The following is a 144,179-nucleotide window of genomic DNA, read 5'->3' as shown; positions in this document are numbered from 1 at the left end:
ATTTTGTTCAAAGGTATTCAGTTGTGTATTCCTAGAAGTCCTATGAGGTTGAATTTGATTAAGGAAAAGCATAGTGGTGGATTAGCTGGACATTTTGGAATTGATAAGACATTGAGTTTGTTGAAAGAGAAATATTATTGGCCACAAATTTATAAGGATGTTCAAAAATTTGTAAAGAGTTGTGGATATTGTCAAGTTGCAAAGGAAGTGAGTCAAAATACTGGTTTGTATACACCTATTACTGTTCTTGAGAAACCTTGGACTGACATTAGTATGGATTTGTTCTTGGATTGCCTAAAATAGTGAAGGGGTATGATTATATATTTGTTATAGTGGACAATTTTTTTAAGATGGCTCATTTTATACCATGTAAGAAGACATCAGACATTGAGCATGTTGATGAACTTTTCTTTAAAGAGATTGTGAGATTGCATGGATTACCAAGAAGTATTATTTCATATAGAGACAGTAAGTTTTTTGGTTATTTTTGGAAGACTTTGTGGAAGAAGATGGGTACTAAATTGAAGTTTAGTTCTACATTCCATCCACAAACAAATGGACAGACAGAGGTTGTGAATAGAAGCTTGGGTAATTTACTGAGATGTTTAGTTGGGAATAAGCCAAGTAATTGGGAGATGGTATTGGTACAAGCTGAATTTGCATTTAATAATTCTATGAATAGGAGTATAGGGAAGACACCTTTTGAGATTGTTACTAGAATGCATCATAGAGGTATATTAGATTTGAGAGATGTTGCTGGTGAAGAAAATAAAAGCGTTGCAGCAGAAGAATTTGCTGATTTTATGGAGTCCTTGCATAAGGAAGTGAAGTTAAGGTTGGAGCAAAGCAATCAGAAGTATAAGGAGAATGTCGATCAGTCTAGAAGACACCATGATTTTCAAGTTGGAGATGAGGTGATGGTTCATCTGAAGAAAGGAAGATTCCCAATTGGAACATATAGCAAGCTAAAGATGAAGAAATTGGACCTTGTAAGATCTTGAAGAAGTTTGACAGTGGTAATGCTTATGAAGTTGAGTTACTTGATGACATGGATATATCTCCTATATTTAATATTGCTGATTTGTATAAGTATCATGAGTCAGAGGATGAAGTTGTTATACCAGATGATTATCCTAAAAAATAGATTGAGGAAGTTGAACAGATATTGGATCAAAGAGTTGGCAAGAGTACAAGAGGAAAAGATTACTATGAATATTTGGTGAAGTGGAAGAACAGACCTATTGAAGATTCTTCATGGATTTCTCAATTTCAGTTGGATTCAGCTTAGGTTGAGACATCTCAATGATTAAGGAGAATCATTTTTTTCAACCCCGGTTGTCTGATGCAGGAGCATCCTGGGTTGCCTTGTTATCCTACTCATTTTGTTCACCTAGCAATTCCTTCATGTGCCTAGCAATTCTTCATGTGCCTAGAAATTCCTTCATGTGCCTAGCAGTTCTTCATGTGCCTAGCAATTCCTTCATGTGCCTAGCAGTCCTTCATGTGCCTAGTAATTTCTTCATGTGCCTAGTAACCTAGTTTTCTTCATGTGCCAAGTTACTGTAGCAATTCCTTCATGTGCCAAGTTATTGTAGCATTCCTTCATGTGCTGAGTTACCCAATGGTTGCCAAGTGATTCTTCATGTACCAAGTTACCTAGTGGATGCCAAGTGATTCTTCATGTGCTGAGTTACCCAGTGGATGTCGAGTGATTCTTCATGTGCCAAGTTACCCAGTGGATGTCAAGTGATTCTTCATGTGGTGAGTTACCCAGTGTATGTCGAGTGTTAGTATTTGGACATGATTTTGTGAGCCGACTTGCAGGATTTATTTCATTCGCAACATTTATGTTAAGATCTTTTCTTGAGATGAGTCCAGACCGTTGTTGGGTTGGCCTTCTTCTTATGTAATGTTCTAGAATGTTCTATAAGCCATTTTGGAAAGTATAAATAGAGAGTTTAGGCTTAGAGTTAAGTAAGTTTTAGAAGGGAAGAAGTTTTGGAGAATAGAGAGTAGAACTGAAAGTGCGAATTTGCAGTTGGATCTTTAAATGTGAATGTATTTGTAATTGGTTGTAACCCAGAAGGCCTTACAGCTGGGCATGTATGAAGATATTTTGATGAATCAATAAAAGTATTTTCCTCTTCTCCTCCTTTGGTTGTTGTCCACTTATGTTTGCTTCCATTGTGTTAACTCTTGCAGGGTGGTTCGGATAGCTAGGTGAGCCTTTGGCCCTAGTTATTCATCCTCTTGCCTGAGTCAAAGAAAAGGAAGTTGCTAAGAAGATAGCAAAATTACAGAACAAGGCAAACAAAAAGGGCATCAAAGACTTAGTGATTTGAGCAACAAATACACATCCAGTTGATCAAAACAAAACAAGGGTTATGAACAGATATCAAATCAAGCAAGAGTCACATCAGAATGAGCAGATCAAGTGTCTAAAATCAGCAATTGAGGATTGTAAGCAATCAGGTCAAAGACTTCTAATACTCTTTAGCAATTGTATTAGATAGTGAAAATCCTATGATGATAGGTTAGCTTAATAGCTATTTTGTAGATCCTTTGAAGAGTGATCAAATCCTTTAACAGGGTGACACTTCATGTAAAGTGTTTTTAAATAATTTAACCAGGTCACTATTGACATAGTGTAAAGAATTTAATAGGGCAAGCCTTTCACAGGGCAGACCATCAGAAGTGGTCAAACAATTATTGTTGCAGTGATTTTGTCAGTATCATCCCCACCCCAGTTTTACCTTCTTATTCCTAGAGGGTTTCTGGGTTACCAAAATTCATGTGTCATGTGTTTACTTTATGTTTATTTGATATGTTTGCATGCATGCAATTTACTTTCAATTATTTACTTTAAAGGATTTGAAAAGATTAAAGTGTGGTACTTTTGATTCATCCCCACTCTCAAAAGTACTCTTCCCATTTGAATATTTTAACAATTGGTATCAGAGCACAATTCTCACAAGGAGAAACCTAACAGCTTAGAGAAAAAAATTGAAAATGGAAGTCTTCAAACTTGGAAAGATTATAGACAATTAGATGATTGATGTGCATCTCACTCTACACAAATTGGAGGAAGCCAGAGAAGAATTGAGAAAATCCTTGAAAAGAAGGAAGGATATAGCCATAGCTGAAAATGGCATACACTACAAGGAGATTGATACCACACAAGTGTTTGCTAGTGGAGATTCCAAGGAATTTGATGCAACAATATTAAAATTGATGGAGAAGAGTAGAGCTCAAGCAAAAGAAATTAGAATACTCAAGCTTGAACAAGAATCACAAGCCATAATGCTTTGTGAAGTGACTGAACAAAAGAAGAGAGTTATTGAATACAAGGCCATGATAGAAGATGACAAGAGAAATCTTGTCAATAGACTGGAGGAGAAGACAATTGAGTTTGAAAGAATCTCAAACATGCAACTTGACACCTTAAGCCAAATGATGAATGCACATCATGAGCTGAATATGAAAGATATTGAGATCTCTACACTAAAGATACAGAATGAACAACTACAAAATGACCTAAAAAGAGAGAAGGAGATAGCAGAAAGCTTCAACAAACCCAATGAAGCTATTAAGTACTTTGAGCAGCTACTAAAATCACCAAGGGCTAGTAATGATACTTCGGGACTTGGTTACACTAGCACTGAACAAGGAGAATCATCCAAGACTATAGAAGAAAGGAGTAACAAAGGTAAGAACACTAAACCTACTTGTCATTTCTATGGTAAAAAGGGACATACCTCTAATGTATGCAGGAGAAAGGATGGCCATCAACATGATAAGCTTAAGAATGCAAGCTACTGTCATAAGTACAAGAAGCAAGGACATCAAGCACATGAATGCAGGACTAGAACTATCAAAACACCAAGATTTGAGGGCCACAATTGCAAGAAGTATGGACATAGAGCATTTGAATGCGGATCAAATCCTATGTGGACACCTAATCAGCCTACAAGGAGAAACAACCATGCACACCACTACAATTGGGATTAAAATACTAGGTATAGTTGTCACTACTATTAGGAATATGGACACATTCTTGAAAAAATTCTTAAGGACACATTTTAGAGGGAACTAAAGCAGGTGGTTAAGCCAAACCACATGTTTTAGTTTCTTGAAGACTAGTCATATCAGCAGGAATTTCCTAACAAAGTCAAAGGCACCCAAGTTATAAGTCAACAAAGGAAAAAAAAAATAGATGTTGAATAAATCAGAAGGCAAATGAACAAGACTTGGAAGAAGAAAGATGAGTGCAGCACATCAAATGGAGGGATTACTTCACCCAAAAGGTCAAGTGATCACACCTCATCCAACTAAGCATGAATAGGTATATGGGATTGATATATATAGTTATATCATACATCACTCCCAAGACAAAGAGGTACTACAAAGAAGAAATCAGCATGAGCAAAGATGCCAAGTCAAATTTTGAATTACTACTAAATTATCCTTAGATGTCAAGTTAAGCTCCAGTGCATGCTGAGTTGCTAATAGCAATCGAGTTGATGGTTGATGCCAAGTTGAGAAATGTCAATAGAAGCTAAGTGAAGTGGAAATCTAGTGGAAGCTGAGTGAATGAAAATTCAATGGAAGCCGAGTCATGTTGAAACCTTCAAGTGTCGAGTTCACAGCTATATGTACTAAACATTTAATGCTAGGTTTTGAAAGGTATAAGGCCAAATTTTGATCATTTTTACACCATTTGAACACAAAAAAAAGATGAGAAGAGTGCAGAAGCAATCAAAGAGCAACATTGAAGCCATTTGCATTGATTTCAACAGCAATTCAACATAAGTTTCGTCGATCTAAGGTATTTATCAAGTGCCAAGCTACGCAGTGTTGAAGTTTCTTTATATTGAAACCCTAGTTCGGGATAATAACTTCTAGTTCTAAGAACCCCAAGGGAAAGGAATTTCATGAGTTCTAGCTAGTTAGTAATGAGGTAAAATAACCCAAGTTTAGACCAATCCCTAAAGTTGCCTATAAAAATGATCCTATAGGCGCATTGTCCATAATTCCACCCAAAGTTGTCATGGTGCAAGATGTAAGGAAGTGCTACAACTACAAAATTGGAGTAGTAGGAAACCTTGAAATTTTTCAAGCCTATGACAAGTTGTGTGATAAAAAAATTCTGAAGGATGAGTTTTAGATAGCTGAGAAGAAGGGTTTGACCCATGCCCTAGTTTACCCTACAGGTTTTAAAATAGAATGGATATGAATTGTCTTAAGAAAGATTCACAATGGATGTTTATGGTTGGAAATAGGACCAGTTAAGATTACCAAGAGGATAGTACATAGGGTTATGAGTTTCCCAACCCTAGATTGGCCTAAGACCCTGTGCAGTGATTCTTTAGAAGTTATTGAAAGGAATACAGGGGCTAAATGGAATAAAATGGGTATGACAATTGATACTGTAATAGATCCCTTCTAGATTTTGTAGTGAGAGTGATTTCTCACAAATTCTATCAATCCAATAGATTGAACAGTGTACCATGTATAGTCATTGATGTAGCTTACAAGCTTGTGAAAAAAGATCATACATATGATCTACCAGAACTAATGCTTCAACAGATAAATGAGAACCTAGGAGCAATAAGAAGACCAAAAGGTACTCAATGCAAGTTTGGTCTAGTTCTTGTCTTCATATTTTTCTATGTTATGGAAGAGTTTCCTTCTATTAGAAAGGTAAACTAGAATCCAAACAAATCTTCAATCACATAAATCAATGAGTAAGTTGATTAGATGGGTGACAACTTTGAAGCCCAAATGACAAGTTATTTTGAGGATTTTAAGAATCCATGAAGCAAAAGGTTAGAATACCAGTTTCCCTAGTGGAAAAATGTATCAATGACATATGATTTTTGGTTGACATTGACTATACCTATATCTAGGTAGCAATTCCAAGGGTGAGATGGCTAAGGCCATTAGGTTATGAACTTGATGTGGATGAAGCCTCAGCAGCAATCACAGCATTGCTTGCAGAAGAGATTGATAAGGAGGCTCCTCATTTTGGAACATATGATGTTGTGTGTTCCAAGGTTGATATGGAACTTAAAACAACCTCCACCCTGAAGAAGAAAGATAAACTAGTGAAGAAGATAAAGAAGAAATTCGGTGCAAATATTGAAGGGGAAGCAAGTGTTGAAGAGGAAGAAGAAGAAGAAGTGAGAGTAAAGAAGAAGAATAAGGGCAAGGCCTAATGGAATTGACCCAAGGCTTAGGAGAAGACAAGGAGGAAAGTGTTGAGGGAGAAGAAGCCAAGGAAGCACTTACACAAGCTGAGTCTAAGAAGAAAAAGGCTAAAATTCAGCCTCCAACCCAGCTTAAAGCAAAGAAGGCTACAAGAATGACACAAGCTAAACCATAGGCACCAATAACAAGGGCTACCACTAGGGCATCTTCACAAAAGGCCAAGGAGGAAAAAAAATAGAAGAAGGCCACTAAACAAATTAGTGAAGTGTAGAAGAAAAGAAGAAAATATCTTGCACCACTAGATTCTGATGAGGAGAGAACATAATTGGAAGATATCAGCCAATTCAGAGTGGTAAGTCATCCTTCCAAATTTGCTATAAATAAAATTTGTGAAAATATTAAGAATGTAAATTTGACTGATTTAAAAAGCCTTGATTTCAATAAGCTAAGTAGAGAAGAGAAAAATAAAATAGAGGAATCAGTATATGCCATGATGGCTAAATTTAAGAATACACTTGTAGAGCTAGACAATACCATGCCTAGGGAATTATAAGAGATAATTGAAAATAAATGGCGTTATTGTCTGAAAATGGAAAAGGAGATCAGAGAATCTACCTTAGCACAAGTGATGCCTAACCTAACAAGAGGTCAAATTAATAAGTCTACTAAGAAACATGGTGGAAAATTTGCACCAAAATATAGAGCCTTCAACATTCTACAAAATAAGATTGAGGATGTATTGAATAAGTCCACACAATTATGGAAGACAACCTACAAGATAACTGATGACAAGGATGAAGAAGCAAATAAGGTAGAGGCCAGTCCCAAGGAGAAGATAGAGGAAAAGAAAGTGGAAGAGAAGCAAGAAGAAGAGAAGGAGGAAGAGAAAGGAGAAGAAGAAAAGGAAAATGAGGAGGATAAAGAAAAAGGAGAGGAGGAAACACAAAAGGGAGAAGACATGGCAACAGCTGAGCAGTAGCAGCAAGAGGAATAGAGTGTGCAAGACACACAAATGCCACCTCCTAGCCCTCCTCATATAACCATCACACCTGCAGACACGATAACTATCAAGGATGTTCCTGACACTTTTTTTTAGAACATCAATCCCCTAACTACAAAGGATCTCTCCAAGATCCTTCACCAATAAACTTTGCAAGCATAGTTTTACACAAATCTAGTATTGGTGAGTGTAGATGAGCTACAGAAGGTAGTAGCAGAACCAAAAAGAGAAAAGGTGAAACCACAAGAACCACCTTTCATCTATATAGCTACTAACACTCAAATTTTCATGCTTCCACCACCATCTCCAACAATTGCAATAGTAGCAAGTGACACCATTCAGAAGTCAAGTACAGAAGAAGGGAAGTCTAATGAGAAGGAGGATACATCAAAAGAAGAGGAGTAGGCTGCTATTCAGACATTGGTAGAGCTACAAAAACTAGGCACTCCTACAAAAACCCTTCAAAAGTCAAGCATTGAAGCCATACCTTTACAAATAGCCACACCAAGCTCGAGCTCAACCAAGGTGTCCAGGGTACTTCACTATGGAGATCTTGAGCTAGATGAAGAGATAGTAATCCCTTCTTATGACTCAAAGACTAGCACCATGGAGTAGATCATAGAAATGCAAGATGCATTAATAGAAGGAGAAGACAAGAAATACTCAAAAAAGAGTATAAACATAAGAAAACACTGCATGAGATTAAGGACATCTTTATGTATGCCTTTAGCTTGCATTCACTAGATGAGTCAAAGCCTATAATGGAACAATTATCAGACATTATTGACCAGGTGACAAGTGAAGACCAAGATACAAATGTCAAACTTATGGAATGGTCTGAAAGGAAGTTTCAAGGGAAGGTGAATGAGAAAATATCCAGTGGTAGAGCACTTGCACAAGTTGAATTGGCCAGGCAGATTGAAAAGGTCAAAACTATACTTGAGAACATTTTCTCATTGTACAAAAAGTTGTGTGATTTTTCCAACTTCACAAAAGAGACAGGCAAGAGGATAATGAGCTTGGAGAGAAATCTTAATATTTCTAGCATTCAATTACCAAGAGATCTAGCTCAAAGTGAGAACCATTCTACCCAATCACTTCACACTCAAAGAGAGTTAGTTGCACTTATAAGTGAAGAGGCCAATATAAATTCCAAATTGATGTAGATATAGTCCTCCATTACCCCACATTTTGAGGTCCTCCACAAAGAACAAGTCTATGCTGAAAATGTTCTAAAGAAAGATCCTAATCTTTCTACACTTGATGGGCTTGTACATCTTGCTGCAGAGATTGCCATCCAACATAATTCACTTGAAATTGCCTAGGAGAATTAGGATGCGGCTCTTAAAATGATAATGGAAGTAAACAGTACATTTTTGGATAAATATGGTATTACTCCTTAGAACCCTCTAACATAAGTGTCAAAAAGGGGGAGAAATAACATTAAGGGAGATAGATATAATGTTTAGGGGGAGAAATAATAAGATATAACTAAGGGGGAGAATACTAAGCATTTTGATTACATTCTTTCATTCATTCTTTTGAAGAATAAATGGGAAAAGATTATAGATAGCCAAAAGACAAAACAGCTCAGCACATAGATACAGATTACAGAAATAGGGCAAAAGGCAAAAGAGTATCAAGTACATTCAGCATAGAATTGTGGTTACAAGAATAGACAAGCCACAATCAGTTCAAGGGGAGTTATAAGGTATTTTGAACAAATTTTGAAATTTTGTACATATGCAAAGCAGATTGGATAGGGTACTCATAAGGTTAGATCAATAATGTCTAATTAAGTGTTTTTGGCACTCATGTCAAAGGGGGAGATTGTTGGTCTTAGTTTGGTTTTGACATTTGAGTGTCAACACACTTAACCACTTTCTACATTGAAGCCAATTACACTATGTATGTTGAGCTACAGTATGTGCTGAGCCAGAATTCTAACATGTGTCGAGTGAATTCAGGTGCCAAGCATTATACAGGTGTTGAGTCAAAGTTGATGCCAAGCAAGTCAGAATGCAACATGTGTCGAGTGAGCCAAAACTATGCATGTTCTGAGCAAGACATAATGTAATAGGTGTCGAGCATACTAGGATCAAACATGTGTTGAGCATTAGTAGTCCAGTATGTGCCGAGTAACACAGACTCAACATATAAGTTTGTGCCTTCACAAACTCAGATGTAAACCATTTTTTTGAGCTAACATAGAAGGGTTTCAAAGGATAATAAGGATAAGAATGAATCTTTTATATTTCCTATGCAATTAGCATGCAGCCAATCAGAAAAATGCAAAAGGCATGCAACCAATGAGAAAAGTGCAAGAAATGAGCGAGAATTCAAGATTCAATATGGATCATAGATCCATACCTAACCCTAAGTCTATGAAGTATTTATAAGAAAGCTTAGACCCCATGATTTTATGTAGCTAAATAGAAGAAAAGGAAGTTGCCAAGTAGATAGCAAAATTGCAGAATAGGGCAAACAACAGAGGCATCAAAGACTTAGTGAATTAAGCAGCAAATACACATCCATTTGATCAAAACAAAACAAGGGTTATGAATAGATATTAGATCAAGCAAGGGTCACATCAAAATGAGCAAATCAAGTGCCTAAAATTAGCAATTGAGGGTTGTAAGCAATCAGATCAAAGATTTCTAATACTCTTTAGCAGTTGTATTGGATAGTGAAAATCCTATGATGATAGGTTAGCTTAACAACTATTTTGTAGATCCTTTGAAGAGGTGATTAAATCCTTTAACAGGGTGACACTTCATGTAAAGTGTTTGTAAATCCTTTAACCAGGTCACTTTTGACATAGTGTTTATAAACCCTCTAACAAGGCAGGCCTTTCACAGGGAAGACCATCAGAATTGGTCGAACAATTATTGTTGCAGTGATTTTGTGGGTATCATCTCCACCCCAATTTTACCTTCTTATTCCTAGAGGGTTTCTGGGTTACCAAAATTCATGTGTCATGTGTTTACTTGCATGTGTTTACTTTATGTTTATTTGATATGTTTGCATGCATGCAGTTTACTTTCAATTATTTAATTTAAAGGATTTGAAAAGATTAAAGTGTGGTACTTTTGATTCATCCTCACTCTCAGAAGTACTCTTCCCATTTGAATATTCCAACAGACCTATCATGAATGTTTGGATTAACAAAGAAGAAAACTCAGAGATCAATCATAGGCTAGGCATTTCATCAAATTAAAAAAGGATTGGATCAAAAGGCCTTTCAAGTTGGATCCAATTCCTCAAGTAGTAGTCTTCCACACTCAAACTCGCCTAGCTAGAGGTCGAGGAGCTAAGCTCACAGTACCTACTTTTATAACTTAGTCCCTAGTGAGGCTAGAAATAGTGCACCAACTTGATAGAGAAGTTGGATATTATAGGGCTCACAAGGGTAAATGCAAGAGGAAGAGGAATTCTACTCAATGAGCCAAGCTAGAAGAGGAAGCAACTCAAGTACCTCCACAACTAGGGGCAAAAAATGTATAAGGGTTGGTGAATGATGAAGCTATATAGACCTAGGAAAACCCTAAACAAGGGCAAGGAGGAGTTCAAATAGAAGTAACAGAGGTGTCTCCACCTCAACAAGAGGTACAAATCTCCCCATCTACTATTAAAAGATGAAAGATTAAGACTCCATTCAAGAGGAGACAAAAGGTGATTAGGAGAGTGATTGCCTTCGATCAATATTGGAAGATATTGTGGAGGGAGAAGAAAAAGAGGATCGTGAGGATGAAGATGATAACCTTCCTTTGAACTAGAGGACTTTTCTTGCAAAATCCATAGAGTTGGAATGGAGAAGAAGCTCCACAGTTACACTACCATCTATTCGTAAGAAGCCTATTTAGTGTACTACATGAGAAGATAAGCTACAACAATGGATCGATGAGCAGGAGGGTGAAGGTACTGATGTCTTTTAGATGTCATATTTTGATTTTATGCCAATCGATACTGAGTTGGTGGGAGCCAAAATAAGGTACACTCCAACTAATCAACCTTAATAGGAGGATTAGATTCAGTTGCCACCTAAGACACAAGGACTTAAAGCAGCTCCACCATCACCCATTCATGTTACATTTTGTGTAGATAAAGGATCGGCTACCTCTCTTTCTCCAAACACTAAAGAAGAAAAAGTTCAAGAAGAACAAGAGGAAGAGCCACAACAAGTATATGTTGATGAAGTATTAGAGGAAGGGAAAATAAGTGAGCAACCTCAAAAAACTTTCCAAGATGAAGAGATGAGAATAGTGGATTCCACGGATAAAAAAATTCTTAGTGTGGATCCTTCAAAAAAGGAGAAGAATCCAAAGAGGAGGGATAAGGGGAAGAGCATAGTAGAGAAAACTCCTTCATCTTCAAAAGGAAAATCTCCAATGGAGCATATCCCAAGATGGATAAGGAAAGAGGTGATTAGAAACAAGAGGCAATAATTCAGTACTAAGGAAGAGGATAGGATAGAATTGATTAAACTTCTCAAGAAACCTGGGTCACGACCAAAGTGTGCACAGGCATTAGCCTTTATCATGAGTGATTAGAACCAGGATTTTTTTTCACATGTTTCCATCCCTCCTCTACATGCATATGTTGAGGAATTAACTCCAAGAAATTATTAGGCGAGGGAGGTTATGCTTGGGAAACCCACGTTGGACACTGCTAAATTGATGGTGACAACTAAAATTAAAGAAGTGTTTAGGAACTTAGAACAGGATGAGGTGGAATTGATAACACTTTGAAAATAGAATGAGATCCTAAAAGGATATCTAAGAAAAGTGGTTGGTCTTTTAGATCCTATAAATCCTGAGTAGACCTTGAATGTGACATTGGAGAAAAGGGATAAGGATACATTACAACTTGATCGATTTTTGAGAGCTTGTTAGCAGTGGCAAGAATGTTTTGAAGAAAAGGGTGTATAGATTATACAAGACAATCTCAAGCTACTACACCATATGTAGGATAATGCAAATAAGTTAGTAGCCATTTTGAAATAGGATTTTAGTTTGATGGGAAAAATACAAGCCTAGGGTAAGGACTTGATAGCACTATAGGCAATCAAAGGCCAAAGGTATCAGATGTTAATGGAGGCGTATATAGAGAGGAAGAGTTAGAGAGAATTTATTATTGGATATAGAATATTGCAGATGGAAATAAAGTAATGGAAATACTACACACAAAGATTCTCAAGCTCAAGGATCAAACCCAAGAGCAAATTTTGGAAGCAAAGAAACATTATAGTGATGTGTTTTTAGACATTTTTGAAGATGATTCAAGGGACAAATTGATAGTTGTAGAGGTAGTAGTTGAGAAATTTTAGAAGACTTTTGAAGAAGCTCCTAATTATGATGACATCAAACAAGCATTTAAAATGAAAGAAGCATTGTTAGATTCAGATGTAAAACTCAGAGATTTTGCAGAGACTCGCATCAAGGTAGGAAACTATAGGTAGAAACTAAAGGACAAGTATGGAGCCTTATATTTTCCAGATGTAGCTCAAGTCACTATGATTATTGAGAAATTCAAGGGAAAATACCCAAATATAGCTCTAGTATAAAGGGGAACAAAAACTAGAAGCCAAAATTTTAGTTTTGACACTTAGTGAAATTTTGCATTTTTTGAACCTACTTCTGAGGTGCGTAGGTGCGCTAGGTGCCATGCTTCCAAGCTATGCTTTTTTATAGTTGTGTTGAATTTTTTTGAAGTAGTTAGAGGTGCACCAATCATTAACTACCAGTTCTAAATTTAGAGCTTTCCATGCATCGAAAATATATTCTAACAACAATTTAACTCCTATGGACACCTAGTAAACATGAAGCTTCTATTTTTGGCACTTCTAGACACTCCTATATCATCTAAAGGCTTTCTTCTTATTATTTTTTCTTGCTTTCTTTTTTTTAATACATGTAAAGGCTCATGCATCCATTTAATGATATAAATATGGATGGAGTCCTCCTTAGCACCAGTTAGATAGTTAGTTTGTACATAAATAGATTTTTTTTATTAGTTTAGAAGCATATGTTTTTATAAAGATATCTCTCACTCTCAACACGAATTGAGGAGAAGATTACTTATAAATTGAGGAATGTAATATGTGTTAGAGTAATTATTTGTTTGCACTTATTAATTAAATCTCATTGATTTAATTAATTAAGTTGTCTATTACTCTAGTTTGCTTAAGCTATCTTGTAGGTGAATATAATTAATATTTTATTAATTATTATGCAACCTAGCTTTTTAAGGCTTTAGGTTACCCTTTTCGGCTTTCGATCTCCTTTATAAGGATTGATCTCTTTGTATTTTTCAATTATGAAGATCCGTTGAATAATAGTTTCTTCGTCTGAGTTTTTCAGATCAAACCCTTGCCTCTTCTTTTTTTTTTTCTTCTTCGTGACAAGTTTTCTGCATGCAGGTTTTCTTGGGCTTCATGGATTTGTTGTGTGCTTTTACTCAAATCCTACATGGTATCAGAGCTAGATCTACTATAGCTTGTTTGGTGTTTCAATAAAAAGGGAGAACAAGGGTTTGGCGGATCAGATCTGGTGTTTTTTCGAGCTTTTCCTAAGAAAATAGGGGGGTCACTAATTTTCAGAGCAATTTGAGGCCAAACAGACCTCATGGATGGATTCAAAAGGTGTCAAAACCCTCGTTTTGATATAAAAAATTTCTGATTTGGATAATGTTGATCTAGAAGGCAAACATTTTTTGCCCAGCAGGGCCGTACGGCCTCTGCACGCACTCTAAGGCAAAATTTTACAAAAAAAATTGCAAAAAAAATTATTATTATACGCAATTTTTACCGCGGTGGTTAGTAACCCGCAAACGAGCTGCGAGAGGTCGCCGTTGATTGCCACCGCTAGCAGTTACCGCTGGTAGTCCACCAACGGCCCGCAGCGGCTCTATTGGCGGCGTCCACTGTGACCCTGCCGTGCTCTGCCCTCCCTCCGCCCGATCACCACCCAACCGCCGCCTCGCCAGCGGTGTGAGGGTGGTGTGAGTTTTTTTTTTTTTTAATTATTTTTTTATTTAAAAATAATAATTTTTTCATGCATTTTCAGAGGCCTTGTTGGTTTTTCTTTTGTAACTTGAGCATACGGGCATATTTTTTTGATCCAAAAAATGCGTCAAAAAGATGGTTCTGAGACAGAGATGATGGTATAGGTTTTTTTGGGTTTTGATGTAGTTTGGTTGCCTATTTTGACAGTTAAAGCTAGATGTTCTATTTTGCACTCCAGGAGGCATATCTTAAGCATCTGATCTCCATTTTTGGACTTCTTTATATCGCTGGAAAGCTCTTTCTGTGCTCTTTCTAGTGATGCTAGTTGTTGTTCTAGATTCTATTCCAGACACATCTTATTCAGTCTTTTTCATTTTAGCATTTTGGTGGATATCCTATTTGTTTTAGGTCCGGAGATTGATTTTGTTGCTTCAGTTACTTCATTTTGGGCTCTACCTTCTGTTGTTTCAGCCTTATGTTTTTTTTTATCATTTTTGATATTAATTGTAAGCATCTTTATGCAATGCACTGAGATAAAGTGCCACTCTTGCATTTCGAGATCCTTTTCATCATTGTGATTCATTGTACTCGCACTATTTTATAAAGTGCCATGGGGGGGATAGTTGTTTGCCGCTTATAGGCCCTCTTTCTCTTTTGCCTCATGCAGTGTCAATGACACGTGCCTTTATTGGTGTCTTTACCTCACTCTCGATGTGTCTGGTTCCTATGTTGTAAGAGATTTTTTGGCCCACCTTTTCAGCTGCCTGTCACCTCACCTGCATTAAGGGGGGGTTATATTGTTGTTCTATGCTTCTTTGGTTGATGGTTTGTTGGTGTGAGCTATGTATTTAGTACCTGATCATATATACTAGGCAATTGCAGTGGCTGGCTACCTATGCATTTTGGTGAGATGGATCATCTACCATATAGACACGCTCGGTTCGTGCCTTCTATTTCCATGGAGGTTCTACATATTAGCATTTTGACAGAGTTTTGCGATTCTTCATGCTTCAGTGATTCTCTTCTGATCTCTCTTTGTTCCTTCTTCTGGAACATTCTTTGCTATCTCTTTTTGGAGTAGGGTTTTTCCCATGTGGTTTTCTCTATTTCTCCTCTTTATAGAGATTTTGTTGTGATTGGGTACTTGATCAGGCCTTCTTGTCGGGACCCAATTTTTCTGCTTTCATAGGTGTGCTAGGTTAGCTTACCTCCTGAGCTTCGCTTAAGGGGGGGTGTTAGAGTAATTATTTGTTTGCACTTATTAATTAAATCTCTTTGATTTAATTAATTAAGTTGCCTATTACTCTATTTTTCTTAAGCTATCTTGTAGGTGCATATAATTAATATTTTATTAATTATTGTGCAACCTAGTTTTTTTAGGCTTTAGGTTACCCTTTTCGAATTTTGATCTCCTTTATAAGGATTGATCTCTTTGTATTTTTCAATTATGAAGATCCGTTGAATAATATTTTCTTCGTCTGAGTTTTTTAGATCAAACCCTTGCCTCTTATTTTTTTTCTTCTCCGTGATAGATTTTCTACATGCAAGTTTTCTTGGGCTTCGTGGATTTGTTGTGCGCTTTTTCTCAAATCCTACAATATGTATTCCAAGCCACCATTATTTTGATGCAATAATATATGCTATTGGTGGTCACATTTGGAGTGTAGTCATTCTTGCCTAAGTGTGTTATATTTTGTGCATTTATGTTCATGAAGTGTAATTGAGCCAATAGGTTTATTGCATTGTTTTGGTTGTGCAATCTTCTAATTTTGGTGTTTGCTACAGGTCTACAAATTCCACTGATGTACTTAGTTTGAGAAGAGATTATCATATTATTCCTACGTAGCTTTTTGTCTCACATGAGTGCACTTTCCATGGCCTTTTGATTTGATGAAAAGTGAAATATCTTATGGTTACTAAATTCCCATTGACAAATACATCAATGGAATGAAGGAAGCATTGCTCCTATTTTCATTGGCTACCCACCAATATTTTCAAAGGCTTAACTTGCAGATGCATTGTTTCCATGGTTTATATCTGTTAGGATTTTACTTTCATGTTATTTGCTTAAACTTCTTGTTACCCTACCTTCATTATTTTCTTTTACAAACATTTGTTTAATTTATGAACTCATATAGTTGCATTGTTATATTGCATTATTAAAAAAATACAAAAATACAAAAATATATATATTTTTTTTGTGTTTTATTCTTTTGAAATAGCAAGCAAATTCTACATCTTATCTGAATTTTTTGAACTAGCAAAGGCCTCCCTATGAATAAATACATTTATCTTCAACTGAGCAAATTCCAGTAGGTCACAAGATCACCAAAAACCTTAGAGTTGATCTTAGATTACCTTTTCAAGAGAGGAGTTTCAAAGGATTCCTACCATTAAGCATTGTGCAAAATGACAACTCAATAAAAGTGGTGCTAGATGGAGGGCCCCTTATTATTCAAAATACAAGAAAACAACTTACAATTTCAAATTTCTACAATTTTTTTACAAGTTTAGAAAATTTTATGAGCTTCTAAGCTTTCAAGGTGCACGAGGTGTGCCAAGTGCAATATCTTCCAAGGTGCACCATATTTTTTGAGAAAGTGTACTTCTACAGAGGTGAGCTTTTCCCAAAATTAATTTGAACTGGAGGATCCTGAGCTATCATCCCCATTTCAGTGAGCTTTAAGATGTTCACCTAGTGCACGCGAGTTCCTCAAACTTAGCCATTTTCACAAGCCCCACAGTGAGAAAGGAATACCTTAGATTCTACCACTTCCATTTGACATTTCATCATCTTCTTCAATTCCACCTCTGCAACAACCACTCATTATTCCACCAAATCCTCCGATAGCATTTTTTGCAAATGTTGTAGACTCACCAATCAACTTGATAGGTGTACTCAATGATCTTCCTAAGAATCCTAAGAAGTTTTTCACAAGTTTCATCTATAGAGAGACATGAACTACTAAAAATCACATCAAGGTATTCAAGGAAATTTGCAACCAAAAATAGATTACTAACAAAAATGTGGTTCTTTTCTTATTCCCCTATTATTTGGGGGAAGTTTTATTTAATTGGTATGTTAATTTTCCACTTGGATGTATTGGAGACTGGGATACTTTCAAAAAATTGATCTTGGAACAATTTAAAACCTTCATCAACCCAGTTGTGATACATCAACAGTGCATATCAATCAAAAGGGACCCAGTTGAGACAGTTTTGTGCTTTAACCATTGCTTTCATATGGCATATCGCAAGTTGGAAATGTCATACTCTATACCAGTTGAAGCTTCTATTTTGATTTATTTGAATGCTATGGACCACCTTACTACTATTTCTCTAAGAAGACGTCCTAAAACAAATATTAACAGATTGGATAAGGTCTTCGGAGAAGTAATCAAGCCAATCCTAATGGAGGAGGATTGATGCTTCCAGCTCAAGCTATTACAAAAATGCCAACATATCATGTTGGAGCACCTATGATGCCTAGCCAATTCATACATATGAACCCAGTTCCATTATAGTAAGCACCTACTTTACTAAACCTCTCTTTAACATATCCAGGGTATGAACCTTCAAAAGCTACTTTCTTTGAACAAAAGGTAGTAGTTTTCGTTGATGCAGACAATAGTTTTGCCTCCAAGTTTGGTCAAATGAAGAAGACCATGTCACAAATGAACAATGAGATGACTTTCTTAAGGTTGCCACAAGGATAGAATAATAACTTCCAAAGAAATAATGTTGGTCCTTATAGCAACAACTATGGTCAGAACTACAATAAGAATCTCATTGGAAACAACAATGCAAGAAACAATAATGGAGGAAACAATTTCAATCCTCCTAATCATAACAATGTCTTCCAAAGGAAAATTTGACAATGGAACACTCGTCCCACCAATGGAAGCATTCCTATAGATACTAATAACAATAACATTTAGTATGTGGACATCAATCAGTATGACGATAGTCAAAATGCACCCAACAATAATGGTTCATATTACAATGAAAATCAAGAGATGAATTAGAATTCACAAGTGAATGACAATGTCCCTCTAGTACAATTCAATGCTATGCTACTATAATCTTATGATTCTGCATAGAACACACGGGTGGAAAAACTAGCTAATGAAGAATTCTCTTTTCTAGTCAAAACCAGACATTCATCCTAAAGAAATGTTTTCCTTTCATAATGACAATTGAAATACTTACAATATGTGAAGTAGAAAATAACCCATGACATATTGGATTCCTCTTGCATTACAACCAACTCCTCCAGATCTGAGAGTGAGTAACAATTTGGTGCCAATCAGGCCCCTGTATGAAGGAAAACAAAACCAAAATTCATGAAATGTGCCAACAATCTTGAAAAATTCCACCTAGTCTATTGAAAAGTATAGTGTGGTGGAAGATTTAAAATGAAAAATGGCTAATACATCCATGTTTGACATGCTACAAAATTGTTCCCATCAACTAGAGGCACTAATGAAAAATCTTGATCATACAAAGGCACCCCATAATATGAATACAATTCCTCAAAAGACAGTATCTCAAAAAATCAATGCTTCAAAGGAAATGCCAACAATGTTTAAAGACAAAGTTGAGGTGCCCCCATTTCTTCTTAGCATCAGGATATATGAGAAGAATCTTCATAATTGCCTAATTGATTCAAGAGCCTCTTGTAATGTTATGCCACTATGGATAGCACAAAGGTTGGGAGTCACTCCTCAACCCTCTAATCAGATAGTGATACAGTTGGATAAAATAGAGGTGAAAGTCATTGGGGTGTTGAAAGATGTTTGGATGGTTTTCTATAGATTTTACTAAGTAGAGAATGGACTAAATGTCTAAGAGGGTGGTTTTCTATAGATTTTACTCAGTTATGGTTACAATGGAAAGGATTGAATAATCAAATCAAGCTAGATGCAGAGACAAAGTTTAAAACAATGATTATAGAATATAATGCACCTAATGAAGTTGCATATCTACAATCAGATTTGGGCTCTTACAAAGTAATGACGTTTGATAAAACTTCAACTAAAATATCAGATGATCAAAATGAACAATCCAAGATTTCAATCCCAAAGAAAGAGATCATGACACAATTCATAGATAACATGGTGGCTAGTTTACAATGTTTAGGAGAAGAAGTCAACCCTAGTATCCTCCTTCTCTCAAGATTTTTCTTATTGCATAAAGTTATTCATTCAAAGCTTGAATGTTCATTGTACCAAGAAGATGTTGCTAAGGTGTTAACATAGATGGTGGGACTAAAGAGCAATAACATTCTGAAAGATGAACCCATAGAAAATCAAAGTCCTATAAACATATCTAAATCTATAAAAAGGTTTGAAGAGGATATTGAGGATCTAAATGTATCATATAGTGATACCTATTCAGATGGTGGAGGTTTGTCTTCTCTTCCACCGGGAATGATCAAAGTTCAAAGAAGGAGATGCTATGTGAAAGGTCAAGGATGGACTTTAGTAGTCATCCATCGTAAACCCAAAGTGAAGGAAATTATAGAATTGATAGGAGAGATTCAGGACAAACAAGAAAAATGTACAACTCTGGTGTCAAGGACTAACAATGGAAAATCATCAAGTCCACCCCTAAAAGACTACAATGGATTCCCAAGAAACAATAGTTTCAGGTCCAAGTGAAAGAAAAGTTAAGAAAAAATAAGCATAAGGTTAGAAAGCCCAAAGAAGATCCAATCTAGACACTTCACTCCAAAAGTTCTAAATGCAAACTAGGAGCTCGCACAAATATTGAGTTGATCAACGCAAAAGGTAAGTCTTTCTACGCAACATATCAATTACAATTTAGATGTACAAATAATGTTACAGAGTATGAAGCATTGATCGGAGGACTTCTTTTCACACTAGAGAAAGGAATCACAACTCTCATAGTCAAGGGAGATTCTCAATTGGTTATGTGACAACTGAAATCACTATAATCTTGCAATGATAAGAGGTTGCTTGCTTACAGGAAAAGAGTATGGGATTTAATGGATGATTTTGAAGCTTTGAATATAAATTCAATTCTAAGGACAAAAAATATTGTAGTAGATGATCTCGTTATTTTAGCTAGTGCATTACAAACAGTTGAAAGAACAAAACTAAAAAGATTTTTGGTTGAATTGATTGTTGCTCCATCTATCTCGGATAACATTACAAACTTCCAAGTCTTTCAAGATGATCAACACATGCTCAAATTTATCATGTGCAATGGCCACTTTAAAGGGCAAGAGATTCATGACACTCTGGATGAAAAACCTAAGGAAAATGAACTTGAAGATGAAGATGGGATCCTAAGTTCAAAAACCAACACTATTCCCAAGGGAATGGTTCAATTAGAATGTATTTCTAATCATGATGAATCAATAATTAATAGAAGAATGGTCCAAGAAAAGGGAATCGAAGAATGTGATTCGTACAATTTGGGTACTAATGAAGATCCTAGAATGGTAAGGATCGAAAAGGCGTGCAATGCACATGAAAGGGAAGACATGCTCAAATTACTTACAGAGTATAAGGATGTTATTGCTTGGAGCTACAAAGAGATAAAAATATATGATCATGAGATTATTACACATGACATTCCATTGAAACTAGATGCCAAACTTTTCTGCCAAAGGCAAAGACCTATTAATCCTATTATTTAACCACTAATAATGAAAGAATTTAAGAAGTTTCTCGATGCCAAGATCATCTTCCCATTCACCATTCTATGTGGGTGGCTAATTTGGTTCATGTGCAAAAAAATACTGGAGAGATTCGTCTTTGCATGGATTTTCATAACTTGAACCTCGCATCTCAAAAGACAACTACCCTTTGCCTTCACTAGATGAGGTTGTAAAAATTGTAAATGGTTCAAAGATTATGTCTTTCTTGGATGAGTACTCGTGATATAATCAAGTAATGGTTGATGAAGAGGATAGGTTAAAGATGACCTTCACAACTAAATGGGGAACTTTTGCTTACAAAAGAATGCCTTTTGGGTTGTTAATGTAGGGGCTACACTTCAATGAGCCATGGATGAAGCTTTTAAAGTATTAATAAGCAAGTGTATAGTCATCTACATGGATTACTTAACTATCTTTTCAAAGGATTGAAGCACTCATATTGCTGACTTAAGATAGGCATTCAATGGATGTCATAAATATGGCATATCACTCAATCCTAAGAAATGTTTGTTTGGGGTTACAAAAGGAAAGGTCCTAGGTCATATCATCTCTGAAGCTAGAATCTCCATTTATCCTAATAGAATTGAAGATATTCTAAATTTATTGCCTCTTTATAGTCAAAAATAACTTAAGTCTTTCTCCAGAAAGATAAATTTTGTGCAAAAATTCATAAGCAGATTTCCAGAGATTGTTCGTCCCCTTAATCATTTACTCAAAAGGGAGAAAAAATAGAGTGGGTTCTAGAGATAAAGAAAACATTTGAGGATATCAAAATGGCCATCCCCATGACCCCAATGCTAGTGAGACCAGATTATGGATTACTTTTCAAAATATACTCTTTTGCTTTAAAACACTCATGTGCTAGGATTCTAACACAGAAGAAGGAAAAGGAAGAGAAATGTTCATTTCCTTTATGAGTTTCATTTTAAATATTCCAAGTTAAATTATTCCAACCTCAATAAATAGTATTTTTCCTTAATCAAATCAGTAAAGAAATTTTACCATTATATACTAAGGAGTAAGATATATGAGATTGTGCTTGATCTGACAGTTAAGACATTGTTGATGAAAATGAACTTGGTGAAAGACAAGGAAAATGGATGGCAATCCTTCAAGAATTTGATTTAGAAATTCAACCCATGAAGTTAGTAAGAGGACAAGGATTATCAAAAATGATAGTAGATGACTAGATCGAGGATGAAAAGAAATTCAAATTTGATGCTGAAAATGCTATCAAAGATGATGCAGTGCTAATCTGGGTGTACCCCAAAATGAGGTAATCCAAAAACCAACAAAAAAATACATAGTGGAAAATGAATAAGAGGAATGAGATTCATATCCAAAGAGACAATATTTCATATATTCAAATCAAGAAGTTTACATCCAAAATGCCTAGCTATACGGCCTTCCAGGTTATGGCCATTACAGAAAAGAAAACATAATTCAAAGAAGGACAAATCTTCAAACTCAAATGCAGACTTGTATCTTCAAGCTACTCCATGGTAAGATCCCTTACCTAAAATGACTTCTTCAAGCTTTTCTACATCTTCATGCTTGAACAATAATCCAACATTGAAGCATAATGCCTAAGACTCTACCCAAGGCCCCTTTTAATACTTGTACAACCACAAGTCAGCCTATTTCAACCTACCAAATAAAAACCCCTTACATTAAATGCATAACCAAGCCACAAGTTAGCTCTCAACAAATATTAAATACCCATCACAAAATTAAATATGCCCGAGATCAGCTTAAATTGGGAACAGACACAGAAAACTAATATTGGCACTCGACACATACAGGGAAGCTCAGTACCAATAGGAACACTTGGCATATGAAGGAACACTAGGCACACATTGCAACTCAGCAACACTACAACTCGATAAACACTACAATAGACCAACTTGGCACTTGAAGGATCACTTGGTTGAAGCTAGCAGAATAAATGGGATAACACGCTAACCAACATGTTAATAGGATGTGGGATAGCTTCAAATCAGCAATGACTAAAAATTTACTAACACTTGGTAATTGTTATAACTCGACAGAAACCAAAAGAATTAGCAAGATAACATGATGGCCAGGATGCCCCTACATCAAACTACTAAGGTAATTAGAAAAGACTTCAGATGCTCCTGCATCAGACTCCCTAGGTAAATAGAAAATGTGTCCCACATTTTGCTTCTGAAAGAAAATTTTGTACTTAGATTCATCTTTACAAGAGGTTTCCATTCCATCAAAGAAAAGAGATCAAATCTCAAAATCAACCATCTATGCTTCATCCATTCAAAAATCAAAATCTCATCCAACCAATCAACATACGAACTCAACTGAAAATCACAATGCTCCATCTACAACTTATCATCAACATCATCTATAACTTCATCCTCATACATGAAAACCATATCAATAACAATATCCAAATCACAAACCCTATCAATGACAACATATGAACTCAGAACCATAATAGCAGCAACATGCAAGTCCATAATAGAAACAACATGTATATTCATTCCTCTAGCAACATATAGATCAGCAACATCATGAAAATCCACATTTTTAACAACATTTGTATCCTTCAGAATCTCAGTAGCAACATATGAGTTAAGATCCATATCAACAACAACAACATCATGTAAATCCATGTCAATAACACCTCTAAAACCCTCAACCACATTACCAGCAAGTAAATCCAACTTCTTGTCCCAAGCAACATCCAAATCAACTACAACTAAAACTACAACCACAACCTGGCAAGTCAGATGATTTCTCTCCTAAGTTCGATGAATGACAACATCCAATCCCTAGCTAGTAAACTTAAGGACATGGGCTTCCTGGTGGAGGAGGGAGGATAGAACAGGGAGAAGGCCAGGCTGGATGATGACAAGGCCACAATTAGTATGTTCACCAATATGGACCAAGGCATGGAGAAGGTCTAGGATCAAATGGAAAAGGAGCAACAAAAGATAGTCAAGGCAGCTCAGACTATGCAGGAAATGGAGAAGATTACTAAAGACTAGTTTTCTTGTCTTTTGTATTTTCGTCTTTCTAGCTTTTGGCTTTTGGACAGGCTTTCTGTAGTCTGTTTTAGTTTGTTTGTTTTCTTTCCTTTTTGTGGGCCTTTTTTTTGGGTTGGGCCTTCGGGATTTTTTCAGCTATTGGACCTCTATTTTGGCTGGGCTTCTTTTGCTTATTATTAGCCTTGTTTTTTGTAAAACTTATGGGTTTTAGGATCCCTTAAAACCTGTTTATCTTATCAAAAACATCCAAATCAACATCATTCATAATAGAATGAACATATAACTCCAGAACAATAATGGCAGTAACAGATAAGTCCTTAATCACATCGATTCCAACATTAACATCATTCTATATAAGAACATCCAATTCCTTACCAACATAAGTGAAACTCTCCTATTCAGAAATCTCATTGTGCACAATAAGATACTCTGCAATTTCCATGTCAGATCTATCCATCTGCTCATGAAAACCAAAAGATACTTTCTCCATTTCACCAAAATTATCATGTACTTCCATGATTTATCTTCTTCTCTTTATAATCTTTGTAACTGGCCAACAAGCCTTCTTTATAATCCGCAGATGCCAACTCAACCCATGGCTCCCAAGAATCACCTAAATGCAAAGACCTATCACAGAAAGAGAAGCAAAATAGTATGGAGGCTGAAATTTCCAGATACATAGATGAGACATTCTTGATGAGAAAAAAATAAATTGCTATTATCAAAAGTGAATTAATAAAATACAAATAGATCAATCCTTATAAAAGGAGATCAAAATCTAAAAAGGTAACCTAAAAAGTTACAAAGGGTAACCTAAAAGGAAAAAGCCATTTAATAATTACTAATTGATTATTAAATACAAAATGTAAAAAGTGCATAAAGTGAAATCTTAAGAAGGGACAAAAGGGTATTTAATTAATGAAATTAAATTAACCTTTTTCTCTAACACCACCCTTAAGATGAGCAACAATATAGTTATAAACAACTGAACTCAAAAATGCATATGGCATAAAACACCAAAGCTTAAAGAGATGATCAATCAAACCAAGGAAGCATGAGAAACAATAGAAGAACCCCCTAATGCAGACAAGGGTGAGGTGATAGGCAGCTGATAAAGTGGGCCAATATCTCCTGCAAAATAGAAAGAACTAAGAACATCGAGAGTGAAGAAGAGGTACAGACACCTATAAAGGTACGTGTCATTGACACATCATTGGGCTAATGTCATGGAAGGGACACTCACTTGACAAAGGAAGAGGGCACTAAAAGGAAAACAACTATCCCCCCATGGCACTTTATAATGTATTGTGAGTACAACAAAACAAAAAGATGTGCAAGATCCTAAAATGCAATAGAGTGGCACTTTATCTTAGTGTGTTTGCAAAAATACTACAAAAGGATGTCAACAAAGAGCAAAAGAGACATAAGGTTGATACAACAAGTAATACAACCCATGACGAAACATCTGAAGCAATGAAATCAGATCCTTGGACCTAAAACAACTCAGATATATACCAAAATGCAAAAATGAAAAAGATTGAATAGAATGTACCTGGAGAAGAATTTGAAAAAATAACCAACATCATTGGAAAAATCTTAGAAAGATCTTTCCAACGATATAAAGAATTTCTAAATTAGAGATCGGATGCTCAAGATATGTCTCTGGAGTATAAAATATAACATTTTTCTTTGACTACATAAACAAGAAACTAAATAGCATCAAAATTCCAAATAACCTACACTATCATGATGGGGTTAGAAATATCTTTTTGACGATATAAGATTCATCAAAAAATACCTTCGTATGACAAGATACAGCCAAAAAACTATAGACAACTTTTTAGGACAAAACAAATCAAAGCAGAGACAGCTTGAAGGCTATCAAATTTTGGCTCCAAGATTGATGACATCACACCTGTGGCTGTCAAACCCATTGTGTCATTACTTGGAATGACATGTGTCAGTACCTTGCTGACGTAAGCATCACATGATTTTTTTTTAAAAACAGAAAGCATGAAAGTGCTTTTTGAAACTTTTTTTTTTAATTTTTTGGCCAAAAACGTGCATTCTTTTTTTTTTAAAGTGTTTTCTTCCTCTCTTTTTTTAATAAAAAATAAATCATGGCCTTGTGAAGTGTGCCCAAATTTGGGAGCAATTTTTTGCCTCAAATTTTAACTGTGTCCAAATTGGATGAATTTTATATGGAAATAGGGGTTTTTGGGAGCTACAAATCCAACGGTGACATCTGTCTAGGCTCAAAATGCACCAAAAAAATGACCCCACAAATCTAATACAAAATAACTCTGAAAACTAAAACCCTTTGGAATAAAAAAAGCATAGATCTAAGAGCCAAGAAAAATCTCTCATAAACTGAACAGGGGCATGAAGATTTGGAGCTCTGATACTATGTTGAAGTTGATGAAAGCTCAACCCCACAACTCACAAGAATCACTTGCATGCAAACACCTATCACAAAAAGAGAAGTAGAAAACTATGGAGGCTAAAATTTCCATATCTATAGATGAGACATTCTTAATGAGCAAAGAAGAAACTGCTATTATCAAAAGTGAATTAATAAAATATCGAGAGATCAATCCTTATAAAAGGAGATTGAAACCTGAAAGGGTAACCTAAAAGGTAAAAACTATTTAATAATTACTAATTAATTATTAAATAGAGAATACATAAAGCACATAAAGAAAAATCTTATGAAGGGAAGAAAGGTAATTTAATTAATGAAATAAAATTAACCTTTTTCTCTAACAAAATCATCATGTACTTCCATGATCTATCTTCTTCTCTTTATAATCTCTTTAACCGGCCAACAAATCTTCTTTCTAATCCTTAGATGCCAACTCAAATCATACTCTTCTAGATCATCAATCCTTTCATGTAAATCATCCCAAAAAGAATCATACTCATTGCTCTCAACATCATCAAGATGTCTTCCACAATCTTGCACTAACTTAATAGCTTCTACTCCAACTCCAAGTTTCCTCAACATGTCAAATAATTATGGATCTGCATCTCTCCTTCCACAAACCATCTTTACACATATAAACAATAATTGAATGGCGAGTCCTCTGAAAGTGTAGGCCAAATTTGCAGATCTACAACCCTACACAAAATTTCCAACTAGCTAAAACTTCCAAAATTGAAACCCTTCTCTGATAAAATTTGCCCAACCAAGGTCCTAGTACAAACTCCCTCACACTTCGGCTATGTACCTGCACACTCAGGAACAACTAAACTCTGATACCACCTTATGCAGTACTAATCTAGGTGTACCCCAAAATGAGGTAATCCAAAAACCAAAAAAAAAATACATAGTGGAAAATAAACAAAAGGAATGAGATTCAGATCTAGCAAGAGAATACTTCATATATTAGAATCAAGAAGTTTACATCCAACATGCTCGACTGTATGACCTTTCATGTTATGACCATTACAAAGAAGAAAACATAATTCAAAGAAGGATAGATCTTCAAACTCAAATGCAGACTTCTATCTTCAAGCTACTCCGTGGTAAGATCCCTTAACTAAAATGACTTCTTTAGGCTTCTATGCATCTCTATGCTTGAAGAATAATCCAACATTGAATCATAATGCCTAAGGCTCTACCCAAGACCCCTTTAAATACTTGAATGACCACAAGTTGGCCTATCACAAATTACCAAATAAATAAACACTTACATTAAATGCATAACCAAGCCACAAGTTAGCTCTCAACAAATATTAAATACCCATCATGAAATTAAATACACGCCAGGTCAGCTTAAACTAGAAACAAACACAGAAAACTAATACTAGCGCTCAGTACATACAGGACAACCTGGTACCAATAGATACACTCAGAACATGAAGGAACACTCAGCACACATTGCAACTCGACAAACATTGTAACTCAACAAACACTGCAACTGACCAACTCGACACTTGAAGGATCACTCAGTTGAAATTGGCAGAATAAATGGGATAACACGCTAACTAGTATGTTAATAAGACATAGGATAACTTCAACTCAACAATGATTAAAAATTTACTGGCACTTAGTAATTATTGTAACTCAGTAGAAACCAACAAAATCAATGGGATAATGTGACGGCCAGGACTCCCTTGCATCATAAGATCATAAGAAGATTATGGTATCTCAAGTTCATATTGACCAGGGTATAATAATAGATGTCTGGTACCAAGATATTTTTTATTATCTTTTGCAAAATTAGAACCCTTGTTGGATGAATAATTCACAACGTCGGCGACTCAAAATGAAGTGTGAGTCCTACATGTTGCATGATAGAAAATTATACAAAAAGAACTGTAGACACCTAAAATTGTCCAAAAACCCATTTCCTGACCAATTAAATAAATATTTATTATTTATTTAATTCCCCTGCCTTAATTAAATAAATTTTACATTTATTTAATTATGTTTGCCTTTCCTTGATTTAAATAAACTAAGGTTTATTTAAATCCTAGCCTTCCCACTTGCATCCTAACCCATTCACTTTAATTAAGTACTTCATTTACTTAATTAATCCTTTGCTAAACCCACTTCAAATTAAATATTACATTTAATCCTATTTGAGCACATGGCTCCTACCTTTAACCCTCACCTAACCTCACTACTCCTAACCCAACCCATCATGCTAAACCTACCCACTTCCTAATCTCGCTTACCTTTTCCAAATCATCTTGCTAATTCCCTTTTAATCCTAAGTGTGTGTTCACACGTGTGAGGAATCCTCACACATGTGTGAGGGATGTTCACACTTTCCTACATCCCTCGTGTCTTCTATACCTCTTGCACACTTGTCCTCTTGCATGAGAATCAAGGTGTCCCACATGTGTGAGAAGCCATGCTTCTCACACCTCTTGATCATGTCACCATCAAAGGTTTCTCACACATGTGTGAACATATTTCCCCCTTTGAATGGTCAAAACCCTAATCCACATAGAGCCTACTTGGCCTCCACCTCATTGACACCTCATCAATCCTGAGAGATCCTAGCCCTTCATCTTGTCTTTAATCTTAGCCGTCCATTGCATCCATTTTCGTATAAAAGGAGAGCTCTCTCCTCATTTCCACATCTACCATCTACCTATTGTTATGCTGCAAGAATAGTGAGCAACCACATCCCATAATGTGAAATCATCTCCACTTGGTGATTTCATGAGGTTTGCATTAGTAGATTATGCTCTTTTTATTTATGTCATTCTTAGTTACATGTTTTCTTGCATATTTTGAGGTTTGCATAATTATGTAGGAATATGCATTAGTTGCTTAGTGTTTATTCCTCTTATTACATTTTTATGCAACACAAGAACTATGAAGGGATTTACCTAAAATGCTTGGGACATGAGGAAGTAAAAGAAGTTTTGGAACAGTTTCATGATAAGTATAGTATAGGGCATGGTTCGGCAGAAGCAACTGATCATATGATCTTAAGATAAAGTTATTTCTTGCCAATGATATTGAAAGATACTTTTGAACATGTGCATACTTGCCATATTTTTCAAACTAGTGCTAATAGAGAAAGACATCCTACAATGCTATTACAAACAGTGTTTGAGATATGCCCCTTCGTAAAGTGAGGGCTAGATTTTATTGGTCCAATCAATCCACCATCATCAATAGGACTTGCTTTTATTCTCATAGCTACTGATTATTGCATGAATTGGATAGAAGCAAAGATATTCAAGAATTATATAGCTAAGGTGGTTATGGATTTCTTGGAAGAACACATTGTTACTAGATTTGGGATGTCATTTTCCTTAGTAAGTGATAATGGATCAGCTTTTGCATCGATATTTCTTACCTAGTGGGCCTTGGAAAATTAGGCTATTATCAAGTTCTCTTCAAATTATTATGCACAAGTAAATGGCATAGCCGAGTCTACTAATAAGAACTTGATCATGGCTATAAGACATTTGTTAAAGGAGAATCCCAGGGATTGGCATACACAACACAAATATGTACTATGGATAGACCTAGTCAGGGTCAAGAGTGCTTTGCGGGCATCTCCATATCTGCTTGTCTATGGACAAGAGCTAGTATTCCCACTTAACTTTAGATTCATGTTTTGAAATTCATGAGTGGGTATGCCAAAGATGCTAATAGAGTACAAATAAAAATGATGAATCTTTTAGAGATGGATGAGAAGTGGGCAACTGCTTTGGAGCATAAGGTGAAACATCAAGCTATCTTCAAGAGGTGGTTCAACAAGAGGGCCAAAATAAAGTCTTTCAAAATATCTGACCTTATTCTACTCTGGGACAAGGAAAAAGAAAATCTAGGAAACTAGACTAAGTTTCAATCCTTGTGGATTGGTCCTTATCAGATCACAGAAATTCTGGGAGAAAACACTTTTAGGCTGAGTTCCTTACAAAGGGAATTGGTTTTGTTGCTAGTCAATGACAATTTTTGAAGCATTACTTTGAAGCCTAACAGTGTGTTTCTTTTTGGTTACGTGTTTGCTTTCAGTTGTGTGTTTGTTTTCAAAGTTGTGTTAGTCCAGGGGGTAAGTGCATGCAAGATTTTATCTTGACATATCTTACTAACCACTCTTTTCATTCCTACTTTTGGGAAGAGGTATTGCTTTGTCAAAATATTTTTATGATTTTTTTTCTTATAACAACTGAGGAATGGGTGTTACTTGCAGTAATATAGGACTTTCAGCCTTGGATTCAAAATTACAGATCAACAAGTTCTCAACACTTTGAAAATTTAAAGATCGATTATCTTAGATGTTTTTGAACCAAGGTTGAAGGCAACAAGGGATAGTCCAAACCCCACTAGTTCAAATAGAAGGTTCTTCTTGAAGGAATAGCTAAGATTGTTGTTTGGTGTGAGATTTTATAAAAGGTTCTCAAAAGAGGAACTCAAGGGATGTTCACAAAAGATCAAATCTAAAAAATGAAACAAATGTCTTGTCCACACAGTCTAAGCATGGTCAAGGTACAGAAAGAAAATAAAAAGGGAAAAATATGTTAAGAATGAAGGATTCTAGAAAGTTTGAGAAAGGTAATCTGACTATAGGAATGTGTACTCTAAATAAGCTATCCAGTATCAAAATAATTGCTTCTTCAAAGAATCAAAATGGAGACATTATGAGCTTTGGAAAGCTAGTATTCAACAGGTTACCTAGGACTTCAAATGAAAAAATGATAACCTACCAAGAACCGTCAGAATTGATTCTCTCATCTGGTCAAACAAAGGATTGATAAACAACTTTCATGAAGATCCCTAAAGAATGGATCAGAAAGGGGTAGAAGATTGTTTCCAAGTTGTTGAAGATATTGGATAGATTGCATTCTGAGATATCGAAGGAAATGGATACACTGAACACACACTAAACATGGAGATTCAAGATTCTAAGGTTTTTACTATAAGGTGACTTAAAATATGCTTGGAGTATTCAAGATCTAGCTGGTGTTTGACACATATTAGAGAGATGTTTGATGATGAAGAAATTCCTTTGTCATTTATTCCTTTTTTCAATGCTATTTGTTGTGGTTTCACAATGCACACCCCATTTTTCCTAGAAATGGGGACACCCTACTTTATTTTCTAGCTTTTTGGATCCCTAGTCTAGGGTCTAGGTCTTTTCTAGAGTTTTTTCTTGATGTCTTTGTTCAAATCCAGGTCCTGGCCTGAAAACCCAAATTTTGAAAGTTTGAATTCTGAGAGGATAAGTCATTTTGCAAAGAAAAATGGTGCACTAGTGCACCAAAAGTTCAAGGCAAGCATCTCCTTGGTCGTGCACAACAGCACAGTTGTGCATCACTAAGGGGTGCACTGACACTTGGGTCTATCAGACCCAGGGGCCCCCTTTCCTCCCCACTTCATTTTTTATCCTCCATCTCTCGATGCCACATCACCGCACCTATTGAGGTAAGCATCACCACTTCCCCCCTCCTAACTGCACATACTAACAACAATCAATGTTAAACACCTAAAAGGTGTGCAGTTGTGCACATTTTTTGTTTCTTAAAAACCTAAAGACTTCAGAAATATTATAAAAAAACTTTAAAAAGCTAAACTAAAGCCTAATGAAGGTGCACAAGTGTGCACCTTTATGCCTATAAGTTTCCCTTGGAAAGAAAAAGGGTGCACTTTTAGTGCACCCCGTGAGGTGCACTAAATACACACCCTTTTTGCACCAAAGTAATATAAAGGTGTATACCAAGTGCAACCCTTGAGCTGCATTAGTATGCACTCACATGTCTAGAGGCTTAACATGTGATTAGGAGAACCTAGCGCACCTCAGAGGTGCGCCAAGTGCACCCTTTTTTATGTTTTTTAGCAAATAGGGTTTTTTTGGGTTTTCTACATCATTACTAGGGTTTGATTTAATTGATTTTTCTTCAACTCTGGACTAAAATATTTTTCTTTTGTGTAGATTTAATGGCCTCTTCATCATCCTCCCTTGCTACAAAGATGGGTCCCAAACTCGTGGTATTCAAGTTTTAGGGTGTTCTAGCAAAGTCACATTTCCAAGATGATTATTCAGAGATCTGAGACACTGAGCTTGGTCATATAGACTTATGCACATTCCTAGCACTGTGCAACAAACCCACTAAATGATCCTCAATGATATTTTCTCTTATTCAATAAGGACTTGTTAATGTAGCACCACATCTAGTATCAGTGCAATCTTTAGAATTGATCATGGTACAAGTAGAAAACTATGTTTCTGAAGAAAGGGTCGTGAAGAGTATAATTGGAGAGATCATCATAGATCTCCAATTTAAGAACATAGAGAAGGTGTTCCATCTTCCAAAAGAAAATCATTTCATCAAATTGACCTATCCCAATGTAGAAAGATGGTACAAGGAACATGTAGAGGAAGCTTCTAAAATCATCCAATCCTCGTACCTCATTAAGAAGACTCCTTTAGGCCATAAAGCAGGAAAAGTCAACATGACAAGAGGATACATGAAGGAAGATATTGGATATTATATCATACTCTTGAGTAGATTCATGGGTTTGCCAGTGTCGAGACACTTGAATATATGGATGGTGCATTTTATTGAGACTATCAAGATGACAAAGATGCCAATTGATTGGTCTTTTATTCTTAGTGATAAATTGGATGAACAACTGGTGATGGTTAAGAATAATTAAAATTTTTACATGACATCATATTTGGTATACTTTTTAGCTACAAGGGCGTCCGATTATCCAAGACTCTACAAAAAGGGTAGCATGCAAAATGGAAATGCATGACCCTATATAGTATATCCTCAGTTGGTGAAAAAGAAGCTTCCAGAGAACAACAAGGAATATAGAATAGTGAATGATGCATTTATATTTGTAATACTCCAGTTCAATGAAGGGGATTATGCGAAGAGAATGTCAGAGGAGGCAGCAGCTAAGATTTTAGAAGTTGGAGCCTACTACATTCAGTATCAAATATTCACCTATTTGAGGGTAGCAGGTACTGCTATCAACCACAAGAAGCTCCCTAGGTATCCTAGTGACAGATTTATTCTACTGGAGGTCACTTGACAACTCTTGTCTACATACGATAGAGTAAGGAAATAACATAAAATAACATGGGTGTGGCCTATTACAATAGGACCATTTAGTATGGTCTGGAGACAAGATATTCCATCTTTCAAGCCTGAATGGGATCAATATTCCTTGGAGGATTATAAATCTCATTGCCCTTATTTTGATAACATTGGAAGGGTACAATATTTGGTTGGCAAGACATTTCAACATAAAGATGCAATTGACGATCACTAGATGAACGCAGTAGATTACTATGATATCCATATAAGGGATTATTGTAGGATGACTCTCTATCTAGAAAGAAATGCCTTGAAACTAAAGATCCCTTTGAAGGTTATACAATAGGATACGGAGGATGTTCTTGATCCATTGTTCAATAAGGACAAGATTAGTGATCGACCTATCATTAATGCAAAGATTGACAAAGAATTTAGACATCAATAATATGGCTAGGCATGTGATAAAATTGACAAAAGATTGGATCAAAAGACCTTTCAAGTTGGATCCAATTCCTTAAGTGGTATACTTCCATGCTCAAGCCCGCCCAGCTAGAGGTTGAGGAACTAAGGTCATAGTACCTACTTTTACATCTCAGTCCCTAGTGCAGCCATAAATAGTGCACCAACTTGATAGAGAAGTTAGATATTATAGGGCTCAAAAGGGTAAAGGCAAGAGGAAGAGGACTTCTCCTCAACAAGTTGAGCCAGAAGAGGAAGCAACTCAAGCACCTCCATAGGTAGGGGCAGAAAATGTACAAGGGTCAGAGATTGTTGAAGCTATACAGACCCAGGATAACCCTCAAGTACCACCAACTAAACAAGGGAAAGGAGGAGCTAAAATGAAAGTACAAGAGGTACAATCCTCCCCATCTTCTATTAAAAGATGAAATATTAAGAGTTTGGTCAAGAGAAGACAAAAGGTGATACCTTGTTTAAATAAACACTTCATGAGAAATACCTTGTTTGAAGTGGACAGCTTTTCATACAATGTCGCTATGGTTTTCATCAACTCTTCTATTGTCTTCTCTTTTGTAATATTAAATGCCACCGATGGTACCAAGCAGAATCAAATGCTTCCAAGTGCCTTTCTGTCTAAAAGATCCCATTCATCATTCAACATAGATCCCTCATTCTTGGCTTTGCCTTCCAAAAGCTTCCATAAATCCTTCTGATAAAGATAGTCTTCCATTTGCATCTTCCATAACTGGATTTTTTTCCCATTAAACCTGTCAACCCTCAGCTTACCCTCATCTACCATTGCTCCCACTCAACCATGAGACTCCCACTCAACCGTGAGACTTTCCTGCAGAGGATAACTGAAAAAACAACCTCGCTCTAATACCACTTGTTAGGATTAAACAATGGATAGAAATATCAATTACATGCAAATATAACCAATAACATAAAATAATAGATCACACAAAAAAAGAACACAAGACACCAAGATTTAATGCGGTTCACCCAATCCCTGGGCTACGTCCACCAAACAGAAAGTTCGATATTATTACGATCCAGTGATTATAACCTAATTACAATATGTAATCCCTTACAGCTCAATACTGCCGCAAGAACCAATTTCCCATCACAACTATAAAACAATCCCTAACCCTAAGCTCTTTTATACAAGTATTTTTACCACTTTAGGGTTATAATTAATAATTTATGAAATGTGTATAGTACTTTCCTGATTAGCCACCACAATCTAACAGTCCATAGGTGTTTGAAATCCAAGAAAGCCCCCCCTTTCATTAATTCCTCCAAAAGCCTCTTACACTCTTACACACTTTTCCCCTTTCCTTTCTCCAAGGTTGCTCACACGTGTGAGCACACCTTGAGCCATTTCAATCACCAAAAAGGCTTATGTTGACCTTTGCATGGCTTGTTCCCTTAGCCCATGTGTCTCTCTTGTGGCACCTATGTGGATGCCACATAGATGCCACCTCCCCAAGGCCTCTCTCAAGCCTATAAATAGAGCCCTTGTCTCAAGCGTTCTTCATCTCCTTCATTTGCATTGTTATCATGCTAGTATAGTTCTAGAGCTCTTAGTGATTTCATGCATTATTGTTAACTCTTTGGTAGTTGTTAGATTTCATTTCTTGCATTGATAACTTAGTTTGTTTTCTTGCATTTATATTCACCATCTTTGAATGCTTTTGAGCATGGTTGTATCCATAATCACTATTTAAAGCATTCTCTTCACATCTAGTTAATTTTATACATCTTGCATTTCATTTCAAATCATCATGGGATTCATTCAATAGTTGTACTTGGGAGAGCCTATCCACATATCTCACTATTGAGCACCCCAACATGGCATCTTGTGGGCGCCCTTGTTAAGCTGCTCTAAGGTTGCATGAGGACTCTTTCTTTTCGGTTGTATTAAGTTGTAAAACTTAAGTATAGGATTAGTTGTATTTGGATTTACTTTTAGTCTTTGATGTAAATGTACAAATAACTTTTCTTATTTACGCATGCTCCCAACAAGTTAGGTTTTCTTGTATACATTCTCTTCTTCTCTTTTCTTCCTATCTTCTACCCTCGTTTTATTTTTTGTTTGTTTCTTCTTCTTTTCTTCTTCTCTCTTCCTTTTTTCTTCTTCTTTATCTTTAGAGTTTGCATAATTCATCAAATTGTTAACAATGGAAGGGTCAAAATCCTTATGAGGATTTTCTACAATATCCAAAGTGATGCTTGTGCTATCAATTTGCATAGTATCAATGTCAATTGTTACCTGTGGCATCTCTGATGATTTTGTTGCCTCTTTCATTTCTAAATCTTCTACTGGTACTTCCTCTTCATCCTTTACCTCTGCTTATGTTTCAGTTGTAGGGATTGCTCCCCCTATCACATTTCTTTCCTTTTCTTGTATAGGTGTATTTGTTGTAGATTTTTATAGGCTAGATATATTAAGTTTTGTCATCATCTTTATTATTGTTTCCTCTATCTCCTTGTTAACTTCTTCTTAGTTTCCTCCCATGATTAATATAGGTTGTGTCTTGTTCCTAAGGTAAGGTCTAAGACTACTCAATAAAATTTGCAAGTTCTCTTCACTAATAACTTGGTTTTCTCTTATTTTATGATCCTCTTTTTCTACTCTCTTATTTTTATTAATAATTCTTTCATACAATCCTTTGGGGATAATACTTTGTATGTCTTCAAATTTCTTTCTATTCAATATTAAGTGCCTTATCACTGCATTTTCTAGCTCTCAAAATTGTTGTATGAACCATATAACTTGTTCAATTGCACAAAGTTTCCTTCATTTATGATTGTGTTATTCAATGTATTTATCTTTGGTTTCCATGGTTTTCTTCCTCCAATGGGAATTTTTGATTCTACCTTTTTGTTTTCTCTTACCTTCTCTATTTATTTTGCTTCTATATATTCTTTTTCAGATTCTTGTGATTCTGATTCAACAAATTGTGTTATTCTTCTTTGTGTACCCTTATATGTAAAAAGTATTTTCCTCTTATTCTCTGGTCCACTAGCCATCTCTTTGACTCTTTTGTGTTTAAGAGGTTCAATTCGCTCTTGTTTGACTTCAATTAATCTCACAAGCCTTTTGGTGTTGGGAGAGGTGGTTGACTAGACTTTGATGATATTGACATCTTCTTCTTCTTTTCTCTAAATAGGTGTGATGAACTGGGGTTGTACCAGTGATACTATTGCATAGGGTGCACTAGGTATCTATGCATATGTTCCTACTATTGTCACTCCTTCTTCTGCACTCCCAATAGCTAAAGGCTTAGCAATGAGTATTCCTGATTTCCCACTAGCCTTTATGTCTGTTGATATTCCCACATCTTCTTTAAATTTTTCTCTGCTCATTTCTAATTCCTTCAGTTTACCATCTATCTTTTTGTCAACTTTCTTCTTCATTTCTTTGCTATGTAATTGAATATCTATTTCTTTGACTTTTTCTTCATAAGTTCCCCATCTAGGAAAGTCCTTGTCTCTTTCTAATTCAAGAATAATCTTTTCATATCATTCTATTAACTCTTTTTATCATCTCATGCCTTATAGGTTCAATGAATTTCACCCCTGTTTCAACTGCTTCCATGTAAGTCAAATCAATTTCAACCATAAAAAATATGTCGTCTTTCTACTTCTTAACTAATGATGGAGGGATCTTATATCTTTGTTTCATTTCTACTTGAAAGATTTTCATCATTCTTGTTATGTCTTCTCTCATTCTGCCCTTTGAGTGTTTTCTAGAGTAATGAGTAATCAGGTTCATTGTGCAAATATTTGTGTTCCATTTATAGTCTGTCATTCTAAGGAATTTCATTATCACTTGAAATAAAAAATGTGTTATGAAATATTCAAATCTAAACATTGCATTCTTTGTCTTCTTAACTCTGTTAATTTTATCAAGTATTTGTTGCTTCAAGATCTCGCACATGTTCATTTTTTCTTTCTTAAATTTCATTAGGTAGTATGCATGGATAAATCTAGCAAGTATAGAGTTCAATCTTGAATTGTAGTTCATCTTATACCCAATTACTTTGCTTATGAATCCAACATCAATTTCCTTGATCATGTCCAATTTCATGTTTCTACCATCAAATATTGCCTTCAAGTTTATTTCAACCAACTTCTTAGCATTCTTGACATTAACAAGGTTACTACCCTTAGTGTTCAAACCAATGAGTCTATGAATCATATCATTATCTACCATGATAGGTATATCCGCTACCTAACACATGTCCTCATGTATGCAACTCAAAATTATCCTTATCCACTCTTGATTATCAAACTCCATATAAAACATGTGCCTAGTGATGTTTAGGTCTTTTAGGTGCTCAAACCCTTATTTAAATTATAGTTCATTGTTGCAAACTATGTCAATGTCACCGTGGATGTCATTGCCACCTACACTCAAATTTTCAATGAATATACATGAATGTCTTTCACGTGCAAAACATTGTTGGGTACTTATGAAAATGCTCCTAATGGGTCATCATCTAATAAAATATAGGGGTGTTTCTTGAATTTGTACCTAGTTCTCTCACTAACATCACATACAGTTGGGTTTGCCATTTCTTGCAAATTCAAACTTCAAGTTACAATTGCACAAGAGATAAATACCTCAAATTTATAAAACTAGGGCTTGTTGAATTCACTTCTTAGACAACTTCAATTTTTCCTTTTAATTCTCTCTGTGGACTCCTTCAATTCTTTCATGATCAAATATTACTCAAAAACTTGATTTCGCCCTTTAGATCATATCCAATTTACTTCTGCATTAATTGTGTGAGTACTTGCATTTGAAAAAGTTGTTTTTATTTAACTAATAATTTTGTTTTATTTTGTGCACTCACATATAAACTAAGAATCATATGCAAACTTAACCTTAGCATCCATTCATGTTTCTCTACCTCGTACTAACTTCACAAGTCACAATTCCTATTCTAAAGTTTTCTACATGTTCAGTCAGTCATGTTAATTGATGAGATGATATACTTAATCATATTGTGATTGCTTGGAGACTATAATTAACTTCAATCTATTATCAAATGCTTCACTTGACTAACTTTCCAACACAACATATGAATGTGTTGGTTCCTTAGCTTTGACAAATGATTCATTAAGGTTTCCTACAAAATCTTTCATATTTTCTCTTTGATTGTTACCATTATTCTCATCCCTTCTATTGTTGTTCATATTCCTTCTAAGATTTGAATATCTCATGTTATTCCTCCTGTTGTTTGGCATCATCATATTGTTCATCCTACAATATCTTGGTGTGTGTCCCATGTTGTTACAAATCTGACAAACTATCACATGGTTTCCATATCTAGGTCCTAACTAACCAATTTGTGCTCTGCAATCTCTAGCAATATGTTCAAAGTTGTTGCACTTATAACACATAATTTTATTTCTTATAACATTGGTTCCTTCAATAGGTCTATTTTTTGCAAGTTTAGTACCTCTAAATATTCTACTATTATCATTATTGAATATAGGTTTATTACATTCAATAGCTCTATGACCAAAACCATGACGATTATAACAATAACCAGAAAGGGTTTAAATGACTTACATGTACAGTCCCTTTTCACGTGACCAAATTCATTGCATGCATAACACATACCTTTGAATTCATTCCTCACTTCTTTAGGTCATTCATCTTACCTAGGCTTCTTTGGTACATCTCCAGATTGGTTAGATTCAACCTTGTTCTCTTCTTTGTTTTTAGGCTATTGGATCATAAAATATGGTTATTTACTTTCTTAAAAATTCTTAGATGACTTTTCTCCAAGGTATTCAAGACTCGTCTTAACATAAGAGGGTCTCTATATAAAGATCTATTCATCAAGATTTTCACTGCTAGAATACAACTTTGCTTAGACTGGGTCAATTCTCCTTTCACAATTGTATTATACTTCTCAAGTTCAACATACTTCAACTTTGTAGTCTCAAGCTCATATGTCACTTTTGTAAGGTTAGATCTCAATCTACATTCTTATATTTCAAATATGACTCAAATTTTCTATCATTTTCCTTCAAGCTCAACTTTACATTTGTAATCTTCAGTTAGTACTTTAGGATCTTAGTTTCTTTCTTTGGTCTTCAAACTTCCTCGCTATTCTTGACTTGATCTTTAGGATCTTTCTTGGACTTAAGATAATCTATCTTATCTTTCAACTTTTTAATGTAGTCTTTTACATCTTCATACTTTTCTTTCAGAGTATATCTTTCTTCAGTAAGAATATCAATCTGCTCAAGAGATTCTCCAAGATTATTCTGCAAATGATCCATATCCATAGAGATCTTACTCAAGTTGTTAGGCCTTCTCTGAGTAATTGTACTCTGATAACAATTGTTAAAAATAGAAAATACTATTGGGGGGGTGGGGGGGTGAATCAGTATTTCACAAACTTTAGCCCAATTATGGATATCATTAACAAACTTATAACTTTTATATAAGAGTAAACTGATTATATTGAATAGTAAACACAACCATAATAAAGTAATGCAACATGTAACACCATATTTTGTTAACTAGAGAAACCCTAGCCAAGGGAATACCCCAGTGGGATGGTACCCACAAGATGATCCACTAATTAAAAGTATCTTGTAAAAGATATTGACCTTGTTAGGAGTCTATTACATATGTATAGTGTCTCAGTCCTTGTTAGAGGACTAGGCCTTATTAGAAGCCTCAACCATGTTAATCTTGTAATTACAATTACACAAAGTATGCAAGATGATCCCACTACCCAAACATACAATATACAATAATATTCTTCAATACAAGAGATAAATACAAAAACCTCATTATTATTGTTGATATCTTCAGTATCTAATTTTTCCTTTCACTGTTCTTCACAAAAGCTTGATCAGAAATTCACATTTCTCTGACATTACATCAAAATTCCTATCTCAAACATATAGCATACTTATCACAAAAACCACACTTAAATTCACATTCAAAACTTTTCCTTTATACCTTGTTTCTTTGTCCTATCGGCCTTCATTACTTCACATGCTTGCCAAATTACAAAATCAACTCTTGCTCACTCAGGGTTAATGTCTAGAATGTCATCCCTAATTAGTTAAGTAATTATTTTGATAAAAAAAATAATTCCTTAATACAAAATATTTGATTCCATATTGTTCACCTTATTATATCAAATCAGCATTGTCATTGTAAATCTGACATATCTATGTTTGTACTAACTGTAATGTCTCATGCTTATGCATATGTCATCCTAGCATATTGCACTTTCTCCAAGTAAGTATGCACGTTCTAGAAATGCTTCTGTGAATCGCACTGACCAAAATAGTTCCTATGCTAACAGATAAACTCTGTTAGACAATTTTATAAGTCTTTGTTGCAAAAACTTTATCTCCATGATCTGTTGACTTAATCTTGACTTCATGTTGCCATAAATGACAACATCAAACTAATTAACCTAGCCAAATTGTCAACATGAATATGTATTTTTCTTTGAATTCTAGTGCAAATGAGCCTAGATCTCTAGAAGAGGCATTAGGTATGAATGATGCATAATCCTAGAAGATTGTTATGGATGAAGAACTGGTAGCTTTTAAAAAGAATGATACATGGAATCTAGTACCATTTCTTGAAGGGCATAAACTTGGTGGTTTCAAATGGGTGTCTCTGAGAAAGATGGAAGCATTAACAAGCATAAAGAAATGTTAGCTGTAAAATGACATCCATTGAATATTTGATTTATATTGATGTTGGATATTATTTGGACATTGATAAATGGATGTGAAAACTACTTTAGTAATTTAGAGGAGGATATTTATATTATGTAGCTACAAAACTATATGGTAAAAGGTAAAAGTGATTTGTCTTGCAAATTGAGGAAATATTTTTTTGTGGCCTCAACCAAAGTCTTCAGATGTAGTACTATAAACTTGATACATGTGTATTGAGTTTATTATAAATTTAATGGTGATCATTTCATGTGCATTGTTTTATATGTTGATGACATGTTCATTGGTAAAGGGAAAGTTATGATTGTAGAACTTAAGTGTCATCTTTGTTTATAAATTTGAAATGAAATAGCATGGTGTGGAAAGACATGTTCTTGGGTTTGAAATTACAAGATATAGAGTGAATAGAAATCTAAGGCTAAGCTAGAGTAAGTATGTGAGCCCCTTTCTATAGAGGTTTAGAATGTAGAATTATAGAGCATTATGTGTTCCTTTTAAATTTGGGACAAAGTTATCTATTTAACATTTTTTCTACATTTACATCAAATAAGGAAGACAAGAGAAGAGTACCTTATTAGAGTGCAAATTGAAATTTGATGCATGTCATGGTTTGTTCTAGAATAGACCTTGCCCAAGTAATAATATATTTTTTTAGACATATGTCTACCCCTAGTAAAGTTCATTGGGATGTTATTCTTTACATTATTCAATGGTACAATCAATTGGATGAGTAAGCAAGAGGTTATGGTTTCTTTGTCCAATATTGAAGTTGAGTATATCTTAGCTACTTATGCTAGTAGAGAAGTCGTTTGGATTAAGAGAATGTATCTAGGTATTGGAATAAAACAAGAAGCTATGACAATTTATTGTGGCAGACAAAGTGTGATCTACCAAACTAAGAGCCCAACTTTTCATGCCAGGTCTAAGCGCGTTGATGTTCAACACATTTTTTGTCAAAGATATAATTAAGGATGACAAGGTGAAATTGGTTAAGGTAGAAACTTTGATTAATGTTGCATATTTTTACTAAGGTTGTGAACAAACATATATTCAAATGGCGTTTGGATTCTATTGGCCTCTTGGCCCCTAGTGATTATAAAAGGATGTTAGTACACCTCCCATTGATCTTTGAAAGTGTTCAACAAGTGAGAAAATTTTTTGGGAAAATATTGTCTCAACCTTTTAATAATTAAAATGTATTGTTGATAAAAAAGGGTGCTTTTGATGATACATAAGAGTGTGGGGTTACAAGGGGAAAGGGGGTTAAATTCATGTATAATTTTCATTGTGGATTCAAATTGATTATCATTAGGTTATAGGTCCAATGGTTGATATTTTGGACATATATTATGGATGATTTTAGATCATGATTTTGTAGTAATGTTTAAGAGTTTTATGTATTATATTTTTTATATATTATGCGTATGAGAGGCATTGTAATGTATTATAATAGTTGATGCGATACCAATGGATATTTGTTGGTGATACTCCTATGAGAAGCTTACTTTATAGGCACATTTTAGTATGTTAGTGATTCTTGAATAATATATTGGGTAGTTTAAAAGTGTGGGGTTCTTCTCTTGAAAGGGTGTTCCCCACACAAATCACTTTTAAGGTTGTGTAACTATTACATAAATCTAAGAATTTTCTTACATCACTCTCCCCTTAAAATTAGTGTAGGTTTTTTCTGCTACTTAACTTTATCACAATTGATCATGAAAATATAGGTGTTATTCCTTTCACTCCTCTTTGCCTCTTGTTAATGCATAATAGCAATCTTGATTCTAAATTGGATGATGTTTTGATGTTACTATATGTGAGAAAACTATGTAAAGAAATGAAGGTTTCCTCTATAGGTATTATATGGGAAACAACCTTTTTTCTCTTCAAAAAGAGGGGTAAACACTTTGATATGGAGTTGTGAACTGGTGAGGCCACAAATGGGAGACCTCATCCCCAATGGGATTTGAACCTTGATGATGAGAACAACACAACAACTTGATCATCACAACATGCCACCATTGGCTAGGTGGGAAGCAACCTAGTAGAGATGGATGAGAAAGATTATTATTATGTTTCCTACTTACAATTATTTTGTGTTTACAAATTCTTTATATATTTCTAATTGAAGTCTTCTGTGAAAAAATGCTGAAAAAATATATTTGGTATTTCATATTATATTGCATTACTAATTTGAGTTTCTAGAATCTAGTTTCATTGTTGGTCATTATCAAAGATGAAAGTGAAAGTTCAATATGTGAAAATATATTTTTTTCATTGAAATATTTATTATTTAAAATAAAATGTTAAAAGAGGACTTTTCCTTGGTAATAGCTTTACGACTATTTGATCACCACCTTGTGTTGCACTTAAACCATGACCTATCCATGTAGAATTTACAATCACAAAAATGCTAAACACAAATTATAATATACCCTACCCATTACAAAAGGCTTGATAAAGCATTATCCTTTGCTTACCCTAGACCCTTCACATTTACATAAAAAATGAGATATGTATAATAGTAATACATACCTTAAAACATAACAATTTTACATCAAAAGGATAGTATGACTAATAAAAACTAGGTTTGCCCCTTCCTCGGCTTCCCCATTGATCTAGTTAACCAGTGGTCTTCAAGTCTAAAGATTGCCTTCTTTTCTATCAGTGGTACTACATTCTTTAACTCCATTTTCATCTTCTTTCATTCCATCTCCTTTGTCTGTAAGTGATCTTTTGAAAAACTCCCAACTAATAGTGGTCTCAGTGCACCTGTCCTTCCTATTGGTTAGTTATTTCCCTTCAAACTACGAAAGGTTGAATTAGGGGTTGTTGGTCACCAATCTTCCTCAGTATATGCTAAAACGTAAACTAAAACATAATTTTTACCAAGCGGGACACTTGGAAGTTTGAAAAAAAAAATTTGTCCTCCTTGGTAAGAATTACGTTTTAGTTTACATTTTAGACATTTCCATCTTCCTCTAGCCACCTTGATGTGTTCCAAATTCAACATTGGTTTCACCATGGACAATGATGAAACCAATCCATAACACCACTCTAGGCATACATGTGTTCATGACCCACAAAACCTCCTCCTTTGTGCCAAGTTTGAGTGCCTGCACCAAGAGTGCATACGCAATGTCTACATTGGGTGGAGATTTCATGAACTCATACCATAGAGTTAGGTCAATGATTTTCCATAAACCAGTTTGTGTAGGGTAAAATTAGCTTTCAATATCTTTTTAAAGATCTTCCCCAAAAAAACATTATTGTTGCTTCCCTACAAGAAGGATGAAATTAGACTTCACACTCGCAATCTTCACTCAAACTTCTATGACAACTTCTCACATCAACTACTAGAATGAAATTTAAAATGCAAAAATGCAAATCCAACAATTAATCCACTTCGCATGCCCTCCACATAGCACCCATCTTGTTGATTGCAATCCCAAAAAATTGTGTACAAAGGATTACTACCTCCCTCCAAAGTTTCACTCAAAGAATAGTCAACATCATTTATATGTCTTTGTCATTAACGATACAACGGACATTAAAAAGACATTGCAATTTTTTTGTTGCATTACACATCTTCATGTTTGCATTAAGCGTGGTAGGTATACCAAGTTTCAAATTTAAATTTGAACTAGTGAAACCAAATACCTATTCCAAAAGATTAAGCCCCCTTAAAGTTTTGAGCATCCCTCCTGCCTTCATTTAGAAAGAGTATCAACTATGGGATTTCCTTCTAAAAGTATAGTTGTGAAATTGAATTTCTTGAGTTGGTCTAGCTTTTGCTAAATAATTTTTACTCTCTTCTCAATCTTCTAGGCATGTACATTGCCCTCAACAATGACATTGGCAATCATCTAAAAATCACCTTCCAAATGCAGTCACTGTACCTCAATTTTATGTGCTAGTTCAATTGCCAAAAGAGTCATCTTTGCCTTTGCATCATTCGCGGTCCCATCATCAAACCAACTTGTTGTCAATGCCAAACTATTGAGCATGTTGCGAGTCACACATCCCTCCCTTTTGATGCATCATCAAAATTAATTTTTACACATTCTTTGTCTGATTTCTCCCACTCGACTTCCAAACTTGTGTCATAATGAGGAATAACACACATCCTCCCATAAATGAGTGTAATGTGTGAGAATATCATATAATAGATTATATTAATCAAAGTTATTGAAAAATGATTTTATAAATAATCAATTTCAATATTGTAATCTAACCAATTTTAGTATGCATGTATTTGTGAATGATTTCATTTTTTTTGTTGCATCAAAATGATATTATCTACTAATAACTTAAAATTGAAGAATTTCGCTTCTTCCACGATTAGCATTAAATATAAAAACATGAAAAAAAATCCACATATTAAAAAAATTATTCATAGATTGTAGAGAAAGTTTATTATTAATTTTAAAAGAAACTAAATATGATTATCTTCATCTATAATAATAATAATTCATAGCAATATAATAATAATATAATATTGTAACCTATTATTGTCATTTGTTTTTACTTTTGAAGAGTTTAACAGCAGTCTAATAATAGTGTAATGATTTAATTCTAAAATATTTTTAGTTCATATATATCTTGATAATAGTATAATAGTGTGAATGTAAAATATAATAACAAGAATATATGAAAATATAAGAATAATTCGATTATAAAACAATATAAATATGAATTATGAACAAATATAATATATTCCCACATACTTTTGCCAGTTGATTAAATTAAATATAAAGTGAAAATAATAGAGTTAAATAAATAAGATAATCAATTGTAAAAATATTTAATGAGGTCTTATAAAAAATTAATGTTGCTTATATTTAATGATTGCTTATAAAAAATAAATGTTGCTTAATTTTCTAGATAGTGCAGGCAACTCATCACGGGGAAGATTTTTCGATGTAATCATGGGGAAGATTTATGGATCTGATATGTGAATTTATATGAAGATTTCTGAATTTGTAAGAACTAGACTTTTCTGGATCTGGTACAAAACTTTTAGTGAATCAACAAGAGTTAGATGAAAAAGATTTGCAACAAAATTCATACTCAAACCAAATTTGTGGAGTCCTGTTAGAAACAAATTTAGAATGTTAAAAGTTTTTGGTTTAAGGCCATATTTGCCACATTTGCACCTATTAGACACAAATTAGAAACAAATTTGCAAGAGTCAAGGTTTTTGACTTTAAGGCTTCTTTAGAGATGGCATTGAAAGTAGTATTTTAATTAACTATCGCATGACATCTGCATATTTTTACGCATTCTTGAGAACGGCAACAGACAGCACAAATAAATCAGACCCAGCATTGTTTGTCTTGGGAATTTGATCGGATTTTTTATGGCAGCTAGAGTTTGAACAAGTCTAGGGTATTTTAGCACCCAAATTTGCATTTCTTCTTAATATCAGAACAAGATAAAGAGAAGTCGTAGTAATGCATTAGTTAAAACTCTAGGTTCAAACAAAGCGAATTTTTATATACTCGAATGCTTCTTTTTTAGCACAAACATTAAATTAGCAACCTGATCATTATTATTGAAGAATTTCTTATATGCAGATAAAGTACCAATTTTTTGAGCTCGACTTTTCTCAAATATTTTTATTTTTCCATCATCGTAATTTGGAGATATTAGAGTGATTCTAAAATTGTTTGTTGGTCTAATTTTTAGGCTTGTCTTTTAATATGCATACTTTTACCCAGGCTTGACGCACTTCTGCGGCTTGTGAAGGGTTGTTAACGCAATTTTGCCATTGTAACAGTTATATGGTGTATCGTATCCATGATAATTTGTAATATACATTTATTCACAAGTTACCGTTGTAGTGTAGGCCTTGCCTTAATAACAGTTTTATTTATAAGAAACTGCAGTAATTAATAAATTATTTGTAAAATTAGTAATTAATAGATTATTTGTAAATGTAGATCCAAGAATATTACTCTTTAACTTTATTTTTACATTGGATTTCAATATGCATCGACATTAATCTCAAATGATATCAATTAGCAACTCATGACTGCTAATAATCGTTGCCAAACTGCCAAGACCCGCCACAACTTTTTCTCTGGCACCCCAGAACTCATTTATAATTTCAAGTTATTAATGATTTAAAATTCTACTTCATTAGATAGGAACACCGACGTTTCTTATCTAAAAATTTTTCGCTGTATGCCAGAGATAAACAGAAGATCTGATAGCTCCAAACATTGTGTGTCAATTCAACTAGAAGCTGGCGTCAATTTCCTTGGAGCTATTCTAAAGCTAAATAATTTATGAGATAATGTACGGTGAAATTACTAAGTGCCTACTTTAACAAGTGGCCATAGTTTGAACAGGTAGTAAAACTACAAATGTCAAGCAAGAAAAGTGTCCTTTAGAAAGCGAGAAAGTGCTCTTGAAAATTATTTCACCAGTGTCCTGTATTGGAATAAGTGACGCTTAAAAATGCTGTTAGACAGCAAAAGATCGATAAACAAGCTGGACTGCAAACCCATGCAAACATTATCACAGCACTAGAAATAGAATGCTGCATGTATAAATTGGATACCTGATATCACGAGTCACTGTACGCTGTGAATTGAACAGAGAAACCCAGCTTATAGATTATCTCACTTATTTTAACCCTTCAGGGTATATGATAAAAATTAAACATAAGAGCTAGTGGATGCTTAAACCAAAATGAGAAAAACCAAGGCGTTGTATATGAGTGGTCCCCTGCCTTGAGTAACTCATATCTTTATGTAATTTTTGGACACCATTAAAGTTGGAAGCTTGGAGTTAGAAAAGAAGTGCAATTAAGATGATAGGTCTAACACATACTGCTTAACAGCAATTACAGATTAAATAACCAGCACTTGCCAGTTGCTTTCCCCGATTGAACACCTTGGTTGTATTAGCAAATTGAAAATTGGTACACCCAGCCAAAAATGATACAGGTAAATTGATTTTGTTAAGGCAAAGTAGTCAAGAGCAAATGCGAAATACAACATCAAAATGGAGCTAACAACTTAGTATTATTAAAACCTAGAGGGACCTTGAGGCCCAACAATGAATCAAGTATCATCATCTACAGCTCCAACATAAGTAAGATCTGTTCTTCTTACCCTTACAGCCCCTTTAAGCCAGTTACAAGCTTTCAAATTGACTTGATCTCCACTCACACAACCCCCACTATTACTTCCAGACACTCCTGACCCTGTCCCATCTTCCAGCAATGTCCATGGATCAATTTCTACCTCTGGATCCTGGTACAAAGTGGACTTACATTTTCCAATGGGACTAGCCATTCTAACAGAAGCTTTTTGGGAAGGAACTAGAATGCCAGAGGGAAAACTACTATTGTTTTGAGCACTCGTCTGAAGTACTGGTATAGTTGATGCGGAGAGATGAGGAGGAACAGAACATATTGTAGGACAGTGAAGAGAGGGAAGCAAAGGCATGGCTGCTTGTAGTCGTACACGAACTGCAGAAGACAACTGCATGTGGTCCAACTCAGCCTGACCGCAGAAACAGGCACTTGCATTAACATTATCATTCATATAAACATTGCAAATTAATTCATCGCACCCAAGAAATTTTAAAGAATATATCAATCCAATATAGAAACACAAAAACATCTTTAATATCAACTAGAAATCAAGTCAAGGAGAAAAGTTTTCCAAAATTAGCACATGTTAGCAAAAAACCTGCATGCGTTCTGTGATGTCTGGATCAAACATTAAGACTTCCCGTACAGGTTTTGTATTCCCTTTTGGCCTTAACCAACTTGACCAAGTGCTGCTCAATAATGCATGAAGGATGCTTAGAAATTTGTCAAATAGACTCTCCCCAGAGATACCTGCCGCTGATGCTGCGGCAATCTCAGCAAAGGATTCAAACTCCTTTTTAATGGAAAGGTATTTTTGCATATGAATATTGAAGGGGTCCAAAGCCTCTTGAACAACTCTCGATCCTAGAAGCCGCAACAATACTGGAGCAAGTGCCTGTCTCATGTTGCGCGCCGGTGCATCCCTGTTGATACAAATATGCATTACCATCAATTTACAAGGGTAACAATAAATGAAAGACATGTCAGAACACCAGTCCTTCCTTTAGGCATACATAGACACTGAAGACAATTCCATGCCACCTTTACAGGAATCTTAAATAGTTCCAGTTAGAAATACTTTTTTACATGGCAAATGCTGTAATATTTTTTTAATCATCTTTTAGTACTCATGTTTACTATTTTTAACCTCTCATAAGCTTAAAACCAATTGTAATGATCATTGAAAGTACGCTAAACTGGCACTCACTCAGTACAGATGTGGCTTGCAGATTTCTGAAGTAGACATTAAGATCTTAAGTAGAGGGTTCAACAGTTACTTGGCCATTCTCAAGCTTATTCAAGTTTGATTTCTATTTTTTTGTATCAAATCAGCATTCTGACTCAGATTGTTCTATATAGGTTGAACCAGAATCGAAGTGTAATATTACTCTCCTCTTCCTGACGATGAAGCACATGTGATTCAAAATACTATAAAAAACAGTCAAATCTAGAAGCATTTGGTATTATCAAATTCAAGGATTTCAGAAAACTCATCATCCCTAATATTAATGAAATATTCAGTCAAATTGTGTGCTCTTTTTACTTGATTCAGAAGCACTTGCAGTCCCATCATCCAAACAGTAAAAACTAAAATTAAGACCCACTCTATTTTCAATCGCCAGTTTAAACCTACTGCAGTTCTGGAAGCTCATTTTTTCAATGAATAGCTATATATTGTAAAATACCATTCTGTAACAAAATGTTTTAGAAGCTTGGCATTGCATAAATCCGTAGCATATTGTCAGGAGATGGGCTCAATTGGTGAGCATTTGAGCTTATGAGGCTTACTTGCAGATATGTAATCCCAGGTGGTATAGTAATGTATTAAATTGGGTAAAGCACCAAATCCAAGTTACTGGGTGTGGCACACTACAACATATGAGGCCAGAAAAAAATTTGAATTTGACACAAAAGATACCCCTCAAGCATTAAACCTAAGCCAAAAGTTACCCTGGAAAGATAATTTACTAAGTTTTAATTGACTCGAGTTCAGTCAATTACTAGGCTTGCATGTACTCACACCTGCACGCGGGCAAACTTGATGAATAGTATCATTTAGCTGTGAAACACTCATATTTCTAGGTTCAATTTTTTAAACTGGAATGAAAAATTTGTTGTACATGTTAAACAAAACAAAACAAGAAACTCCTATATGTTCAAACTAAGCCACATAAAAGCACAGAAAAAACAATAAAAATACCTGTCTGCATATATGTGTGGAAGCAGTGGCAAAAGGAACTGTAATCTCAACCACATTGAAACATGCAGTGCTGCAACTGAAGATGGAGAGGTCTCAGTCACTCCTGTCAGTCTTCGTCCCAAGCTAGGGCTGCCACCCCTAAGTCCTTTGCGTGAGCCATGGCTTTTAATTACACTGCTTTCAGCTCCAGATGGTGACTTCCCAACATTTCGAGTAGGCGTGTTTATATGTTGTTCAAGGAGACCCATTTGCTTCACCAAATCTGTAGCGAAGAGATTACAGGTTTCAGTGGAACTCCGTGCTAGGCATGGTAAAACCAAGTCGGCAATCCCTTTCTCTATAGAAAAATATTGGCTCTGGTAAGAATCTAAAGCTTCTTCTGCAACCTCTCCTTCCTCTGGAGATGCTGCCTCCGTCTTCTTTTTGTCTTCAGCAGTTCCTACATAACGCTGTGTCAATGACCACCTGCAGGCATGGACTTGCCTAGTTTTAGTTGAGAAACCACTTCTATTTGCCATGATTTCCAGAAGCTGTTTAAGGGACTTCCGCCCTAAAAGTACATCATTTGCATCCAGAACCCATCTGACATGCAATATTAAGTATTCCTCAAGAGCCTTTCCAAGAAGATGCATAACTTCTGAGTACAATGCAGCAGCATCGGGCCTTACAAGTAATCTAGTAATAACAATTTCTGTAAAAGTCTTTTCAGACTCAGAAAGTGGATTGTTACTAACCCCTGAGGAGAATGCCCGTATTGCTTCTACAGCAGAAATATTCTGGTCCCTGATTTTTTCAATGAGTACTTGTTCATTAAGAAGTAACCGAAGCTCAACCCATTGCCAGTGAAAACTTACTGGCTGCAAGCTATCCAAAACATGCAGAAGTTGATCTACTAATGATGTTTCATCTGCAGCAGGTCCCTTGGGATCTCCATGACCAGAAACCCAGTTGCCCTCATCCTGCAAAAGAACAGATAATGGCATCCGATGATCAAGAAGAGCATGCAAAAATAATCGCCCGCGAAGGGGTGCAAGCATTCTCAGTTTGGAATGCAGATCTAAACCCTGCCTTTCTATTGCAGCTGCTACATCTGAATCACTTGAATCAGATACAAGGTAGTGGTAGAAAGCATGGGTATCTCGCAAGCACACATCCCGAATCGGTTCGTGCCTGATTGCTTCGTCCACAGCTGTTGTCAATGACAATTGAAGTTGACTGTCTTCACGACTGATTGCATTCATGTATGATAGATGAGGCCTCCAAACAATCATGCCAAATAATGAATAGATGGGGGGAAGAACACTGCTAAGAGGCATCATATGCTGCATTCGAGCAAGAGCCAAGACATTTGGCTCACCAAGGAGTTCTGCAACTAGACCATCAGAAACCACCTTGCAGTTGCTAATAAGAACTCTAAACCAATACAAATATACTTCAGTTGAATAATAATCAACCTTGGATGAACTACCTGGTCCAGTTGCACGAGAAATACCATTAGAACTGGACCGACCATTCCTTAACAACTGTGGAACCTCCAGGCCTTCTTTTATCCTCAAAACTGCTACCATTCTTTCTAGATTTGTAATGCCATGAACAATAGAACCTGCAACTAATGCAGCTACGGCTGCTGCAGCTCTTGTGGCCCTTCCCAAAAGACCTTTAGTAGAGTTGCTCAACATCTCATTTGTCACAGTGGAACTAGTATCTGGAGTTTCTGGAGAAAGCTGAAATTGACTACGAGGTGCCTTCCCAGGTGCAAAAGCTATAGCTATTGAACACAAAGCTTCTGTTGCAAGTGTCAATTCAAAGAACCGGTTTTGATGTTCACCAACAGCCTCTTTCAACAATCTAAGGCAATGTATATGAATTTGTATAGCTCGACGAGCACATTTCATCGAAAATGAATGCAGAATAGAAGATGAACCTGAATATGCACTACTTGCAGCAGAATCAAGCATGTTTACAGTGGCTTGACCTACATTACTAACAACTGCTGCAACAACAGCAACCACTACAGATGCATCACCTTGTGGACTACCACCTCCAGTTTGCCGAAAGTATTCAACCAGACCAACCAGATTTTGTAGGGCCACCTGATATCCATCATCTCGTTTTTCGGTCAGAGAATTCTTTGTAGTAGCTAAAAGTTCCCTTTCTTTAATAAAAACATGCTGTATTGCATCATTGATGCGTCTTTGTACCATCTCTTTCACACTTGGACTTATTCTAGATATCCTTCCACTCAGCTTTTGCCGCAGGTGATCATCACAGTCTTCACTGTTAGCTCCACTTGAGGCCCCTACCCATCCAAAAGCTGATTCATTTTCACTTGCTCTCAGCGCCGCTTCCAATTCTGCAACTTGTCTCTGATCAGCTGATGCCTTGAATTTCTTCTCCCAGGCCATCACAGTCGGAAGTCCACCATATTTTTTTAATAAAGTCCGAACATAAACCAGACTTGGGCAGGCAAACCTTCCACCTTGTATAGCAGTCATAACAAGTGCAGCCCGACGCATACCAACATTGATTGCTTCTGGAAGTAGATCTGCAGCTGCAAGAACATTTTCATACCTGAAGCCAGAACATTAGGGATTTGGATAATGAAATATAATTTAGATACTGAATCTAAAACATCCTTGGAAAAAGTGCATATGATATATAAGAACATTAAATCTTAAGTCAAGAAATTGAGAATAAAAGCATAATATGAAGAAACAAATACTTGCAGGTACAAGCTCTGACAGTACAAGAAAGCAGTCACGTTTCCTCAGATAAAGTTGCATATGTAACATGATATTAATTTAGAATGGAAGGTCTGCTGTTGTGATTGCTCAATCAAACAAGGGAATATATCAATTTTGGAAATGTAGATGGAAATGGCTCCTTCCATAGTCCACAATATCAGGAAATCTGTTTTTGGGTATACAAATGGCTTACAGGATATAGTAGACCTAACTGTGCTACAAATGAGGTGTACATAACTTACTGCAAAATTTGAGCTTGTTACCACTCTTTCAAGAGTACATGATCTCCATAATTAGGCCAACTCGAGTGTACTAAAGTCACCCCCAACTCAAGGACATTGCTCTAACTTACAAGGATAACTGAAGTAGAGAGGAAAGCTGCTTTTCTCTAATTAATTTATTAAACCACCAATGGTAGCACATCTACTAGTTTCAAACCACTTTCAAATAAAAGTTAAATTGTTTCTATGTTTCTATCTAATATCTATTGTTTGCACGTCCATAAGGTGTGAACAATCAAATAACATAGAATATAACATGTCAATTTTTAAAAAATTAAATTAATATATCATATTTCATCAATTTAATAGAAAATGCCCTTTTTAGGGTACATCATCAATAAATATTCATTTCTGCATAAACACACACAAATCATTCCATTGTGCTATTATACATACTAAAATTGTAAAATGTAAATCAGACATCTTATAAACCACTACGCAATGCATATTAATTTTATTTTAGGAAAATTTTAAAAACATCCAAGTTCACAAGAGTTGGTACAGGTACGGTACCATAGAGAGACCCAACCACATTAGTTCCCAACTTACAAATTGGCAAGACAAAGTTAAAATGGAGGGCATTCATTATGATCATTTAAAACAGGGTAATGCATACCTTTATCTTTACAGACATTTCCAGCCACGAGATTGCTTTGCTATGATTAAGGCATTTATTGACCACTGACCTCTGTGTGTTGTATATACAAGCCAAAGTCAGAGAGATACTACAAAGGAGTGCTTAACATTCCACCAATTGAGGTGAGTATGTGTCAGACACCTGTTCGGTGAAAGAGGAGCAATTTACATGGAAAAAAAGAGAATCACAGGTCTATACAGTTTGCAATGATCTCATGCACATAGAGGCATGCACACTTCAAAATAAATGCGTAGTTTTGGCAAGCAAATAGGATTTAAAAAACAATGTTAAGCTGGTGTATTCATATTGCCTTGTCACATAACGAAACTGCATAGAATCTCTATAAGAAATCCATCGAACAATAAAAGCGAAAACATTCTTAATATGTATGAAAAAAGAGAAAGCTACGCAATTAAGAGAGAATTCCTAGATTGCATGATTTTGTTAAGTTAATATCCCCCTTTACACCATCACCACCAAAAGTTTGTTCTTTTTATCAGGCTATTTAAAGGTCCTAAAACAGATCTAATTTTATAAGATGTATGATATAATTTATGAACTCTATTTTCTTTAAGTTTTCAAAATTGGAGATACAAGTGCTTTCACAGCTATGTAAGTGTATACACCATATTCAAAGTAAAACCTAAGAACACAACTGTATAATACAAAAAAAAATATCTAAAACTTCATACCTTTGAAGACATGACAAGACAAAACTCTCTCCCGCATCACATGCGTCCCCTTCTCTGCTCCCAGTACTCACAGGTATGTTCCTTCCACCGTGAGCAGAAACATTCGTAACAGAAATTGGAATTTTTGGTAGAACCCATAGTAAAAATTTCACTACAGTTCGCAAATCCATTGAGATGTCTAGTATGTATAAAATTACAGCTATATCATCTTCAGTTAGTTGCCACCGTACAGCAGATCGCTCATCAGATGGAGTAGATGCACTGCCAGAGGGTCGGAGCTGACCAGAAGACTGACTAGTCTTAATAGGAACTTTCTCTCTTCCTTCAACAAGTTGCTTCACAACAGAATTCAACCAGCCTGCCACTGACCACTTTTCAGTGGTTCGTAATCTTTTCATCGCTCTGCCTATTGCCTTGAGATCACCTACATGATGCAATTTGTTACCATCTTTAATTCGTGAAGAAATTTCCCGTTCTAGACTTGGTTTATGATGTGGACAATTTACTTTACTATCACATACATGACTGGAGGAGGCACCTTGGCTACCCTCAATTCTAGCAGAAGCCAGCTGAGCCAAACTTTGTGTCTTGCGCACAGTCTTTTGCCTCCCTCTTGACACTTGTTTTGTTGGTTTCATTGGCTGTTCAACTTTGATTGCATCTGATATTTTAGGTTCTTTTCTAACCCACCAAGTTTCATCATCATCTGTTGAATTAAAGGCAAGTGCCTTCATCAACAAACCTTTTTCTTCACTTATCTTTGCTCGTTTGCTTCGCCCACATTCATCACAGCCAGGTGTTCCTTCTCCTTTTCCTGTTCTACCACTATGTGGTCCCAATGGCCTTTTAAGTTTCCCTTGGACTGCACTTGACTTCGTCAATGAAGACTTTCCACTCAAAACCATGATGGAATCAGGAAAACGCAAAATTACAGAGATTGCAAGCTTGAGTCTATCAATCTGTTGTAGTTTTCCCTTCTCAATCATATCACCTCTGAGATCTGCCCCATTAGCTGATTCTAACTTCCTCTTCTTCTCAAAGGTGTTGGAAGAATCCCCAGCCAAGGTACTGGCTATACTATGTGCTAATATGTTTTGTCTAAAACTTGCTAGGTTTTCTCCTTGCTTCGTAAGATGCCCAATCTTGTCCAGAAATCCATGGAGCGCAAAATGGCGTTCATTGGAGTAAATTCTGATTACATTAGATAGCATAGGATCTGACTCATTTGTTATGTCCTCAAAAGCATGAAAAACTGAAGATGCTGGAAGGTGCTCCAGGATGCGCCTGTGCCAACTTGCCCTCTCAACATCTGCACTGGTCTCTATTTTGTCCATTATTCCACTGATTATCAACTGCCTTACATAAGCATGGGGTTGAAAAACACCCAGCCGTATAAGTTCCAATAGAAGAAATTGAAGAAGCTTAAAAGCTTCACCCTTTTGAAATTCATGCTGATCTAACCAGGCAACAACAGCATCATGCAGACAGCCATAAGTCATAAACAGAGAAGGAACACTGCTTTGAGAACAAAATTTATTTTGCAGAATTTCTGATATATTCTTAAGCATATCAACCTTTCCCCTCTTCCTGGTTAAAAATCCATCATCAACTGACATATTTGGAACGCCCAAAACAGATGCATCACTAGTACCAACACCACTGCTGAAAACTAACTTCTGTAATGCTTCCAATTTCATATTAATCACTGAGACTGCCATATAAATACGAGAAAAATCTCTTTTCCCTGTGGTTTTTCTATCTACATAAGGAGGACCTCGGCAGTATCTGAAGTCGCATGTTGCCCACTCAAAAAGAAAGATAACAGCATAAACTTCTGAAGCTTGGAGTGCATTGATAAAATTCAAGCTTGATCTTATGCATGGACTAATTCCTGATAGCCAATCATCTGGTACACTTTTTGCAGTGAAAGACTCTTCAAATATACAGTGATAAGCACTTCTCACATCTCCTGATATCAGAGCTTTGTCTAGTGTATGTATAGCCTTTCCCTCATTATTATGAAGAATTTCAGGGTAGACAGATTTGGAAAGATTGGTAGCTCTTTTCTGAATAGAGGAGACCAAATCTACAATAGACAACTCTCTTTCAGTAATCGGTTTCTTAGCATCCCTACTCCTATCTATTTTTTCAGGAATACTGCCATCAAAGGGAGCCTTTTCCAGAGTAACAGTTGGCATAAAAGAACTGTTTCTTTTTGCTTCAGGTGGGCAGACAACAGGTGGTAGGGGGAAGCAATCAAGAGCAACAAAGGTGTCAGGTACAGCTATTATCAAATATCGAAGCAATTCTGTTAAAAACATTGCATTGTATGCTTCACGGGGACTATCCTTGGAATCTGGAAGCATACCACTTGGGCACAATCTTCTTAACCAATGAACAGCTATATCTACAAACATCCGTAAATAAGATTGTGAAAGTTCAATGCTATCGATAAGTTCAAATACAATGGGAAGAAGCAACTCCAACACTTCAAGTGACTCTTTTTCCTGCAAACGCATTTAAGGACATTAATCTATCTTCAAACAAAATTGCAGTCCTTGAATCATATTCTACAGGATAAAAAGATTATAAAAGATAGATACTAAATGAATATGTTAACATCATACAGGGAAAGAAAATAAATTGTACCTGTGAGTGACGTAGAACCCATTCAATAACCTTGGGACGATGAAGCAGCCCTTCTGCAAGATGCCAGTGGAGAATCTGCACCATATAGCACCATTTAATGTGCAAAGTGGGCTCCTCGGCTTCATTTTTTGTTCGGGAAGGATCACACCCTTGATGCTGACCAGAGGCCAAAATCAACTGCGCAGACTGATCTCTACTATAAGTTGCTGAAACAGAAACATTTTGACAGGATTCATCTAAAAGGGAATCGAAATAATCTAAGAAATCCTTTGTCCAAAGTTCCACGCGTTTTCCAAGTCCCTTTTCAGATGGTCGAACCTGCTAAACGAAGCAGTTATACCCAATAAGACATCTTATAGCACAGAATGGGAACAAAAAGCTAAGATCATAAATTTTTGAACAAAAACCATCTACTTAAAATTCAAATATTGCCCAGACCTGATTAAGATATGTGATTTTGATGAACCATGTTGCTCGTAACAATGGGACCCTGTGCTTAATAAGTGCTTCAAATAGAGCCTTCTTCCTATAGCCATGAGGTACATGATCAGCTAAAGAACGCAATCTCTTCTGTGGTTGTGAAAGGCCCTGTTGAGAATGAATAAACCAGTAACTAAACAATAATTAGTATAAGGACTTGGAATTACAAATGATTCCAAGGCTATGAACAAAATCATATCAATGGACTACTACAAATAAAATAAAAACCAATTATGCAGGTGGGTTCCCTGAAACAAAGGATACATGTGTATTACTTGTCACCATCAAAAATCTCAGTCAGAGGCAAGCATGGGTTGGGTAGCTGTTGCAGTTTGGAAAAATGAAAATAATAAAACCATATGACATCAAATTGAACTTATATAATAAACAAAACCAACTCTTCCACTCAGTCTCAATAAGACTCATCTTTACCACAGAGCAACAGCGACCGAATTTATCACTAGTTAATGCTGGTCCCTACTCCCTAAAATTCAATACTTCATCAGATATTTCTATGTGTATACCAAACTCCAAACTTTACTTTGATCCATCAATCACCAGAACTTGTTCTGCAAATGATAATTAGTATTCAACATCTTCAAGTTGTCCTACTCAGAGGAAACTCTTGAGACATCAGTAAAAATTTAGAAATCCATGCCAGTAAACAAAAATTCCCCCAAACATACCAAAAATATAAGCCATTCTGTGTCGGTTGATGCATTGAACTGAAATATTGTGATGCAAGAACATCCAGGTCTTGTTTCGCTCATTTTTGTTATCCTGAAGGAACATCCAGGTCTTGAAATGACTGCAATCTTGCACTCTGACAATATTGCTTGGCTCATATTTTTCTAAGTTGCCAGTTTGGATTCCGGTACAGATATGGGTTCAAGATTTGGGTTCAAAATTCGTCCAAATTTTTTGGGGGTTGGGTTTGGATTCGTTTTGGGTTCATCCGTACAAAAACATATGTTTACATCACTATGCTAATAGTAAAGCAACATAGAAAAATACACCACCATATCCATGTTTCAGTTCAATAGGATTAGCCATACAACATGATACGCTTGCTTGGTCACATGCATGGAACATATTTCCATATCAAGGAGGCAATTTGAGAATAAAAGGAATTGTCAAAAGATAAGTGCAGTTGTCTGATTTTAATTTTTGTATTGGTTAGAGGATTTCTCACTATACCAGATCAAAAGTTCAGATTCAAATTTTAAGCCCTGGATTCAAAGATATCATACCTTTTTTAATGAAATTCCTCTATAGACATCAATTGTCAATTTAGATTTCCTGTACAAGCAAGTGTTCATTTTCATTCACAAATGCATAAATGGCATATATATCATCTTTTTTGGTCTTTATAGTGGTCACTTTAGGCTTGGGAGGACCGAATAGACCAAATTCAGCCCAGTTTGAGCCGCTGGGAAGCAAATTCTTCAAAATTCACTGCAAATTCTGCCCGGGTTCCTCTGACAGAATTTGCAGCAAATTCATAGTTTTGCAAGAGAATTTGAAGAGAACTTGACAAGGACCAGACTTTGTACAGAATCAAACCAGACTTTGAGGGTTGGTAGAGAGAATCTGGTAACTTTTGTTATCCTGACTTTTTTTTATTGATATAGGTTCTGTCCACTGGTTATGTTTTGTGTTGGTATAGATCTGCTAACCGTGTGGGGTCCACAGGAAGCTGGGCACAAGCAATTAGATTTATTGGAAGAACCGAAACATTTTTTTTTTTAAGTTTGAAAGCGTTGTGAAACACAGAAATCGCATGTTTGAAAACTGCTAAAAGTGTGCATTTCTAAAATGGCAGTACCTACAAATAAACAGTGAGGGATGCATAAATGCAAGTACAGAGACAAGCACGGAAAACATGCTCAGAATGTCGCCAAAAAATGTCGATGCAGAAGCCACCAAAACACCGTTGAAATTTTTCTCTTAACATTATAAATGACTGTTCTGTCAAGCAGCATGCCTGCAAAATCAAATTTCCTCGTCTTATTTTTCAGGATACATATCAATTGCAGTTCTGTACAAGGTCAATTCTGTTGGGAATCAAAATAATCAAAATGATAGTTGTTGTCTTACTTCATCTCACTATTGCAAATTCAAATTATTTGGAGCTACTCAGATCTGCAACTCTTTACTGGGTCCAGTGGACTCATGACTGCATTTAATAGTAATACTACACATGAATTGTCAGATACAAAACACTGATCCTCTCAGAAGATGTTAATTCTAGTTCAAGGGAATGATGCTCTACAAACATCATGACATTTCGAAGAAATTTAAGGACCATGAGTATATGATGGGCCTTTCCAATTATGCAATTCATGATGTAGAGTGCAGGATATGACCTCAAAATAATAGATGATGATGCTAACAACATACTTGCAAGGAAATGTTTGGCAATGAAAGCATGTTACAAATTAAATATGTGAAACTCTTGTTGGTGCTCCAAACTGTATCCTGAAACCTTAGAGAATGCACTTGCAATCTAGATGTGGGGTACACTGGTCAACTCAAACTAAAAGTAGAACTTATAATCAAATTGCTAACATCTAGATACCAATTTTGCATCTGCAGACCAAGGAGAGTATTCATAGAGATCTGGGCAAGACAATTAAAGAAACATGAACACATAGGTCACAAAACTTAGCCATGCCCCGTGTAAGATTATCCCAATTATTTCTTATGAAATATCACCTAAACTGGATTACTAGACAGATGCAATGTCCCTTTCTATAAAAAAATTGCTTCAAATAAATAATCTTACCTCATGACAATGATTGCATATCAAATTATAAATATAAATTTATCCTCTAAAACTTCAATTATATAATTCAGGTTTGAAGCTTATAATGCATGTGAATGGAAGTGCAAGCTTCCACCTACCCAATTGTCTTTTTGAAGAAAAATCAAATTTTGTTTTTCTGTCTTCAAGCAGCCGACTTCTCGATGGGGGCCAATTTAGATTTTTTTTTGTCAGATCAGATTAGAGAGAAAAATCTGACCTTTTTCAAATTCGGCAACTGTGTGCCAACTCTCTTTTACAAATTGGAAGCTTGTACCAACTTGAGCCAGCTCTCTGCTAACTGTGGTTTGCCTCTTTACAGAGTGGCATCCCTTCACCGAATGCAATCTGATTGTTTACTTGCCTTGCACTGCAAATTAATGTATTGCCCCAAGTGGATATATATTGAAGACTGCTTTGTTTATTGGTATGCTAAATATTTTATTTTTGCCTCTGAGCATGCAGGGAGTTGAGGTGACAATTTCAGCACCCAGGTGAGGAAGGATGCAGCCCCTAACCCACCAATCAGTTCATTTATACCCAGCGTGATATTTATTTTGATTTTTTCCTTGAGCACGATGGATCTTGGGACAAAACCCCAAGAGATATGTGTAAGAGTTTCCAAATCAGTTGTATGTACATTTTGATTCCTGAATTTGCGGCTTCTATATTAAACTTGTTTACTGGTGCTCTGAATCTGTGTAGCACTATTAGCTATCTGACTGAACTATAAGCAATTTGGTGACAATTTGGTGACCCTTGCAGTGAAATTCTCTTCTCCTAAATCTATGTTGTGAAATAAAATTTGTTTCTGAATTTAATAGTTTAAAGTAAAAAGAAAGATTTATATATAAACTTAACTTTTAGTCTGTGTGTTAGTGTAATTAAATATTCCTAATTACACTTCACTTGAGCTTAAATAGGACAATGCATTACATAATAGTTTGCATTGTAGACACCTAGGACTTTGCATTTCATTTTAGCACAACTCTGCACAAGTGTAGGAAAATTCCACTTTAGCTGGAGTTAGTTGTTATGTCGTTGCACTTTATGTGTGAGATCCAACTTCAGTGTTTCATTTTACAATGGAGGATAATCCACATTTGGTGGACATGTGATGCCACATAGGATGGTTGATGGGTTATCATTTGCATATCTCCTAGTTATCATGCATTGCGTATATACTATATAGTCAAGCATATCTACATTGCAAATCAAGAGGGAGTTATTCATGTATTATTGATCATTATTGAGTCCAATCAACTAGAGATTGTATCATTTGCCTATCTCTCTTGTGCAAACCATTGGGTTTCTAGATCTTGGCAAATTCTTCAATTTCTTTGGCAAAATTCTTACATGGTATTAGAGCTTGATCCAAATTCTTACATGGTATAAGAGCTTAATCCAAATTCTTCCACTCTGCTATAAATCTTCATTCAAATTTGCAATTGTCTCCCTTTAATGAAGTCTATAAAATATCTTTAATTTATCTGCGAGTTTGGGGATTTCCTTCCACTAACTCAATGAAAGATTAGGGATTTCTGTCCTAGAGGGATACCATCTTTATGGTGTTAATATATTGATTCATGCTACAAGAGGAGTGATAAATGAATATAAAAATTTAAAATGTATTCTTCAATGATGCTTATCTTTCCCTGTTCTATGTAGCTTACATTTGTTTTTCTTTTAATGGTTGCGATTCTACAAACAGCCTTTTTTTAATTTTATATTTATAATTTTATAGCTATAATATATTTTATATTTAGCTTTTTGATATTTGAATTTGTTATTATTTAATACTATTACCCTAATCTCATCTAAAGAAGCGAAAAAAAAACAGATAGATTACACATGCATTTGTAGATCCAAAAAAAATTTATATCCCTTTATGTTTCTCTTAATTCGTGACCAACCTAAAAATCCAACATCTATGCTCTCTGAAAACATACGAGACAAGAGCTCGCTCAAGAACTGTGCAAATTTAAATATACGAGGCATCAAGTAACTCATGAGCAGGTGGAACCTATCCTACACTAATTCTACAGAGAACAGTGAAAGAGTATATTTCTAATGAAACATGATTAACATTATCAGATTTCCAAAATCCATTTGAAATGTGTAATTTTATTTCTGGATTCAGTTGCGTAAGGTTTTTTATTATTTTAGCATCATCCTTTCAAATGATCCATCATCAAGATGAGAGAATGCAAGAATAAAATTATGCAATCGAATCCAGAAACGTTGATGCTAAAAACAAAACTTACACAATCGAATCCAGAAATAGAATTACACAAAACATGATTATTCGGCTATTTGTCAACTGTACCCTAAGTCACAGCATCCATTGGCTTTCTGCCTTAAAGTTTGAAATTCGGTAAACTTCAAAACTATTTTACTTGGGGATGCGTTTCCGGGCCTAAGCCTCGGGTCTAAGAAAATGTCCCCGTTTCGGAGACTTTAGCCAAAAACATTTCCAAGCCATCCCCACCAAGTTAAGAAAATCGGCAACGCATTTCCAGCTAGCATTGACCATCTCAGTGACTGCGTAGCTGTTTCCCATCTGTCCCGAGGACTGCTTGAAGTTTACAATTTCAAAATAAAATTTAATTCAAAAAACATTAATAAATGGCGATTTTTTGCCCATTCACAAGCCCCATGCATTGCAAGTCGTTAAAATAATAAATGTCATGTTTACAGTTTAACATAACATTTGTTGAAATTTTTTGGAATCATTGCAAACTTAGCATCCAACTATGAATGAGAATTCAAAATTCTATTCAACAAACTAGACCTGAAAATAATTGTAAATTAGACTTTTGTTTCATATTCATTTCGCAGATCTGGAAATGATTGCCACTGGGTTGAACATGACATATCTATAATACTCTGATAGCAGTAATAAGCCCCAAAAAATACAATATTGTAGCTGATTACTGCCTAGAGAAGATGGCTGCTACCTGTCGAGCAATTTGGCACAATAAATTCAATTCTTCTCCAAAAACCACAAGCAAGAGCTCTAAAGTCTAAACATATTGCCCAGCTATGGCAGATTGATTCATTCAATACCCAGAAGTAGATTGTTTCTCTCATTTGATTCATTTGATATCATCTTATGTTCCTATTCTTAGACTTAAGTATTCTTAGATGATTCAATGATGCTAAGTTCTATGCTGATTTGATGAAATGGACCTGCTAATGTTAAATTATGTTGCTCTGATGAATGTGACAATGTTATGTAATTCTAGAACTCATGGATATATTTGAAAATATATATATATATATATACACCCCGCGCTGGCCAAAAACAAACATTCCAGAAACCCATTTTCTCGTTCCCATCCCAGAAACTCAAGTAACATAGCTTCAGAACGTTTCTAAAATGTTTTTTAATTCCCCCCATATTCATAGGAATGAACAGCACAATTTTAAATAAAATATATTAATAACTTTGCTTCTTAGGGCTTTTTTGGATCGATCAGTATGAATTTGTTCATCCTAGAAGCGTGAATGAACATATCCACGCCAACAACGATTAAGCTTTTTTAGCTCTTCTCAATGTCAATAGCATAAATAAGAATGTTATCAGGAGCAAACCTCATACTCCAGCTGATCAAAACATTTAGTGCACAAATTTTATGCTTCAGGGACATAGAATGTTGGGCTACATTTCTGATTTATTTTTATCCAATCCATTAAAATTTTATATTGTAAATATTTAAATTAAATTTTCATTAAAAGATTTTCATTTGAACAAAAATTAAATTTAATCTTTTTATATTATATTTTAAATCATTAGATTTGTTACTTGATTTGTGTTTTATTAAATGTATTTAAGTTTAATATTTTAGATATTTAAATTATAATATATAAAATTTAATATATTTATTATTTATATTAATATTTCTTGAATAAGTTCTAAATTATCAGAATATAAAAAATTACTTTAACATAATATTCTTTAACATATAAAAAATTACTTTAACATATTTTTTATATTCTTTGAATTATAAAATAATAAAATTACTGTAAGACGAGCTTTTGGCCCTAGCACAACTTCAACGAAATTTATTGTTGTTGAACTCAAACCCGAATCTTGTGACATAGCAATGCCTATTTCATTTCAGAGTCAAGAGCTTAAAAAGGGAAAGACAATTCATCCAAAACTATAGTAGTACGCAGATGCATATAAGATGACATCATTCATGCTGCAATATAACTAGCATTCAATTCAAAGAGATCATTCACAACCACTCAAAGAGATCACATTAGCTATTATGAAAAGCAACACCCAAAGACTTTGTGAATATAAAACAAGAAGCTAGAAAATATAGCCCCAAAGACATATAATTATACTGTTATGCCCTAAACCTCCTAATCAATTCTGAAGAGATGGGGATAATGGTGTGAAACCCAACCAACAACACCTCCTCAAGACTTTGTACAAATAAATATCTCAACCCTCTGAAGCTTTGACATACATCATTTGGTCAAAACTTAAAATGCATTGCAGACAGCCTTCTACAAAAATGGCCAAGAGATCTTTTCATCCTATGAGAAACATCTATACATAACTAGCCATCATAACATATATCCTCCATGCTTATAATACTTGTACTGCAAGATACTTTCTAGAAGCAATGAATTGTCGAAGTCATAGAGCGCATAGTCAAATCAAATCTAAGCAGCAAGTGAAAACTACTTCAAATTTGCACAATTTGGTGCCTTGTGAAAGTCTGCTGAATAGCCCGCATCCTAAAAACCTAGATCTTGTTTCTTTTTATTCTAGAGCTACCTCTTTTAATCAAGAACACAGTGCCAAAATCAGGTTTGATTCAATAAGACCCTCATGTTGTTCCCAAGTCTCAAGCAAGGCCACAAGAATCCTTACAAGTCTGGCAATCAATGTCACACCCAACTCCACTTGCAGCAGAATATAATATTTTCACTTAAAAACCCCACATGTGCTTAAATCACCTTGATGTCTTTGAACTCTGGACCTATATCAACAGCCTACATTGTTCAAACTTCAACAATCTATCCACAGTCAAAAGTTAAACACTAAGAGCAAAGTTGCTTATAATTCATTTAGGCATTTACCCAATGAGGAACAAGAAGCACACACCTTAGCATGAGCATTGCTAAGAAACCTTGAAAGATGATGCCAAGTACTCCACCAAGTATGCCACTTTAGACTGCTTAGTGATTCATCAATTACAGCTACATGGGTAGACCCCTTCAAAGTCCTACATATATACCTCCTTGTTGATGTTTGATAGCTTCTGTCGGATAAACCTATATATAATTATCTAAGATATAATTGAGATATAAGTATATGAGAAAAATTCATATAATAATGATATATATATATATATATATATATATATATATATATATATATATATATATATTAATTATCTTATTAGTGAATAGACATGTCCCATGAAGGGACATGTCCATTCATGGCTTACACTCAATATAAATATAAGTGATTGTTGCATTTGGAAAATATATCCGATGATAGGCAATGCTATTACATTTGCAGCATATCATCCTAAACTTTAACATGATATCAGAGCAGGCGACTCCTAGACCTATTAATACTGAAACATCTGCAATAATAACAACACATTTCAGATGAAAACCGTTGGTAGACAATGCAAGGTAGAGACGGGATAAGACGGAAGTATGAGTAAATTATTCATCACCTATGCTTGCATCAAAACTACAGAAGTAAGTACATCACATACATACAGAGGCACTGAAAAGAATTGGAAATAAAAGGAAAAAAAATGTGGTTAGTTTATTAGAAAGATACTCAGCACCAATCAGCAAATTAAGAGATAGATCGTTAACATCTCAAAAAAACAAGAATAAAATACAATTAAAAAAATCCGTTAGCTAATTGACAAGTCACAGAGACAGATATAAGATAAGAGACTGCAGAAATCAAAAGGAGCATCACAGAAAATCAGAGAATGATTAGAAAAATATCACATGAAGAAGACAACAGAAAACATCAACAACTTCTCCACTATAGAATTGCATCGTATAAGCACATCAACGATACAAAATATGGATGTAATATGCAGGGAGTTGCATGTAAGAATCCGAACCCAGTTTTTAATAATTTCCACAATATGGCAATGGACATGTATAATATGAATACTCGGATAGATAACTTCAAAAATAACAGAACACACCAACATGCATTTAAAACCATGTACTCTACTCCTCCGAGTTACTATCTCCTAGTGTGTTTCTAATGGTAGTCATTTGGAAATATCATATAATCATATTAGAAGTTTAAATCCATAGAAATATCTACTGCTGTGAACAAGATGCAAGACAGAATAGATAAGGGAACCTGATGTCAAAGTTATTGGGTTGGCCTTCTAAGCAACTATAGCTGTGTGGTGCACGTACAGAAGAATACTTGCTTGCCGTGGAGGATCGGACTGCTGGAGTAGTTGGCGGCACACGTTACAACTGCTCTGAGCTCTCAAAAACCCACTGCACACTCCACCAATGTTCCTGCAACCTGCTACTGACATCTATCACACCTGCTGTTTGTTGTATGTCATCCACGGTATGGGAGTGTCCCAACACCTCAGCCAAACACCCTTTCTTCCATGCGATTGGTACAGTCAGCTTTCCTTTCGATGTGAGAAGGATAGATACCCGACCCCCTGAACACCACAGCCTGTCCACTCTGATACATCTGATGTTCACGCTGATGTTTAAACCCTTATGTCTATGCTGTTAATGGCTGAGCCTATACTGAAGATCGATCATGCTAACTCCCAATATTATCAGAATTAACAAACGGTTACTACTTGTTAAGTGAACTTACTTCTTGGAAGTGGATCCTGATTAGCAATGACATATCACAATGCAAATCCACATCTAAAAATGAGTAAGTCTTCGATGAGATGCTGGGGCTACGTCCAACTTCTCAAACTGCCTCAAAGGATTTCGTCCTCAAGAGCAACCAATCACATTTAAGCAACCTCTCTTATTTTTGAACAATATTCTATTTCATGGTGACAATCCCAAGGAAGTTCATTGCTTTTATAACCTCGATATAAAGGTAAGTACAAACAACTAGGCAATGCGGGATAAAAATCATTTTCGTCTTTTAGTCACTTAAGTTACTTTTGTTATCAAAATGACTTATAAGTCATAAAGTAACTTTATAAATCAACTTTACAAAATAAAGTGACTTAACTATAGAAAAGCTTCTCGACTTCAATACTTCCCAAAACGAAACCAAATAATTTTTTGTGATTGGTTGGCATCCTCTAGATTAATGCCGTTAGTCTATCCGGATGGAAAGGCGGCAAAAAGGCCTAGCACAGAGAAGGGGACATTACAGTCCTCCCTTCCCGAAAGTGTTGGATGTTGCAAGATTGATTTGCCCTCCCAAGTGGCATCTTCATATGGCAAATCTTTCCAACGAACTAAATACTCCCTAATGGGTTTGTTACGCAGCTTCTCTCTAATCTCAATCACCTCAACTAGAACCAAAACCAGTTTCCCTTCCACATCAAGTGCAGGCAATCCAATAGAAGGCACTACATGCTGACCAATCACCTTCTTGCGGCAAGACATGCGAAAAACATTATGGATTCTACTGTCATCTGGCAAATCCATCTCATAAGAAACCTCAACAACCCTCCTGGTAATGCGATAGGGGCTATAAAATCTAGGCTGAAGCTTTTCAGATCCACTCTTCCTCAAGTAACTCTGCCTGTAAGGTTGGAGGCAAAGATAAACCATGTCACCTAACTCAAAACTCCGGCTTTCCGATGACGATCAGCGTACATCTTTTACTTGATTCTGAGCCTGTAAATTGTTCTCCTGAAGAGATCAAAGAATATCCTATTGGTCTTGTATCTAGTCTCTAGCTAGCGATGCTCTGTTGTCCTATAAGGCCAGATCTACTAATGATAGTGGCTTGCTGCCATAGAGCTCGAAATGGTGTCATCCAGATGGACATGTGGTAGGCGTTGTAGCAGCACTCCCCTAAATATAACCATTTAACCCAGGCTCTCTATTGCCCCGCTACATAGTTTCAAAGATAACCCTCCACCCATTTATTTACTATCTCACTCTGCTCATCCGTTTGTGGGTGGTAACTCGTGTTGGGTGTCAATTTTGTACTTTGCCAATCTGAATAATTCATACCAAAAAATGTTGAGAAATTTGTTGTCCCTATCACTCACAATGGTCCAAGGTAGACCATGTAGATGAAAACCCTCTCAAATAAACAACTTTGCTACCTAAGAGGCCGACCAGTCTGTCGTATAGCATAGAAATGAGCAAACTTAGTCAATCTATCCACAACCACAAAAATGGAATCTCTGCCCTGAACTCTTGGCAATCCTACAATAAAGTCCATGGAGATACCCTCCCATTTCCATGATATGGAATAAGAAGAGGCTGTAATAATCTAGCTAGAAAATCTTGCTCCGACTTGTTTTGCTGACAAGTCTGGCATTCTCTGAGATGCTAAAGGACATCGTTCTTGAGGCCCATCCATGAAAACCTTTCTCTGATCTATCTATAGGTTTTGAAAAAAACCTGGGTGTCCAACTGATGGTGCATCGTGAAGGGTATTCATAATTTTTACCTTGAGCTTAGACTCAAGCACGAGGTAGATCTTTTTCTTATAAAAAATCATATCATCAATTACCTTGTAACTGTTGTCCTAGAGTTGCCCATCCATGATCTGACAAGCTTGAAAATTCTTAAAATACTCAACCAATAACTGGGACTTCCAAACAGCTGATATCTCCAAAATGCCACAACACTCTACTACTAAAGGTCTCTTGGAAAGAGCATCAACAACTATATTGTTCTTACCCTTAACATACTCGATATCAAAATCATAGGCCTAAATTTTGGTGACCCACTTTTGTTGTCTTTCATTCAAATCCTTTTGTTCTAAGAATTATCGCAAGCTGTTGTGGTTTGTCTTAATCGTGAATTTGCCACCCACCAAGTATTGTCTAAGCTTGGTTAAAGCGCGCATAATGGCTAGCATCTCCTTGTCATAGGTGGAATACAATCTCTCACTGTCCTTGAGCTTCTGGCTCTCATAAGCTATCGGATGCCTATCCTACATCAGAACTACGATAATTCCGTTCCTTGAAACATCGCACTCTAAGCCAAAAGGGCGAGAGAAGTCGGCAAGTGTCAGAATCGGACAAGTGCTCATCACTTTCTTGAGCTTATCAAAGACTACCTCTACATCATCTATCCACCTAAATACCCCTTTCCATGTGAGATAGGTGAGAGGAGTTGTTGTCTGAGAGAAGCCTCTAGTGAACCTCCTGTGATAAGAGCAAAGACCGAGGAAGCCTCTCAAATCTGATACGTTCCTCGAAGGCGACCAATCTAGGATTGCTTATATCTTTTCCTGGTGTACCTTAACCCCATCCGCACCAATCGCATGTCCAAGGTAAAGAATCTTAGTCAATCCGAACTCACACTTTGATTCCTTCGCAAACAATGAATGTTCCTCCATAATGCTAAGTACCTCATCTAGGTGTTGCAAATGCTCCTCCCAAGTCCAGCTAAAAGCTAGGATATCATCAAAGAAAACCAAAATACTCTTGCGCAACTGCATTTTAAAAATATGGTTCATACATGATTGAAATGTGGCTGGTGCATTAGTGAGCCCAAATGACATAACCAAAAACGTAGTGTCCATAGTGGCATGAGAAAGTTGTCTTATGCAAGTCCTCACGAACACGTATTTGATGGTATCCAAATCGAAGATCTATCTTCAGGAAATAGACTGCCCCATGTAGTTCATCTACTAACTCATCAATGCAAGGAATAGGGTACCTATCCTTAATGGTCCTCTTGTTGAAAGCACGGTAATCAATACACATGCGAAGAGTTCCATCCTCCTTTTTCACCAAAACTACTGAAGAAGCAAAAGGGTTGGAGCGAAGTCTGATGTGTCCCATGTCTAAGAGTTCCTTAATCGTCTTTTCTAATTCCTCTTTGTAATGTTTGGGGTGACAATAAGGAGTGGTAATGACGGGTTTGGCGCCCTCCTCTAACTCGATGATATGCTCAAACCCTCTATCTGGGGGAATACCAAGGGGTATGTCTTCAAAAACCCTCTTGGGCTTATCAAGCACCGACTGAATGTCACAGCGAAATTGCTGTCCTGAACCTAATGTAGCCTAAGAGGAGATGAAACAATGTGCCGCACAGTCAATATCATCATGCCTCATAATAGCCTCCATCCTGTGAGCTGAAATCACTCTGAGTTCACCCTCTAGCACAACCTTGAGAATCACCTGTTGACCATCGTGTAAGAATTCCAGCTACATCTTACCATGATCAATTGTATGCCTATCAATAGTCTATAACCACTACCTACCCAACATGGTATCTAACCCATCCAAATCAACAACATAAAAATCTGCCTCTAGAAGATAGTCATCAAAGTGAACCGAAAGTCCTAGCACATTCCCTGTGCACCTTAATCTATCACCTTTTGATAAGTAGGAGATAATTTCCACAAATTGTGATATTGCTATCATGGGTCAATGAATTTGACTCAAAATCACAGTTAAATCCTGATAGCAATATCACAACTATCACCTTTTGCTACACTAACTTCAAACTCGGGTATATCATCAACTTGTACCCTTCTCTTTGATACCCAACGTGTGCTTATGAAATTATGTGATGCACCTGTATCTAAAAGGCAAACAATATGATGTCTTCTAATTACGTCATTCAAACAAAAGGGGTGACCAGTGGGATCGCTAGAAAGGGAAGCTATGATAGGGAACTGTCCAGGAGTGGATTCCTTCTTTTTCTCTTTAGGAGGTTGCTCCTCACTTCCTTCCTCATCGCTACCATCAACATCGCTACCTCCCTGCTACTCATCGTCCTCTTTCGAAAGAACCTTGACATAATGTATTTTACCCTTGCCAAGGCATTTGTGATCCAGTGTCCACGACTCCCTACAAGTGAAGCGTAGCTTCTTTCTCCTCAAGTCATTCCATGTCTCAAAGTCTAACCTTGATAGGGAAGTCTTATGTTGATTATTGTTCTTCTGCATAGAAGTAGACCCCTTATAAGGTTTCTTAGGAGGCTATAGTATCAAAGAAGGTGAGTCCAGATCATGTGCGATCTTAATAGCATCATCTAAGGTGTCTGGTTTAAGGACCTTGACCAAACCTCTAAATCTATCCTATAAGCCCTTTGTGAATAGCATTACCTTACGCTTTTCTGCCATATTAGGAACCATAACCAAGATCCGTTGAAACTCATCAATGAAGTCATCTAAAGATCCACCTTGTTGCAACTGCACCAAATCCCTGTAGTAGACCTCAATGTCCTTCCTGTAAAAATGAAGGATCAGCTTAGAGCTGAAAGTCTCGTAAGATGTAATGACACCATGATCATGGGTGAAAGGCCCATGATGCAACCAATTATATGTTTCTCCCTCTAAATGCATTGTGGCAAATCTAATGGTTTCTCTTTCCAACATGTGTTTAAGTGTCAGGTGGGTGTCTAACTTGTGAATCCAAGCTCTAGCGAACATCTTACTACTATCATCAAAAACGGGGAGTGATAACTTGTGCATGGCATGTCCCTATTCTATGCCCTAGGCCTCCTGTCTTGTTATGTCCTATCTAACTCCCTTTTTTTATTCAAGTATTGGACAAAGGTCAGATTTTGTTTTACCGGTTCACAGAATAGATCCCACTCATCGTACATAACCATAACATTATCCGGAAGTAAGTCTGCTGCTGCAGATTCGGCTACCTCTTCCTTGGCATTATTCTCTGCGAAAACGGGCACCAAAGGTCTGTCAGTGTTCCATGTAAGGACCCCAGCAGCCCGAGGTGATCCTGCCACACTACCACCTCCACTGTGATGACTCGGTGCTCTCTTGTGTATCGGCGCTAGTTGCTCCATAGTACCTACAAGCTGTTGAAGTGTCGTAGAGATATTATCTTGTCCATCTCTAATAGCGCATAAGGTTTCCTTTACTTCCTGTTCCTGATCATTAGCATTTTAAGCCATTTGAGTGACCTATACCTGGTTAGTGTATTAAACCTGTTCAACCTGTATGCTCATCTCAAAGGTTAGCTCCTCATCAACTGTAAAATTGTCCTCAATATCAATCTGGTCTGAAGATCCTGCATGTTCAGGTCAAATGTGTCTAAAATTATATGGCTCCCTATTCATGCCTAACTGGCATTTTTCCTATTTTATCTAGCCTGTAATTCCAATAGTCTACCAACAAGTTGGCAAGTCTTGTGGCTCCAATACCGCTGTAAGAATTTGAACCCAGTTTGTTATTATTTCCACAATATGGCAATGGAAACATGTATAATATGAACACTTGAATAGATAACTTCAGAAATAACACAACACACCAACATGCATTTAAAACCATGTACTCTACTCCTCCGAGTTACTATCTTCTAGTGTGTTTGTAATGGCGGTCATTTGGAAATATCATATAATCATATTAGAAGTTTAAATCCATAGAAATATCTACTGCTGTAAACAAGATGCAAGAGAGAATAGATAAGGGAACCTGATGTCAAAGTTATGGGGTTGGCCTTCTAAGCAACCATGGCTGTGTGGTGCACGTACAGAAGAATACTTGCTTATTGTGGAGGATCAGACTGCTGGAGTAGTTGCCAGCACAGGTTACAACTGCTGTGAGCTCTCGAAAATCCACTGCACACTCCACCAATGTTCCTGCAAGCTACTACTGACATCTATCACACCTGTTGTTTATGGTATGTCATCCACAGTATGGGAGTGTCCCAACACGTCAGTTGAACACCCTTTCTTCTACGTGATTCGTACAGTCATCTTTCCTTTTGCTGTGAGAAGGATAGATACCCGACACCATGAACACCACACCCTATCCAATCTGATACATCTGATGTTCGCGGTAATGTTTAAACCCTTAAGGCTATGTTGTTAACAGCTAAGCCTATACTGAAGATCAATCATGCTAACTCCCATTATTATCAGAATTCACAAACGGTTACTACTTGTTAAGTGAACTTGCTTCTTGGAAGCGGATCCCGATTAGCAATGACGTATCACAATGCAAATCCACGTCTGGAAATGATTAAAGTCTCCAATGAGATGTTTGGGCTATGTCCAATTTCTCAAACTACCTCAAGGTGTTTTGTCCTCGAGAGCAACCAATCGCATTTAAGCAACCTTCGTTATTTTTGAACAATATTCTATTTCATAGTGACAATCCCAAGGAAGCTCATTGCTTTTATAACCTCGATATGAAGAGAAGTACAAACAACTAGTCTTTTGGTCACTTAAGTTACTTTTGTTATAAAAATGACTAAGTCATAAAGTAACTTTATAATTCCACTTTATAAAATAAAGTGAATTAACTATAAAAAAGCTTCTCAACTTTAATATTTCCCGAATCAAAACCAAATAAATTCATGTGACTAGCTGGCATCCTCTAGATTAATGCCGTTAGCCTATCCGGATGGAAAGATAGACCAACAAGGCACCAGAAAGGCCTAGCACAAAGAAGGGGACATTAAATTGGAAATAGGAACTAAAGGATACGCAGTCAGCGACCATTCCTTTAAATCTGCATGAAATTATTAGTTAATAAATCAGAGGCAAAGAGTCAAGTCAGCAATTCATTAATTAAGAATTTACATACAAACTTGGAGCCATCATCAAGCATCCTGAAAAAAAGATGGAGAAGTCATACTATCTAGAAGCTAGTGCAGAAACATGTATGATTAGTTCAGAAAATATTAGTTGAACGCCAAACTCCACAAACATGCGTATATCAAAGGTTGCAATGACATAATGATGCGAACGAAACACTAATGGTTGGAGGTCACCACCCAAAATGGTATAAGTCATCATGTATACTGCGTAGATTGTGCCATTGACTCGAAGAATATCTGTAGATAACATTGCGGATAGTTGTGATTATAGATAGAAAACAAATATAATATCGTGGGCGGCTAAAAGTATTTGAATGAGAAAATTGGAGGTAGTCTGTGACTTACATTAGTCTGAAAATGGCATGAGACCCGACATTTTTTTGGTTTCATTATCAACATTATCTCTGAATGAATGGATGGAAAATAATTTGATTATTTGTGGGCCCGATAGTATTCTAGTGTTTTGTGCAATATTGTCATAAGAGAGATTCTCGCTAAGACTGCCGCTAACATAAGGTGTATAATATCTCTATGGAGCCTTCAATGTTGGGGGCTCAAATATTGGTTGCGGCTTATTCCTTGTGATGGCTAGCATGGTGGAATAATTCATGTGACTGAAATATACGAAGACTGGATTACCCTTGTAGATTAACAAGTTTGCACTGAAAGTTTACAAGCAAGAATGATCTTGGAGGGGCATTTATTAGAACAAAGTTATTGTTCGTTGGAGAACTAAAGACTCATGTTCATAATCCAAGCAAACATTTGGGAAGGAGCAACCAAAAATAAGATAAGAGATATAAAAATATAAATAATATATGGGCCTGTTGTAGTTAAAAACCAAGACACATGCTAAGGATCATAAAGAGGCTCTATATTCCTCAATATTTTACGTTGGAAGGAAGAGAGGTAATGTTCACATGGAAGGATATTAGAGAATAAAGAGGGAGATTGAGATTTAGGGGGAGACAGACATTTCATGCAACCTTGAAAGAGAGGAAGCAATAGAGGATATGATTAAGTCAACCTTCAGTGATCTCGATCATATTAATTTAGAAGGAGTAAACCATGTTGAGATGGATTCTCCAGTCAACAATAAATTGTAGCAATCAAGAAGACTGCGATTTATGAATATACCTCGTAACTGTGTGATTTTAATGGACCTACCACCTGTGTACATCGTGAGGAAGTGATGACTTCAAATGATGTCACTTGTATTAGTAGAAGTTATTGAAAGGTGACGATCTTACTATCACTTAATTTTCTATTATGATGGATATCTTACAATATTTATGCACATCATGATAGATTATAATTTGCACATTGTATGTTTATATGGTAAGCATTACAAGAATGCAGGTGCACATACCTTATAAACATTTTTTGAGTACATGATGAACATTATGCAAATTGTTGTTCTGGAGAACATTACACACAAGTACTTGGTGGATATCTTGCATCTCAACATTCTAAAGGCCATTACTCAAACAGTATTTGGTGAATATCATATATTGGTATTCTGGAAAGCAATACTCAAATGTGATTTCAAAATGGTGAATATCATATGTTGATATTCTGCATACCATTGCCTTATTGAGTGTATGGTGAATGTTGATATTTTGGAAACCATTACTCGAGTTTTGGTGAATACCATATGTTGATATTCTGAAGGCCAACACTCTTGATATCATATGTGATATCAAAATGATGGAAATCTCATGATCAAAGATATCCTTCAAATCTGTCATTCCTAATATTAACAATAGTGTAATATTTGTCTTGTGTTTATCCTCCCTAGCTAAGAGGGAGTGTTGATGTTTAATAGCTTCTGTCGGATAAACCCATATATAATTATAAGATATAATTGAGATATATGAGAGAAATTAATATAATAATGATATATATATGATTAAATTTAATATTATATTACTTATCTGATTAACGAATAGATAGGTCCCATGCAGGGACATGTCTATTCATGAGTTACACTCAATATAAATATAAGTGATTGTTGCATTTGGAAAATATATCCCATAACAAGAAATGCTATTACATTTGCAGCATATCATCCTAAACTTTGACACTCCTGACCAATAGGATTCTCTTACACTGCCACATGTCTGAACCCTTCCTGTCAATTAAATGCCTTGGATCATTAATTCCAAATGATAAACATCAGTTTGCATTGATCACTAAAAAATGCATGGCAAAGGGGTAAACAAGGAAAGCATATGTGAGGGCCCCTTATACTCAAGAAACCCACCACCCTAATTTGTAAAAATGGCCCCATCCAGATAATAATCAACAGCTTGCATTGATCACTAAAAAATCTTTGGCAATGGGTTAGAGAAGGAAAACATATGTGAGGGCCGCTTACCTTTCACTGTTTATCCATACAACAAAAACAAAAACATAACTCACATTCTTAGTGAAGACACAAAAAAATTGAAGGCCTTTGCTGAATATGCTAAGGAAAGCACCACTCTTATTTGAAAAACCATGACCACATTCAATTGTTTTTGAAATAGTCACCTAATCTACACCTCGAAACCATGGTCCTCAATAATACCTACGTGGCCCATGCAAAATGTGTGCCATCAAATAAAAGTCTATAAGCACACATTATAATGAAGGCCCCACATAACCCCACCACCCCTATCATCTATGACCAAATAGCAATCCTCCATTAGCCATTACAGCAGAGACCCAAATGATTAATCCATTTTTCCTTCTAGCCAATGAGGTTGTGATAAAACAAGCCGATTTGCATTGAAAGCAGCCACCTTGCTACATCAAACAGTCAAACGCCACAAGTCCAAATCTAACACTCAAACGCCAATCTTCTCAAGATCAATGGCCAAGCATTGAACACCATGATGAAAGATGTGCAATTCGCACCAAGCTATACTATGAAATCCATTTCAAACCCAATCACATAGCCATAAGGACTCACTGTATGCTCAAGCAATCTGTGCAGCACATTCTTCTGTCCAACCCCCTTTGATGCAACATATCCACATATCCATCCCCCTCCTATGGCTTATAAAAATAATGCCACAAAGATTCCGCTACCAACAATCAAGCATGACCCCACAGCAAAATTCTAACAAGAACAAAACACTAAAATCCTTCACTCTTGTTGATACAGGTCAAACTGACATTGCCACACCGGCATGCTTGGACAAATCATCATTGCTGTCATGGACCATCTCAGACTGGCCTATGAAAATAATGCCACAAATATTCTGATACCGGCAAATCAAAGCATGACCCACTGCACAGTTCTAACAAGGGCAAAAAATTGAAATCCTTCACACTTAATGATGCAAGTCTGACTGACCTTGCCACATCAGAATGCTTCTACAAATCATTATTGCTGGCATGGACCATCTTAAATCATTAGGCGGCAACATTATCACTCAACATGCCTATGGTTGATGTTCGTATAACTGGTTTCTAGATAGCACACAAACATAAATAATTCCACTTCATTTGCATTGGACTATTGGAAATACTGTTGTCATTGATGTCAGAGGAAGATGGAATATAATCAATGCCAGAGAAAGATATTGTACGCCAAATGCCAAATGCCACTAATTGCTTCATTTCAATGAGATCATTAATGTGCTTAATAAGAAGGCTATCTCAATCAAGGCAATGTTCAAACTAATAGTAAGATGAACTACTCCTAGAAAATTCAATTTAATATTATTTTTGGCATGGTCAGCCCTCTTGGTGTATTCGTCCAACTAGGGTGAAACTAAAATAAAATAAATTTATTTATGTGCAAACTTGTCTGACACCTTTTAAAGGATCGCTTCTCCTGGGTGAAAAGGCATATAACATGTGGTATAAACATTAGATTAGATGGAAGTTAGAAGTGAAGCAATTGATGTAATATCATCCTTATTTCAAGCAGATCTTTGAAGAAGAAAATATACGTGAAGACACTTGGAGCAGATTTTATTAAGGAGACTCAGATGATCGTTCTATTAAAATAGCAAAAGTCAAAAAAACGACATTTTGTTCTTTTAATGTTGGTGCCTCACAATAGAAGAGATTGCTCTCTTGCTAAGTTGGTTCTTAGTAGTGAGCATTGGTACTCCAGTGGGTTGGAGGAAGGTTGGTGACGATAAATATTTGCAAGAGATTTCGTTATTGTTTGGCTGGATTTGGACAGTAGATCCAAGTAATCCTCTTTTGCTTCTCCCAAAATGTCTCCACTTAAATCTTGTGTTTCATAGTTGTTAGACCTTGCGATTGCTTTATTTTAATGAATAAAAGATCGCCTCACACTGATCACCCACTCATCAACGACTGCCAATTGCAAGTAACCACCCAAATAGAAAGGAAGTGTATGAGCAAACTGAAGACATTCTGAACCAGCCAGATATGGCTGCATGCTTGAAACTTGAGAAAGAATCAATAATGGGAAAATTGCATAAGCATAGGGGCAATGACAAAGATACATGGACACAACTGACAAAGCTTAGCAAAGCCACAGGATGAAACATAGTTTAAATATCTTGAATCGGTATGAAGAGCACCAAAGCATCCAATCATTTAAAGAGTGTGCATTGTGATTAAATCAAAAAAATCAAATAAGACTCAAGTTTTCACAATCAACCATGAAGAATTAGTAATTATGCATTATCATACAGTATCTTACAGATTATTTCACATTAAATTGTGAAACTTGCATCCCTCTTTATCACGGTGTGTATCTTTAGAAGCTGTGTCAACAACATCGAGCTATTTATAGATATTACAACTGACAACACCCAAACTAATGAATATGCACCACTCAATGTCCTGACTGATCTGTAAGGTGCATGGAGGATAATGTGGCCATTAAATATGCTGATGTGAAGATTCCTAAGTTTGAAAGTGGCAGACCATCCTTTTAGCAATGGAGTTCCCACAATCCCTCTTTCCAAAGCATCATGAAATTCTGATCAAACAACCATGTATACCCTATGAGACCATGTCTCTCACGTGAAAATGTTCTACAACAAAACAAATTTAGATGCAACAAGCATAAGAGACTTGAAAAGCTTAATCAAGAATTATCACATTCATTTTCATTCACTCTTACACTAATTGAGTGGAGGAATTGGTTAAACATCAGACAGAAAATTATGAATTTAAGTTGTCCAAATCATAGATGGAAAACTCGCCGAGTTTCCTAGCTCGGCAAGTTTTTCACCAGTTAACTCGCCGATTTAAAAACTCGGCAGTCTGGTAAGAACTCACCGAATAATCGGCAAAAACTCGACGAGTTTTTATTAAAAACTCGCGATTTACTAGTGAAATTTTTGCCCGCAGCCTGTGACGGATTAAAGCGGCAGTGAGTGTGTTTTTTCTCATTCTTTCTTCTATTTGCATTGTTTAGAGCCTTGAGGAGTGACGAGAAGAAGGTTTGGAGGCATCCTTGGCTGATTGCAAGTGATTCAAGGCGGATTTGAGTGGATTGTAGAGGATTCTAACCGATTTTAGAAGACAAATTTCTTTCCAGGTATGTTCATCTTATCATAGTTTGAAAACTTTTTATAGTTTTATAACAAATGTTCTTTTGTTTTTGTTGTTGTTTGTAAATGTTTTCAAATTATTTAAAATCATTTTGAATCATTTGAAACCCTAGCTTCTAAGGATATGGTTGAAGTTTGTTGTTTGCTAAGGATATGGTTGAAGTTTGAAGTTTGAATCATTTGAAACCCTAGCTTCTAAGTTCTAACTTTGTTTATTCATTTTTCTATATATTTATGTGTAGGGCAGCGGTCAACCATTAATAAAATGACAAACCCGCAAGAAGAGTGGCCACAAACACCATGCCCATCTGGATATATAGGCACTCGGCCTAAAAATGCAAGAGATAAGGCATGGCAGTATGCCTATGAAGCTCCAAATGATATTGGGAAGGTGATATGCATTCCCTGTGAGAGAATTATTTCTGGAGGAATAAACCGCCTCAAATACCACCTTGCAGGCATAAAGAAACATGACTCAAATCCTTGTCTCAAAGTAACTGATGAAAAAAAAAGATTCATCAATGCCCTACTTGCAGCTGCTGAAGAGAAAAAATTGAATAGGGAGAGGGCAAAATTAGCTATGAGGGCAGCCATAGCTGAATCTGAAGGAGTTCCTTTTGATATGCAAGAGGAAGAAGAAGCACTTGAGAACATACCAAGATCTCTTCGTGGCCCACGGATCCGCAAACAAAATTTCTCTTTTACCGGTTCCACTTCTTCTACATCTCCTACTTCTTCATCATCACCATCCGGATCCCCATATAGGTGGTTATTTTGTGCCCAGGAACACACCTGGAGCACAGCCATCATTAGAGGGCACTGCATGGTTTAAGGAGGTGCATGAGCAAACTGATATTGCAACAGTTGATTTTTGGTTTTTCAACAATATCTCAATGAATGCCGCTGATAGTCCCTATTGGGTCAATATGGTGAATGCAATGACAATATCAAGCAAAGGGTACAAGCCGCCTAATCGCAAGGATATGAGTGGAAGGTTAGTGTTTTACTATTTAGTAATTGTAAATAATTGTGATTCACTTTAGTTCATTGTTATATTTTAAATCTTAATTGTTATAACTTATTTCCTAAATTTTTACGAACACTTACACTTTATTTAATATTACACCTAAATTTTGTAGGTTGCTTGACAAAGCGGTTGGTAGGGCAACATTGTTGATAGAAGACCAAAAGAAAGAGTGGAAGAAGTATGGCTGCACCATTTTATCTGATGGGTGGACAGATGGAAGAAGTAGAACCATTATTAACTTCTTGATTGCTTGCAAAGATGATGTGGTATTTTGGAAATCTGTAAATGCCTCCAACAAAGTGAAAAATGCAGCCACATTGGCTTTAATGTTGGAGAATGTTGTCATGGAGGTGGGAATAGAGAATGTGGTGCAAATAATCACAGATAATGCAGCAGCATATGTGGCAGCACGTAGATTTAATTTTTTATATTTGAATCAATATGAATCATTAATGTAATGCTATGGTGTTATTCAATTTAGATTTGATGTAATTTGTAAATACTAAATATGGAAAGTTTGTTACTGATTATTGATTTTTTGCTAATCTTTTAGGTAGAATCCTCCAAGAGAGGCATCCCACACTTTTTTGGTCACCTTGTGCAACACATGTCCTTGACCTTCTTTTGGAAGACATAGGAAAACTTGATTGGGTGAGTCCAGTTGTGGAAGATGCTAGGCGAGTCACGAAATATATCTATAATCACCCATGGGTTCTCCGTTTGATGAGAAAAGCCACTAAAGGCAAAGATTTGACGAGACCTGCTATGACAAGGTTTGCAACGGTCTTCTTGACATTGCAAAGTATTCTTGACCACATATTGGCTTTGAAGCAAATGTTTGTGTGTGCTGATTGGGTTGCTTCACCTTACTCAAAGAAGCCCAAAGGAGAGGCTGTGGCATGAATAGTCTTTGATGATAGCTTTTTTGCAAAGGCTAAGGAGATTGTGGAGGTAACTTCATTATATTTTTAGTTTATTCAAGTTTCATTATCAATTCATAACTTACTATATTATTAACTAATTTGTATTTTTCAAATTTCAAATGTAGATGTCTCTACCCTTGGTTCTAGTTTTGCGCACATGTGATGGGCAGCAATCCCCAATGGGAGGTCTTTATGAGGCCATAGATAGGGCGAAAGAGGCTGTTAGAAGTTACTATCACAGGGACAGTCTCAAATTTGACCCCATTTGGGAAATAATTGATAGGAGGTGGAACAATATGCTCCACCAACCTATTCATGCAGCAGGCTACTTCCTCAATCCCAAATTCAGGTACTATGATAATTGATTGTCCTTGAAGTTGGGATTTTAATAAGTCTTTATTTTACTTTGTTTTTTAAGGTTGTGTAGTAAGACTTGATATCATTTTCTATTTGTTTTAAGGCTGATGATTCCTACTCAGATCCTAATGGAGAGGTCATGGAAGGTCTCTCTAAATGCATTGAGAGAATGATATCAAGTGAAGAGAAGAGAGACCTTATTGTGACCGAACAACAAATCTATGTGGAATCAAGGGGTCCTTTGTTCTCTTCTATGCTAGCAAAGAGAGCAAGATCTACTCAAGCACTAGGTAAAGCGTCAAACTTTAAAATTTTTGCTAATTGATAAGTTGTGCTTCTGATTTTTTTTTTTATTGCTTTATAACTTTTTTAATTTTGTTTTGCAGATGCTTGGTGGGCAAGTTGGGGTGGCAATACCCCCAATTTAAGGAAATTTGCTCTCAGAGTCCTATCCCAACCTTGTAGCTCATCCCATTGTGAGCGCAATTGGAGCTTATTTGAGTCCATCCATACAAAGAAAAGAAACAGAATGACTCAAAAACGGCTTAATGACCTTGTTTATGTGCACTATAATCTTAAGTTACGCATAAAAAAGGCACAGCTCTTAGAACTACCTAGTCCGCTTGATCTAGATGAGATAGATCCTTATTTTGATTGGACAGCAAAGGAGCCAAGTGGATTGTTTACACTAGATGAGATCGCTGATTTGAATAGGCAGGCCATGGAGGGGGAGGCTAACACTGATTTTCAGTTCACTATGGATGCCATTGAGGATGAGGACGAGGATGATGATGATTCAAGCAAGGATAAGGCATTACCATTAGGAGAAAATGCATCCTCTTCTAGGACGCCGAGCCAGTTAGTAGAGACGTCGAGCGAGGGGGCACAACCACAGAGTTCACAATCACGCAGCTCACGCCCTATCCTAGTGCGAGGCACTTCTTTTAGGACTAGACCCCCTCGCTTTCCTGCTAGTGCAAGTGGAAAGAGGAAGATGTGATTGACATTGTATTGATGTATTTAGACTTTTAGTATTTACTTCTGGTTTGACAGATTGAAACTATTTAGTAATTTACTATTTTGCTTCCTACCATGAGCATTCTGCATGAGAATGCAATTTTGTACGCATTATGCATTTATATATATCTAAACTTTGTTTCTTTCTTTTGTATTGTCTTTAATTAACTTATTAGATGCATCTTCTCATTAAATTTTGCAAAATAAATGTATTTTTAATTAAATTTCAGCAGTTTTTAAAGTTCCCGAGTTTTTTTTTTTAAATCGCCGAGTTTTTCCCGATTAAACTTTTGGGGGGTTTGGTGAGTTTTTGCATTTGGCGAGTTTTCCAACTATGGTCCAAATAAAAATCTACCACTATGCTCATCATACCTTTTGATGCCAATTTAAAGAAAAACATATTCATTTCAAAGCCTCTTGGCTAAAGTGGCAGTCATTTATTGGGATACTAAGTACTCAACATAAAACTGAAAACAAAGGCTAGGAGACAAAAGAACTAAATATTGTAGAGCATGTAAAAAGGTCATTGTTCAACAATTTCTTTAATTCTAAATATTAGAGGAACATGGAAATAGAACAGAGGCAAACCTCAATCCACTTCCGTTTGAAGTCTTCCCCACAAGTCCGCAGCTCTGGAAATAAACCAGATTTTGTTAACAATGCTCCAGACAAAGGCACACCATAAACTTGTCCAGCCTGTTTACACCACAAACAAATGATTGATGTTGGACAGCTGTGCAATCTAACAAGGGAATACCAATTATTTTCAAACAAATGGAGGCTCATTCAGAATCCAAGCATGAAAAACAATTTTAAGATGTTTAATGGAAATATAGCAGTAACATCACAGCAATGCTTCAAAGACTACCTTGCGCTTTTGCACCCGAGCATCATTGATGGCCCTAAGACGCTTCCGGATTGACTAGAAAATAAAGTTGAAATATTGGTGAGCAAAAAAGCAAGGAGTACATATAAGCTATGGAGAAGAACATTCAAATGAGTTCATAAATACACCAAACTAGTTTATTGGACATATAAGCTATGGAGAACATCATGCAAATGAGTTCATAAATACACCAAACTAGTTTATCATATATGATAATCATCAAGCTCTAGGAACAAAGCCCCAGGCCCACATCCATCCTAAAATGCAATGGTCTCCCAGACAAACAGGTGTGAAATTCCAAATCATGTATGAGTAACAATTGCTCATTCAGCTAAGAAAAACAATAACTGGAACTCTTGTACTTAAGTGGAAAAAAAAGTTATTTTTTAATTTTAGTAGTTTTAATTTACATCATCAACTTATTTTTTATTTTAATTTAATACTTTCATAGATTGTTTAGATTCAATTATAAAAATTAATATCTAATTATTTGAAGGCCATTTATTGTATTTTACTTAGTTTTACTTTTCTTTAGATTGTTTCTAATTTTGTTTAGTTTACACTCATTTCTTTTAATAACATCATCCTACAACTGGTTAAAAATGTAACCTTCAGTTTCATTAATCAAACATCCAATTACCATTAGATGGTATCAGACCAGGAATTTTTAATTCATAAAAGAAATCGTTCATAAATGTTTTTCAGTTCTTTTCAATTAAAATTATTTTTAAATTAATATTATCACAGGCCTATGCAGTCGAGAATCTCGACATTTCTTTTTATCTTCCAAAAGGTCTATCTGATGGTTGCAGATTTTCATGGCTGAGTTTTTTTTTCTCTACTGCTTGCCCATGTGTTTCTTCTGAATCCACAACATTTTGTGTGTCCATCTGCAATTTCTTGTTAGAGATACTATTTCTTTCCGTGCTCGACTTCTCTTCTACAGCCCACACGTCTTCCATTCAAGCTTTCCTACACGCCGACATGGTTTCCTATAATTTTCTTCTCCATACTTGCTACAGGGTTTTTTATTTTGTGTTTGCAGATCTGTGTTTTGAGGCAATTTTTTCTATTCTTTCAAACTGTGACAATACCCTGATGGCTTGGTTAATTTCTCTTCCCACGTTTCGTGCTTGCGCACTTTTTTTTTTGGTCAAACAAGTGTAATAACTCACTTTTTGCGCTATGGCTTTTCATCCAAAATAATAATAAAATTGCCTATTCAACCTGCATCTGGGGTTTCCATCAGTTCTGCAGTTCTGGACACCATTTTTGGATATTTCTATGTGTGTTTAGCTGTGGCTAAGGTTTCTTTCAAAAATCCTACGATGTTCCTCTTGCCTCGGAATGTGTATCGGAATCTATTCCTCGGGTTTTAAGCATCTGTTTTTTACCCAAAATAATAATAAAATTGCCTATTCAACCTGCATCTGGGGTTTCCATCAGTTCTGCAGTTCTGGACACCATTTTTGGATATTTCTATGTGTGTTTAGCTCCCTACGATGTTCCTCTTGCCTCGGAATGTGTATCGGAATCTATTCCTCGGGTTTTAAGCATCTGTTTTTTACTAGATTTTGACCAGCAAAATCCCTGGTTGTTACTGTTGCTTTGAGAATCACCTTATTATCCATGTACTTGATATCTGTGCTGGTTGATTCTTAATCTGATTTTAAATTAGAAGTTTCTGCCTTGATTTCTGTGCCTTTACACAGTGACCAACATTATGTTGAAACATAGTCAAAATTTCAACGGCTGCAACTTCAACACATGGAAACAACGTATGTTGATTGATTATTAGTGTCTTGATAGGGTTGTTTTAGGTACTCGGCCAAGACCCACACCAGCAGGACAAGACCAGGACAGATATGATGAGTGCAAGTGTGAAGTGGTGATGCTCATCAAATTATATTAGTCACCAATGATCAGCTATATCAAGTGTTGTCTGGCAAGACAGCTCCAGAGATTTGAAAACACTTGAAGGATCTCCATGAGATCTCAGATAAAAGCAGAGCATTTTCTCTCAAGATCCAACTGTTTTTTATCATGATGGATGAGGTGTCCTTGCAAGAGCATTTGACGAAGATAACGGATATGCCTGCCCAGCTGGACGTTATTGGTCGCATGATGGAAGAGAAGATAATAGTCATTACTCTGAAGAGTCTGTCATGGTCATATGAGCACTTCATTGAGACAATCAACTTTACTGCCACCAGTGTTGATCTCAAATTTCCTAATCTCTTCAACAGGATTTTAGTAGAAGAAAGAGGTTGTATTTCCTTGAAAACATAGCAAAGGTGCTTAACATGTTTCAGAAGTTTAAGCCCTTAGAGGAAAAAGAGTCAGGTTGTCAAATAGCCACAATATGGGGGAATTTTGTTCTTCTGATTTCTCCAACTCTTATGTGACAAGTGGAATTTAGTGTCAGCTTACCACACCTTCCACCCCTCAGCAGAATGGTGATTTTGAGCAGAGAAACCACACAATCACTGAGATGGCTTCGTCTATCTTGTAGCACAAAAATGTTCCAAAAAAATTTGGTTAGAAGCAATCCACTGCAGTTTACTTTCTAAACAAGTTTCCCACGTAGTTGTTAAGAAAGTGACTGAAAAGGAAGCTTAGTCGAGTCTTTTTAAGGTCTTTGGCTCTACAAATGTTTGGATTCTAGATGCCAAGCTCACAAAACTGGATTCCAAGACCCAAAAGTTGATGTTCACGTGCTACAATGATAACCACAAAGCTTATTGGTTGATTGATGCAGACACTAATTGTCTCATTTTCAGTCGTGTTCTTGTACTTGATGAGGAATGAGTGCCCTTTCAGTTCTCATCTCATGTTTTAAGCATCAAGGATCAAACTCTAAAGGCTAAGGATTTGAGTGTTCCTCATCCCTTAGGTTCACCTAGTCAGTCTTTTTAAGGTCTTTGGCTCTACTACTTACGTTTGGATTCTAGATGCCAAGCTCACAAACTAGATTCCAAGACCCAAAAATTGATGTTCATGGGCTACAATGATAACCACAAAGCTTATTGGTTGATTGATGAGGACACTAATTGTCTCATATTCAGTCATGTTCTTGTATTTGATGAGGAATGAGCGCCCTTTCAGTTCTCTTCTCATGTATTGAGCATTGAGGATCAAACTCTAAAGGCTAAGGATTTAAGTGTTCCTTTTCCCTTAGGTCCACCTAGTCAGAGGGATTCAAAAGACATTGACCCTAAAGTTGTGGAGTCTCCCAGGCATGATATTGCACCACCCAACTTTCCTCAAATAATTTTGATCCAGATCCACATGACTGCATTCCAAGAGCCCCTGCTAATGTTGATACTCTTGACTTAGATGTAGGTGCTTCTACTCTCCAACCTAAATGGTGGACCAAGACCACTGGTGAACTTCAAGATGATGAACTTATCGAAGGTAGATCAACTAAACAAAAGAGCAAGCAGTACAACACAAATAACTTTGTTCTTATGGCCAACATTCACAATGTATATGAACCGCAAGCATATTCAGAGGCTAAAGGAACACGTCAATGGGAATAGGCTATGGAACCTAAACACCAGTCTTCTGAAGAACAACACTTGTGTCTTGTCTAATCTTCCACCTGAAATGAAACCCATTGGCAACAAATAAGTGTATAAAGTCAAGTATAAAGCTGATGGAACTCTTGATAAGTAAAAAGCTCCATTGGTAGCCAAAGGGTTGTCATAGAAAGACAGCATTGGCTACAAGGAGGCATTTGCTCCGAAGACAAAATGAGCACTATTTGGCTTCTCCTCGCTATTTCAGCTCAATTTAAATTAAGTCCACCAAATGGATGTCAAGAGTGTATTCCTCAATAATAAATTGCAGGAAGATGTTTATCCAACACAGCCTTCAAGTTATAAGATTGATAGTAAAGAACACAGGTATGCAAACTGCTGAAAGCACTCTACGGTCTCAAACAGGCTCCTCGGCTTGGCACATAAAATTTGATAAGCACTTAGTAGATCAAGGCTTTCAGAGAAATCCTTATGATCCCACTTTGTAGGTTAAGAATACTGGTGGTGAATCCTTCTTGTCATCTATGTTGATGACCTGATCATCATAGGCAGTACAACACATTTGATCAAGCAAATCAAACAGAATATGTGCCGATCATTTGATATGACAGACTTGGGACTTCTGCATTATTGTCTTGATGTAGAGGTTTGGCAGACAGATTGCCACAATTTTATTTCAGTCAACAGTATGTCAAGATTCTGCTGGATAAGTTTTGAATGCACGATAGGAAATTTGCATCTGCACCCCCAATTTGTAAGTTAAGAATACTGGCAGTGATATCCTTCTTGTCATCTATGTTGATGACCTGATCATTACTAGTAGAGCAGCACATTTGATCGAGAAAAACAAACAGATATTGTGCCAATCAGTTGATATGACAAACTTGGGACTTATGCATTATTGTATCGATGCAGAGGTTTGGGAGACACATTGCCACAATTTTATTTCTCGGTCATAAGTATGCCACGAGTCTGTTAGATAAGTTTTAAATGCGCAATTGCAAATCTGAATCTACAACCCCAATCTGTATGCTAAGAATACTAGTGGTGATATCCTTCTTGTCATCTTTATCAATGACTTAATCATCACTGGTAGTGCAGTCATTTGTTGAAGTAAATCAAACAGAAATTGTGCCAATCATTTGATATGACAAACTTCAGCACTATTGTCTCAATGTAGAGGTATGGCAGACAGATTACCACAATTTTATTTCTCAGTCAAAAGTATGCCAAGAGCCTGTTGGATAAGTTTTGAATGCAGGATTGCAAATCTGCATGTACACCCCCAATCTGTAAGATGTGAATATTGATCTTGATATCTTTCTTGTCGTCTATGTTGATGAACTGATTGTCATTGGTAGTGTATCACATTTGATCAAGCAATTCAAACAGAATTTGTGCCAATCATTTGATATGACAGACTTGGAACTTCTGCATTATTATCTCGATGTAGAGGTTTGGAACACAGATTGCCACAATTTTATTTCTCATTCAAAAGTATAACAAGTGGGATTGCAAATCTGCATCTACACCCCCAATCTGTATGATGTGAATATTGGTGTTGATATCTTTCTTGTCGTCCATGTTGATGACCTGCTCATCATTGGTAGTGTAGCACATTTGATCAAGCAAATCAAACAGAATTTGTGCCAATCATTTGATATGACAGACTTGGGACTTATGCATTATTGTCTTGATATAGAGGTTTGGCACACAGATTGCCACAATTTTTTTTTTCATTCAAAAGTATATCAAGAGTCTCTTGGATAAATTTTGAATACATGATTGCAACTCTGCATCCACACCTATGGAGAGAGGGCTTAAACTATCAGCCAAATCAGATTCACTTGTGGTGAATAAATCAGCATTCAGGCAACTAGTTTGCAGCATCATCTATCTCACCACCTCTACACCTGACCTCAGTTATATTGCGAGCTACATCTCTTGCTTTACAGTAGCCCCAAAAGATGAACATTGGGTTACAGCTAAGTGCATGCTGAGATATGTAAAGGGCATTCCTAACTTTGGTATTCTGTACAGAAGATGCAAAGATCCTAAGCTTCTTGGTTTTAAAGACTCAAATTGGGCAGGTTTTGTTAAAGACAAAAAATCTACTTTTGGATATGTCTTCAGCTTGGGTACAGGTGCAATCACATGGGCCAACAAGAAGTAGCAGAAATAGCTCTTTCCTCGAGCTAAGAGGAAAGACAGAGTATCAAGGAACTATCAAGGTAGCTTGTGAGGCCATTTGGCTTCAAATGATGCTTTCTGACATGTAAATGTCACAAGCAAGTCCTTCACCCTTATACTGTGACAACCAAGGGGTGTCAAAACGAACTAAAAATCAATCTTCCATGAGCAGTTTACATGTTAAGCTTCATTGTCATTTCATCCGTAAGCTTGTAGAAGGATCAGAATAGTTGCAATATGTTCCAACAGAGGGTCATTTGCAGGCATCCTCATCAAGCCTCTGAGCATGGACAACTTCGTAAAATTTAGGAGACAACTGGGTGCAGATGCTAAGATGACCATTAAGGGAGGGTATTAAAGTAATAATTAGTTATTTGATGGTCATTTGTTGTATCATAGTAAGTTTAAGTTTTCTTTAGATTGTTTCTAATCTTGTTTAGATTACAGTCGTTTCTTTTAGCCTGTAATTGATTATTAATGTAACCCTTAGTTTCATTAATCAAACATTCAATTATCATTAGATTCATTACAGTGATTTGTCTCCACAAAGTTGTATCAAGATAGCTTGTAAGTCAAAAAAAGGAACATCATGTACTTATAAACAATGAAAAGCCAAAAAAGGAACATCATGTACTTATAAACAGTGAGAGATGAGGTGATTTACAATATTTGCTCATTAGTATTGAACTAGTCATTAATATGATCAGATTTAAAAAGAGTACAAGACAAGGGGGCACTTAATGGCCATCAAGCTACATCTCTTTTCAGATGCTTTATACTCAAAGTTATAGAGGAACATAAAGACACTCAAATTTCAAAAGGTTTACAAGAGGTTCGTATAATAACTTGGGATGTTTATAGTCTCAAAAGGTCAAGCAAGATACAATGGATTATTAAATATCAAATGACGTAAATAAAAAAATCTATATGAAAACAGCCGCTGAAACTTCAAGTTCAATCACCACAGATTCTAAATCTGTTTATTTTCAAAATCCACCAATACAAATTACTTATAAAGCAAAATTGATTAAGCTGTCAAGAAAAGTAAAATGAAATAACCATTCAATTCAAAATACTATGGAATGATCAAATGGAGAAAGCTACCTCTTTATATTGATTAATAAGAGATTTAGACCAAATTGGAGCTCCGACAAGTGAAAAAGAAATCTCTTCTCTTTCCTGTAATATTGAGTTTACAATGTTAAAAAATGATTTAAATAAAGAAAACTGGCCACAAATAAACTATATATTATAATTGCTAACTACAACACCAAATATTGATATGATCCATGCTAACACTTATATATGATATATCCACACTATCATGTCTAACAAGTGTACTAGATACCAAGTTAATGGATCATGGGATTCACCAGCTAATTCTTATATAATAAGTAGATGAGAACAAAATGATAAACAGATAAAACATATGACCAAATTAAGAGTGCTCTACATTCTTTGGATGTCATTAGATAATTAAAAATTTACAGTCCTATTCAGATCACTTCTTGGTTTTTAACATTAAACAGTAGAATCAGTCAACAAGTATTGTCTAACTAAAAAATTATCATAGTGTGGGAAAAAAACCTAGAAATTCTAATTGGACGTCACTGGTTCTAGTTGGGAACCAGGAAAAATGCTTATCCAACATGTGCTTGTATTCCAATTATGCAATACCACAGACATCATGAACAATTATAAACTCTCCCTAACCAAGGGCCAAATATGAAGGAAATCCCTGTAATGAAATAGGATACCCAACTTTGCTCTGTGTTCTTTAAACAAAGAATCGTAGAGATTCCTACATTTCAACAATCTCAAAAACACAGCAAAAATAGGGGTAACAAGTCTCTAAAAATGAAGCCATAAGACGAATATTACAATGGGAACATTCCACAAAGTCTCAAAAACATAAATCAGCATTTCCAGATTCTGTCTAAAGTATTCTTATAAAACAAATTTTGCTGGAGCAGCTGGAAAATAACCTGAGGTCAGCTGGTACAGGTGTGTTGTTCTGTTCTTCTAGCAACCAATTTGTTAAAGAAGCTTCTTTCCTTTTTAGGCATAAAATTAAATAACGAAACAGAAGCTCTGGAGCTTCTTAGGGGTTAAATCAGTAGTATCCTCTGGAAATAAAAGTTTGGAAGTGGACATGGACTCCCTTGTAGTGATCAACAGTTTGAATACAAACAAAATACAGGACTGGAAATTGAAGAGCATCTTAGATGTAGATCACTTTCTGTGCAGTCATTTAAACAAGTTTGCACTTAGTCCATACTTTCAGAAAAGTAGCATGGTCACTGATTGTCATACTAACACAGGGTGGATGAACGTTTCTTCTCCTCAAGCTCACCGATAATCTGGTTAAGTGGAATTCAATGTAATTGTTGGAGAAGGAATCCATTAGCAGAAAAGATATCATGGTTGCAAACTTTTGATCTCCACTCACATCTTCCTACATACAGAAATGATCATATCTCTAGATGAAAATTGGCCTTGTTTGAATAGTCCTTAAGTGGAAATGTTTGTGCCAGCAATATTTTTCGACACCTGGGTACCCCATTGCACCTTTCACTTGTGGGTACCCAAATTTTTATCTCCTATCAATGATTCCTGTTTAAGTAACTAGGATCATTTCTGCAAATGTATTTTCATTACCATTGTAATTGATGATTTTCAAATGCAGATTTGGATCTTATACAAATATGAGAGGAGACATGTCTGTATAGTTAATCACCATTTAGTTTATAAATAACTATAACTCATCTTTAACATATATATAATATTAATATATTAACCATATATGTAATATAATATTATATTATTATATTATTATATAAGATATATAATGCATAATATATATTATATTATATATTACACATATAATATATATTATATATTACATATTACATATATAATATATATTATATATATAAGATACTTATCTTAAGAACAATTTGTCATCAATGAGGTAGCTTAAATAAAATCAATCCAACAAAGGCTACAACAAAGTCATGTCCCATAGCTTATGTAAGTCAGTAATATGAGATATAAAACAATGTTCATATAAATCAAAAATACAAATACTCAATGTAATGAGTATATCACTTCGACTCGTGCTATACTTTAACACTCCCTCTTAGCAAGGGAGAAGTAACGAAAACATTTTATGAGACATCAAAATCAAGGATATCTATACACAACATATTCTCTGACTTTAACACTGTGAAATAGTGACTTGTCAAATAACTACAATCACAATGTTATGAACACTATCATAACATATATTATGATCTCTAATTGTCTAAAACAATATCTAGAGTAATCATAATGGATATGTTATTTATGATCTCTAATTGTCCAAAACAATATCTAGAGATGTCCATGATAACATAATAGATTCGTTACCTATGATCTCTAATTGTTCGAAACAATATCTAAAGATGTCCATGGTAACATAATGGATTCGTTATCTATGATCTCTAATTGTCCGAAACAATATCTAGAGATGTCCATGATAACATAATAGATTCATTACCTATGATCTCTAATTGTCCGAAACAATATCTAGAGATGTCCATGTTAACATAATGGATTCGTTATCTATGATCTCTAATTGTCCGAAACAATATCTAGAGATGTCCATGATAACAGGCCTATTATTTGCAAGATCGTCACCTTACAAACAATTACCTTCTATTTGTTACAATTACCTTCTGTTTGTTCATTATCATGGTGTCCGGCAAAATCCAGCCCAAAGAACCATGATAACAAGTCTACCATTTACAAGATCGTCATCTTATAATGGTTACCTTTTGTTTACATAAGTCGATGAAAGATTGTCACCTTTCGTTACATATCATATGTGAAATAGTAACTACCATGAACCTAGTCATAGGGTGGTACAAAGGGTTTTCACCTTATACTTCTCTCTCATAGAGGAGAGCACATTATAAAGAATTTCTCTTAGAACTTCTCCTCATAGAGAAGATATCATCCACAAGGGATTGCATCTCAAAAAATTCCTCCCTCTGAACATCGATCCTAGGAAGTCAAGTCCTCTTATTACTTCCTCAAAAACTATCTTTACCCAAGGATGCCTATCAAAGTCATCACTCCCTCATGATATACGTAGGACTAGGCCCATCACATCATGCAGTCATGCACATGTATTTCTAGACTCCCTCTTAGTATCAATCTTCTAAGCTCTTACGTTGCCTTAGAAGAAGAGTCGTACTCCCTCTTAATGTAGAAGTATCTCATAATCTCAATCATCAAAGATGTTTACTTCAAGAACCTCAATTTATCTATCTTGATCATCAAGGTCTTTGGAACTATTAAAGTACCAACCTTCTTTCCCTGTAAGAATATCCTCAACATAAGGGAAAAGATCAAAGATAGTAACCCTTATAGTATGTATAGAATTACAAATAAATGAAAGGATAAATGTAAAAGATATAAGTACTTATCTGCCCATGAGGGTCATGGAATATCTCCTTTTCTAAGGATGGTTCATGTGGGAATGAAACATTGTCTATTATTCCCCCCCCACAACGTAGAATTTTCCATTCTTATATCGTTGACCACTTTTGCACCACATCAATTTTGACACCTTTTTTCTTATTTCCAACTTGCTCTTTTTATCCATTAAAGCTCCAAACATTCATTAAGCTTAATAGTAGAAGCTAACACAAACTCCTCCAGAATATGCCAATATCATGATTGAGTATGATCGTGCTACTTGAATGACTCTACAACTCGTACATCAAGTTTCATTTATCAAGGAGAGATTCGTAGATAGTTTAATTAAAGTCACAACTTTCTTATGATGTACACAAGGGGTAGGTCCATTCACATAGTTGCATGAATTTTGACACCTTCTTTCTTCTAAGACACGCTTGAAGAACAAGTTGTTGCTCATGTGGAGGGGCTGCTCATGTGGAGGGTGCCGTCATGGCTAGTTGGCATGAATTTCAGTCTTCTTAACTGTTACAATTTATCGATCGCTGAAGATTTCGTCACAACATTGGTTTACTCCCTCTGAATCAATATGATTGATATCACGGACGGTTGACGAAACCATATCCTCTATCTTCTCCCTCTAACAAATGTGTCAAAATCCCTTTGAACATAAATCTTCTAAGCTTATATTTAATAAAGTGTTAAAACTCTTTGAATCTGATATTACTCCTCATTTTCCTACAAGATAATTATCGGAGGAAAAGATCAAAGCAAAATAACTTTTATAGTATGTATAGAATTACAAATAGGAGAGATAATATGGTGAGTAGATAAATGTAATACTCAAAGCTAATGAATACTTATCTGTGCATCTTTAGGACAAGTTGCTTTAATGAAGGCTCGTATGCATCAAATCAAGGATGATTCAAATTTGAAACTTTGATGAGGTTAACAATGAACATAGAGACTTGTCTCAAGCTTTAAACCACAAATAAACATGCCATCAATATTCCATCCTTACTGACATAGTCCGATATATAATTGATCCATCATTTTCATTCACTAAATATAAGGGTGCTGATATCTACGGAGAACCAATTATTGAATTTATGATTTGTTTCCAAACTCTAAGATATCATTCTAGGAAATGTTCTCCGCATTGTATGGTGTCTTGGTTTGCAAAAGGGGACAATTGTTTAACTGAGTTAGATCACTCCAAAAATGGTGCCATCTCAGAAGATTTTCTCACAATCATTTTCTTTACTTAAGATTTTGTCTGTAAGTACTGTCCAGTACTTCAATTTTAATCCATTCCGAATATCAAAGATTCTACTTTACTCTTTCTGTTTCTGATTCTGTATCAAACAGTAAAAAAGGGGAAAAAAACTGCGCTGTAGCAGCCACTTTTAACATTTTGAAAGCCCTTCCTCCTATCACCTTTTCTTTTACATAGTTTTCTCCAAATAAAATTCATGTATTGCAGATATCTATTAACCTCCAGAATTTATTACTTGTGATAGAGGCTAATATAATGAACTTTCATAAACATCGTTAAGATTCTTCTAAATGCACACCTTTCATCGTTCCAGAATTATATTTATAATTTCTCATTAGGGCAGATTCAGTTAGAAACGGTTTGCCAGACCAATTATATTAACATTAATAACTATGCTTAAGCTTCTAGTAGTTTTAATCCAAAGGACATGATGATTAACATATTGTTTCATAAATGGTGAGTCATCTTCATTTTTAATGTGTATTAAGGATTTGTCTCTTATTGAAACCTGCCCGTCTGTACACCCGATAATAAAAAACATCGTTCAAAAGCATCAAATAAACTTTTGTCTTCTTTGTTAGTAAATATAGTTTATTAAATCCCAAATAGTGTGAGTGCGACGGGCTTTATATATAAGACAAGTTTGTGATTTTCCAGAATCTCAGATGCTTCATACATATTTGTTGTCACTGAACCTTTCTATTCACCGCTGAGGTTGGGATATATATATTTTGGACTATTATTGAATACTTGGCACTTTATCATTATGAATCTTGAATCACTTGTATTTACTCAAAAATGCAATCGCTGCAGTTTCCTTTGAATGAGACAAAATAGGAATAAGACAAATTTTGTCTTTTATGACCAAGTTTTGTCTTTACTATCCCAGCTTATTTTTAACATAATCAATACTTTGTAAAAGTGTCTTGATAAGATGGATTGTTGTTTATCATTATATTAATCATTTTCCTTCATCACAGTTCTCTGTTCCAATGTCTTTTAAGTTTACATATACAGTCCTCCGTTCATATCAAAGGTCAGTAACTGAACAAATTTTACTATGAAAGACCCATATCTGAGTGACCTGATAACATACTCCGTTTTCCTTATTATGTCTTCTTATCAAATAAATCCAATTTGGACTTGCTGTGGTTATTAGAGTCGTGATAAGATTCTACAGCTGATCCTCCGTTTTCCTTATTATGTCTACTTATCAAATAAATCCAATTTGGACTTGCTGTGGTTATTAGAGTCGTGATAAGATTCTACAGCTGATCCTCCGTTTTCCTTATTATGTCTTCTTATCAAATAAATCCAATTTGGACTTGCTGTGGTTATTAGAGTCGTGATAAGATTCTACAGCTGATCCTTACAAGTACCGCTTCTATTACTCATGAGGAATATCAGATACGCCACGCTGCTCTCCATCTCCTACAACTGCATCAATAAGATTTAGCTCCATTCTTTCAAGCTATCATGCTTCTTTTGTCCAATTGTTTACTTACATTTACAGTTTGGCTCTGATACCATGTTGAAGTAACTAGGATCGTTTCTGCAAATGCATTTTCATTGCCATTGTAATTGATGATTTTCTAATGCAGATTTAGATCTTATATAAATATGAGAGGATGAGACATGTCCCTTCAAGAGACATGAAGAGACATGTCTCTATAGTTAATCACCATTTAGTTTATAAATAACTATATGTATAACTCATCTTTAACATATATATAATATTAATATATTAACCATATATGTAACATAATATTATATTATTATATAATAATATATAATGCATAATATATAATACATATTATATTACATATATATATAATGTATAATATATTATATTACATATTACATATATAATATATATTATATATATAAGATACTTCTCTTAAGAACAATTTATCATCAATGAGGTACCTTAAATAAAATCAATCCAACAAAGGCTACAACAAAGTCATGTTCCGTAGCTTATGTAAGTCATAGACATACACACACATACATATATATTTTCTTATTAGTAATATGAGACATAAAACAATGTTCATATAAATCATGAATACAAATACTCAATGTAATGAGTATATCACTTCGACTAATACTATACTTTAAGACTTCCTTCTAACACAACAATTGTGTTTTTGTGACTTTGTCTTGTAAGCCTTTGATTGTGCAAACTATGAAGATTTTAGCTCACTTACTTTGTGTCAAGTGCTATGAAAATGTGCTTTTCAGCAACTTTCTTTATAGCAAGCATGTAAGGAAACTCAGGTGCGGAAATAGCTTCCTACACTAATCCTTTAAGGAAAGTATTGTGCAAATTCTATTTAAATCCTTACAATTTCACATTCGATATTATGTAAACAACAATATTGCAGTCAACCATGAATACAGAAAACAGATAGAGAAAGAAAACACAAACACAAAGATATGCTGGTGGGGAAAAACCTTTTGGCAAAACAACCCCACCCCTCCTGCACAACATATTATTTTCAACACAAAGGTTACAACACACTTGCAATGCAAGTTCTTTCAGTACACAGAAGACAAATCTGGTCGCAACAAAACACTACCAACAATACTCGAGTGTACAGTACTCAATGATCAATTGCCACATGTCTTCACATCTTCACCCATCATCATATCTTCCAAAGATAGCTCTTACACGTCATAGAAATCCATCATAACCGTTTCAGTCATGATCTCCTTACACACAATTCAAGATGCCGACACATGCAAGTGGAGTGACACATCAACATGCCAACTAGACATGTACACTCACACTTAATTACATTATTTACAAAAAATGCATTTACAAAACAAATAATAAGAATAGGAATTATCCAAGGTTGAGACACCTTATTCCTAACAAAGCAGTCCCTGACCACCATAACCTGTTTAACATTTTGACACTGCATTTTGTGGTACTGTGTGAAGAGAAGCTTGCCAATTTAGGGGTTGTCTGGACATGTTCATCTATTACTAAGATTTCATCCATAAACTAGAGGCCTGAGCATCTGATTTGGTTGCAACTTGCAATGGAATGGATTCTCAATGGAATCCTCTCCTATGATGATCTTGATCTACCGGGTGATAATTTAAATGACAAAATACCTTCCAGCTCTTCCACAAAGAGTCAACAGTTGCAAAGTGAGTTGTATCCTGTGTTAAAAATAATGAAGATATCGCTTTGTGTTTGGAAAACCAACAAAAGGCGAAGTGTGCTTGGAAGTTCATAGCACCTACCACCTTCCTGCCATAGTGAAGAGTGGGGTTTCTCAAGCTCTTTGCATACCACCATAAAGCCAGGTAGGTCTCCAGGGATGATGATCCAGATCTCTCGGGCTGTATTGGCCTGTAGGGGAACCACTGCGTAGGTGACAAGCAGTAATTTTGAGGTTATGTTGCTTCTCTTTGCCACTAGGTAAGTAGCTTGTTGCTACATCTGACTGTTATGGTGTTTACTAATTTATCAAATCATTTATGTATACAGATTTCTTTTCTAGGAGAGGACACCCTATAGGACCCTTGATTAACCTACAAAAAAATGATCGCATGACCAGAAAAAGGTGAGTAAAATAGTCTAACTATGTTAAGGCATCCTAAAGAGAATCCAGAGCCCTCGGGTGCAGGTTTTATTATTTGTGACTGTAATGGGAACAGTTCAGCTTTAGGAGGAAAGAGATTAGATGATGGCACCAATAATGTTGCAGAGGCAGAAGCACCATTAGCAGCAATTAAGGTGACAGACCCTTTAGGAGTAAAGAAACTACACTTGGAAGGTGACACACATATTATCATTCAACCAATCATGAAAGGGGCTATGGAGGTTTGACATTTGCAAAAGTTTATTAATTTAATAAATGATATACTAAAAGAAGTGATTGAATTTAGAGTTACTTGTGCGAAATGGGAAGATAACAGAGAAGCAGATTGCTTGTCCAATTGGGTATTATCCTTTGAAAATAAAGGTGACATAAAAGTTGAAGACTTCAGATTGTGTAATTTGAATCAAGACTGTTGCACTACATGGAATTTGTAATGTGCCAAGAGATGTTGTGTGATTTGGTGGCACTGTATTGGGGAGGTGGAGTTATTTCGGTGAGGTAGTCGATGAGACATGAATCCCACAGCAGGACGGTGCATTAACAGCGGGGGAAGTCTGAAATCTTCGCTTTTAAACTTGGCATTTTATGATCATTTCTGCAGGTGTTAAAGTTTTTTGAAAAGAGTGCTCTAACATTTCATGATCATTCTCACTTCACCCAAGCAACAAAATCCATTTTCTGGCCAGATAACCCAGAAAAGGCTGGACAAAATGTTTGTGTTTGAAGATGAAAAGTTGTCGGATAGTGTAATAATAATTCTGGGGGAGATGTTTAATGAGGTGGAAAACCATCGTAGAACAAACACAGATGTGTTTTCTCTTATCATGGTGTGAGGTTCACAGTTTGGGAGTTGAACAAGATAGTCAGAATGGTGATGGTGTCCATTGTCCCACAGGAATTTCTTGGCAGTATGGCGGACATCCTTGAACGGGTAATCCTGGGGCTTGGAATTGATTTGTCTGACCGACAAGGTGGCTTGGAAAAAATTAAGTACGCCCCGTTTCTGTGGAGGTTTGATGAAAAGCGACCAAGGCAGAGGTTCAAGGAAGCATGCTGTGAGTGGGAAGCTGGTTGTGATTATTTGAAAGCTAGATGAAGAAATCAAAGAAATGAAGTGTGCTGCTGAGTAGACCGAGGAAGATAAGGAGAGATTGAAAGAAGGCTCCGTGCTTGCAGAGGTGAAGTGGACAAGAGCAATGTGGCATCTACAAGCTGAGGAGGCTCCGGAATTTGAGGGTTACAATGCAAATCATTCAATCCCGGGTGATGGCCATCTGCATTTTGATTTCTTCTTTGTTAAAAATGGGCTCTGGTTTAATTTTGTAACTGTGTAAACATTTATGGGAGTATGGCATGGCTGAATGCCATGTTTCTTTTTAAGGTAAATTGTAACTAGAACTGTAAATGCTGAGGATGGGATAGTTGAAGATAGGGTAGGTAGCAGCTTTTCACGTGGACTGGCGCTTTTATGTGAAAAATGGTGAAGTAGGGTAAGTTTTGGGTTGATGTTTTAGTAAGCTGCAATGTACTCGTGATTAAATTATTAATACAACTAATACTTGTTACCAAGAAAAAGAAAGGTTGCCATAATTTTGGAGTATAGATTTGAAGGACGGAATATATATAAAGCTTGTGCTATAATATGTCTAGTATACACAATAAAAAATTGATTCTCTGGTTTATATTGGCTACTGTTATACTGGTAAACATTTGGTGAGTATCAATAGTATAATCTTCTATCCTCTCAAATATTAGTGATCCGGTTAAGCCTTTCCCATCATGCAAATTGCAGTTTGCAGCTTCACATGTTGCAAATATACACTACCACATAGGATGAAGGAAATAAGAAAGGATAAAGCAGCTTAAACAATTTTGCTACATGTCACTACACCAGGTATTATTATGTTTATTATTTATAGATAGATCTACAACTATATCCATATTCTGTAAGCTTAGTCACCGCATTTGCCCGATTTCTGCCATGAGGTTCAAAATTTGGTGAGCTTCAAAACATTAAAAAAGGCTTAATTCACCTAAACCTTAAGCAGATTAAGGGCATATCTTTTTAATAAAACAACATTTTTACCTGGGTTTCTTTCAAGAGGCACAATGCTTTCAAATACAATCCTGCATGATTTTTCTGTGGTAAAATCAGACAGATCGATGGTAGTAATACTGGTCGATCTAAATCATGTCACAGAAGGGTAACATGGCTATGACATTTTGATACTAAGGTTTTGACTTTTACTTTGCTATTTTTTATGTAAAACTTGTATCTTCATATTTCATACTTTTAGTTTAAACCATGTCCATTTGTTAATCCAATTTGATTTTTATTATTATATTAAAAATTTATAATTTACAATATTTAAATTACATTTTCAATAATAAAATGTTTACTATTTATATACTAATATAAATAAATCAAATTTTTAAATATATTATATTGTAATTTTTTTAAATTATTATAATGTATTGGAATTTAATATTATATTATTTTTACGATGACGAATTTGATCACAAATGTTTTTCCGAACATTTTTCGCCATCAAAATTTATCCAAATTTTATTGTCACCGAACACAACCTCTACCTCGCACTCAAACCTTGTGACTGCTCTGTAAAGTTTACAAAGACTAATTATTTAAGAAATTATAATGCTCTGGATGCAGTTGCAACAACTTAAAGGACTAAGAATTAGAAATCAGTTAATATTTCTACACAAGGCATTGCTGTTTCTCAGGCATGAAAAGAAAAATACTCTACAACAATAACAAATTTTTATTTCAACATTCTCTTATCTTGGGGTCTTCTGACATTGAAATGAAAAATCATGTCATAAGATAATTAAAAGGCCTTTAAAGATATATGAATTGCAAGTTTGAAACTAACTAGCTTGCATATAGAGAAGGAATTAACTATCCTCAAACTAGTATAGATATCTTAAATACTCTATTTTTAAAATGGTTCAGATATCAATTTGGAGCATTTCATTTCTTCAAAGCTATTCTGTTTTGATTATGAAATAGTAGAGTGATTTTTTAAAAATTTATTTTATAATTTTTCTGTATTCTTTGCTAAATATTTAATTTTAAAATAAAATAAAGTATTTACTATTTATACATCTACCTTAAAACAATAGTTTAGGGTTGATTCTGCTATGCAACAGCAGTCGCAAAATAGCATTAATACTGCAATCAAGGTTCAAATCTCACTACCAAGGTGATAACACCTCGGCATGTTCTTGGGGATGGTGCCCACCCATTGTGACCCCACAGGTACAAGCTCCGGTCAAAAGCAGTAACCAAACGAAAAACCAAATATATAGCTTAATTTTTTCTTCTACATTAAATATGGAGGAAGCAGCATTAATATTACTATAGACTTGATTATAATGGTAATTCTTCTCCTTTCCAAATGTGTAGCAAGAAAATCAAAGTAAAAGTAGATAGTTGGAAAATCAAATATTTTTGTATATAAGTAAAAAGCAAGGTGTGCAATTTGTTGGAGTCCTCTTGATGGGTGCATATATTTCTTTAAATATGCTCATTATTTTAGGAATATAATATCTATTACTGAATATTTATATTTTGACATATAAATGATTCTCAATTTAAGGCAAAAGGTAAGCGCTTTTGTTAACACTAACACACTCCACCCCTTGCTGCCATTGTAGAATGCCTCTCATCATTAACAAGATGTGTACTTAATGTACTCAAGGCATGCAACACTTACCAGTTCTGTCTCATACCACGAATAGTCCAACTCAAAGACATCAAGATACTGGTTTTCAAACGAAAATCATATTAATAAAACAAAATGCATCAATATGCACAAAAGACATTTTCACAAGCTAAACAACTGGTGGCTTACAATGTTACAAGAGAAATACCAATCTCAACTACAAAATTCATGATCCCACAATTTTAAGAGCGTGAAATATGGACTTGCACAAAAAATTAAACACGCCAAATAAGTAGATTTAGCACTTCCGTAGCCTAATCAGTGCCAAAAATAAAATCAAAGCACCTCCAGAAACACACCTCAATACCATCAACTGCCTCCTTGTAGCCAGTTTGGACAGCTTCACGCGTTAATGTCTCTTCAGGACAGGTTGATGATGGAGGATAAAACTCAGGTGGTCCAAGCCTTAAAAAACACAAACCGTTTTAAAACCACAGAATTTGACATACACAAAATACATATTGAGGACTACAGAAATCAAAAATATTGTTCTACCTAAATGATACTTAGAACTGGCCTTAGCAATACCTGAACTGTTCAAGGAATTAACACTAAAGCAATAAACCTTTCAATAACAAGTAGGATTTGCATTATCGTTAAGAGAAGACCTATTAACTTAAGAAACAACATGAAAGCATGCCCACACAAGCGGCAAAATGCAAAAATAGAGAATCTTACCGTGAATTCAGGTATTCCTTATCACACTTTGGCTTGTAGGGTTGCAACTGCACAGGACGTCTGAAAACAAACAAGAAAAATTATAATACATTAAATAAGTACAACTCAAAGTAATATTATTTCATATATAAAAAAATGTCAGGAAATGATAACAAAGTTAATTAAAAGGGTGTGTATTAGTAGAAAAATAAGAAAAGATTCAAATAGTTGATTGGCAAGAAACATAAAAAGGATGCTTAATTCATTTACTCTATTCACTAGAAGTAGAGAACTTCAAAAAATTGTAATCTCTCTCAAAGACTAATCACATCTGAGTAGAAGATGACATGGGCTTTGGAAAGCCCACTAAACTTGCGAATTTTCCCTTGTTTAAAGTTATTCAATTGCTTATAACTAGTCAAAACAAGATATTGATTGTGATCATTGAAAAGAAAGACTAAAACCTGGAAATTCAGAGTCAATTACTCAAACATGTGCATGCTTCTATTAAGAACATGCATAATCACAACAGTACTACCACCAATAAGCATTTCAAGCAACCTTGCTTATTCTTCTATATTAAGATTGAAATCACACTTTACAAATCCTCTAGGACTCACTGTTAGGTAATAACTCTGTCTTGTTACAAACAAGGATGTTTCAACAATATTTTCTGAACTTCATGCTTTATTCCTCATTTATTCATTAAGAATTCCCCCTTTTATTAATGATGCAGTCAACAACTTCTTCTTGTAAAGGCGTCACAATGTGTGGACAGCCCGCAGATCCTTGTGGTCTTCTACATTTATAGGTCCACTACTTGTGACCTTCAATTATACATAGGTCTGTACTAATATGTACGTGTAACTCGCAAAACCCTTTTACCAAAATTCTGCTTGTCTGGGAAGCTTCAGAGATACAACAACAAGTGCTTATCATCCTAAGCTCCAAACACCACATTCTCGTATTCAAATTGTCCGTCATCTCATATAAAATTCGACATGCAACTTCCAGAAGTCGCTTCTCCATTACCCCCTGCAGACAGCCCATTCACAGCAATTTGTCCACTTTATCATCTGGCATCCACATAGCTTCTACGTGGTTTGAAAACCAGCTGTTCCCACAAATGCTTAGCCATTAAAGCAAGACCCATCGCTGCAATTGTCTAAGTCAAAATATTGGCATTTGCACTCTTGTCTGTACCATTAATATAGGATAGACAGATCAATGAGTTGATTTCTACAGTAGTTGGTCATATACTCCAATCAATTTGCTTGCCGCAAACTTTGTATAAACATTTTTCCCTTTCAAATATAGTACTTTACCTGCGCGCACTTATTGCCAGTCTTAACCATGTGACAATAACAACGTGAAAGAATGAAGATTGACTTCAAAGAATGCATAAAAACATGCAGAAATCCGATAACACACGTGACCTGTTGCGAAACAAATGCCAGTAGTGAGGCTGTGCCTCCTCTGCACTATCACTAACAACATAAGGTTACAAATCCACATGACTGCCACAAACTTCCTATCTTCCTATTCCACACAGTGAATACACCGTGCTCTTCTACCACAGCTACTCCTATTATCTGCAACTCTGAACTCAAAACTCTAGGTTTTGGCTATACTCATATTTGAGTTTTTTTTTCTATTTTTGGCACTGGTTTTGTGATGACCAAATCTATTATGTACTCACACAGACATGTTTGGAACAACACAAACCTATCTCAGAGAAATGTTCTAAAAACAGAATATGCAGGAGTTTTCTTTAGCCTCCATATTTCTTTCTCAGATCCTTCTTAGTCTTTCGGCACTTAATAGAGACAACCATACAATTTCGCCTTCGTAAGTAACGATTATCATAACTGTTTAAAAGATCTTTCCCTGCCATGATAATCAAAAAACTTACTTTGCAATCATACAAGATTAGAGATACAAAAATGATAATCCGAAACACTTACAGCTGAATTCATTTTAGATCACTTGCTGCCTACACTTCTCCTGAATATCTCACCCTCGAAAGGCTTTCACTCTGGATAATTTAATAAAGGATGGGTTCCACGTACTTTAATGTGTAAGACAACCTTTCACCTTTAAAACCACATTTCCCTACCATTTTTGCCTTTCTGTAGCACAATTGTTACATCTATACACGTATTTAATACAGCTTCTGTTTATTGCCTATATCCATATTCGCTTAAAAACAAATTATTAAAATTTATCACTTAAATGGAAGACAAATGTACTCAAGTTTTATTTTTTGTTAGAAAGTCCAATTCAATCATCGAACTCTTATTCAATAGTTGATATATTGATTATAGTCCGACAAGTTTTCAAACAAGTTGTACAACGGATTGCCTGAGGTAACAACAAACTAGTCTACCTCCATCTTTTTTCCCACCAGAGTCTGTCTTTATTTTATAACAAAAGCTTTCACAATTAGATACCTTACAAATTACAGTCTTCATTTGATAATGTGACAGACAATTATCTAACTACAACTCATCATCCCAAATGGTCATGCCACATCAAAACCCTCTCTACTTGCTACTTAAAAACATTTTTCTCTACTGCCATGTCAACAAAATCAATCCTATTCTTGCAAATGTGAATTTCTACCCATTACCATCAAAATATCTCTTTGGTTCAAACTAATTCTGATAGTCTGCTGTGAAATTCTCAACCAAAATCAGCATAGCATCAAGCCTCCCTTGCTTGATCTCTTCTTGACTAGAGGGAGAGGGAAACCTGCACTCGAAATCCAATGTAAACTGCTTTCTTCAATGTTTGATCTTTCCCACCAAGAGCAAACACCATTAAAAAAACATCACTAATACAAATATGATAAGGGAAGCAACATCATCAATCAACAAAATATCAGAGTTTCTTTGATTTCATATATTCCTCTTGGATAGCCCCTGTTTCAATAAAATTCCTATCCTCACTCTGTAAAGTTTTATTCACTCACAAGCCTCCACTCTTCCCATTCTTACGATAATCATTTTGATTTATTTTGACACCAATCTCTTGCAATCAATTCTAACTTGACACATATCATCAACTTCCTGTCTCAAATAACCTGACTCCTAATTTCAATTCTACCAAACACCTATAACATTTGAAATCTCACTTTTATTATACACCTGTCACATAGATATTCTAACAGACTTTCTTCAATCATTTTGAAAAAATATTGTTCAACAGATGCCATAATTAGCAAAAAGGTGCAAAACCAGGCTAGGGAATGCTGAGTAGCAGAGCCAATGTGACACACAAACATGAAAAGCTATATACTATGTCACAAGGTTTGCCGAATTTTCGGCTCCAAGTTCGAAATTCAGCAAACCTAAAAAATAAATAAAAAATTCATATAAATTCGGCTCAAATTCGTCTTAGATTGCAGGTCATTATTTCTACTGTAGCTCGCAGGTCATCATTTCTACTGTAGATCGCAGGTCGTGGGATACAAATCATTTGTGCAGGTCGCAAGTCGTGGGATACAAATTGTTTGTGCAGGTCGTGGGATACAAACCTCAGCTTTCCGCCTGCCCTGCAATGAACAACGATGGAGAATCAAGGCTTTTCATCACCCTGCAAAATTGTTCCTTCGTGAAACTTGTCTTATTCCGTTCCTCCATCGACAATGGCGTCTGCACATATGCATTCGCATCCATTCCTCTTCGTTCGCAGTTTGAGCACGAATATTATTTTCTAACATTAGGAGATTATTTAATTTTAGGTTTGGGGTAATAGTTTTAAATTTTTATTATAGTATGTTTAATGTTTGGAGATTATTTAACTTTAGATTTAGTTAATAGTTATAATTTTTTTTTATTGAATGTTTTTTAATCTTATTAATTTATTATCATTATTAATTTTATATTATTTATTAAATATTAAAACATGTTAATATTTTCTATATTATATAATCATAAATATCATATATTTATAACTACACATGTCAATACTTATATTTTTATATTATTTTATCAATTATTAAAATATTATATAATAAAAATAGCATATACTTATTTTTTTTTAGATTACATTAGGCGAATTTAATTTCGAATATTTTTGGATTTTTTGGACTTGTCGAACTTAATCCAAATTTCATAGTCGTGGAACTCGAACTCGAACTCGAACCTTGTGACTTAGGCTATATATACACACATAGGCGCACATACGTTCATTCATATACATTTGCTCTCCTTGAGATCAATTGATAGATTAAGAACTCCATCCATTCATATTCAGAACTTGTATTTCTATAACATATACACATGATTATGGTGTATTTTGTGCCTTCACAAAATCTGAAATAATTCTCCACTTGTTATGACTGTATACAACCAAGAAATAATTGGGAAAGCTCACCATGATATAACCCTACTACAAAATCTGATTTGGAATAAATGACAGAAGGTAATAATTGCCTTGATACGACCTCTGAAAGGGGACAAATGGGGCACATTCCAAATTATGTTCCTAAAACAATCTTAGCCATTATCAGCCAACTTCTCGAAACACTCTCTAACAGGATGAAGTTGTACTAATAAATCTAATAAAAAGCCATACAAAATCCCTGTAAGACTGTTGCAATAACTGACCTATGATACATTGTGAGCCTCACTAACAGGAGATATGTTTGCAGCTAGCCATTTCCAATGCTACAAGATACAGCTAGACAGCTCTAATGAAAGGACCAAATTGCCTTTTACATATAATTCCGATGAAATGGCAAGTGGAAAGTGCAGCAGGATAATATGTGGCAAAAATTTGAATTCTATGAAAGAGTTATGTGCTGTATATGGATAAGACAAATGGGATTACGAATAACTCAGATCTTCTAGTTTGTAATCTGGCTTGTTATATTATTGCCCTTGATAAAAGAATAATTCTCTGGAAAACTAGTGCATAATAGATCCGCAGGAATATGACTGTAAATTTGCAGTGTTCCATTACAACAAATCTCCAAGGGTCTAGCTGATGTTACCAACATGCTAGGGGGCTTTGTGAAATTAAGGAGGATCCTGTCCCCCTTTTTTGCAGTCTTTTGGGGGACTATGCATCCCCTGGCCATTTCTAAGAGTTCAAAGCATGCCATACATCATACACATAAAAAAAATGAAAATATACATTATATTCTAATAAAAAACAATACACACTAGAAGGGGGGCCCACAAAGCACCCCCAACCCAATAACATTTGAACCTGTGCCCAATCTTGTTTTCCATTCAGCAAGAGATAAGAGAAAGGATACAGAGACAAGCGGAAGAAAAGGAGAAGGAAAATAGTAACTACTCTAAGATTAAACACTGCCAAGATATCAAACAGATGACGACCCAGATTTCTAAGCTTGTTGCTCAAAGCACCCATGTACAATGAATGATACAATACTTCTTGTTTAAGCGTCTCATACTATAAATCATGTTTCATATTATGTCTATGCTTATCGGTCCATCAAATGGATGATGAATTCAAGGAATTGTTATAAAACTTAGTCTTTAGAATTCTGAATCTTATCATTTTTTTATGTTATTTTTCACGCATTTTTTAAATTCCAATATTAACTTTATATATTATTTTAATAGCCATCCCCATTACACTACCACTCTACCCAAAAGTTAAGAGAAACACTGATTATTTGTAAGACTTGTTTCTTTCATCTAGTCCATGTTACCAAGTATGTGAAGCACTACTTATATTAGCTATTATTCCTCCAGCAACTTATTTATTTTGTCTTCTCCTTGTTGACGTGTGTGAACTCATACTCATAGGAACTTGGCAATTGTAGTTGTCAACCTTTAAAGTTAGTATTCTTACTTTATCACTAGTTATATGAACTTAGGAATTTAGTAATCAATATTTGATGTTAATCCTCTTGCAAACCTTGTTTATTCTGTCTAGTCCTTGTTCTCGTGTGTGTGAACCTACACTCATATGAACTTGGAAATTTTAGTTAGCATTCTCTGAATTCTTGGTTTATCAATTTCAAGGCTTTTCGCCATGCATTAGTTGAAGAAGCTTCTTGTACTTAATTCCTTGCTTCCACCACTAAAGAGGCTGGTATAATTATAGCTGTAGGGAAGACATTTGGTTTAACCATTTGTGGCTAATTTCTACATCATTTTGGATGGAAGGCTTTTGTAAATAATAAATGTATACATAGTTGGCACATTTATATGGCTCTAGTGCTAGAAACAATACGTGGATGCCAAGTGTACTCCATATTTAATCTTTTCAAGAAAGCCACCTTAAAGTGAATGTTGATTTTCCACAAGCTCTCCATAAGAAGTTAAAAAATGACAGAATAAGAATGTTTGAGTAAGCAGAGGGTAATCAAAGAGAAATTCAAATTTTATTCCAATATTTTGGACTATAGACCACAGAGCAGTATAAAAATGAACTAGTATTCCTGAATACAACAGCAATTAACAGCCTAAAATGGGTAAAAGTAAAACTAGTATCAAAGACATCCTTGCTGATCAGAAATAAGGCAATTCTGAAATCTTGATTCCTCATGCAACCATGCAAAATCACAATACTGGACTAAATATATGTTGCTGCATAAGAAGAAGATCTACCTAGAACTTAATGGAATGTTTGAAGATGAATATGATAAGTCTGACCGGGATGTATCTCTTGCACCAGCCCCACCAACTGTGCTATTGCCAACCCCACCACCACAGCTGGCAGCAGAATATCTGTGCATCTCTACTTAGTAAAACCAGCATACTGCCTCCCACACTAAGGCCGGCACAAAAATTTCAACTAGTTTTCTAATGCAACTTCCCATGTAAACAATGAGGTGCCTTGCATTGTCACTGTGCAGAACATGGAAGCTTACAAAAGTGAAAGATCATTAACACATCTGCAAAAGAATGCTTTCCTGTGACCTGTCCAATCAGAATACTCAATGTGGGGCATAGATAATGTATATCATCAGATTCAAGCACTCAACCCTTGCTTGTCTTAGTTACAAAGTATCTCCAACAAAGTCTCAGCAGCGATCCTTAGTCCACTGAGGCCACTGTGCCAAAGCAAGAATAAAATTCGCCCTATCTAGGACATAATCCAATCAAAATGTAGCTCATTTTGACCTCCTCCTTAAACAGGCATTTAAGTATATTTTCTTTCACGCTTTGCTGTGCCCCTTTCTTAAAATTGGTGAGTATTTATGTGATAGACTGAGACAAAAATGCCCTTTCAGGGAAATAATCTAACTACCATATCGACAATATAGGGCCTCCTTCGCCTTCAGAAATGTTACTTTTCGTTACCTTCACAGCTTGTATATATTTTTGTAGTCCTGGCTTGAGGTCCTCACTACCATCCTCAGAAACAGATCAAAATCTCGCTCTTTTTATGTTAGCCAAATTCCCATTAATAAAGAGGGAAATTTATTGATTCAAGCTTGATCATCAGACAGTCACCGCCGCAGGCAGGGTGCACCTGTAAAGAACACAGGTGACCAAAAGTTCAGTGTAGTGACCATTATGATTGATAACAGACAAATATGAAAAAATATGACTCTTTACAGAAAGAAGAAATAGTCTCACACAACTACACTAACTACTCAAGTTTCATCCAGAATAAGAGCAAACAAGGACAAAACACAAAAATTATAGTTTTAGATCAGAAATGAGTATGTTTAATTTATTGACATGTCCAGTGTTATAGAACATTGACTTGGTTAGAGAAAGAAACACGAGTACAGAGCTAAACAAGGCAATTTTAGATTATAGTTACCTCATTCCCTTCTGAATTATTCTAACACAATAAGTTATCCAGCTCACGTGGATGGTGGATCAAAGTTACTTTAAGGAGATATACAAAAAATGCTTCAGAAAGTCAATAAATGACCGAAGCTAATGATTTTCCAAAATTGTAAAAGCTGTGCTGTTACAAAACACCAGCATGAAATCGCGGAGCTAGAAAAATGTCACGTTTACTTAAGAGAAAATATGGTAGAACATTTCATGAATTTTTCTATCTAAAAATCAAAATTTAGAGCAAAAAGCAAGCAAGCATTTTTCAATACACTAGTTCAAACTAATACACTAATTTAGGTCAGAAATTTCTGCAAGTAACCATTGTAGTACACCAATGTTGAGCTCCATAAGAACATTTAACTGCTGGATTGAGGAAAGCTGCGAATTTTCGTTTCTCTGATGATGAGTATCACCTTAGAGTGTTGATTTAAAATTATGATGCAGCACATCCAATGGTGCTCCAAAAAATGTCAAACAAATAATTCAAAATCGTCATTTCAACGCACACTTGACTCTATCACTGCCAATACTATCAAACTAAACGTAGCCTCTTTCCTTCCTTCCTCAAAACAGCAGAAAATGTTAACGAGGTTTAAAATAGCCACAAGACCCCTCAGAGCCAAAATTTCAAAGACTTCAAGGAAACGATCCCCGACCTTGTTGTTCTGAAGCACCTGCAGCTAATCCCTTCCACCTGTCCGCAGAATCAGTGACAGAAGGCCTTCTCAAGAAAAATAGCGGACGATTTGCGTAACCCCGAAAAAATTACGTCGCAACACAGCAAATATCGTTCACCGAAACGTAAAATCTGCGCTTTCCACCCTCAAAGTCACAGAACCACCTCCTGTCAAGAAGCCTTGTTGCAACACCCTGCCCTGCACGTAGTACTTTCACCTTTCCGAACCCTTACACCAGCCGACAACTACAATTCACCTGAAGGGAAAAAAAAAGTTTAAACCCTCTGCTGCTGCCAAGCAATTATACTGCGCCGCCCATCAACCCTAAAAACCAGCCAACAGCTAAAATTCACCTCGAAAGTAATTCAAACCCCTCCCTGCCCCAAAAATTTACTACTCTCGAGAGCACCCCGTCTCTGCCTTAATTACACTGCCATATTCCATAAAAACCACCGTTTTCGTACCAGAATACACCACCTCTGCCCCCGTTTTCTTCGCTTTTCAGAATTTCTCGGCCCGTAGAATGAGATGCCTAAGATCAATCTCCTACTAGGGTTTTGGAAACAAAAACAAGAAAAATCTCAAATTGCGCAGCTGGATAGAAGGAGAGAGACGTACTCACTTACCTCAGGCGGAAGCTAACCAACGCGACGTGGGGATCCCAAGGTTCAAGGTTCGAAACCCGAGAAGTGAAGATTCTATTGGATTGATTTGGCGAAAACGCGATAGATTTTATGAGTCTTTGACCTCTGGGTGGAGGGTGCCTACCTTCTCGTGGTACTGTAGTTCATCATGTTGTTTTCTTTTGCTATTTCTCCTGGTTTGACAAAGAGAGATGTGTCTGCAAAGTAAAGGTGGAGAGAGAAACCAATAAAAAACTAACAAAAATTCTCAAACTTCGTCATCCGTAAATGCTATTTTAAATGCTTTTCGGATTTTGATGTTTATGGTTGCACGTCAGGGCACGCTAGCGGCTTAGGTGTTTACCAAATCATGATATTTCAATATATCTCCAGTCTCTCTCTTCCGACTTAATTTAAGCTCGTTGTATCCATTTTAAATCTTTAGCCTAGTTTGGAAATTTGAATTGCTTAGAAGTTTGTGATGCCTCTTTTGTCATTTGACTACTTCATTCTAACTCGGTAATAGTCATGTTGGAAGGAAGTGGAAGAGATATGTTAATTAATATGTTAGAGTGTTCTACATAAATTGACTTATTTTTTGTGTATATAATTTTAAAATATAATATTGACTTTGGATTGATTTATTTTTTGTCTTCATGTTTGTGGTGGTCCTTAGTTTTGGTTAATAATATGATAATTTTACATCAAGCTTGTAATGGAAGCATAATGGTCGTGTTGACATTAATTTATCTAGAGTGTCTTAATAAATTGAATGTCGAGATATTAATTGTTTTATTGGGATCAAGGGATTGGGTGTTCTAGAAGTTTTATCAAAGTCTCTGTAGAAGTCATTCTCTCACAAGCAGCATTTGTTCCCCCTGCACAAAGTTGGCTTCTCCCTCCTTCCCTCATACACAACGTTTACTTAACAATTTTTTGTTCATTTTAATAGATTATAGGGGATGGCCTCCATGTTAGGGCATAAAAATCCTTCATTCATACGAGTAAGAAGCAAGGTCTTTTAAGGTAGTGGCAATGGGAGATTGAAACATAAACAAAAGGGTTTTTTTTTGCTACAAGGGGCCCTTCCCAAGTGGACAATGATAATGGAGTATCAAGTAAGCAATCTAGCACCACATTATCTATTGTTCCTAACACCGAAATGAAAAAGGAATTAAACTAGGGAAATTTAGCATTTAAAATGTAGCTATTTTTCTTTCTTTTTTGCATCCTCTAAGGATGCCTGCTAGAAATTTTATCAACGGCTAGTCTCAAACAGTTTGGATCAAAAAACTAGGGTTTTCTTTTTCCTTCTACCGAGTAATTCAAAATGATTTATTCATTATATTTTTCAAAGACCACCGAGCCAATCTGAGGTGGAAAAAAAAAAGTTGTGGTTCATTGATGGCACCTTTTTAGGGCACACACACACACACACACACACACACACACACACACACACACACACACATATGCGCACACGCACGCATGCACGCGTGCGCGCACACACACACACATATATGTATGTATACATGTATATACATATAAATGTGTGTATATGTTTGTATATACATGTATATATGTATATATGTATGTATATAAATGTGTGTGTGTGTGTGTGTGTTAGTTTTGATTATGGTTATTGGTCTAACCTTGCTAATCCATGTTAAGATTTATATGCATCATGCTTGATGTGTTTGTCAGATGAGGGGAGGCGGATGTAATCACTCTTGTGGAAGATATATACAATGTTGTATTCCTCCTTCCTTACCTATCACTATTTGAATGTGTGTGTGTGTGTGTGTGTGTGTGTGTGTGTGTGTGTGTGTGTGTGTGTGTGTGTGTCATTGCTCAATGATCCAGGTGTGTGCAAGTATTGAGCATTGACTCCACTTGGCTACACAAGTTTAAGCGTGTCTTAAAATCCTCAAACCAGTTGTTGTTGTTCAAAGGTGGTCTAGAGTTCAAACATGAAAAACCCTATGGCTTTGGTTATACAAAAAGTTCAATTTTCTTATTTTATGATATTCTTTTTATGTATATGGTTTTGCATGTGATAATGATTAACATCTCTCTCTCTCTCTCTCTCTCTCTCTCTCTCTCTCTCTCTCTCTCTCTCTCTCTCTCTCTCTCTCTCTCTCTCTCTCTCTCTCTCTCGGGTCTTTCAAGTTTTATGGGGTCCCCTAGGGTACTGATTTTCTTGTGAAGCATACCCAATTATAATATATATGGTGTTCTTTTTATGTATATGGTTTTGCATGTGATAATGATTAACATCTCTCTCTCTCTCTCTCTCTCTCTCTCTCTCTCTCTCTCTCTCTCTCTCTCTCTCTCTCTCTCTCTCTCTCTCTCTCTCTCTCTCTCTCTCTCTCTCTTGTCTTTCAAGTTGTGTGGGGTCCCCTAGGGTACTAATTTTCTTGTGAAGCATACCCAATTATAATATATCTAAATTAGAGTTAGATGGAACTTAGTAATAAAATATAATAAAACATACTTCCTAAAATCATTCCTATCTCTTCTCCTACTTGTCTATATGAGGTGGGGGGGGGGGGGGGGGAGATTGAAACCCGAGACCCCTTGTTTTGGAGGGGCTCAAGTTACCTATGAGGTAAATGATTTCCTTCGAAACCTTGTCCTATTATAATATACTTATAAAGGGAACCCTATAAATATTAATAATTATAACAACATTTGGATGCTACAAGCAGGTGTAGGTAAATTGGTTCTCATCAATTGATGAATGACTTACCTAATTAATTAAATTAATGATTTATTAAATAATCCTCACCCAAACCTGAGAGGGGGGTTGTTGGACCGGAAGCAACTCCCTTAACCTTTGAAACTAACTAGAGCATTATAAATTGGGCAAAACTTTCTAAGCAGATCCAAAGGATTACTCAGAAAGAGAGAGAAAGTGGGATTGTTAAGGAAGGGATTTGAAGAACTTAGGCTTTGATCATAGTCATTTGTCTCGGGAACCACCTCAAGATCCAAGGAGGTCTCTAGAACCTTGGTACGTAATTATGTTTGTAAGATATTGTGTGTATTCCATGTGTGCAAATAATGTACTCTAATATCTTCTCCCTCTATGCAAAGTAAATTGCCAAATTATTGCATTATGTGCACCTAAGCATCTATGTGTTGAATAAGTCAAAATAGTTTCCTCAATTTAAATAAATGTTATACTTATGTTAAACATCAAAGAAAAAGATTTTAAATCAAATAAAGAAAGGAAAAATAGATAGCAAATTTAATTATTATAAATGTCACTTTGTTGGAGAGAGGAACAATGTTTTAGAACATGGTCTGTTGGCAGTGTGAATCTAAAGGTCACTTGTTAAAAAGATATAGTAATAATAATATTCAGATACAGTAGGTGATCACGAGGCTATAACCCCATAGTCCTCCCCTTTAGAAGGAGGCGAGAAGGGGGTTGGGTCCTCCCCCTGACCCCACATTATTTTTATTTTTATTTTTTTAATTATAATATATATTTGTAGATTTCAAAAAACTTTCTTTTTAATATTAAATTATATTTATTTAAAAATGTTTCTTTTTGAATGGGTTTAACTAATGTATGTGAATTTTATTAAAAGAATATTAATATATATTAAAATTTAAGTAATTAAAAGTTCAAGATCTTAATTAAAATAAAATTATGATAACTTCAACATTTTGAGATCGGGTTAAACAGGTTTAGCTTAAAAAAATAAGTTTATTAGATCCAATTATATTAGGTCTAATTAAGATTTAAAATTGAAGTTTACTGAATTGGAATATATATACATACAAAATATAAATTAAGTTGCAATTGAGTTTGAATGGTATTAAGTTGGAGACCTTAATTCAATGGACAATAGGTTGAGTCATTGAATTTGAACTATATTATGTTAACAAAATTTATTAAATATAAGTTTAATTTCAAACTTAAATTGAGATTAATGTATACTAGGATTTTATGTTGTATACCATAATTAAACAAGATCCATCTATGGATTAATGTGTATGAGTGGATATTGCTTTCTTATTAATTTGTAAGGGTTGTAGCATTACCTAGACCCCCTATAGGTGGTTTTGCTTGCCTTATGATCTTATGTTTTCTCTTTATGTCATCTTGGTTTTAAGGGATAAGTTATTGTGGAGGTAAGGTTCCCAATTAAGTCTTTAAAGAAATCCATAGGGAAGGGCTTTCTTGTGTACTGTCCTTAATCCTAGATGGCTTATAATGTTTATTAAGGCTCCTAGGTACCCTAGATGAGTGGCTCAATGTTGAATCTAAGTCAAGGAGTTCATAAGAATGAGTTGGAGTGAGTTTGGAAAGGGAAAACATAACATAATATGAAAAATTGGTTGGAAAATGGTAAGGGACTTGATTAAACTTTTAACAAGATAAAATAATGAGCAATTGTCTTGTAGGTTTTGTTGGAATATTGGGGTCATCATTGCTATAAGGACAGGTCGCATGAGGGTGCTAGGGTGTATGATTTATAGGGAGGATCCCAACATGTAGGACTATGTGATGACACTCACCTAGCCATCATCCTAGGAGACTTCTCTCGTTTTTTTTTTTGTGGTGTTACTTGTTGCTTCATTTTTTTGCTTTGGGTGGGTTATCCCTCAACCCTAGACTACTTAGTTTCCCTATGTGAACTATGATTCCATATCCTAGCATAGAGTAGCGGACCTTTGTGGATCCACATGGTTGGGTGGTGAATCTTTTTTAGGTATTGCTCATGGTTTGATTCTTTTAGGAGCATATATAGTTATTTGAAGATTATCTATTCTACATATTGTATTATGTGAAAGAAATTATCAAGATATTGCAAAGTGATATTCAAAATTACCTATGAGGCCTTATATTGTAAAATATGTACACATTATATGCATTCACGTATTTGGTAAGAGTATTTATAGGCAAACAATGGAGAAAGAGTTCAAGATGTAATATTGTTGTTTAACGCAAAATGTTTGTTATGAAAAATTATACTATTGGAAAAGTTATGGATTCAATGTGTAATATTATCATTTCATATTGTAAAATAAATTAAAAAATTTATAGCACTCAATATCTTGCCTTCCTTACTATCTCTCATTAAATCAACTGAACTATATTCTTGATCATGTTTATTTAATGCACAATGAAATGCACTTTATATGGACTTAAGTATGATCTTCTAAGAGAACCTATTAGGACTTAATGGAATCTTAAACTCAAGTAAGTCAAAAAGAAAAGAAAAAATTCCTCTTTTTTCTCTCATATTGTTCTTGTCCTTCCGGGATCCTTGGTGAGGCATAAAAACTTGGTACCAGAGCCCTACTTTTCTACACTAGGAGCTCCAAAGCTTATTGTGCTTAAAATAATAACTTTTCAATGATAGAAATATTGTGTTAACTAAAAATCTTATGTAAACCTTGTGGAACTTTTCAAGATGCCTCAAATCACCTATTGAGGAGCTACGAGTGGAGCCCAAAGCACTCATCCCCAATCTCGACTAGAAAATTCCCAAGGGGACTTCAAAGATGCCAGGAACCAAAAGGTATGGGCAAGAAGATGAAATTAAAGACTCGTAAAGGATGTGATTAAGAGAAATTATGCAACTAATTCTCCAAAGTTTGGATCGCATAAAAGATAGGGTGAACCAAGATGATAATAACCATCGTTGAGATTATTAGAAAATGGATAGAAGCCCTAGAAGAAGAAACTTAGTTAAAGAGGAAGAAAACTCCAATATAACCACATGAGGGATTTTCTAAGAGTAGAGATACCACTCCTCGATGGAGACAAAGGGGGATCAACAAAAAAGGCATGGTTCAAATGTTGTTTTGTTATGCACTCCTTTAGTAGCAACACCAAGGATAGATGTGCAATTATGCACCTATGAAAGGGAGCATCTTCTTGGTGGAGAGCAAAAGAATAAAGACTCCTTGTTGGTATAAACAAATATCTCTTGGGAATTATCCTTAAAAAAATTCAAGGACAAATACCTATAGAAATGATGAAGGTAAGGAAGGGTCGAGGAGTTTCACTTGTTAAAACAAAAATACATGTAATTCAAGAATATAAGATGAAATTCTATGGATTGAAACCCCTTTCAAGCTACAAGTAAAATATCATGATGATTGTTCAACATTTTATTAGGGGTTTAATTGATCATATAGTGTGTGGAGTCACAATACTTGAACCCGAGACTCTCATGAATGTTGTAAACAAGGCTTTCTTGATAGAAAGAAATAGTATAATAGGGCTAGGAGGGTTTCGAAGGAGGCAAAGCAAAAACTCCAATTCCAAGAATAATAAAAATCAAAGGGATACCAACTCCAATGTTTTTTCCTCAAAAGGGGGACAAAATTTTCAAAAGAAGAAGTTCAACATAAACTTCCAAGGCGTGGAAAAAGATGAAAAAATCAAGACCGTAGTCAAGGTCAAAAGTTCAAAAATCAATCCACTGAAAACTCTCAAAGGAGGAACATAAGAAGCTATCAACAATTAAGTCTTCATCCTACCAATCTCTCATTCAAAAATATTGGGTTTATTTTCATGCGAGCAACACAAACATGTTGCAGTTAATTGTCCTCAATGCACCAACACTGCATCCCATAAAAAATAAGTAGCTTTTGAACCTACTATTGGAGATGTTGGAAAATCCCATAGGAATTTTATAGTAATTGATCAAAGGTAGGATTACAATAAGAGCATGGTAATCAAAACATCACGTGTGCTTAAGGGTAAAACTCTTTTTATTTTGTTTGATTACAGAGCAAAAATCTCTACCACATCCCTATCTTTAGTAGAAAAATGTGGGCTTGTGGTGGAAGGGAAAGATGTTAAGTGAGAAGTCAAACTAGCCTTTGGGGCAAGGATAGCCATTGAACTGTGTATCTAAAGATGTGATTTGGGAGCAGGACCTTTCATCATGTTGGTGGACCTCTAAGTGATTCCTTTCATCTCTTATGGGATAGTCCTTGGGATGGACTAGTTATCAACACATGAAGTGGTCATAGAATGAAAGAAAAATACAATCCAATGTAAAGATGATATAGGAGACCTAAATAAATGGTTGGATTTCAAAGACCCATTTCCCTCTGCATCATCTCAACCATGCAACTAAAGCAATGCTTGTGAAAGAGATGTCAAGTATTTGCAGTATCAATAAATGACTTAGTTAAAGAAGAAGGAAAGGATGTGTCCCTAAAATACCCACTCTCACAAGATTTTTTTAGATGTATTCAAGGAAATTCTAGGTATAACTCCAAAGAGAGACATTGACTTCCACATAGACCTAGTATTAGGAGTAAAACCAATCTCAAACACTTATACCACATGATCGCTCAAGAACATAGTGAACTCAAACTTCACTTGGAGAAAATATTGGAGAAAGGGTTGATTAAAATAAGTGTCTCACCTTGGGGTGCTTCAGTGATATTTGTGAAGAAGAAGGATGTGTCAGTGAGATTGTGTACTGAGTATTAACAATTTAACAATTTCACTATAAAAAATTGATACCCTTGTCCTTGTTGGAAGCATGAATGTTGATGATACTTCTATGGGGGAGTGTTGTAGAAACATGATTAGATAATTATCATGATGATATGTTACATTCATGACTGTGTCCATCATTGATATCAACATAGTAGTTTTCTGTGGTATCTGACAAAAGAACAACAGTAAAGATCAAGTTGGTACAAACAACTAGTTGAGCATTTTCACTAAACAAGGTTAAAGGGAGATTATACTAAGTGTCTAGTATATGCAGCTAACCTCAGAAGCATAAGATATTAATTCTGGAAGAAGTTATGCAAGTTTTGGTGAAGACTATCTTGAGATAGAATTTACAGAGACATGTTCTAGTAAATTTGTTATATCTCTTAGCAGACTTGTTATTCTGAGAAGCCAAAGTTAAAGACATGAAGAAGACATTATAGAGGTGACATAGCTAAGTTCACTCATCATAATGTTGCATGTACGAAAAGTTATTCAAGTTACAAGGCGAAAGACTAATGTTATCACTAAGTGTAACATGTTCTTAATGAGGTCCTATAATAATTAATTGAGAAGGTGTAATATTTGACTCAGGGAATTGTTTTATGGATTTGGTATAAAGGAAGGACATTTTCCTTTATTGTGTATGAGATGTACGAATGATTGCAAGAAGTGCGAAGAGCAAAATGCGAAGATAAGAAGAGCAAAGTGAATGTGAAGAAAACTTCATTGTCGAGGTTTTATTGTGAGATCCAAAGTTTGATACTTGGAACCAAGGTTCGTGACCTAGTCTACAAGGTCTGACAGTGATTAGTTTAGTTAATAGGACAAAAGTCTAATAGTATAGACAATTATTCTGCAAGGAATAGTTGAAAGATCAATTGGATAGTGAGTTCGGTGATCTTGCCCTAGAAATTGTTTGGATAGTGGCTCCTTCTGTCTTCCACAACTCCTAACAGGGACTCATATGTACTAAATGTTGTAATCTACTCCTAATAGTGTCCATCCTCTAACAAGGAATATTTATATTAGTACATCATCTTGTGGGCATCATTCCCACCGGGGTTTTCCCTCTGATTAAGGGTTTCCCTAGTTAACATATCTAGTGTAATTGTGTATGTGCATCTTTGTATGGTTGTTGTTTACTTTGATTGAATGGTTAAGATTATTTAAGGTTGATAATTATCAAATAACTAATTCACCCCCACCCCCCCATTTGTTTTGGTGGACTATTGTTTCTAACAATTAGTATTAGAGTATTAGGTCCTTGAAGATAAAGTTTAACAACTTTGGGAGATCCATGGAAAAGATATTCAGAAAGGGTAGTCTGAAGTTCGATGGAACAAATTATGATAGCTAGAAGGAAAAGATGAAGACACATCTATTGTGTATGGGTCTAGGATATTGGTTCTTGACAAAACTAGAAAAGACAATCATTGCTGAAAAAGATTTGCAATCTTGTATCGAGGAAGAAAGGGAACTTTTCTCTGTCTACACTTCTTGAAATTGAGTACAATTGGGTAAAATCACTTAATACATCTCATGAGATTTGAAAAGCTTTGGAAAATAGTTTTGAAGGTGATGAACATTCTAAGAAATCAAGATTGCAAAGTTGGATTTATGCATTTCAAGATGCTAAGATGATGGATGATGAATCTATAAGAACATATGCAGGCAGGATATTAGAAATTACTATAGGTATTAGATCTCAAGGAGGAACCAAGCAAGATGATGAGGTGATCTAGAAGATATTGAAGAAGTTAACACCACCATTTAAGAAAGCAATTAAAATGATACAGTTATTGATCTCTTGTATCAAATATTTCAAAAATGAAATATTACTTAGGAGACTTGAAGTAGTTGAGAATGAGCTTAGACAGTCCAGAGAATTAACTAGAAGAGAAACAAATTTCAGTGCCCTAAATAATTGACCTAACTTATTGAGGAGCACAAGTGCTAGAGGAGACTTTGCTAGCAGCAACATATCTAATGAGGATAGGAAGATAGAAGGAGTAACCCTTTTGGTAAGAAGAGAAAAAGATGGTAAGAACATTTTTAAATGTTGGAATTGTAACGAGTTTGGTCATTATGCATCTAAGTGTCCTAAAAGAGAGAAAAAGTATAAAGGAAAGTTCAAACCTATAAGAGATAGAGAGTGTTTGCATGCAAATAAAGAAGAGTAAGTGCTAGTGATGATGAAATAAGATTTGTAGCCATTAAAGAAGAAAATCAAGAGAAGATGACTTTGGTATCACAGGTTGAAAAGAAATTTGACTAGATAATTGATAGTGGTTTTTTACATCATATGATTGGTCATATGAACAAGTTTGTTGACTTCAAAAGTCATGATGGAGACATTGTCAGAGTTGGAAATAATGCAGCTTATCATGTTGAAAGTATTGGACCTATAACTCTTGATGGTAAGACTAATACTAAGGATGTATATTTTGTTGATGGTTTGAAACACTATCTTTTGAGTGTTGGAAAATTAGTGGATAAAGGTTATCAGTTACAGTTCAGAGAGAAGACATGCATGATCAGAGACAAAGATGGAAAGGTAATTGGAACAAGAACCAGATCTAGAGGTAATGTATTTCAGCTGAATCCAACTGAAATGACATGTTTGGTTGCTAAGATAGATAATAGTTGGTTATGGCATAAGAGATATTGTCATATAAACTTTGACAGTATTGTGAAAACTAGTAGTATGGTTGTAGTTAAAGATTTGTCTAAGATTGTTAAGCCTACTAACACAATTTGCAAGGAGTGTGTATTGGCAAAGCATATCAAAACTTCTTTTCCTAGCAAGAAGTTTACTACTACAACTAAGTTGGAGATTGTACATACAGATCTTAGTGGTCCTACGAAGACTAAAGGATTCTATGGTGAAAGGTATTTCATGATCTTAGATTGATGATTTTTCTAGAATGATGTGGGTTGCATTTCTTAAAGAAAAATCTAAGGCATTTGATAAGTTCAAGATATTCAAGAATAGAGTTGAGAATGAATTAGGTATGAAGATTAAATGTTTAAGATCAAATAGAGGAGGAGAATTTACTTCCAACGAGTTTAACATCTTTTGTGAAGCTAATGGAATCAAAAGACAGTCATCAGTTCTAAGAACCCCTGAACAAAATGACATTGCAAAGAGAAGAAATAGGTTAGTAACAAAGGCAGCAAGAGCTATGTTAGTTGAGAATGATGTATCCAAAATGTTTTGGAGAGAAGCTATGAATACAATAGTCTATACTATGAACAAAGTGCAAGTCAAGAAAGACACAAACAAGACCCCTTATGAACTATGGTTTGGTCACTCACCTACAGTTAAGTATTTTAGAAATTTTGGCAATAAATGTTATATCAAAAGAGACAATGATATTGGTAAGTTTGATGCTAGAAGTGATGAATGCATGTTTCTTGGTTATTCACTAAAAAACAGAGCCTATACATGTTATAATCTGAGAACTAAGACTATTGTGGAAAGTACAAATGTAAGAGTTGATGAGAAATTCAGGATACAAGAAAGAGTAGTTGATTACAATTCTAATGATGAGAATCTTGTTACTAAACCAAGGAATGATGAAGTATTCTTTGAGACTAACAATGATTTGTAGAATGAAGGAGAGAAAAGGCAAGAACAAAGCTTGGAACCTTCAACAGAGCTAACACTTGAGATAACAACTTCTACTTCTAGTAAGAATATGACAAAGAATCATCCACCAAAGTAGATCATTAGAAGTAGAGATAAAGGTGTGATAACAAGAAGCAAAATCAATGAAGAACTATGTCTGATATCTCAAGAAGCATGTAAAGATGACTATTATAAGCAAGCTATGAAAGAGGAATTGGATCAGATGGTGAAGAATGAGACATGGGAATTGGTCCCCAGACTAGGAGACAAGAATGTGATAGGAACAAAATGGGTATTCAGAAAAAAGATGAAGTTGTAAGGAACAAAGCAAGATTGGTATGTGAAGGTTACTCACAGCAAGAAGGAATGGACTATGATGAAACTTATGCTCTTGTGGCAAGAATATAAGCAGTAAGGTTATTCTTAGCCTATGTAGCACATAAGAAATTCAAAGTGTATCAGATGGATGTCAAGTTAGCATTTCTGAATGGAGAACTTGAATAAGAGGTATACATAGAACAACTTGAAGGTTGTCCTTTAATAGATGACAAGGACATAGTATGTAGATTGAAGAAAATATTGTATGGCTTGAAGCAAGCACCCAGGAATTGGTATACAAGATTGGACAAGCATTTAACAAAGCTTGGATTTAGCAAAGGTATGACAGACAATAATCTATACTAGAGAGAAATAGATGATGGATTGATGATTTTGGTAATATTTGTTGATGATATCATATTTGGAGGAAATGATGATGAAAGTGACAAGTTTGCATAAGAATATGATAGGAGAAATGAAATATTTCCTAGGATTACAAATTGTGCAGGACAAAGAAGGAATCTATATTTCTCAGACTAAGTATTTGAAAGATCTACTGAAAAGGTTTAGTTTGGAAACATGTAAACCAGTTGGAACACCTATGGTAACTGGATATAAATTATCTACAGAGGATGAGACACCTATTGTTGAGAAGAAGAAGTATAGATCTCTGACTAGAGGGTTGAAATATCTGACTCACAGAAGGCTGAAAATAGAAAATGCAGTTGGAATTGTTGCGAGAATTCAAGTTGATCCTAGAGAAGCACATTATGTAGCAATCAAAAGGATATTTAGATATCTTAAAGGAACACTAGAGTTCGGATTGTGGTACGACAGATCTAGTGATTTTACTCTATATGCTTATACTGATACTGATTGGGCAAGTAGTATGGATGACAGAAAGAGCACTAGTGGTGGAGCCTTCTTTCTTGGAGGAAGATTGGTTTATTGGTTAAGCAAGAAGTAGGACTATACCTCACAAAGTACAGCTGAAGCAAAATATGTTGCAGCAACAAAAAATTGTAATCAAGTTGTTTGGATGAAGTAGATGCTGAAGGATATAAGGATAGAACTCAATGAACTTGTTGTCATACATTGTGATAACACAAGCACATTGAATATGTCTAAGAATCCAGTTTGCATTTTAAGACTAAACACATTTCTATCAAACATCACATGTTGAGAGAGAAACTTGCAGAAAAGGAAATTAGATTCGAGTATGTAAGCACCAAAGGGCAGATTGCAGATATTTTCACCAAGCCTCTTCCCAAAGAGACTTTTGAGTATTCGTGAGGTATTCTAGGGGTTATGCCCCTTCCTACATTAGAATGGATGATGCCAAAGTGCATCAGTCTAGTGTAACAGAGCACCATTATTTGTCTAGACTGAATGTTGATGCTTCATGTATGGGGGAGTATCTACAAAGGATAGAGTCACCTAGGACTCTTGTTGGATGTTATTTTGAACAGTGTCTTTTGACACTCGAGCTAGTCAAAGGCAGTTGTTGCAGAAGTTGATAGTTGCTAAAACCTTTGGGGGAGAATTTACAACACGAAAAATAGTTAGAGCAAAGTAGTTTGAACATGAAAAAAAATAGTTCGATACAGAGCACATTGAGGTATATCAATGAGGGAGATTGATTGATGAAGAGGATATGAAAAGAAAGGTTAACAATCTTTTACTATTGGTATTTTTGGAACTAGATGTTTTTAATCTATGTTGTCATCAATGCCAAATGGGGAGATTGTTGAAAGCACGAATACTGATGATACTTTTATGGGGGAGTATTGTAGAAACATTATTAGATCATTATCATGATGATATGCTACATTCATGATTGTGTTTGTCATTGATGTCAACATAGCAGTTTTATGTGGTATTTGATAGAAGAACAGTGGTAAAGACCAAGTTCGTACAAACAACTAGTTGAGCATTTTCAATAAAAGAGGTGAAAGGGAGATTATACCAAGTGTCTAGAAAATCTATCTAACCTCAGAAACATAAGATATTAAGTCTGGAAGAAGTTACACAAGTTTCAGTGAAGATTATTCTAAGATAGAGTTTACATAGGCATGTTCTGGTAAACTTGTTATATCTCTTAGTAGATTTGTTATTCTAAGAAGTCAAAGTTAAAGATGTGAAGAAGACATTCTAGAGATGGCATAGCTAAGCTCACTCATCATAATGTTACATGTATGGAAAATTATTCAAGTTACAAAGCGAAAGATTAATGTTATCACTAAGTGTAAAGTGAGAAGGTGTAATAGCCAACTTAGGGAATTGTTTTATGGATTTGGTATAAATGAAGGACATTTCTTTATCATGTATGAGATGTACGAATGATTGCAAGAAACACATAAAGTGGAATGCAAAGATAAGCGTAGTAGAGTGAATGTGAAGGAAACTTCATTGCTGAGGTTTTATTGTGAGATCTAAAGTTTGATACTCGAATCCAAGGTTCGTGACCTGGTCTACAAGGTCTAACAATGATTTTTCTAGTTGACAAGACAAAGGAAAGAAGTAAAGTACAATACAAACAATTATTTTGCAAGGAATAGTTGAAAGATCAGTTGGACAGTGAGTTCAGTGATCTTGCCCCAGAAGTTGTTTGGACAGTGGCTCCTTCTATCTTCCACAACTCCTAATAGGGTTGGACTCCTAACAGGGATTCAAAGTCTCCTAACATGGACTCATATGTACTAAATGTTATAATAGACTCCTAACAGGGTTCATTCTCTAACAAGGAATATTTATATTAGTACATCATCTTGTGGGCATCATTCCAATTAGAATTTTCCCTCTGATCGAGGGTTTCTGTAGTTAACATATCTAGTGTAATTATGTATCTGCATCTTTGTATGGTTGTTGTTTGCTTTAATTGAATGGTTAAGATTATTTAAGGTTGATAATTATTGGATAATGGATTCACCTCCCCCCCCTCTTAGTTGTATTGGTGGACTATTGTTTCTAATAGTCCTCACATTGATAATCTATTTCATCAAATGAAAGGAGTTAAGATATTTTCAAATGTAGAACTTAAGTTGGGCTATCACCAACTCATAATACACAAATTCAACATTCAATGTACGACCTTCTAGACCCGATATGGGCATTATTGTTAGATAACTAAGAGGGGGGGGTGAATCAATTATGTCCAGTTATCTCACATCCCCTTTAAACATTTCAACACCATCAAAGCATCATAAAAATCAACAACAATAACTTCAATTACTCGGTATACACATCTTACTCAATACTTAATCCATACATCCACTTCATTCCAAATTGTCATCAAGTTATTCCTTGCATTATTGAATGTCGATAAATTTCTAGTTATTTCCCAGTGATATCTTAATTATTACTGAGTTGCAATAAACTGTTAAAACATGTAAAACAACTTGCAACATAAATAATATTCACACAATTTAACACCAAGATTTTTAACATGGAAACCCTTTTAAGGGAAAAACCATCTGGGACTGACAACCCAAAAATTTCACTCTTCTGAAGTGATCTCTATTAGGAGACAACCTTGTTAAAGGTTACATACACTTTATTAAAGTGATCTTGTTAGAGGATTTCACCAAAAGATCATCTAGATCTTATTAGTCCATGTCCTTGACTAAAAAGAGTGGCTTGATTTAAAGGACTCACAAACACCACCAATCAATGTTACCATATAAGATTTCATAGACTTGTTTGATCTACTCGGTACTTTTGAGATTTTTTACTACAATGGTTAAACAATAACAGTATAAAGTGATTTGTTAAGAATATAAACTACCCTTTGCTTGTCCAAATCTCTATTCTTGCTCATTCTCTATCTTTTACTCACTTGGTTGATTCTATCTTTTATAAATTATTCTTCTTGTCTTCTCTCTACTCTATTCAGTTCACTTGTCTCAATACCTAGATATTCTCCTTTAACAACTTCAAACTTCCTAGCAACCTTTAATCAAATCTCTTTCAGCTTCATCAACTCTCAAACAACATCATAATGAAATCATCAACCACTTTGAACCAACAACAACTTTGTGAACCAACAAGCTAAATTGTCTCATTCTTCTCCTTAAATAGTTTTCTCAATGCTTGTAGATCCTTCCATCTTTTGTTGCTAAATCATAATCATCGATCTTAGGTTTGCAACATAATTCCTTCATACAATGAACTTAGACATGCAGAAAATATAACTTTACATAGAACTTTGTATCCATCCTTGTCCTACTTTAATTTGATTCATTAGATCCTTCTTGAATTTTCTCAGTCATAGATCTTACAAAAAAAATTGAATCTCACTTTAGACCTTCTCGAACTTTCCAAATTTCCATCAAAATTCGGCCTCGAATTCCAATTTTCCAAACTTGTTCATCTGATTGTCACTCAATAAACATAAAATTTACTCATGCAACATATAACTTGGTTAATACTAACTTGCTTAGGCAATATTGTGTTATTCTTCCTTTACCAATCACTCAAACAATATTGTAGTCACTCAGTGAATACAATCTCCCTTCATTAACATTGTGACTCGGTTAAGCTTGTGATCTTCAATACTTCTCAATAATGCATGGTTGTAAAATAATAAAACCAATATTACATAATCATTGTCCAACTCATTCAAGTGTCAATTGAATACCTTACATATCAACCATGTCTTCATCATACTTTCTTCAAATCCTTTTCATTAATCAAATCATCTTCATCAATCTAATGATATGGTACTTTCTCGAGTTAGCATAATGTCTAGCCAACTAATACTATGACATCAATGATGATATAATGATTGATATGACTCTTTTATGTGCATTCATAGCATCATCACTTGATAATCTCCCACGAATAATTACAATATCAGTTGGGGCTAACAATCTCCCCCTCTAGCATTAATGGAAACACATGACATAAGATTTTATATTACAAAACATTACATAAGATAATCAACTGTATGATTTCTCAACAATACAACTTTGCAATTTTGGGTTTTCAAATAGGTACTTGATTTGTATCTTTAGCAACAACAAACTCTTCAACAATACTCCCCCTTTGATTATGATTTCTTGTTTCGGGTTCAATCTTCTATCATGCTCATATCGATAGCACTCCGCCTTTGGGTAATCTCTCTTCCTTTACCATTTTGATTATATTTTCTTGCTTCATTGACTCTCTCCCCCTTTTCAATATATTATCCCCATCTAGGTTATTCTCCCTCTTTAACAACAATACCAAAGGTCATTATAAATTTCATCATGAAACTTACAAAACCTTATAGTTATCCTTGTACCTTGCATGTACAAATTACATCAGTTTCATCATAGTTAACTTCACAGCTTCAAAAATGCTCCTAAAGTGTGAACACTTCTACATCAACTCCAAAAGATATTAAAGTTCATCCATGAATAAATGTAGCATGCAACTTTACCTATTGAATTTTGGATAGGGGCAAGACCCTTAGTTTACCTCTTAGATACTCCAAAGAATCCTTAAGTAGCGCCTTGGTAAATATATCAAAAATTTGTTCCTTATAATTTGCATACTCAAGCCTTACTTGATTTTCTTGCACTTTCTCCCTCAAGTAATGATACTTGATCAATATGTGCTTTGTTTTTGCATGCATCATTGAGTTTTCTGAAATATTTATTGCACTTGTGTTATCACAATAAATAGTAACATGTTCGGTTACTTTTTCTTACATTCCTTCCAATAGTTGTTTGATCCATATGATATTTTAACAATTGATTGTAACAACAACATATTCAACTTCAAAAATAGATTGTGAAATACAACATTTTTCTTGCTTATCCATATAATCAACCTTTCTCCTAAAAATAAAGCTCCTCCACTTGTAGTTTTCTATCATCAACATTACTAGCCCAATCAAAATTAGTGTAAACTTTAAGATTAAAGTCATCGTTTTGTTTATCCCATAGCCCATAATCTTCAGTTTCTTTGAGATATTTGAATATCCTTTTCACAACATTCATATGTGTTTCCCTTGTATTAAATGAAAACCTTGTAACAATTCCAACAACTAGGGCAATATCCAGTCTACTATTTACAACATACTGTAGCTTTTCAATCATGGATCTATAGTGTGTTTGATCAACTTCACCAATAGTGTCTTCCTTTGATAATTGTACTCCAGTCACCATAGGTGTACCAACTAGTTTATACTTATCCATCCTAAATGCTTTCAATATTTCCTTCACATACTTGGATTGACTGACATAAATATTTTTTTGTGTTTAATATACTTGAAATCCAATAACAAAATATATTTCTCCAAACATTGACATTTCAAATTTAGTACTCATTTTTTCAACAAATGTCATGCTCAACATATCATTTACTCCAAATATTACATCATCAACAAATATTTTAACAATCAACACCATATCCTGTGATTCATTATTTAAAAAGAAATGTATGCAGAATTATGTGTCAATGCCTAAAGAAAAAATCTAAGCCAATAAATGCATACACAATGAAGGATTGCAAAACAAAATGGAATCTTTACCTTCCATTACCATATGCAATGTTCCTCCATTGTCCTCCTAGGCTTGAGTTGTCTTGATTTTGTAAGCCCTCAGATCATCATCAACTCCCTTCTACAAGATTGCTTCAAGGTGTTGGAGATTATGAACTTCAATGTGAGACCAAATGGAATGATCCCATGATAGCTAAATGAAGATGGAAATGAATGATTGAAATGCAAAATGGATCTATGGGATTAAGAACTAATTGCTTTAGAATGCTTCTAATGCTAATTTGAGATTCTAAATTTGAGTATGATTCTTGATGTTGGAATAAGGAGCGAGAGGCTCCTTTTATAGACTCTGGGTCAACTCTAGCATAGGTGGAAATATTCATCGATGGAGAGATGATTAAGGACACATGGATGGATGAGATTGACTTGGTTGGAGAGATAGAGGAAATAAAGGGTTTAGTTGAGTTGAGGAGAAGAAAAAGACATGGAAAATGTCTCATCAAGACCTCTCGAGAGGACTCCAACTTAGAGAGGACTCCATGAACAAGTGTCTCATGAGCCTTTTTTGATTGCATGAGATGGATTGACTAATGGATTGACTAACTCCAAGTTGGTAGGGGAAGTGGGAGAGGACTTAGTCACCTAGAGACATGTGTCTTAGAGTTTGAGTTAATCTAGGCCACATCTCCTCTTTTGGCCCCATAAAATAGGACACCAGGATGAGGATAAATAGATTTTTTAATAATTAATTATAATTAATTATTGGTGTAACTATGAGGTTTCACATGGCATGGACTGACTAGGTGGACTAGAAGACTTAATCATTTGAGTGAGTGGATAATTTAGTAATTTAAATAAATTACTTAATAGGATTATTTAGAAAGACTTAGGAGTTGACTTAGATAAATTAGTTTAATAAATTAAATAATATATTAATACTAATAGATGAATAATACTAATTAAATATAGAAATGTTTAATTAATTAATATAAAGTGAATTAACTTAAGAAATAAAAAATTTATCAGAGTTAACAAAGGAAAATTATAAATTAAATATTTTAATATTTAATTAATTGAGAAAGAGGTGAATTAACTTAATAAATGATTGACTTGACAATTTTTGAGTGTATACAACAGATTAATGTTTTCACTTGTTCTAGCAAATCCAATCTTAATCAAATAAGAGTTTAATATTTTATACCATGCTCTTAGGGCTTGTTTCAGTCCATATAGTGCTTTTTTCAACTTGTAAACCATGGTCGTCTTTCCAGTTCAACAAATCCTTCAGGTTGTTCAATGTAGACCTCCTCTTCAAGTATTCAATTTAGAAATGTGGATTTTACATCCATTTTATATTTCTTGAATTTTCTTGTAGATAGCATAAGCCAATAATGTTCTTACACCTTCCATCTTGCAATAGGTGTAAAATTTTCACCACAATCAATTCCTTCTTATGCATAACCTTTATAAACCACTATGACCTTGTTCCTTACCACTTCTCCATTCTCATTCAACTTGTTTTTAAAAATCCATTTTGTTCCAATCACATTCTTATTAGTAGGTCTCAGTACAAGTGTTCAAGTATTGTTCTTCTCAATTTGATCGATCTCCTCATTCATAGCATTAATCCAACAATCATCATCCAATGTGGCTTTAACTGATATAGGCTCAAAATCAGCTATTAAACATGTACCTTCTCTTATCTTGCTTCTTGTTTATACTCTAACACTTATATCTCCAATTATTTGTTCATTTGAATGGTTCTTTCTCATATATTTGGCCAATAAATGTTCAGTTCTTTGATTCTCAACATTTTCTTCACTTAGTAGAGGTTCAACTTCCTACTGAGGTTATGCTATCAGGTGGTCAGGAAAAAATTTCTGAGACTCTATAACTGTTATCTAATGCTTGGTAGGCCTGTGTTGTAACTCGAGTATTAGGTGCCCCTTCATAGACATAAACAAACTTATTGTAATCTTTAGGTTCTTTCTTGCTTTCCAAATCATTTCTCTCCACAAACTCATCAAATCTTACATTTGCACTTTCAATCATCTTATTAGCAGCCTTGTTCAAATATTTGTAAGGTTAGCTCTTAGATGAGTATCATAGGAATATACCTTCATCGCCTTTACATCAAGTTTACCATTCCTAGCATCTTTGTGAATGTAACACCTACTTCCAAAGATTTTGAAATAACTTGCATTCATTGTATGACCATACCACAATTAATAAGGTGTCTTGTTTGTTCCTTTCTTCAATTGAACTCAATTTTTAGTGTAAACAACATTATTGATTGCTTCTCTCCATAATATTTGAGAGATCTTCTCAATCATAAGTGTCCTTGTACAATCCATGATAGATCTATTTATCCTTTTAGTAATACCATTCTCATGTTGTGGTGTCCCCGGTGTAGATAATTATCTTTTATTACAATTCTCAGCACACAAGTTAGTGAATTTGGTAGACATAAATTCACCACCTCTATCAAATCTTAAGCATTTCAAAGACTTATCAATTTCCTTTTCAACTCTTGCTTTGTACCACTGACATATCAAAAGCATGCAATTTCACTTTCATGAACATTATAGTCATCATCCTTGAATAATCATCCACAAACAATATAATTTTTATGTCACCATAGTAACTATCAACTCTAATTAGACCACATAAATCAGTATGCACTAACTCTAGAATATATTTTGAAGTGTGTGTCTTGCTAGGAAAACTAGACTTTGTCAAATTATCGAGCTAATATTCTTTACACATAGCATTTTCAGGTTTTTATAGATTCGGTAAGCCTCTTACTCTTTTCTTTTTATTGGTTTTTACCATATTCTCAAAGTTTACATGACACAACATTTTATTCAATAACCACACATCCTCAACTCTAGCAAATAAACATGTCTCAATAATCGGATCAAGGAAGAATAAGTTATCTTTATTTTTCATTCCCATTCCAATCAGATTTCCTTCATCACCAAATATCTTCACCTTCCATTTCTCAAATTCCATCTTGTGACCTGAGTATTCAACTGAGAAACACTCAAAAGATTATATTTAAGTCCTTGAACCCAATATGCATCATCACATTTGATCTCATCATTCAACATTAGTGATCATTTACCTTTCGATGAGAATAGAACATCACTACCAAACTTAACATTTCCACCACCATCAATTTCTTCAAATTTATCAAACTTATTTAGATCTTCAATCAGGTGATATGAACAACCACTATCAATAGTCCATGAATAATTCTTAGTAACATGTGAAATAAGGGCAATTTCATTCTCATACCTTTCATCATTTGGATCTTCTTTGGCTGCACCATAAACCATTTCAACTATTTCTTTGTCATCATCAAAACCTGTCTTAGTATGCTCTTCTTCGACAATGTAGCATGACTTTTTGACTTTGTCTTTGTAATCCCTACTCTTCCTGTACTTGAAATATTTCTCGTCATTTTTATCATTTCTATCAAACTTACTTCTGTTGGTACATTTAGTACCAAAGTGACCAACCGCATTACATTTAAAACAAATCAAGGGTAGTTTGCCTTTGTATTTACCTTTACCTCTTGATAACCTTCTTGCAAGAAATGCTTCAATCTCATCCAAATCATCTTCACTTTTAGATTCACTTTCTTCTTGGTTTTCTTTTCTTTCTTTAGATTGCTAATGGTTAGTGAAGACTTAAAAGAATTTCCCATTATAACCATACTATTATCATAGTTGCTCAACTCAAATGCTATCAACCAACCAACTACACCATCAAGTGTCAGATCATTTCTAGACATAACTCTTACTTCTTGAATAACATAAACTTTGATAGCATAAAAAGACAAAAGAGTTCGTAAAGCTTTACTTACAATTTTAGAATCAACAATAGCTCCTCAAATAACTTTTATTGCACTGACAACATCTTTAATTCGGTTCACATATTGTGCAACATTTTCTCCTCCTTTAATTCTCATATAATCATACTTACCTCCGAGTCTTTCAACTTTGGCTCTTCTTACATTGTCATCTCTTTCATAAACGAGCTTCAATTTATCCCACATTTTCTTAGCATTGGTATAGTTTTTGACATCATCAAATTCAATATAATTGAGAGTAGATGCAATGACAATCATCATGTTATTATGATTCCTCTTTTTATTCATTTGTTCCATAGTCAGGGGACCAACAGGTGTAACATATTCATTCTCCAACCAATGTGTGACATTGTCTCCAATATCAAAAAGATGCAGCTTCATTCAGTCTTTCCATGAGGAAGAGTTCTCCTTGTTCACCTTTGGTGGCTCTCTTATACATCTTGATCTTTAGCTCAAGTTCATTTAAACTTCTTTCTTCAAGAACTCATCCTTGATACCAAATTTTTAGATAACTGAGAGGGGGGGTTAATCAGTTATGTTGAGTTATCTCACATTCCCTTCAAACATTTTAATACCATCAAAGCATCATAAACATCAACAATAATAACTTCAATTACTTGGTATACACATCTGACTAAATCCTTAATCCATACATCCACTTCTTTTCAAAATGTTATCAAATTGTTCCTTGCATTACTGACTATCAATAAATTTCTAGTTATTACCTAGTGATATCTTAGTTATTACTGAGTTTTAGTAAATTTTTGAAACATGTAAAACAACTTGCAACATAAATAACATTCACATAATTTAACACCAAGATTTTTGGAAACCCTGTTAAGGGAAAGACCACCTAGGACCGACAACCCAAAAATTTCACTCTTCTGAAGTGATCTTTGTTATGAGACAACCTTGTTAAAGATTACATACAAATTGTTAAATTGACCTTGTTAGAGGATTTCACCGAAAGATCATCTAGACCTTATTACTCTTGTCCTTGACTAAAAATAGTGGCCTGATTTAAAGGACTTACAAACACCATTAATCGATTTTACCATATAGGATTTCATAGAATTTTTATGTCTACTCAGTACTTCCAAGATTTTCTGCTACAATGGTTAAACAATAACAATATAAAGTGATATGTTAAGAATAACAACTACCTTTTTTTTAATTTAGATCTTAGTTCTTACTCCTCCATTGTGCAATGGATCTACCATAACCACATCATGAAGCCATGGATGTAAATGTACACCAATGAAGAAGATAATTAATGCCTCAATGTATATCTCCTCCCTTCGTGGCCAAAAAATGCTAGATCTTGAAGAGGAAATGCTAGCAAAAGATCCTTGAATGCTTGAAGAAACTTGCTTACTTCAATGCTTGGATGCCTTGAGATCTAGAATGCCTTGAGAACTTGATGATCTATGAATGCTTGACGTGAAAATGAAACTCCCAAGCCTCCTTTTATACTATTTTTTTGGTGGAAAAATAATTAAAGATAGATTTAAGGTTGGTTGTTAAACAAAGAGTTAACTAGAGGCCGACTATTAAGTGGAGAGTTAAGTGCAGGTCGACTATTAAGAAGAGAGTTGACTTTAGGATGACTATTAAGTAGAGAGTTAACTTTAGTCTGATAGGGGAGAGAAATAAATGAACTGGTAAACTCAAGACCTTTTGGGTCCCAAAACTCACAATTGTCAAGGACATGGTCAACCTGGGTTGACCTAGTCCTAGACCAGGTTGCCCTGGGTCGACCCTAACCTAGAAGATGGAGGAAAAAGTCCTCAGAAAGGACCTGGTCTACCTTGGTCAACCTAGACCCAAAGAATGGAGAGAAAAGGCCCTAGAAAGGCTCATAAGGATGTGTAGATAAAACTAGAAGACATGGTGCAAAATAGGAGAAAAAGAACATGGAATGGAAATCCAATCGTGGTGTAAGAAGTTAGTAAAGGATGGGTGCTAAAAGGTCTTTAAAATGTAAGTTCGTTCATTTTAAGATGGTACAATATCAAAAATATATTGAAACCATACTAAAATGTGTCCAACCAAAAAATTCAACTCTCATTTTGTTAATATTCCTCAATGTACTAACTAATTATCTAACCAATGTATTATAAAAGGCAAAAATGATAAGGAAGCAAATAAAGATCTAATATCTAAAGAAAGCTAGAAATATAATATTTCACTATAGTTCTATAGAATGGTCTTGTGTGACTCAAGGGGTGAATAAATCATCATTAGGTTATTCCAGATTTTACAAACTTGATAAAAAGATCTAATATTCAAGGTCAAACTTATAAAAGAAATCATAAAAGAGTTCTTAAGTAAATTAAATTTAGGCAACTACTGATAAATAGATGTGCATTTCTAGTGCAAATATGTATGCATAAAATAGCCTTTAGATTTTAGGATAATATCATCATAGCTTTGACAAAGAGACAAAGGAAAACTATTGATAAGGAAATAGGGGATAAAGAACCAAAACTCCTTGAAAAGCTTATGTGTAATGTAACTAATCATCCCAAAGAACTGATAAATGTATTAAGATACAAAAAATTAAAGATAAGAGATTTCCAAAGCTTTATAATAGTAACTTAATGATGCATAGTGCAATGAAGAATGTGGAAGATAGACCGACTTCAATAGGGAAAGGTACGAAAAACTCCACTATCCCAAACATGGGTGAAAAGATCCTTCTTTAATGGCCAACTATCACAAGCAATTGTGTCTCAAGATCCATTTGTTAATATTCTTCGATCTCTATGCATTGGCCTTTGTGCAACTTCATATTTGTATTGCAAGATCCCTTGATCTTTTCCCTTAGAGAATGCAATATAACTAATATCACCTCTTCAAAAATAGGAGTGAATCTAGAGGTCATCAACCCATTAGAAAACACTAATCCCTTATTTGCACAATTAAGCCTAATAGATAGACCTAATTGAAATAGGTCGACCTATTGAGTTTTATGGCCTTAATGTTTATAAAAATTTAAATGACCCACCACATTAAACACTATTTAAGAAAACCTTTTTGGATTTTTACAAGATTCTAAACTTATAGGTCATGATATGATGGTTTGATACAAAAACCCCAAATGTGCTACTGAGGGCTAATAAGCCTAATAGATTGCAAATTAACTACAAGTACACACCAATGGATGTAATTGATCAATCAAACACTTGGAATAAGTCTAATACTTTTAAAAAAGAATCAAGACAACAAATCTTGAAGAGATCCTCTCCTTTTTACATATTTTAGGCAAACTCCTTAATTGTTGTAGCTAGTCACATTGAGATGCTTGGCCTGTGGCATGAAGTTTTTAATAGAAAACCAACATTTATCAATCAAATATTTTTAAATTGGAGAAGTCATGGTCCTAGTTTGAATTCCACCAATGGTTGTTAAAATCATATGGTTAGAATTCAAAGTAGGACCATTTTTTATCCAAACCTTAGGCCGAGTGAGGGTTTCAAACCTGTAACAACAAAACTTACAATATCTTACTAAAAACTTAATGGAAAAAATTCAAAACAATTTAAATCAATTTCTTACTCACAACATCATCTTCTCCAATAGCATTTTTTATCAGCTCAATCCAAATGTGAAAATTGCAACCATGAAAAATATGGAAATTGCAAAAAAAGTGGCGGTTTTATTAGTTTAAATGCCAAAATTACATGTGATCCAACCAATTTGATGTTCCTTGGATTGATTCATACTTAAAATGACATCATACATTTCCCTCTACCAATTTTTGAACCAAGTGACCATTGGGGTGAGTTGTTACATATTTTACAATTTCTTGACAAAAAGTTGTCAAGGAACATTTTTGCAAAAAGTGTAACTTTTTGCAAAATTGTGAAATATGAATCTATTTGATATTGGAAACCCACATAATGAATAGAAATGATATAAAACACATATATTAGAATTATAGATACAAATTGAACCTTTTTGTGGTTTGTTGACCATGTTTGACTTGAGGGCTTATATGTTTTCTACTCAAGCCAAATGGTCTTACAATTGAACCTTATTGCACTAATATGAAAACCAAGTCCTATTACATCATTATGGTGGAGAGTAGGTACTCCTAAACCATACCCCCGTATAAAATTAACTCAAATCCCACTTGATTTTAGGGTTTCCATTATTTCTTCATGCTTCTTAATTATTTTCTCATCCATATAGGTGGCCTCAATCTCTGGTAATCCCTTCCACTTGACTAGGTATTCCTTGTAGGTGTTCTTCCTTATTTTCTTTGTAATACTACTATCCAAGATCTTCTCTAGTTGTAAGGGTTGTCTAGGTTGTAAGTCTTCAATTCATTCTTGTGTATCTTCATCATCATGCACAAGATTATTAGTATCTTCTATCAATTTGCAAGGGGTTACGCTAGAAAAATTGAAAATAGGTGAAATGACAAGAGAAGTGGGTAATAATATCTCATAAGCATTTCTCCAAACTTATAGAGTATAGTTGAAGGGCTAATATATTTCATCTACAACATGAAGTGTTTACATTTAGGAATTCTTCCTTTCATGAGATAAACCCATACTTTGTAATCATCTTGAAATGCACTTCTCTCCTCTTCTGATCAACACTTTCTTTGTATTTTTTTGTGCTCTATTGTAGTGTGATTTTCACATGTTCATAAATTTTCTTGATCAATTCCACCAATTACTCACTACTATTACTTACTCTAAATTCAGAGGGGAACCCTCTTAGTTGTAATACTCCTCTTGGGTGTATGTCATAGTTGATTTGGAAGGGTGTATTTCGTATGGATATGTTCAAGTAATCATTGTAGGAAAACTCTGTGTGTGGAAGGATTATGTCTCATGTTTTTTTGCATTGTTTTGTGAAGCATATTAGGAGATTTCCAATTGATCTATCTACAAGCTCTATTTTACCATCAGTTTGAGGATGGTAAGTAGAGCTATATGAGATGCAATTTCTTCCATAAAGTTCCTCCAAAAGTGCCCTTGAAACTTGACATCTCTATCAGAGACAATTGTGAGTGGTTGTTAGCCCCAAGTGATATTATAATTGATGATGCTATGAATGTATGTAAAATATTCATATCAATTGTTATATTTTCATTGATATCAAAGTATTTATTGGATATACATTATCCTAACTCAAGAAAGTACCATATCATTTGATTGACAAAGAAGATTTGATTAATGAAGAGGATTTGAAGAAAGTATGATGAAGTCATAGTTGATAAGGTATTCAATGGGTACTTCAATGATCTGAATAATGATTATGTAATATTTGTTTTCTTGTTTTAAAATCATGTATGGTTGTAATGTATTGATGATCACAAGCTTAATCGAGTCACAAGGTTAATGTAGGGAGATTGTATTCACTAAGCAACTACAATATTGCCCAGGCAATTGCAAAAAGAATGAAGAATGTAGTGTTTCCCTAATGAGTCAATATTAATAGAGCTATATGTTGCCTAAGTAAATGTAATATTTATGAAGTGACATTTAGAAGGAAAAGATCAAGAAATTGAAATATGAGGCTGACTTTTGGTGGATATTTGTGACGCGGAGGATCGCCACAAAGACCTAGATGAATTGTCTAGGTACTCTACTAGGATCTCTCTCTCCTAGTCTCTTAGGGTCTCTTTCTTTATCCTGACCCAAGGGAAAAATCCTCTCTAATCCCCTCTCTTAGTGATCCTCACCAACCAACTTGATTCATACCTCCAATTGTGAAAAATACCATTATACCTTGGTGTCCAATCTCCCATTCAATCATCTAGGGCTCCTCCCTGGTCAAGAAAAAATGTACAGGCTTCTTCATTTTCCCATTCCATGGTTTTCAAGGTTGTCTTGGTGGTCATATCCATATCTCCCTTATCGATCTCTTGAAAACTCCTTTTAGGCCATGTAGCCCTTTAGCCCCTAATTAGGTCTCTTATTAGGGAATTTGAGCCATATCTCCACAAACTTGTGAACAAATTCCCCAAAATAACTCATCCTCAAATCTAGTCCTAAGGACCTTCATACACAGCTCTTCACATTCTACAACATGATTGGAACATACCAATCCAAACTCGCCATTTTTCAACTTGCAATCACCAAAACACCTTGTTGGGCACACCAGGCTTGCCTAGGGCTTGGCAAGAAAAATAGAAAACCTCAACATTTTGACCCAAAATTACATATTTACAAATATTTACACTCTTCTAGAATATTTCGAAAGGTCGTGAAGTTTCATTTGGTGGGTTCCATGCTAGGGGGGTTTTAGCGACCATCACTCCAAATTGACTAGTGAATAAAGAGTTTATGAAAGTTTTTCTATCTCCTATCAAAACGTCAAACTTGAATTTTTTTTATATAAACTAAAACTAGAATAATAGCTTCAACTTTCTATGTGATTAAGCTACTCAATTCAATCAATTAGTTTGTGGATGATGAGCTTGCAAGATCATTATGACGTTTAATTGTTACTTCCTTATTGCCACAAGTACTCAAATTCTACAAAATTACCATTCAACCCTGTCAATGGTTGTGGGAAGGACTTAAATAATGACTCTACCCCTTCCCCAAATGCCTAAACCAAATTATAACCCCTTCTTAGTTCGTTGGGAAAAACTTGATTTTTGTTGTTAATGCAACTTTGCAAAATTGTGAAGTTGTCATTGACAACTTTTACAACTTTTGCATGTTATCCTTTCCTAAGACCACTGATGGGTCCACCTTGGTCCCTTAAGAAAAATTAAGGACTATCCACCCTATTACAACCTTTTTGATGCAGAGGTAAAGGGTTATCAACAACAAACCTTGGAAAAACCTAAGTTGTGCTGATAACCAAGCCAACTTGAATAACAAAATACCCAAACTTTTGCACCTTTAAATTATAGTGTGATCAAAGGACCATTCCTAACTCATGCATCTCAAATTAGAAAAACTTGAATTTTCACCTTCAAATGGTGTATTCACACATCTTGATTCTATTAATGTGCTAGGGGTTGAACTCATGCTCAAAAGACTAAGGAATCACTACCCAACAACTGTTTAGACCCAACTTTCATTATTCTATCCCAAGAATGCAACAAGGCCTAGTAGCCCTCTCAAAACAAACTTGTGTCCTTAATGCAAAACTTTACAAAATACCCACAAGATAAATGGAAGATTCCAATACCCTTTATAGAGTTACACATGCTCCCAAAAGGATAGATTCTGACATCACATTCTAACCTTTCAAAACAACATTCCACCATAGACCTAATTACCCCTATTAGGCCTAATTTACAAAGGAAGTAATCAAAATAGGGAGTACAATGCAAAGAAAAAGCAAAGAATAGTTGGGCTAGAACATAAATGAAAGGATTCCAAAGTTTCATGACCTGGCTCAACCCCTAAGGCGTGCATTTTTGCAAATTGTAGTTATCAGCAGAGTTGTCACATGGAGATGCCAACTCAAATTTGCTTGTAGTGTACGGCCACCAACTACTCCTACTCTAAAACCTCTAGAATCTTATAGTACACATACATGTCTCCCATTTTCCAAAAAATCATATTTTTCCACAAGAGGGAATGGGAGATATTATCATTTCAATCTAAAACCCTAGGTACTTAGGGTTTGTAAAGATTTTTTTACAAAAATCCTTATAACTTTAGTCTCCTATCGTTTCAAGAGCTTAGAGTAGGCTCAAATGAAAGCTATCTCTTCAAACATTATCAACACCTAGTCCTCCAATCACCTCTGCCCATACAATCTATACAAGAAGCAAGAAAACAAAGTTTTTACAGGAAAATAGTAGGTTTTTATTGATTCTAAATCTTACATCCATAAGTCTTCCACCCACCTGTAAGGGCTTATGAAGACCTTCCCCCAACTGATCCAACCGAAATTTGAAGGTTGTGACCATTGGGGGGAATTATTACAAACAAAAGTTTAATAATATAATGTAAATATTGCATTATTTCCATAGTTATGCAACTTATTTTGATCTTATGATTCTAACATGACTCTATAGACTATAACACTTCCTAGGACCTTTAAACATGACCCTAGAAGACTAATAGATCCTTGTGACCTCATGAAACAACTAGTTTATACAAGCACCAAAGGTTGTTCAAGGATCAAACAAATAGGATCAACATACAAAGAAAGAGCCTAATAATCAAGTATGCTAGAATCAAGAGGTATGAAGGCCTAGGAGACCTTTTGATCACTTAGTTTTGGTGGGGTGCTCCTGCACCACTTTTGGGGGTGAAATTCAACTCATTGACCAAGTTTGACTCCTTGAGCAACTATTGCCTATCATAACCCATTGAAACCAAATACTAGACTAGACATTATAAATTCTTGAAACTAACATCCTAATGCCCCAGGCACACTCTAAGGTCTCCAACCAAGTCCTTATTCTTCACTAGTTTAGCTAGGACCACTTACAAGCCAAAAATGCATAGGATGCAACCAAATCCCTAGGTGCTCCTGCACTATTCTCCCCTGCAACAAACAAGTCAAGTTACCCCTTATGGAATGAGGTCCAATTTGAGTTCAAACTTATTGAAATCACCTTCATACACCCAATTAGCCTCTAACTCAAGTTTTTTTTTCCAATTTACTAAATGCTCCATGTAAACTTGACACCTAGTATTCTTTTTGACCTGGGAATCGAGTATCCTTTATGCCTGAGGCTTGGGTTGATTAGGTATAATGAGCATCTTTACATCCTTTTCTACCTCTGAGATGCTTTTTTGGGCTTTGATAATTTGTATTTGACTAAATCCTGGACATTGAAGATAGGACAAATAGACAACTCCTTTAGAAGGTCAGGTTTATAGGCATTCTGACCATACTTCTCTAAGACTTTGCAGGGTCTAATCCTCCTTATTTGTAGCTTGCTTGGGATATTCTTCTGTAGTTTGGATTTTTTAAGGTGAGCCATCACCAAATCACCAACCTCAAACTGAAGGTCTCTCCTCTATATGTCCACCTTGGCTTTTAGCCTTTTCTTTTCTTTTATAAGTGTCTCCTTCACCCATTCATGTATCTCCTTCATAGACTGTGCAAAATCACCAACATGGCCACTCACTCCTCCTTGGTCTTTTAATTCTCTAAGTTCACATACACCTCTAGCATGCATGTCATACACAACTTCAAATGGACTTTTACCAGTTGTCTTGTTGATACTGTCATTGTAAGAAAACTA

At 35.3% G+C, this 144,179-nt stretch overlaps 3 protein-coding genes across 6 annotated transcripts; 2 read left to right on the top strand and 1 right to left on the bottom strand.

Moving 5' to 3' along the window:
- Positions 1-48,620: 48,620 nt before the first annotated feature.
- Positions 48,621-113,565, bottom strand: CCT (RNA polymerase II transcription mediator). 4 transcript variants are annotated; one of them, XM_089826362.1, is made up of 14 exons: positions 113,215-113,335; positions 112,568-112,844; positions 110,724-111,591; positions 104,158-104,217; positions 103,779-103,884; positions 91,490-91,564; positions 84,639-84,692; positions 84,359-84,466; positions 58,368-58,517; positions 57,930-58,247; positions 55,281-57,787; positions 50,927-53,497; positions 49,325-49,649; positions 48,621-49,135 (listed from the first exon to the last, which is right to left on the bottom strand). In XM_089826362.1, exons 3-14 carry the CDS (start codon positions 110,849-110,851, stop codon positions 48,692-48,694), a joined length of 6,846 nt encoding a protein of 2,281 aa, XP_089682488.1. In that variant the 5' UTR covers positions 110,852-111,591; positions 112,568-112,844; positions 113,215-113,335; the 3' UTR covers positions 48,621-48,691. The 4 variants fall into 4 exon arrangements, with proteins under 4 accessions (XP_089682488.1, XP_089682489.1, XP_089682487.1 ...); XM_089826363.1 differs by lacking the exon at positions 112,568-112,844 and having other exon boundaries at positions 113,207-113,565; XM_089826361.1 differs by lacking the exon at positions 112,568-112,844 and having other exon boundaries at positions 113,215-113,481.
- LOC149562916 (uncharacterized) lies at positions 73,793-81,955 on the top strand. The gene is made up of 3 exons (XM_089824194.1): positions 73,793-73,916; positions 81,212-81,440; positions 81,586-81,955. The coding sequence occupies exons 1-3, from the start codon at positions 73,793-73,795 to the stop codon at positions 81,929-81,931; spliced, it is 699 nt and encodes a 232-aa protein (XP_089680320.1). The 3' UTR covers positions 81,932-81,955.
- LOC149562915 (uncharacterized) lies at positions 81,835-83,917 on the top strand. The gene is made up of 2 exons (XM_089826365.1): positions 81,835-83,043; positions 83,140-83,917. Exons 1-2 carry the CDS (start codon positions 82,893-82,895, stop codon positions 83,751-83,753), a joined length of 765 nt encoding a protein of 254 aa, XP_089682491.1. The 5' UTR covers positions 81,835-82,892; the 3' UTR covers positions 83,754-83,917.
- Positions 113,566-144,179: the final 30,614 nt, after the last annotated feature.

Source organism: Cupressus sempervirens, chromosome 4, assembly GCF_028749045.1.
Source record: "Cupressus sempervirens isolate cs-2001-9-10 chromosome 4, ASM2874904v1, whole genome shotgun sequence".
In the NCBI taxonomy this organism is placed as follows: Eukaryota; Viridiplantae; Streptophyta; class Pinopsida; order Cupressales; family Cupressaceae; genus Cupressus; species Cupressus sempervirens.
Note: the sequence above shows the minus strand (reverse complement) of the source record. Positions and strands in the feature narration are given on the sequence as shown.

What these genes read in the sequence shown, in the direction of transcription:
- LOC149562916 (XM_089824194.1), top strand. Translation starts at nt 73,793, where the DNA reads ATGTCAAAGTTATGGGGTTGGCCTTCTAAGCAACCATGGCTGTGTGGT. An exon ending in CAGCACAGGTTACAACTGCT is followed by an intron (nt 73,917 to 81,211) that starts GTGAGCTCTCGA and finishes ATCCCCATATAG; the next exon opens with GTGGTTATTTTGTGCCCAGG. An exon ending in CGCAAGGATATGAGTGGAAG is followed by an intron (nt 81,441 to 81,585) that starts GTTAGTGTTTTA and finishes TAAATTTTGTAG; the next exon opens with GTTGCTTGACAAAGCGGTTG.
- LOC149562915 (XM_089826365.1), top strand. Translation starts at nt 82,893, where the DNA reads ATGGAAGGTCTCTCTAAATGCATTGAGAGAATGATATCAAGTGAAGAG. An exon ending in AAGATCTACTCAAGCACTAG is followed by an intron (nt 83,044 to 83,139) that starts GTAAAGCGTCAA and finishes TTTGTTTTGCAG; the next exon opens with ATGCTTGGTGGGCAAGTTGG.
- CCT (XM_089826363.1), bottom strand. Translation starts at nt 110,851, where the DNA reads ATGCACAGATATTCTGCTGCCAGCTGTGGTGGTGGGGTTGGCAATAGC. An exon ending in AAGGAATACCTGAATTCACG is followed by an intron (nt 103,885 to 104,157) that starts GTAAGATTCTCT and finishes GTGTTTTTTAAG; the next exon opens with GCTTGGACCACCTGAGTTTT. An exon ending in ACATCACAGAACGCATGCAG is followed by an intron (nt 49,136 to 49,324) that starts GTTTTTTGCTAA and finishes TTCTGCGGTCAG; the next exon opens with GCTGAGTTGGACCACATGCA.